The sequence below is a fragment of the Tasmannia lanceolata genome, unplaced genomic scaffold, assembly GCF_043159265.1.
Source record: "Tasmannia lanceolata isolate RefF3 unplaced genomic scaffold, GAP_Taslan_0.1 ptg000004l, whole genome shotgun sequence".
Classification (NCBI taxonomy): domain Eukaryota; kingdom Viridiplantae; phylum Streptophyta; class Magnoliopsida; order Canellales; family Winteraceae; genus Tasmannia; species Tasmannia lanceolata.
The window spans coordinates 6,555,625-6,699,803 of NW_027518681.1; the positions used below are offsets into that span (position 1 = coordinate 6,555,625).

General features: G+C 39.3%; 5 protein-coding genes across 8 annotated transcripts; 1 reads left to right on the plus strand and 4 right to left on the minus strand.

Annotated features, from left to right (window-relative positions):
- Window positions 1-12,041: 12,041 nt before the first annotated feature.
- LOC143876155 (Transport protein particle (TRAPP) component) lies at window positions 12,042-21,506 on the minus strand. Its single transcript, XM_077377838.1, has 5 exons — window positions 21,272-21,506; window positions 21,051-21,148; window positions 20,113-20,212; window positions 14,895-15,077; window positions 12,042-12,335 (listed from the first exon to the last, which is right to left on the minus strand). The coding sequence occupies exons 1-5, from the start codon at window positions 21,326-21,328 to the stop codon at window positions 12,213-12,215; spliced, it is 561 nt and encodes a 186-aa protein (XP_077233953.1). The 5' UTR covers window positions 21,329-21,506; the 3' UTR covers window positions 12,042-12,212.
- A 3,237-nt stretch (window positions 21,507-24,743) lies between these two features.
- On the plus strand, window positions 24,744-31,791 carry LOC143875769 (uncharacterized). The gene is made up of 5 exons (XM_077377376.1): window positions 24,744-24,820; window positions 29,834-29,887; window positions 30,127-30,150; window positions 30,245-30,287; window positions 31,390-31,791. The coding sequence occupies exons 1-5, from the start codon at window positions 24,818-24,820 to the stop codon at window positions 31,527-31,529; spliced, it is 264 nt and encodes an 87-aa protein (XP_077233491.1). The 5' UTR covers window positions 24,744-24,817; the 3' UTR covers window positions 31,530-31,791.
- A 1,458-nt stretch (window positions 31,792-33,249) lies between these two features.
- LOC143876156 (branched-chain amino acid aminotransferase 2, chloroplastic-like) lies at window positions 33,250-94,510 on the minus strand. 2 transcript variants are annotated; one of them, XM_077377840.1, is made up of 10 exons: window positions 94,370-94,510; window positions 67,999-68,084; window positions 64,631-64,805; window positions 56,305-56,481; window positions 56,077-56,208; window positions 46,771-46,869; window positions 43,775-43,891; window positions 38,867-38,962; window positions 37,893-38,005; window positions 33,250-33,640 (listed from the first exon to the last, which is right to left on the minus strand). In XM_077377840.1, exons 1-10 carry the CDS (start codon window positions 94,400-94,402, stop codon window positions 33,499-33,501), a joined length of 1,170 nt encoding a protein of 389 aa, XP_077233955.1. In that variant the 5' UTR covers window positions 94,403-94,510; the 3' UTR covers window positions 33,250-33,498. The 2 variants fall into 2 exon arrangements, with proteins under 2 accessions (XP_077233955.1, XP_077233954.1); XM_077377839.1 differs by lacking the exon at window positions 94,370-94,510 and adding an exon at window positions 73,555-73,895.
- Window positions 94,511-100,790: 6,280 nt separating this feature from the next.
- LINC4 (branched-chain amino acid aminotransferase 5 / branched-chain amino acid transaminase 5 (BCAT5);little nuclei4) lies at window positions 100,791-121,820 on the minus strand. 2 transcript variants are annotated; one of them, XM_077377842.1, is made up of 9 exons: window positions 121,228-121,820; window positions 111,182-111,391; window positions 108,547-108,800; window positions 107,641-107,911; window positions 107,436-107,519; window positions 105,019-107,051; window positions 104,552-104,876; window positions 101,902-102,056; window positions 100,791-101,217 (listed from the first exon to the last, which is right to left on the minus strand). In XM_077377842.1, the coding sequence occupies exons 1-8, from the start codon at window positions 121,489-121,491 to the stop codon at window positions 101,919-101,921; spliced, it is 3,579 nt and encodes a 1,192-aa protein (XP_077233957.1). In that variant the 5' UTR covers window positions 121,492-121,820; the 3' UTR covers window positions 100,791-101,217; window positions 101,902-101,918. The 2 variants fall into 2 exon arrangements, with proteins under 2 accessions (XP_077233957.1, XP_077233956.1); XM_077377841.1 differs by having other exon boundaries at window positions 100,791-101,147; window positions 121,228-121,818.
- Window positions 121,821-123,787: 1,967 nt separating this feature from the next.
- Window positions 123,788-141,344, minus strand: LOC143876159 (RNA polymerase II C-terminal domain phosphatase-like 4). 2 transcript variants are annotated; one of them, XM_077377843.1, is made up of 10 exons: window positions 141,115-141,344; window positions 135,434-135,627; window positions 133,100-133,182; window positions 132,786-132,913; window positions 132,267-132,447; window positions 129,951-130,234; window positions 124,911-125,099; window positions 124,786-124,824; window positions 124,337-124,679; window positions 123,788-124,115 (listed from the first exon to the last, which is right to left on the minus strand). In XM_077377843.1, the coding sequence occupies exons 2-9, from the start codon at window positions 135,574-135,576 to the stop codon at window positions 124,356-124,358; spliced, it is 1,371 nt and encodes a 456-aa protein (XP_077233958.1). In that variant the 5' UTR covers window positions 135,577-135,627; window positions 141,115-141,344; the 3' UTR covers window positions 123,788-124,115; window positions 124,337-124,355. The 2 variants fall into 2 exon arrangements, with proteins under 2 accessions (XP_077233958.1, XP_077233959.1); XM_077377844.1 differs by lacking the exon at window positions 135,434-135,627 and having other exon boundaries at window positions 141,115-141,343.
- Between the last annotated feature and the right edge of the window lie 2,835 nt (window positions 141,345-144,179).

Consider the following 144,179-nt stretch of genomic DNA (forward strand, 5'->3'; position numbering starts at 1 on the left):
CTATCTTTCTTAATAATATCTTTTAAACAGATGACTGTAACTTGTTCCTCATCTTCTTTCTTTCTCCTTCTTTATTAATTGAGACAGACTACCATCATACAGAAAGTCGCTTTTAAGACGATGGTTAATGGAAAATTTTCAACTCTTCAAAGGGGCATAAAGAGGGTATGTATGTGACTATGTGAGATCAAGATCCTTAATCTTGTAGAACATCACAAGGCGAATCACATGGTCTTGGTCCCATCACATCACATGCGTAAACCGCGGACTCCCATCACGCAAAAGGGCATGTGTAATGAATTGAATGAGCTCTCTCTCTCGTGTGTTGAAAAAATCCGCTGGGCAATCAGATCCGATCGTGCACAAATTTAACGAAAAGAAAAATAATAAACAAGCCACAAGATGAACACCAAGATTTTACGTGGTTCGGCCAAGCCTACTCCACGGGTGAGAAACACGATCTTCCGCTATAAGAAAACAATATACACGGATTACAATGGATTTAAACCAAAACCCGCAACCCTTTCAGAAACCCACTTCTCTTCTTTTACTCTCTCTCTCTCTCTCTCTCACACATCTTCTCTTTCTCTCTCTTTCTCTAGCCAAGAGGCGGCCGACACATCCCTTGCTTCCACCCTTGCCTTTTCCAAATAGAAATAACGATCTCTTTTTTTCATAGGTTTTCCAAAACCTAAAAAAGACTTGCTATATTTGTCTTTTGCCTTCCCACCACACCACACAACTATGGTGGGAAATAAGGCAACTTTCCAACAATCGCCTCCCAACTGTTACGTGGGAAATAAGGCAACATTCCCAACATGGTGTATGTGATGTAGTTACAAGTAGTAATTGTAGGATTATGCTTTTTAAATTTGTAGGTGTTAGGTATTTATTTAAGTGGGTGATGGGTTATGGAAGTGAGCAAATGGGTTGGTAATGTGGCACACCTTTGTGCTTGTATTTAAGTTTTTTATTTCAATGAAATAAGAAGCGAAGAGAAATTTACAATAAACAACGAAAACTTTGATTAGGAGAGTCATGGCTCCTCTCGATTTGAACCACTCTGAGGTTCAGTTGCCTCGAATCAACCATTCCCTCATCTTTTTCTATCTTTTTTCTTTGTTTAATTCTGATACGACACGTAACACTCTCTCTCATTGACAATGAACCCTATGGTTGGAATGCTAAGAGAAGTCTATTGTCTAATGCACCCCAAAAAGTGTTAGCTATTGAAGCTCCATCATAAGAGTCCCTGTCCATTCTCTGGATCTTGCAGTATCAATAATGAACGCTGTGAGGTACAGTTTTCAAAGATTCGTACAAGTTGTGGGGTCTGCTCTGATTTGTCAAGACAAATAGTCTGATATTAAATAATTGCACATGCTACCGCATGTTATATTTTTATGGAAAAATTGTTAGAAAAATGCTAAGTTTTGGTTAAATTGTCAAGTAAGGGTACGTTCTATTTATTTGTGAAATAAGGGTTGTCAGTGCTTTTAGAAATCCCAAAGGACAAGAATACCCTCCCTTCTCTTTTTCCTTTCACCTTTTTAGCTCACTTCCCTATGCATTTCCACCTACCCTATCACCTTTTTAGCTCACTTCCCTAATGGTTCCGAGATATAAAATGTGGTTCCCTAGTGGTTCCGTGGTAGAAAATGTGGTTCCCTAGTGGTTCCGGGGCATAAAATGTGGTTCCCTAGTGGTTCCGGGGTATAAAATGTGGTTCCTAGTGGTTCCGGGGTATAAAATGTGGTTCCCTAGTGGTTCCGGGGTATAAAATGTGGTTCCCTAGTGGTTCTGAAGTATAAAATGTGATTCCCTAGTGGTTCCGGGGTGTAAATGGAGTTCCCTAGTGGTTCCGAGGTGTAAATGGTGGTTCCATCGTGGTTCTAGGGTATAAAATGTGGTTCCCTAGTGGTTTCGAGGTATAAAATGTGGTTCCCTAGTGGTTCCCTAGTATAAAATGTGGTTCCCAAGTGAGTCAGGGGTAGAAATTGTGGTTCCCTAGTGGTTCCGAGGTAGAAAATGTGGTTCCATAGTGGTTCCGGGGTGTAAAATGTGGTTCCGTAGTGGTTCTGGGGTATAAAATGTGGTTCCGTAGTGGTTCCAGGGTATAAAATGTGGTTCCCTAGTGGTTCCCTAGTGGTTCCGAGCTATAAAATGTGATTCCCTGGTGGTTCCGGGGTGTAAATGGGGTTCCCTAGTGGTTCCAAGGTATAAATGGTACTTCCATAGTGGTTCTAGGGTATAAAATGTGGTTTCCTAGTGGTTCCAAGGTACAAAATGTGGTTCCCTAGTATAAAATGTGGTTCCCAAGTGGTTCCGGGGTAGAAATTATGGTTCCCTAGTGGTTCCCTAGTGGTTCCGAGGTATAAAATGTGGTTCCCTAGTGGTTATGTGGTAGAAAATGTGGTTCCGTAGTGGTTCCGGGGTATATAAAATGTGGTTCCGTAGTGGTTCTGAGGTATAAAATGTGGTTCCCTAGTGGTTCCGCGGAATAAAATGTGGTTCCCTAGTGGTTCCGAGGTATAAAATGTGATTCCCTGGTGGTTCCGGGGTGTAAATGGGGCTCCCTAGTGGTTCCGAGGTATAAATGGTGCTTCCATAGTGGTTGCAGGGTATAAAATGTGGTTCCCTAGTGGTTCCGAGGTATAAAATGTGGTTCCCTAGTGGTTCTCTAGTATAAAATGTGGTTCCCAAGTGGTTCCGGGGTAGAAATTGTGATTTCCTAGTGGTTCTGAGGTATAAAATGTGGTTCCCTAGTGGTTTTGTGGTAGAAAATGTTGTTCCGTAGTGGTTCCGGGGTATAAAATGTGGTTCTGTAGTGGTTCCGGGGTAGAAAATCTTGTTCCCTAGTGGTTTCCAGGTATAAAATGTGATTCTGTAGTAGTTTCGGGGTAGAAAATATGGTTCCCAAGTGGTTCTGAGGCATAAAATGTGGTTCTCTAGTGGTTCTGGGGTATAAAATCTGGTTACGTAGTGGCTCCGGGGTATAAAATGTGGTTCTTTAGTGGTTCCGGGGTATAAAATGTGGTTCCCTAGCTGTTCCGAGGTATAAAATGTGGTTCACTAGTGGTTGCTATGTATAAAATGTGGTTTTCTAGTGGTTCTGGGGTATAAAATGTGGTTCCCTAATGGTTCCGGGGTATAAAATGTTGTTCCCTAGTGGTTCCATGTAGTTCTGAGGTATAAAATGTGAATCCCTAGTGGTTCCGGGGTATAAAATATGGTTCCCTAGTGCTTCCAAGGTATAAAATGTGGCTCCGTAGTGGTTCCGGGGTGGAAAATGTGGTTCTCTAGTAGTTCCGGGGTATAAAATGTGGTTCCCTAGTGGTTCCGGGGTATAAAATGTGGTTCCGTAGTGGTTCCGAAGTATAGAATGCTGTTCCCGAGTGGTTCCAGTGTATACAATGTGGTTCCGTAGTGGTTCTGAGGTATAAAATGTGGTTCCCTAGTGGTTCCGGGGTATAAAATTTTGTTCCGTAGTGGTTCCGTGGTAGAAAATATGGTTCCCTAGTGGTTCCGAGGTCAAAATTGTGGTTCCGTAATAGTTCGGAGATATAAAATGTGGTTCCCTAATGGTTCCTTTGTAGAAAATGTGGTTCCGTAGTGGTTTAGACTTATAAAATGTGGTTCCTTAGTGGTTTCGGGATAAAAAATGTGGTTCTCTAGTAGTTCCGAGGTATAAAATGCGGTTCCCTAGTGGTTCCGGGGATGAAAATGTGGTTCCCTAGTGGTTCTGGGGTGGAAATTGTGGTTCCCTAGTGGTTCCGAGCTATAAAATGTGGTTTCCTTGTGGTTCCGTGGTAGAAAATGTGGTTCCCTAGTGGTTCCGGGGTGAAAATTGTGGTTCTCTAATGGTTTCGAGCTATAAAATGTGGTTCCGTAATAGTTCCGGGGTATAAAATGTGGTTCCCTAGTGGTTCCGGGATATAAATTGTGGTTCCGTAGTGGTTCCGGAGTATAGAATGTGGTTCCGTAGCGGTTCCGAGGTAAAAAATGTGGTTCCTTAGTTGTTCCGAGGTATAAAATGTGGTTCCCTAGTGGTTCCGGGGTAGAAAATGTGGTTCCCTAGTGCTCCTGGAGTAGAAAATGTGGTTCCCTAGTGGTTCCGGAGTAGAAAATGTGGTTCCTTAGAGGTTCGGAGGTATTAAATGTGTTTCCCTAGTGGTTTCGGGGTAGAAAATGTGATTCCCTAGTAGTTCTGAGGCATAAAATGTGGTTCGGTAGTGGTTCGAGGGTATAAAATGTGGTTCCCTAGTGGTTCCGAGGTATAAAATGTGATTCCATAGTGGTTCCGAGGTATAAAATGTGGTTATGTAATGGTTTTGAGGTATAAAATGTGGTTCGGTAGTGGTTCCGAGGTATAAAATGTGGTTCCCTAGTGGTTCCGGCATATAAAATGTAGTTCTCTAGTGGTTCCGGGGTAGAAAATGTGGTTCCCTAGTGTTTCCGGGGTATAAAATGTGGTTCCTTAGTGGTTCCGAGGTATAAAATTTGGTTCTCTAGTGGTTTCGGGGTAGAAAATGTGGTTCCCACGCCGGGCCCGTACGGGCCGGGCCGACCTGCGTGTCACCCGGATTTTTGCTGTATTTTTTAAGATGTTTTTGGGAAATGATATCCGCACTACCGTATTTTGATGAGGACACTCCTCACTTTATTAAAAGTACGGTATGGCCCGCACCATAGGATGATCCAAACCGTTCATTAGATGGGCCACAGCCTAAATAGGTTGTGCCCCAAAAAGCATTTCCGTAGGTTTATCTTAACCCTTTGATTAGAATGTTAGAGGGTTGGTCCTAACCCTCTATAGATCAGAGGGTTAGGATCAACCTATGGAAATGATTTTTGGGACACAACCAATTTAGGCTGTGGCCCATCTAATTGACGCTTTAGATCATCCTATGGAGGGCCATACCGTACTTTTAATTAAATGAGGAGTGCCCTCATCAAAACACAGTAGTGTGGATAAAATTTCCCTTTTTTTATGAGAATTTGCTAGCCACCTTTGCCGAGGCAACTTCTCGGCTTGTGGCCCATCCTTTGATGCAAAGATTGGCAGAAGTAATATGGGTGCAAAGGTGGCTAGCAAAAGCATAATTGCAAAAAATTGTAATCATTACTTGCAAAAAATAGTAATCATTACGGATTTGTGGCTGACGTGCTAAGTTTTAAATGAAAAATTACGAAAAAATGGAAGCAAAGTATTAAAATTACGAAAAAATACCAAAATGATGCACTTATATATGACAATTACCGAACTATAAAGTTTGACTGTCTTCCGTCGGAAGTCCGAACGTTTTTTCGGAAGTCCGAACAAACCTTCGGACTTCCAAATGTAACCAATATTTTGGCTCTGTATACTGGCTTCCATTCGGAAGTCCGAAGTTTTGTTCGGACTTCCGACGGAAGCCAGTAGAATAGGGATAATTCCAAAGATTTTTATTTTCAAATTGAGTAAAAATTCGAAGGATAATAGGGATATACATTGTGATCTTAGTGTCATATAGGCAACTATAAATTGAAGCTTGATTTTGATGTTTTAGAATAAAAAAATGCAAAGAAAATGGATTACCAAACCTGTTGTAAATGGCAACCTTCATGATTACCAAACCCTGTTCCAAGAGTCCGACTCAGAAGTCTGACTCTCTCTCTCTCTCTCTCTCTCTCTCTCTCTCTCCCTCATGATTACCAAACCCTGTTGTAAATGGCAACCTTCAAAACCCTTCCATGGAGTTTTCCAAGTTAGAAAAGTCTTGAAGAAGAAGAAGGTGGTAGGTGAGAAGGTAATAAGTGCATAGGGATAGGGAGGGTATTCTTGTCCTTTGGGATTTCTAAAAGCACTGACAGCCCCTATTTCACAAATAAAAAGAACGTACCCTTACTTGACAATTTAACCAAAACTTTGCATTTTTCTAACACTTTTTCCTATTTTTATTGAAACATTCTGATTTTTTTAATCCTTCACCTAGGTTCATAAATTGATAAAAATCAATATGATACCCCCCGCCCCCCTAATAGGATAAAATCCCCCCCTTTAACGGTTTCTGTGAGAATGGTTCACTACTTGAGGATAAATTCACCCTCTCTAACGTTTTTCTTTGCCTTTAAAACTTTAACTAATAACGCTGGGGGGAGGGGGATATCATTCCTCAAAAGTCTTGCAATAAGATGGTGGGGGTAAAATTGTTGACAAAGAATTCCTCAAATACATGTTAGGTTCAAAAAGTAGTTGACAATAACTTCACGGGGCAATAAGATGGTGGTGGTAAAATTGTTGACAAAGAATTCCTCAAATACATTTTAGGTTCAAAAAGTGGTTGACAATAACTTCATGGGAAATGATATATTCGCCCCCTTTTTCTTCCTGGCCACAGGCCACTTGTCGTGTAAAAAGAGGAGTCATAAATACACTGTTCTTTATTATTTCTGGCCTTATTTTGATTCAATTTTGTGTGTGTTTTTTAATGTGATACCATCTGCTTTCTACCAACCTAGAAATGGGATTTGAGTTTTTTTTTTTTTTTTTGACAAAAGAATTTATTTAAGGAAAAATTGTTAGAAAAATGCAAAGTTTTGTTTAAATTGTCAAGTAAGGGTAGTGATTTGAAAATTATAAAAAATGTGTTGTCAGGTGAGAGAAGATGGCTTTTAGGACAAATATACCCCTCCTACCACTTTTTTCTTTCCACCTTTTTGCACCTATCCCTATGCACTTATTACCTTCTCACCTACCACCTTCTTCTTCCTCAAGACTTTTCTAACATGGAAAATTCCATGGAAGGGTTTTGAAGGTTGTCATTTACAACAGGGTTTGGTAATCATGAGGGAGATAGAGAGAGAGAGAGAGAGTCAGACTCTTGGAACAGGGTTTGGTAATCATGAAGGTTGCCATTTACAACAGGGTTTTGGTAATCCATTTTCTTTGCATTTTTTATTCTAAAACATCAAAATCAAGCTTCAATTTATAGTTGCCTGCATGACACTAAGATCACAATGTATATCCCTATTATCCTTCGAATTTTTACTCAATTTGAAAATAAAAATCTTTGGAATTATTCCTATTCTACTGGCTTTCGTCGGAAGTCCGAACAAAACTTCGGACTTCCGAATGGAAGCCAGTATACATAACAATAATATTGGTGCCATTCGGAAGTCCAAAGGTTTGTTCTGACTTCTGAATCGGACGTCCGAACAAACGTTCGGACTTCCGACGGAAGACAGTCAAACTTTGTAGTTCGGTAATTGTCATATGTAAGTGCATCCTTTTGGTATTTTTTTCGTAATTTTAATACTTTGCTTCCATTTTTTTCGTAATTTTTCATTTAAAACTTAGCACTTCAGCCACAAATCCGTAATGATTACTATTTTTTGCAAGCAATGATTACTATTTTTTGCAATTATGCTTTTGCTAGCCACCTTTGCACCCATATTACTTCTGCCAATCTTTGCATTAAAGGATGGGCCACAAGCCGAGAAGTTGCCTCGGCAAAGGTGGCTAGCAAATTCCAATACAAAAAGGGAAATGTTATCCACACTACTGTGTTTTGATGAGGGCACTCCTCATTTAATTAAAAGTACGGTATGGCCCCCCATAGGATGATCCCCAGCGTCAGTTAGATGGGCCACTGCCTAAATTGGTTGTGTCCCAAAAATCATTTCCATAGGTTGATCCTAACCCTCCGATCTATAGAGGGTTAGGACCAACCCTCTAACTTTCTAATCAGAGGGTTAGGATAAACCTACGGAAATGCTTTTTGGGGCACAACCTATTTAGGCTGTGGCCCATCTAATGAACGGTTTGGATCATCCTATGGTGCGGGCCATACCGTACTTTTAATAAAGTGAGGAGTGTCCTCATCAAAATACGGTAGTGCGGATAACATTTCCCAAAAACATCTTAAAAAATACGACAAAAAATCGGGTTACACGCGGGTCGACCCGGCCCATACGGGCCCGGCGTGGGAACCACATTTTCTACCCCGGAACCACTAGGGAACCAAAATTTATACCTCGGAACCACTAGGGAACCACATTTTATACCCCGGAACCACTAGGGAACCACATTTTCTACCCCGGAACCACTAGAGAACCACATTTTATACGCCGGAACCACTAGGGAACCACATTTTATACCTCGGAACCACTACGGAACCACATTTTATACCTCAGAACCATTACAGAACCACATTTTACACCTCGGAACCACTATGGAACCACATTTTATACTTCGGAACCACTAGGGAACCACATTTTATACCCTCGAACCACTACCGAACCACATTTTATGCCTCATAACCACTAGGGAACCACATTTTCTACCCCGGAACCACGAGGGAAACACATTTTATACCTCGGAACCACGAAGGAACCACATTTTCTACTCCGGAACCACTAGGGAACCACATTTTCTACTCCAAGACCACTAGGGAACCACATTTTCTACCCCGGAACCACTAGGGAACCACATTTTATACCCCGGAACCACATTTTATACCCCGGAACCACTAATGAACCGCATTTTATACCTCGGAACCACTACGGAACCACATTCTATACCTTGGAAACACTATGGAAGCACCATTTATACCTCGGAACCACTAGAGAACCCCATTTACACCCCGAAACCACCAGGGAATCACATTTTATACCTCGGAACCACTAGGAAACCACATTTTATTCCCCGGAACCACTAGGGAACCACATTTTATACCCCGAACCACTACGGAACCACATTTATACCTCAGAACCACTACGGAACCACATTTTATACCCCGGAACCACTACGGAACCACATTTTCTACCACAGAACCACTAGGGAACCATATTTTATACCTCAGAACCATTAGGGAACCACAATTTCTACCTCGGAACCACTTGGGAACCACATTTTATACTAGGAAACCACATTTTATACCTTGGAACCACTAGGGAACCACATTTTATACCCTGGAACCACTATGGAAGCACCATTTATACCTCGGAACCACTAGGGAACCCCATTTACACCCCAGAACCACCAGGGAATCACATTTTATACCTCGAAACCACTAGGGAACCACATTTTATACCCTGGAACCACTACGGAACCACATTTTATACCCCAAAACCACTAAGGAACCAAATTTTATACCCCGGAACCACTACGGAACCACATTTTCTACCACAGAACCACTAGGGAACCACATTTTATACCTCAGAACTACTATGGAACCACAATTTCTACCCCGGAACCACTTGGGAACCACATTTTATACTAGGGAACCACATTTTATACCTCAGAACCACTAGGGAACCACATTTTATACCCTGGAACCACTATGGAAGTACCATTTATACCTCGGAACCACTAGGGAACCCCATTTACACTCCGGAACCACAATGGAATCACATTTTATACCTCGGAACCACTAGGGAACCGGAACCACGGAACCACATTTTATACCCCAGAAGCACTACGGAACCACATTTTATACCCCGGAACCACTACGGAACCACATTTTCTACCACAGAACCACTAGGGAACCACATTTTATACCTCAGAACCACTAGGGAACCACAATTTCTACCCCGGAACCACTTGGGAACCACATTTTATACTAGGGAACCACATTTTATACCTCGGAACCACTACGGAACCACATTTTATACGCTAAAACCACTATGGAAGCACCATTTATACCTCGGAACCACTAGGGAACCCCATTTACACCCCGGAACCACTAGGGAACCACATTTTATACCCCGGAACCACTAGGGAACCACATTTTATACCCCGGAACCACTAGGGAACCACATTTTATACCCCGGAACCACTAGGGAACCACATTTTATACCCTTGAAGCACTAGGGAACCATATTTTCTACCACGGAACCACTAGGGAACCACATTTTATATCTCGGAACCATTAGGGAAGTGAGCTAAAAAGGATAGGGTAGGTGAAAATGCATAGGGAAGTGAGCTAAAAACGTGAAGGGAAAAAGAGAAGGGAGGGTATTCTTGTCCTTTGGGATTTTTAGAAGAACTGACAGCCCCTATTTCACAAAAAAAAAAAGAACGTACCCTTACTTGACAATTTAACAAAAACTTTGTATTTTTCTAACAATTTTTCCTTTATTTAATTTCCTCTTCATGGAATTGCAACCACCCGGAGGAAATGGAAACTTGGGCTAATCGCCAAAAACATCTGATGTCAACAGACCAAGACGCCTCTGAAAATAACCATTAGTTGCTCCAAGTTCTGCCTTGATTTCTTACATACAAGAAATGGCTTTATGATTTGCAGAGGATCCTAACAAAATGGAAGAAAAAAATACAGTGAAAAGGGAGAGATTACTGCGAATCTGTCACTATCTAGCTTAATGTTTTCTATGGTCCTAAGACTTTTGGCATATTAATGAGGTACAAAACATTTGCTATCAGAGCCAACACCATGTCTCGGGTTCGAATCACAGAAATGGCAACATGTAAAAAGAGCAATTGAAATAACTAGGGCTGCAACTTGGGTCGGTTTTACCCGACCCACATCGACCCAACCCGAAAATAACATGGGTCGGGTTTAGAGATCATGGGGCGTTGGTAGGGCTGGATTTAAAGAAAAAAAAAACCAGAAACCAGACCCAACTCATAGGGGTGTACTGTGACTTTCTTAAATATATCTTGAATAACATAGCAAATTATTTTCCAATATATTGATACAATTGTTTTCATTGAGGTGATCATGTCTGTTATGTAAAACTAGTGTCCTTAATTTATACACTTGATGACATGAAGTTAGAGATTTTTGGTGTGAAGATTTTTCCCCACAATCCTTAAAATTAGTCACTATCATACGCTAAAAACAGAAAACCCAACCCGGCCCAATATCTTGGGTAGGGTCGGGTTTCCAAATCTCAGGTTTTCCTGTAAAAAAATGAGAACCCAACCCACACGACCTGAGTTGCACCCCTAGAAATAACAAGTAAAAGTCGTTACAAAGAGGGCCATCAGAGTAAAAGCCATAGCAAAGTGGGCCACCAAGGACGTCGGATGCAGTGCATGGTGAAATGATACAATCCTAGAGCAGCTAAATTTGAGCCCAAAAATCAGTTTTGGATGCACAATCGGTTCTCAAGAAGGCAGTGATAAATTCACCGGTCAAGATGAACTCACCCCCCTTGCGCTACAACCATCACTCACTCACTCTCTCAACGAGAACTTTTGGTGGGGCCTAGCCCCACTTGTAAGTACTCCCTTAATCTCTCCTCCTTTGATGGCAAACCCACAGTGGGCCCAACAATAAATGGTTTAGATCATTGGCGAAGGTGGACCCATAAAAAGTACATTTTTTAAAAAAATCACTTGAGCCTACCTGGTTCAAAGACCCAAACCATTCATTTGTTAGGCCCCAACATAAAGAGGCCTGGCCCATAAAATCATATCTATAGGACGATCCAGACCCTCCGATCAGCCATTACGAATTGGAGTTAGGATAATCTTATAGAGATGATTTTTCAGGAAAGGCCCATTTACAATGGGGGCCCATCAAATTAACAGTTTGCATATTGGAACAATGTGAGCCGCAATGATTTTTTAATAAATATGAGTGCACATATTTTTGTAAAAATAGAGTCGACTCATCTTGTTCAAAGATCTAAACCATTCAGTTGTTAGACCCCAACGTAAATACGTCATACCAAAAAAATCAACTCCATTTTTTCACAGGCATAAAATTTGTTTTGCGCGCCCATTTTAGGTCGAAAGAAACAGAGCCTTAAAAATTAATAGGAACTGGTAGTGTGGAAGTTAAAAGTTAAAACAAGGGAATTATGCAGAGAAGGAAATTATGCAGCTGACTACCTAGCCAACGAAGGTTGTAGAAATACGAGAAACAAAGGTCTTTTGGTCATGAACCGATCACCTTAAATCCACGAGGCGGGCTATAAAATGTGATGCTTTGGGCCTTCCCAATATCAGAGGAAAAAGTCTGTTTGTTCTGGACTAGTTAAGTAGTTATGCCTATGGGTTTTTTTTTTCCAGGCTTGTTGCCCTCCTGATGTACTTTTTATCTTTATCATTAATAAATTTCAAGGGTCTCGCCATACTTTACGGGTTTGAAATAAGAAAGAAAGTTAAAACAAACTGCAGTAATTTAAAATGTTAAAGAGGTAAACATAACAGGAGGAAAACATTCACTGTATACGTGAAATTGCCGATCTATAATACTACATTACTCATCATCTTTGTATGGGTATTCCTCTGGTATTTGCTTCAGAAGTTTCACTCGCAGCTCATACGCATCATCCCCACGCAGCATATCACGAACCCAGGTGACTTCGGTTTTCATTGAAACCTGCCAAAGAATACTAACGAGTTAACACTGAAAAGTTATATAATTCACTGTCTATACATCAAATATTTTTTAAGTAGGCACGCCTTGGCTTAGGAAAGAATCTGTCGCACATTAAGTAGCTTCTTGTAGCATCACAACAGGGCTGCTTATGTTACATCCAAGTGCAATATACACCATAATACTGAAACTTCATTAAAATAATAACTAGTTGATTACCTCCAGTTTTTAAATATGAAACTGATAGCTATATATAACTTGTTTTCTAAATATGAAACTGATAGCTACATATAAATTCATCGATTTATCCTCAAGACCAATAAATCCATGGACCGAGAATCATAATGGACAGGATAACACAATGCAACTGTGTTATTGTACACCAACTTTGCAGGATTATCCAAGGTAGGAGCAAATATTAGAAGAAAACCAAAGCATGCAAATCCATTAAAGGAGTGGTTCTTCGTAATGTAGCAGATGGTGAATGGCCTAGTCAGTAAAGGAGAAGTGCAAGGCAATTCTAAACAAGGGATCAAATCAATAAAGGTCTGTCATAGATGTGACTTGGGACGAATTGCACCAGTTCCCTAGTAAAGAAACTGACAGCTTTCGCAGTTGCACAAAAACATGGATACTAAAGACATTCTTTGCTTAAAACCTTTAAATATTTTGAAATGATAAATGGGTAAACATGGTAATAAATGAGGGAGAGAATTCAAATTTATAAGCATAAAGTGAACAAGAAAAACCATAACAAATTTGCCAACTGTAAGAGCTTGAATTATGGAATTAGAATCCCTTTCTTCCCAAAGAGCGCCCCCCCCCCCCCCCCCCCCCCCTCCCCCACCCAAAAAAAAAAAACTCCGAGGAAATAAGAATTCTCATAAGGAAAAGCTTTGATCTCTGCTTCATTCGAACCTGTAATACTAATTGGTCTCCAGAAAGTAAGGAGACCAAGATCATCCCTAAAAATTCCACCTATAACCGTCGGGCCCCGGTTTCCCAAAGAACTCCATCAAGAGATTAAGCTTAATCACGAGGTTTGGAGGTGGCTTCCATCTCGCAAAGTTCCTCTCCTTCGAACGGCTAACTTCAAGTATTTCCGTCAAACACCTAAAAAGTCCTCTGTTATTGTACCCAAAAGGGCAGCTTGGGTCAAGGGAAAAAAATTTAATTATAGGGTCTACTAGGGTTACAACTTTCCTAGAAAACAAGGAAATCTTTTGATTTTGGAAAAGATCTTCCATGGGAAATCAGTTACCCAAACACTGGAAAACTCATTCTCCAATATAAATTTTCCCTGCATCAAGGGCCTCAAAAATCTTCTCTTGAAAGAGTTCAATCATATTGATCTTGAGAATAATCTTCCGAAAATGTTCCTCTTTTTCTTAAAAAATGCATTGATTTGCAAAAGAAAAAACCAGAAATTTGTCCCCAAGATGATATCTCCCAGAATCAAGGTCCATCGATTCTCCCTACAATTGTCCCTTACTCCTGCAAAGGGCATACCTATTAGCAAGCTAGATTTCTCATCTTCAGCCAATCGGAAGTGTTGATAATGAAACAAATTTCATGGTGAAATCAACATACTACTTTAATAGTGATGAGCAGCTAGTAGGTTCACGAAGGTGACTAAAGGCAAATGCTCTAGTAGTCTGGGAACGTTGTCATGCATTGGGAGAGAGTGCCAATGATGGACTATTTAGTCCTCGACTTTAAGTTGTTTGAGTGGGAGGTTCATAATTAGCATCTTTTAATGTCAGTTTGATTTATTCCAATTGTTCATGTAATCTTAATTATTGTCATTTACCTACGCAACGTTTGGAAGTGTGAATGAAGAATTCAATTGGCTTCTCAAAACAAGTGTGTCGAGCCACATTGGTCTAGATTCTTAAACCATCTTGAGCTTTTCAGTATGATGAAAATTGAACACAACTGTCTATGGGTATATTAGAGTTTATAGCACCTAACATTGGTGCTATACCCCATAAATATTACTTACCAAATAACCGTAATAGCATGTTCATTGCATGGTTTTAAATTTCGACCGAAATTTGATATTTCGCGAAATACCAAATTTCGGTCCAAATTTTTTATTTTTTTAAAATGTTACAAATTTTCGGCCGATTCAGTCCCAAATTTCGAAGCTAAATTCCAAATTTCGGACCGAAATCCGTCCGAAATAGGTATCGAAATCGAAATTTAAAATCTTGGTTCATTGTATTCATGTTCCTTACTAAGCCCATTGGGAGGGGAAATGCTCAGACAGATCACAAATGTATTAAATTTAACTAGGCTTGCTTCTTGAATTCTCATATGTTGTATGGTATACAGAACTCACTATGTCCAATGAAACGTTCCTGAAGTGCTATGGGCCTATGACACATTTAAGACCCGGTAGTAGAAGAGAATAAAATAATAGAAGCCTGGTTTAATATGAAACATGTATGACATGGTTAGGTAATTGTTTTCCTGATAATTTGAAGTTCAATAGAGTAAACTAAAATGCGGATATATAAATACATAGATATATAAGGAAAAAAGAAAAGGTGAGACACTCACCATCTCTAGGGCTCCTCTGATAACTCCGCTTAGGATGTTGCAATAATACAGACCTTGGCATGTATCAGGAAGTTCAACAAAATCCACCAGGGGGTTATCCTCCAAAACAAGACTACAGCTTGTTCCATCGGCATCCCAATTGGTCACAGAAGCAGTGACTCCTAAGAACATTTTGAAACCAACCTGTTTAAGAGTGTCATGAAACTCTGCATCATTAAAACCTAACAATGATATGTCAAAGAATATTTTAAGAAAAAATTTGTGTAGAAAGTCTAACCACTATATTTAAGGGATAAAATAAATCGAAGAAGTAAATAGAAACAATTGCAAATCTCATGTGATGTTTATACAAGAACAAATTTATCTTTTTTTTTCTTGAATGATATATAGAGCAAATTTATCTTTCTGATCCAAAAAAAAAACATGGAAAGAACACCTTAGTTCCATAAACAAATGACTTATTGATATTCGATTAGTAATCAAAGAGTCAAATATCACTTGCCCCGATCTTCAACATATGGAACTAATAATCATAGTTGTCAGTTCCATTCTGTTCTTCGAGGACATTTCGGATTGAAGGAAACCAAAACATGAACTTTGGAAAATACAAAGCCATATTCCGAAAAAATCTAGGTTTTCTGGTCGTTCCAGCCAGATCCCTACTTAATAAGGAACCCACTGACAGAAAATTTTAGTCATTTTTCATGGAGGTAATCAGAAAATTTTCAGATTCTGCCCATTTTGGCCGGAAATATTACATGCCCTAAGGGTTACTTTATGCATCTCAGCCTCTCTGATTGGACGGGGGAGTAAAATGCATCAAAAGCACCTATTATTAACAAAAGTAGGGGGGTTTCTTTACCTGGCCAAAACTCTACATGTGACCTTATAGTCACTTGTCAACCAATTAATCTGCATGAGATTAAAGAAATTTGAGACCTACTAGTGTGCATGAGATTAAAGAAATTTGAGACCTCCTAGTGTAGCATCCACCACTAGTTCAACTCTCAGTAGAGTTGATCCTCTAGCATGGGCTCCTAACAAAGTTGTGCCAAGCCACGGCAATAAAAGGATTTGTTAATGTTGACAACAATGTAAACGCATCACCGAATTGAAGGAACATCTAGTAGAAGTTTGTAGTGATGTGCTAGCATGCCGAAAGGTTCCAACATATGTAAAATGGCAAATGGGATAGCTGCTGGAAGATTATAAGGAAAAGCAGAAAACACGAAATATTATTACGTAGATGAGAATCTATATGGTGCAGCTATAGAGGATTAAGAAGAAGAAATTGTAATAATGAGCCTCCCACGTCCTAGATATGGAGAAGGGAAAAGCGAAAGTTATTTGGGGTGGAGGAGAGGAAGGGATTTGAAAGAAAAGGTAAGAATTTTTTTTATGGGGGAATCACACATGATCCTTGGATTGCAACCAAGCATGAAAAATGATTTGCCTAGCAAGGTGCAAATAGATTAAACTGACACGGAAGTTGGGACTTGGGATGTTTGGTATGGTGCTAATGTCTCATTCAATGCAGCTCGATCTAAATATATATAGGCAACGACAAACATAATAACTACAATTAGGCCGAGATATAAGGTGCCCTCTTATTGCGATCTTGTTAGGGGGGGGGGGGGGGGGGGGGGGTATCTTAGTCAATTTATAAAGCATTGTATATAAGACATTGTATGCTCATTTTCGAAATTAATAAACTACTCTCCATGTGCGGATGTCTCTATCTCCATTCTCGCTTCTTCTATCATTTACATCATCATTACATCTTATTTCACATTGTACCAAAGCAGTAATCGAACAAGAGCAGAGCTAAGGGTCAAGATCTGCCATCTAAAAAAAGAGTTTGACCCTAGTTCGACTCTTCGACCACTATTTGCCCCTTCTTCTTTCTATCGTGTCTCCACCCTTTTTCATCCTTTGAAATCCCTATCTAGCCCTACTTTATTATCTTTAAAATCAGATCCACCCTTTACCATCTCTTAAAAAAACCCATTTTCTCTAGGTTCAATCCAAAAATCAGCTTCTTTTCAAGCATCCTAGCCTCCATCTTTTCAAATTTATTTTTAGGGTTTCACCATTTTCTTCCTCTCAATCCTCTTCTCTTGTCAGCGTGCACCTAACTTTAAGTTTGGTGCAAGATAGCATTTAACTTAATTGAGTCTCTTAAAACATTAACATGGACCCCAACTCAAGTTACGTGTCAAGTTAGCACCCAACTTAAGAAAAAAAGTGCATATTAGCACCAACACCACCAATTTTTTGACAAAAAATCCCACAAACGCTTGCCATTTCTTCCTTCTTCCATTTGAACCCTAAAAACCCATTTTTCTCCTTCCAAACCATAACTCCTATCCTTTCTTAATCAAAATCGCTATCGCTTTGGCATTCCTTTGGTCTTTTTGGCTCATATCAAAGAGTTTTTGAAGGGTTGGATAACGCCCCTTGTCCAGTGAAAAGAATAACTTTATGGAGGCTACCCTTTTTGGCGCCAACATTTAGGTGGATATGAAAAGAAAGGAATAATTGAATTTTCAAAAACAAATCCAAAAGTGCCCATATCACATTCCAGACGGCTCTATCGTTGTGTTACGAACCTGAATGGTTCGTAACGTGATTGATCTTCTTAGAGGGAAGATCAGCCTCTTGATCCACTTCGAGGGAAGGATCAATCCTCCTTCGTGCAAAAAGACAATTTCTAAGATGATTTCTTCATTCATTTCCATTAAATGTAATATGTGCTTATATAAAGCACTTACAGATAAGCATAGAAAGATCTTGAAAGATCTTATGATAATAAGGGAAATAACTAAATAAAGATTATCTTAATCTAAATTAGCATCCTAATATATCCTAACTACTAAATATATAGCATCCTAAAATATCCTAACTACTAAATATATCCGATGTGGTAAGATCTAATCTTATTCTCTAAAATACAAAGTAATTTATTCCACCCCAAGCGGGACCCGTCTAGGCACATAACATTCCATCCCTCTTGAAATCAACCTTGTCCTCAAGGTTGGAGATTATACATTCGCCAGTTGGTGAGAAATGAGATTTTGCGTAGGACTTTCCAAAAATCTTATCTCTTCTCTTCTTTTTTCTCGCTCTCTTTCTTCTTCTCTTCGTCTTGCAATTGATCATCATTTCGCATGTCATCGCCAAGGGTCGCAGCAGCTCCATCTTCAAATGGATTTCGTCATGTTGTTTATCAAAGCTCTTTTGCCATGTTTTCTTGAAATGTTTGTAATTTTGATGCATGGAAGATTGAGGATGAGGATCTTCTTGATGGTGTTGAACAGTTTGAGAGGAACGATGGATTTTTCAATGGTAAACTCGTCGATCTCGAAAACATTGAAAATCAACAATGACTTTCTGTTGTGGCTTCTCCACTTTTTCTTTTATCTGCTTTCTTTCTCTTTTCTTCTTTTCTCCTCTTTTTCTGTTTTGCCTTTTCTTTTTCACTGTGCAAGCCTTCTCAACGGCCCTCTTGTTGAACTCTTCCATTAGCTTCTGCAGACATGGAGGTTTTTCTATTTTCACGCCACGTGATAATGCCATCTTGTTGAAATTGGCATTCATAAGCGCAAGTTGCCTTTTGAACTCTCTTATTTCCTCCTCCCATCGATCCATTATTTATTCAGTTTTCTTCGACATGAGGCCAGATTGAACTGCTTTGATACCAATTGTTACGAACCCGAATGGTTCGTAACACGTTGATTATTCATTAGACAGGAGTGCTTCCTTGACTTAGGGGAGCTTCCTCATATGCATTCAAACAGTTCTGGATAGTGTTATATAGCAGCTAGTTCATTCCCATCCTACTCCCCATTGGAGACCTCCACTGCAAGAATGCTTGAACTTAGTTTTGATGGATCAAGCCTAGGAAATCCATGCCCAGCGGAAGGGGGTCCTAAGGGATAAAGCTGGGGTAACAAAGTGAGCTTTCTCTGGCCCCATCGGCTCAAAGGATTCAAATGAAGTGGAGGTGTAAGCAATCTTACACGGTATTCGAATGGTGGATTTTAGTATGCCTAATACTCTCTCAATGTGATCAAATGGATGAATAGCAGAGCTTTGTACCCCAGGAGATTCCCTGACCCGTTCGAAGTAATTCAGAAGCACATAGACAGACGCAGGGTTCTTTTCCAACAGGTGCGGTGATCCCTCAATAGAAGGAGCACATAGACAGATGCAGGGTTCTTTTCCAACAGGTGTGGTGATCCCTCAATGGCAGGAGCACATAGACAGACGCAGGGTTCTTTTCCAACATGTGTGGCGATCCCTCCATAGGACCATAGCATGAGCACATAGAAAGACGCAGGGTTCTTTTCCAACATATGTGGTGATCCCTCATCTTGAGCATTTTGATTTTCATCCCCTTAGGGTTCTTCGGAATTGATGGGGTTTCTTGCTTTTAGCTTGTCTTTTTTTTATCTCTTCTTTGTTTTCTGATGTATTTTGACAATCACGGTCCTCGAGGCTAGTTCTCCCTTGCTTTTTAATATAATCCTCATTGACATTCAAAAATAATAATATCTTCAAAAATATGATTACAGAGATGGTGATTGGGAACTCTATGATAAGGAGAACAGTTATGAGTTTACAACAATGCCCCACTATTGAATATTGATATAGAACATCCATTGTTTCCTTGGAACAGTTGTAGGGCCATATAAATTCAACCATAATATGTTAGATTATGTGTAATAGTACCTTTCAAAAAAAAAAAGTTTGTAATGGTGATCACCAAGAAAATATTTCCGTGTTATTATTTTGCCGGAAGGTATGGTCAAATCTTCATTGCTAATAAAGAACTTAGTGTGGAAACAACAAGTCGGTGCAAGACAAACAAGTAGACCATAAATTTTTGCCCATTATGTAGTAGGCGTCTGGCCACATTAGCTTCTTACAACAAGAAGGAATATATTAGCACTAGACTCGTCATCTCATATAGAAAATATTTTGAACCTTTTCTAGACTGACAGATTAGAGCTATAGAAAACACAGCCAGTGAAAACAATTTCATGTACATGGTCAATTGTATTACAGAGGAGTTACAGTAGTAGCCGATGAATAGAAATACATAATGTACATGACGGCATAACTATTCCCATAATCCACTAAAATACTAAATTAACTAAAGATAACAAATTACCTCTTACTTCAACTAGAATCTGAAATAAAAATACTTCAAAGATACCTTCGCAATGACTTCAGCTGTCTCCTTGAAGTCAACACATCTGGAGACATTGGACTTTGCTAAAAACTCATCAATCAATCGGATCCCAATATTATAACCCCTACAAAAGACGCGAGAGGTATTAATCAACCATGAAAGCGTACAATAAGTAAAAACAGAAGTTACTTGAGAAAGAAAACTGACATACACACAGACGAACAATTAAGAATGTAATGATATAGAAAGTGCTACCATAAAAAATGCTAGTCATAAATCAAAGAAATGGAGGAAACCAAATTTTCCCATACAACCAGTACCATATAGAAAAGTGAAGGGAAGTGCTCAGTCCTCACCAGTGAAGTTGGAAAGAAAGTTTCCTTCGTAGTGAGGGATCCGTAATATTATTAGATAGTATTCAATTCCTGAGCTCAAATATTTAAATAAATTCAAATTGGAAAAGGCCATATGTAACTTGGTAAGCATTTCTGAACTCCATTTGCACTATTCTTTCAATCAACAGTCAAAAAAATAATGTTGGGTTAACTTATCAAAAGGAAATTGAAAGGCGTGAATCCTCAGATGTCATCCAAAGCATACTATCTAATTGAATATTATTAGATAGTATTCAATTCATGAGCTCAAAGTGACCGAGATGGTCAATACAGAGAGAGCAAGAGAGGGGGGAAAGAAGAAAAAAAAAGGGACAAAATACATCAAAAAATAACAAAGCCTTTAAGAAGGAAGATAGTAAAAATCGTCAGGCTATCTCATGTAATCGACTGTAATAAAGAAAAATTGAAGCATAAATTTTGAAAATAAATTGATTATATAAGTAGATCAGAAAAATAAACAAACAACACGATCAGAAAATGAGAACCAAAAGCACAATAAACAACGCAAAAATACAAAAAAAAAAAGAAAAGAAAAGAAGAGGAGAATCAAGAGAGAAGAAAGATTACATTTGATCGAGCTGTTTGTTGACTTCATCCACCTCCTCTAGATCTGTAATAAGCTGCCGTACGATCGCCCCATAAGTGAGTGTAAAAAGCTCTGCGTTCTGCTCCAAATTACAGAAAAACCAAAAAAATATCAAAGAAAATGAAATTCAGAGAAAGAGAAATCTAGAGTGATAGAAGAAGATGAAATCGAAGATTAGATTTTTATTTTATTTTTATTTTACCACGCGCTCGACATTGGCGAAAACCGCGTCACCGGATCTTGGAACGAGAGGAGCCATGGAAACAGAAAACCTCGATCTATCTGCAAAAAAAAAACCCTTTGACTCTTCTTCCTAAACCTAGCGCTCAAGACTTTGAAATTAGGTTTTTTTCCTACAAAACCCAATAGAAAGAAAGACTCTTTTTCGAGGAGTTCTTCTCCGTGCGCTCTAGATCGAGGCTCGAATATGAAGTGATGTTGGCTAAAGTAAGCCTCGATTAAGAAGTGAGCTCGGCTAACATGAGCTCGGCTAACGTGAGCTGTTGATGATATTACGACCTGACCTTGGGGGTGTCAATGGACCCAGACGGTCCGATGAACCATCCGAGTCTGAACTTAAACCGACAGGATCTGGACACATTAACAAGATCCATGGACACATTTAGGAATTAGGATCCTTACCATAGGATCCGAATTTTTTATTTTATTTTTTTCGATGGGATCTAGAAAACTGTCCTAAATCCGAATTTATTATACTATTTTACAAAAATACACTTCCATTTTTCTTTTTATAAGACTATTCCTTAATTTTTCATTCATCTCTCTCAAGTCACGAGTCACCATCATCTCTTCCTTACCATCGACTCTAAGACCCTAACCCATTGCGCCACCGCTTTAGTTTTAAAGCCAAAGAAATACCTTAAAAGGGGGTGAATTTAATATATCATTCCCCTTCAATTTGTAAGGGATTTGCTAGGGTCTAAGGACCAGCTCAGAAGGCATTTTGCGGACCGGCTGTTGCATGAGAGAGCAGTCGATAGCAGATCCCAATTTGTAAATAACTTTTTGTATTTATAAAATAAAATAGGGATTTATCCGTAGGGACTAGTCATACTCCCGAAGGGGGTGGGAACATCCTACGTTATCAAAAAAAAAAAAAAAAAAAAGAGGGATTTTTGCACAAATTCATTATTGGCTGCCTTCCATATGCATTGCTTTTTGGCTCAAGAGCTCTCATTACTCAAGTGAGGAGACTGCTCTGCATTTCTCAGTGACGGAAAGGAAGAAGGCCGAAATGATTAGTTTTCTTTCCTTAATCAAAATCTTTATGCAAACCCTAGTTTCTGTGACTATCTCTCCTCAAAATAATTGTTCGGTACATTTCTTTTTTTATTTTTCATTTCTCTTCAAAAAAGTTGTTTAACCAATTCTCGTGTTCTATTTTTTCCTACTTTTTTAACACCTGTAGAAAGATGACTTGAACCAAATGTATTCAATTTTTTACTAGGATAGACCTTCAATTTATGATAATATTCCTCTAAATTAACCATAATAATGTCATTATCCTCAAAATCATATGAAGAAAAAAAAAACCTAGGAAAAATTTTCCATCAAAAATAATTTCCTTGCAATAATTCCCTCCCCCCGCGCGCGCTCACAGCACAATTAAAAGCATTAATAATGAAACAAATCACTTCATTTTCTCTTTTATTTTCCACCGTGCGAGGCAATCAAATGGTGCTACAATTAAAAGTGGGGAAGTGATAAATCCGTCCCTCTTGATTACTTGGGACACTCAGCAGCAGCCCCATTGAATCCTTCTTACGTGAAGTACATCAACCCCTTTGCAATCATTGATACACTGCTGCTGGGTGTCCTAGGTACTCAAAAGGGGTGGATATATCACTTCCCTTAAAAATGCACAAATCAAGTGTAGGAGTGTCAATGAAGCCTCTTCGGATCGGATCCACCCGTCTCTTAGTCGTGATCCAATCAAATCCCTTATCGGTCGGATTAGATTCGGAGTGTTCTTTGGATCCTACTTCCCGTGTCTCGGTCAAGATCCATTTCAAATCAGACCGTCCATCAAAGTGTCCTTGTATGTCCTACTTACATTTTACACATTTAAATTTCGCAGAGAAGGCTGAGCAAGAGCTTGAGCAGTAGCAGGGAGAGAGTTTCAGCGTGGGCAACTGGTGGGCTAGGGACTTAGGCTCAATGGTTAGAGAAGGAAGAGAAATGGATGGGATGACTAGAGAATTGAGAGAAATGAATGAATGAAAAAAAAAATTAGAATTGGGAACTGTTAGAAAAATGCGTATGGCTTGTTTTTGCGAAAATACCTCTGAAATAAATTTATATTAAATTAGAGGGTATTTTTGTAAAATGGTATAGTAAATTAGATTTAGATCTCGGGAAGTGATATTTACGCCCCTTTTGATAAGCGGGGACACCCAGCGCGGCAGCGCCAGTGTATCAATGACTAAAGGGCGGCAAATGTACTTGACATTAGAAAAATCAAGTGGGTTTGATTGCCACGTACACTGGCGCTGGTTGTCCCTGGAGATCAAAAGGGACGTAAATATCACTTCCCTAGATCTCCCATGAGCTTTTGTTAGTTGTCTGGATCTGATCGGTAATAGTTACGGATTCTACTATAGGGTCCTGAAATGTGTCCATGGATTGTGGCGTCTAAATCCTGTCCATTTAAGATTGGATTTGGATGGTCCATCGGACCCTCTGGTCCCAATGGTCCCAAAATTCATAATTTCTGATAGGCTATTAATATTTGCACAACCATTTTTTGATAATGACACAAACTTACCTTGTCTTTTATTATTTAGCAAGATGTCAAAAGCTATAACATTTCTAAAAAAGCTCTCAGCGGCCAATTAAAAGGAAAAGACAAGGTGAGATTGCGTCATTATCAAAACATGGTAGTGCAAATATCAGTAGCTTCAATGCAACTTTTGTTCATCGAAATAAAAGAGGAGAATCTGACCAAAAAAATGAAGAGAAATTAACCAAACAACTAAGAACAATTACCGTTGATCCAACCAACGACTTAAGGCCCACCCAAATGCCGTTGAGAATAACTTGAAAAAAAATATTCCTAGGTGGGCCATCTCACGTTGGTCTACAAGATCTATGGTCATGACTGCACATGCATGTCCCTATCCGTAGGGGTGCAACCCGTAGCCCAACCCAAGTTAGCATTCCCTCAACCCTAACCCGACCCAACCCAACCCGAGCCCCGGGCTGAGTATCGTCAACCCTAACCCAACCTAACCCATCCTACCCTAAATCGGGTTGGGTTCGGGTTCACCTAGGCCAAAACAAAAAAATACAAGAAAAAAACATGACCCAAAGAAATTAAATCAGGTTGGCTGTTCACAACCCTAATCCAACCCAACCCGAGCTAAAATCGGGTTGGACCCATCGGGTTGGACACATCGGGTTCGTGTTGAGCCCAACCCAAGTTGCACCCCTACCTATCAGGCCTAAAATTGATTTCACATTGATCCAACGGTTAAAATCTGTCTAGCCATTCTCTAGATGAAATTTGTAACTGTACAAGGAGTTTCAATTTAGAATGTGTATCGCTCGACTTTTGAAACCTCACTATATAATCGGTAATGTAAACAGAGCTACAGAAGTTATAAAAGAAAAGTAGGGGCATTTACGTAAATTAACTACGAGGTTCTAAAGCTCTCATTTTTCGAGTGTGCTAAAAAACAAGAGAGTACTCTGCTTTTTTCTTTCTAAGCCGGAAAGGAGATAGACCCAAATGGTTAGTTTTCCCCCCTTTTTCTTCCTATATTTCTGCAAACCCTAATTTCTACAACAATGTTCAAGATCGAAATTATTAGTTGATGTTTAAAATCGAAATGCTTAGTTTTCTTCCCCTTTTCTCCAAATCCTTCTGCAAACCCTAATATATGTGGAGTCCTCCTATTTGATTGGTATGGGCTGCCATGGGTGGATTTGGGATTGAATGGTTGAGGTTATCCTGTTTTAAACTCAAATTGGGTTTTGATCTTGGAACACGGTTGTTGTCGATGTGTTAGTCGGTAGGTTAGGCCTCAATTTCACGCCATATGCAATGATGTTTCTTGCATTGATGATCGTGTTAATCTTGTTAAGTAAAGAATCTTTATATTTTCTTGAACTTTTTTTTTTTAAATTTTTTTTATGGGTTTTGATTTAATGTTTGTGATTGGTTGGACCCATGTTTTTGTTCTCTTGTAGTTATTATGTCTAGTTAGTAATTTATAATATACAAATTGCTAGCTGCAGATGCAAGGTCTGCAGACACATACTAAAACATGTGGGATACATAATAGCTGCAATATCACACTAATGGGGGATCCCTTTCCAATCTATCTAGTTAAGGAATTGTAAGTGCACGATTAAGAAATTTGAGCAATGGCATCTATACCGATTCAATAACATCTAGATTCTAGAGTGTAGACAACAAATCAACCACACCTTGACCCTCTAGATTGTAATTTACTCATAGGCATCTAAATTGTGCAGATAGCTAGGCATTGAAGTTATTACTGTCTAAAAGGGTCTACACCTTGTTTCGTTTAGGAAACTTCCTAGAAGCAACTACAGTAGGAAGCACAAACTATAAGTTATTGTATACACCAAAGTACAGAACCAACTAAGTATTGGAGTATATCAGTTCAGCAGATCATCGTATCAATTTTGATTAGGTACCAGATGAGGCGACTAGGCTTGATTAGGATGTTTATCTATTTATCTCTGTTCTTACGTATTTTAATCCCTTTCAATGTTTATCCCTTAAGTGCTCTATATAATCACTCATTAGGGTTCTTTATAATCAATCAAGCTTAGTTGAGTTATTCTCTCATTATTTTCTTAAACTCTTTTACTGAGATCGTAGACAAAAGCAACTACATTCACACAGACTAAATGCATCACTGGGATATAGGTTAAATAATTTTGTGAAAAATAAATTTTTCATGAAAAAGATTTCTGGTGTTAAGAAGGTTTAAAATTTTCCTCGACAAGAGTGAACTTTTGTCTTGAAACAAACTTTCCAAAGGAAACAAGGTAGGTAGATGCTAGACGTCTCATTTCAATGGAAATATTTTCCAAGAAAAATTCCACCCTAGAATGGGCCCTTAAAAACTCCCTTCATGCAATTATGTCTAAAATCATCTAAGATCATCGAAGTAACTGCATTGAGAACCGATTGAGTGCCTAGATGAAACTTCTTCTAGACCCATTCAATGTCATACCTTCTAGATAGTATCTTTAATGATTTAAATCTCTAGACTCTCACACTGTTATCACATAGGTGAGATGCTCACTCATGGTTGAATTGAATTAGAAGCCTGGGTTGGCAGTGTGGCTGCCTTCTCTTTAGTTCATAGAGCTTGAGATAGAGTTGAAATTCTTTATAACTATTCGTCCCATGGCCAAGTTGGTACTCATCATGGTGAGTTTTCCTTGCAATGCTTTTCTTCTGTAGGGAAGACTGGCAAAATTAGTTTGTTCCTACAAGGAATTGAGAGGACATTTTAGGACCTGAGCAAACCTCTTTACATAATATTTGAAAATACTGTGCTCGGCGAAAGGTTTGACAAAATAAACAGATGGGTTGATGCATTGAAAAGGGTGTAAATATTGGCTCCTTGCCTATAGAATATTTTATGCCTTGTGAGTTGTGGCACATGTTGGACACTTGTAAATATGCTAAATCTGTGTGTCATGTCCTTTCAACAAGGCGATATTACATGACCGTGTCTTAATATTTCATCTATTGAAAACATGCTAACCAATCTCTCTCACTCTCTTCCTTGGTCGCTACAAGAATATATATATATATATATATATATATATATATATATATATATATATATATATATATAGAGAGAGAGAGAGAGAGAGAGAGAGAGAGAGAGAGAGAGAGAGAGAGAGAGAGAGAGAGAGTTGGCACTAAAGTTTAAGGGGTTTATTGAGAAAGATTATGTGCAAAACCCTTTATATTTTTATTAATAATAAAACAAATTTGTTAAGTAGGTGGAATTCCCTTGAGCTATATTGTATGGGTAGCTTATTCATGGATAACTAGACACACTTGTGCAGGGATGTTGGACCAATGCTTTACTATAGCTGGTTTTATGTGATGAAATGAGGAGGTGTGTAGAATCACTGTTTTGCAAGAAGTTAGGACCTTTATTGGGTTTCTGGTAGGTTTTCTCTTGAACATGTTGGTGTTTTGTGCCAATTTGGGAATGATTGGATATCTGGATCTCCCACTAGGTTCATTAGCTTTTGGACTCCACTATCTTGTGATTATGTTTTGGCTCGTTTCGTTATGGGATTAGGCTTTGAACACGCATCTCATAGTTCTTATAGGCGGTTGATTAGGTGGGTGCCTAGGGTGCCTAGGTTCCCCAAGAGGGCTCTAACATGTAGGCCTATGGATTCACTCGTGAATTATTGCAGCCAAAAGGGAAAAAAAGTAATTTTCCTCTTTGAAAGTAGAAATGTCCACAGATAAGGGTCCTTCTGGTTTCATAGAGAGAGAGAGAGAGAGAGAGAGAGAGAGAGAGAGAGAGAGAGAGAGAGATAAAGTTTAATTATACACTGGGTACTACTAAATGGACCAATTAGTAGTTCAATAAACCCATTTCGTTGCATTCGTATATTAAACTAATAGAATACAAAATTTTATGATATTAGCATATGATATGCATATAACATATAGTTATATTGTACACCTCCAAGTTATGTGTATTTCAATCTTTCTAAAAAGCCCTACTTATGATGAGCCCGAATTGGATGAGGTCAGACATGTTACTAAGGGTGGAAGAATTTTCAAGCCTGCTGAACTGAGAGTTGAGAATCCAGGGGCATTAGCTCGAGGGGAGGAACCGCAGTATGTGAGAGATCCAGATGATGAGGTTGTGCAGCGATTAAAGAAAACTGAGGCTGTCATATCTGTTTGGGGATTGTTGATAGCATCCAAGAAGCACAGGGAAGCTGTGTTAAGAGAACTGAACACCACTCAAGTATGCTCAGAAATATCTCCAGAACAATTGGCAGAGGTTGTTGCTCTCACCCAGGCGGCCAGAGTTGTCAGTTTCTCAGATCAACTGTTTTGTAACTGTTGGTAGTTGGGTCTTATACATGAAAATCAGTTTGGAAAAGTCCCACCACGGGGACTCATTCAAGCCTATCTAACAAATTCGGCCTATTTTTCGTACAAAGCGACAACCATATTAGAGAATCAAAGGAGGGACTTAAGATATCAAGCTTTCACCTGCTTTCTTCCTTTGTTCTCCTTGTATTTCCCATTGTCATCATCATTCATCACCAACACTGTTTAAAAACTCCCTCAGTCAATTATTCACTCGGTGAGCTTAGTTGACTTCCTTTTACTTTGGCCGAGTTTTCATTAAGTCTGAGTTCTGCCCTACCGAGTCAATCAAAACTCCTATGACTCGCTCGATTTAATGAAAAGTTGCGCGTGTCTATCATTGACTTGCTCGAGTATACAACCTTTTACCTCGGCCGAGTTCTCGTTCAGGACCGAGTTTTGCAACTTTGGTCTCCAATACCATCATCATCCTTCTCCTCATTGTCATGGTCATGGTCCTGATTAGAAGATTATAATGGCACAGTTCGAGCAATGACCTATGATCCTCTTGTCAACTCTCTTTGCCTACTCCTCGTCCCCCATGTAGGCCCAAACCACCTTCCATTTTTAAGATGGCAATTCAATGTGGATAACATTGAATAAAATTATCGTTACCTTTCAAAAAAATAAATAAATCAATGTGGATAACACACCCCTCCCTCGATTACATGATGGGCTCCAGCACCCAACAACTTCTTTGTTGTAGCATTAAGAATGATGTTTCCAACTTCCTTGGCTTTCTGATACTGGGCAGGTGTCAACCCCCATAGGTCTTACGGCTTTGTGGAGATGTGTCTTTGTTAAACAGTCGCCTGAGGAGTCTAGGTAGTTCAAGACCAGGTGGTGGTGAATAACCAACGGCAAGGGTGGTTGGGGAGAAGCAGGCATCAAAGAGAGAACCGGAGCAAGCATCAGTAGCCGAACAATAATGATATTAAGAAAACCTGCTAAATCAAAACTACACTTGCATAAGAAACATCTTATATCTTCTAAACCCTAGATTTAGGTTGTCTTCTGATACCATGTAGAGTTTGTGCATGGGAAGAAGACAAGGCATAAGTTTTCACGTAAGCATCAGTACCCGAACAATAATGATATTAAGAAAACCTGCTAAATCAGTACTACTCTTGCATAAGAAACATCTCATATCTTCTAAACCCTAGATTTAGGTTGTCTTCTAATACCATGTAGAGTTTGTGCATGGGAAGAAGACAAGGCATAAATTTTCACGTAAAACATTAAATCTTAACCCTACAGACCCCCCAGGTTTATTCACTTATCCAAATCATAGAAAAAGTATACAATAATTTTCTCGATAACTGAAGAGCAAAGAAAGACATCAATATCGTCAACTAATAGCTTAAATGCATAAACTATATTATGAATTTTATTCTTGCCAAATAAGTTGATACCTTCACCTGTATATTATCATTGCTTGCAATTTCTCTTTACCATTTGGATTTTTATCTATGCATCTTTGTTCTCTCAAAATGTCTCTGCGTCAAGATAATGACCTGTTCTCTCTCTCTCTCTCTCTCTCTCTCTCTCTCTCCAGATACAATTCCTCATGTTCTTATTGAGTTCTTTCTGTGGGACATAATGAGTAAGATCAATTGGTTTTCGTGACAGGACAGACAAGAATCAGAAGAGAAGACACAAAGCACTGCTGACATGACTGCTTTTGTGAGTTTCTTTCACTACATATAGTGCACACTTGCAATTATGCAAACATGAACTTATTGCATCTATCCTTAATTCTTTTGTAGTAGCAAAAGAGTAAATCTGTAAATTCGGCAAATTGAATTGCTTCCAGAGAGTGGAACCTTTTCATCTGCCCATTTCTCTTTGTCATAAACTAGACCTGCTGTTTAGATATATGATGGAATCTTAGCTCTTACATGATTTGAGCTTTGCTCTTCCAGGTACAAGACCTTCTTCAGCAGATGGTGAGTTTCTTCTGCTTATGTGGAACACCTTTGATTCAAACTCCATAACATAAAATCGAGGAACGTGATTGTTACTAAATAATTGTGTTTGCAGCAAAACAGGTTCCAGTCAATGTCGGAGACCATTGTGTCAAAGAATATCCTTTTTTTTTCCAGTCTCTATATTCTTCACAAATTTGAGTATTTTAATTGTGACACTCATCTCTGATACTCATCCTCTGGATTGAACATGGGAATTTTGTTTTTGTTTTGTCTTCTTTTTTCAAAATTTTAATAGGACTTAATTCTAAGTTCCTATACTAAAATCACAGAATTAAATTTTGGTCTTATGTAACTGTAGCGTGTATCCACTGGTGTTTTAGAAGCCTGTACACACTGCACTGAAACTTTTGAATCTCAGGTTGTTAGCTTCTTATTTATTTGACTAGTTTAGAAGCCTAACTCATTTCCTCTAAATTTGTGAAGCGACCAGTTACTCCAAAAGCTTAAGCTGTTGGAGGAGGCATTATTTAATCGTTTATACTTAACACTCGCCCTCACGTGTGGCCCCTTTTTCTTTGGGTTGGCCTACACGTGGCACATGTGGCCCCACTTTTTGGGTTGACCATTGCATTTGAATTTTTGATATCAAGGAGGTTTGAACTCAGGACCTTTGCTCTGATACCATGTGAAATGACCAGTTACTCCAAAAGCTTAAGCTGTTGGAGTTGGTGTTATTTAATCTTTTATACTTTAACACTCCCTCTCATGTGTGGCCCTCTCTTTGTAGGGTTGGCCTACACGTTGCACATGTAGCCCCTCTTTTGGGTTGGCCCTTGCATGTGGATTTTTGCTATCAAGGAGGTTTGAACTTAGGACCTTTGGCTCTGATACCATGTGAAACAACCAGTTACTCCAAAAGCTTAAGCTGTTGGAGGAGGCGTTATTTAATCTTTTATACTTGACAAAATTAATACACCTCAAATTAAGCCTGATTTCTCAACTGATTTTTCCTAGTATATATTAGTGATATTCTTGATAATAGTTGCCATAAGGTCAGCATTTATTTTTCAAAAAAAGAAAAGGTCAGCATTTATCAATGTTTTAATTTATTGGGGGCAGAGTTTTTATTCGATTAAATTAGGTTTTCATTTTACAAAGTTCTTTATATCGTTTGATATGATCAGTGCACCTCATACATGATACATGCAAATACCTGCAAAAGTTGTCTTCTTCTTAGTTACTTTAACTGCAGTTTACTAGATGAAATGGGGAGCCGGATAGATGAGTTGGAACAGAGCATCAATGAGCTCAAATCTGAGATGGGGACAGAGGGCTCTCCTTCACCTTTGACACCGACAAAAGCGAAGCCAGAAGAGCCTGCTGATGGATCAACATAAGATCACCATTGGGGTGCAAGCAATTTGAAGTGGTGGGTGAACTGAAACTGATTTATGGGTGGTTAATTTGTTTTTTAGAATACAGATGTGAAAACTAGAACTGCTTTGTCTAGATTTAGATGAGATTTTCAGACTGTTGCAGGGTTTACACATTTTGAAGGCCTTTACTGTTTCTCAACAAATGAGAGGAAGCAGGGATTTGGAGTTTGCACTTCCCAGTACCTTTTTTTTCTTTGAATATTAATATTTGCACTTTCCAGTACTTGAGCTATTGTATGTGTATTTTATATGGGAAGTGATAGATTTGCCCCTATTCTTCCCATGGCCAACCCGTATAGGCGTCTAGCGTATTTCTTACTGTGCTATTTACTCTACCTGGGGGTGACCGGGGAAGAAAATGGGGAGACTATATAATTTCCCAATTTATATTGGGAAATGATATTTCCCCACTCTGACGAATAAACCAACCCTCCCTCCCTCCCTCCCTCCCTCCCTCGCCCCACCAACACAATACAAACATCTGTTAATGTTATTCGTTAAGTTTTAAAGGTAAAAGAAAACGTTAAAGGTGCAATGGCCCAGGACTAGCATCAGATTGTGCCGAAGTCAGGTGAGCTGGTTGAGGGTGAAGGATTGGGTCCACTCATTATCTAATAGTTTTCTATGAGATGTGATGGTTGGGCCCACATAGACCACTACCATAGTTTTTATAGTTTGAACGCTCGTGCAGCCCCAAAGTATAGTGGGGCTCACGTGAATGGATGATCTAAGACATTCATTTTTTTGGTCTGCTCCGTAGACCTTAGAGAGGCCATGCCCCCGCAAAACATGGCCATAGGAACATCCTAACCCTTTGAGCTGTAGCCCTAATTTTGGACGGAGGGTTAGAGTATCTTATGGCTACCTTTTTTGAGGCATGACCTATCTACAGACGCTGACCAAGAAAATGAATGTTTTAGATCATCCTTCCATGTGAGCCAGTTAGGCCACGATCAGTGTGAAGGTTTTTTTTGGGGAATGATACTAGCACAACAATGTTTTGATATTTTCACCAACACATCTTGTCTTTTAGTATTTAAAGAACTGTCAAAATGTTACTACAGTTTCCAAAAAGCTCTCAGAAGACAAATTAAAAAGAAAAGACTGAATTATTAAAACATGGTTGTGCTGATATCATTTCTCTTCTTTTTTTTTATTATTAACTTTCACAAAATTAATATCTAAAAACTTTTCAGTATTCCACTTTTGTGGAATACAGTTTCACTCGATCCATCAAAACATGGTTAGCACATCAATTTTAAAAGAATTTCATTTTAGTAGGGGGAATGTATTCAAGGGAGTGGTGGTTAGGATGAATATTTAATAGAATGTGTTCATAATGACCCCATGTCCCTTCAGCAAGCAATAATGGAACATGTTAAAAAAACATATAAGCTACAATGTCAATCTTGATCATATTATCCATAATCATTGGAGTAATGGAAAGCTTGAAATCTGAATAAATTAAGGCCATGTTTGGATACCAACAAGATTTAGATTTGGATTTAGTTGATATTTTGAACTGGATCAGATCCTTAGATTTCCAAATCAATATTTGTGGCAACTTCCTTCACCATCGCTGCTCCTCGATGTTGCTCTGGCAGCCAGACATCTCTCTCTCTCTCTCTCTCTCTCTCAAAACATGATCATGAAGATGATTTATGTGTTTTGTATCCAAAACTCAAATCCAAATCAAAATACAAATGCATGAGGTATCCAAACGGGGGCCCTAACAGTCATGGAGGACGGTTCAAGTTAACCTCCACAAAAGTTCAAATGCACAAAGAATTGATAACTTACTGTCACTACTTCCAAATGTACAAAGAACTGATAACTTACTGTCACTGCTTCCGAATGTACAAAGAACAGATAACTTGCTATCTCTACTTTCAAATGAAAAAGAACTGATAACTTACTGTCTCTATGCCCTTCATTTCTGAAAATCATCATCTCCCAACTTCAACTCAACAGTCCAACCCATGTGGTCTTCTGTAAGACCCATCTGTAGACTTGTCAAAGTGGAATAGAGTTTCTGAGACACAACACCAACTCCTTTATTTCCATATGACACCCTGCAACATTGTAAAATCAGTTGAAAATTATTAACTGCATTGCCGTTAGAAGACCTTGGACCCCTAAAACAAGCAATACCACATTTGTACTGCTATTTTCTTCCTTAATTGCTTTCCTGGTATGTTTCCACCAATAAAATTTTCTCGTGAAGCTAATGTGAGAGATGGATAATAAATCAGTGTTAAGGAAATGTCCTTCAGAGCTGCAAATATTAGCAAATTTAATTAAACCGTTTTATATACTTCATGTTATTTAGAAGAGCAGCTGCACAATTTCAATAAGGAGGAGCTGCAAAATTTCAAAAAGGAGGCAATTGTCATGGGGGTAACAATTGGTCTCACTTGATTCCCTCCCAGGCACTTGGGAAGCTTGCGGCAAGACTGGGAGAGTGACGAACATTCAAGAAGTTTCGAATTATGTGGTAGACTCTTGAGAAGGCTAAATGTGTCTAGATATTTGTAGAGGTGTGTAGGAGTTTCAAGAGCACTACATATGATTCTTAGTAGATAATTCTAGTGAGTATAGGAGTTCCTAGACTGGTTGTGGACCGTTGGATGGTTGGCAAGTGGTGCAACCGTACTCCTTTGTTGCAAAGTACAACACCTATTAAACTCATTTGCTAATCACCTCTGAACTTCGTAACTTGAGCCTTCTTCCCATTTCATTCTTGCATGCTTCTTTGTGTGAGAATCTAAGTGCCCTTCTTGCCTTAGGCACGAGGCTAGGTCATTTTGAGGAATCATCAACGGCTAGGTTATTTTGAGAAATATCAATTTGCTGGATTATTCTTCAGTGTTATCTATGACAGGAATGTAGATGCTAAAGCAGTCATATTTAAGGATCAATTTCTCTTTTTAAATTTTTGGGAGGATAATAACTTCGGAAAAAAGAGGGACCGCTGGGGGATGCTGACTTAGAGCGTCGAGCGGAATTGCTAGTGGAACATGAAGAACTTACTCGACGCGAAGAAATTAGCTGGCGACAGAAGTCACATGTTACATGGATCAACGTGGGGGACAAAAATACAAGGTTCTTTCACCAAATGGCCAACACACGAAGAAGGGTTAATGCCATCAGCAGCCTCATGGTGGGAGGGATCTTGATTCAGGACACGGTCAGAATCAAGAAGGAGATTGTCAACTACTATAAGTCGTTATACTCCTGCCAATGTATGTGTCGACCAAAACTGGCTGGGTTGAACTTCAAGAAAATTCCAATGGAAAGATCAGATGGCTTGAAAGGGACTTCTCGTTGGAGGAAGTTGAGACAGTGCTGAATTCTCTCAAGAAGGACAAAGTGCCGGCCCTAATGGCTTCCCAATGGCCTACTACCACAGATACTGGGAGGTCATTAAAGGCGATGTAATGGCGGTAATGAAGGAATTTATGCACGGGGTATCATTAATAAGGCCGCCAATACTACATCTATTGCCTTGATTCCAAAAATTGAAGGCGCGGTTGATCTCAAAGACTTCAGACCGATAAGTCTTGTATAAACTGGTGGCTAAAGTATTGGCAATCAGAACCGGTTCTGTTATGGGGGATGTAATCTCCAAATATCAAGTGGCCTTCGTGAATGACCGATAGATCCTAGATGGCATACTCATTGCCAATGAGATCCTTGAAACGGTGAAACGGCATGGTGGCACTGGTATTATCGCTAGGATCGATTCGGAGAAAGATTATGACCGTGTTGACTGGCCGGTCCTGGAATTTATTATGCCACAGATGGGCTTCGGCAAGAAATGGCGGAGGTGGATAATGTCGTGTGTCATCCGCTTCTTTCTTGATTTTGATTAATGGTGCGGCTGAAGGATTTTTCGCCAGCTCGCAGGGTCTTCAACAGGGAGACCCATTATCTCCGTACTTATTCCTTTTGATCGCAGAAGCTCTCAGCCTGTTACGGTCAAAAGCGGAATCGAAAGGATATTTCACGCGCCTCACACAAAGCCACAATTCTACAACGGTCTCCCATCTCCAATTTGTGGATGACACCCTCATCCTTATCAAGGTATACCAGATGAAAATTTTAAAGAGTGTGTTTCGATGATTTGAAATGGCTACCAGTCTAAAAATAAATTCTGCCAAAAGCAAAATTGCAGGGAACAACCTACAACCAGAGACTCCTAATGCACACTGAGAAATTTTGGGCTGTGCTGTGGTGAGACTGCCCATCAAATACTTAGGCCTTCCGTTGGGATACGGCATCCCGAAGGCCAAACAATGGGATGATCCGGTCGTGGAAAGGATAGAAAGACGGCTCTCTACCTGGAAAAAAGGGTATTTATCATTTGGGGGGTGAATTACCCTCATCAAGGCCGCATTATCCAATATGCCGGTATATTTAATGTCGTTATTCAAAATCCCGGTGAAGGTGGCCAACCACATCGAACGTATTCAAAGGAATTTTCTGTGGGAAGGAAGGGAGGAGGGTGGAAAGCGCCCAAAACATTTCCTCAAATGGAAAAAGGTCTGCCAATCTAAGAGGCGTCGCGGTCATAGTATTGGGAAAATCCGGCTTCGCAACAAGGCCCTACTTGGAAAGTGGCTATGGAGATTTGGGGTGGAAAGGGATGCTTTGTGGCTTACCATCATTGGGAATAAATACAGTCGTGGATGGGGTGACTGGGAGAGAAGAAATCCTCCAACGGAAAAGGGGTCGGGAGTATGGAAATCTGCCTGCATAGCAAGGAAAACTTTCAGCCCCTGATAAGGTTTAAGGTTGGCAAGGGGGATGGTCCTCGATTCGGGGAAGATATCTGCATAGGGAATGCGCCACTAAAATGTTCATTTCTTGACATATTTAGAATCGCCACTAACCCATCATCTACCGTTGCGGATTATGTGTCAAGAGGCTCGGGACATGGTATCATATTAGATTGAGAAGAAATCTCAAGGACTGTGAAATAGCGAATTTCTCATTCCTGCTGAGATTAATATCTTCCATTTACCTATCTCCCTCTTGGCCGGATCAATGAGTATGGTGCCCGGAATTGGAGGGAAGATTCTCGGTGCGCTCTTTCTTCAGGCAGATGGAAGATGGGACATCTTCACCGTCACGCGGTGCTCGGATATGGAATCGATAATGCCTCCACATGTTGCTGCCTTTGCTTGGACAGTCACTTACCGATGCATTAACACTTGCGATCGGTTGAAAAGGAGAACCTTTCAAATGGCTAGCTGTTGCGTTCTCTGCTGCAGGCTGAGGAGACAATCCATCACCTGCTTCTTTTATGTCCATATTCTTATGCAGTATGGATGAGTCTTGTTCTCTCTTTTGGAATCTCAACGGTACTGCATTATCAAGGTCCTACATTCCTAGGGGGTGTTCTTTATGAATGTCATGGCCAGTCGTTGTGGGAATCTATTCCCTATGCCATGAAATGGTATCTATGGAATGAGCGCAACAACATAATCTTTCAGGGCAAGTTGAGGAGCTGGCCTCAAACTGCGCTGCAAATCAAGTTCGTCATCATTTCTTGGTCCAACGCCAAAACTGGGATCCCATACCCTACGGAAGAAATATTACGCAATTGGTCTGCCATTATTAAGGAATGCAAAAAGCACTGTACTAAATCCCCTTCTTGGACTCACCCGCCGGAAGGATGGCTAAAACTAAATTTTGATGGAAGGTCACTGGGGAATCTGGGTATCGCTGGCATTGATGGAGTTATCAGTGACGACAAGGGTAATATTATCATGTCTTACTCCGGTCCGGCAGGGGTGTGTGATGAAAATGAAGCGAAAGCGTCAGCTCTCCTTGTTGGCCTACTCTGGTACGAAAAAAATAACCTAGGCCCCCTCATTGCTGAGGGTGACTCTTCCAACGTTATTGCTTGGGCTCTAAACCAATGTGCAGGTCCATGGCGCCTATCACATACCTTGGATGAGATCCGTATCCTACTCCTTCAAGTACTACATAGACGAAGATTGGCAAATCATATGGCCGACGGACTAGCAGGGGGGGGCTCTTTTGGCTAATACAAGGGCACTTTTTGAAGGAATTCGGCCGGGGATGCATGTCCATGGAAATTCTTAGGGGCTTTGGGGGGATGGGGTTTTCCTTCTGTGTTATGCTATTGTGTATGGGGACATCTTGTTCCTGTTCCAATTGTATGACCTTTAATATATGAATGGAACTGTTAATTTTCACAAAAAAACAACTTTCGGAAAAAAAAAACCTTCGGAAAAACATGTCACTTTTGTTAAACAAAATCTATTCGAAACCAAAAAGCCGCAACAAAAAACCTACCTGTCACCAAGGTAAGTTATACTGCCCACAGGTGACACAACCACAGCTGTTCCAGTACAGAACACCTCATCAGCATTAAGCAATTCCTCTACTTCTATAAGGCGCTCCTCAACCTAAAAAGTGTCAGAGAAGCTTAGGAGTAAGTGTTTAATCGTTTTTTATTTTGTGAAAGAATGTTATATATTTTTTTGACAACAAGCTACTATTTTGAAAAGTAACGAAGTGCATGAACATTTAATATCTTTTTTCAGAAATATGTCTCATTTTAACCATTCAAAAAAAAAAAAAAAAGTCGCATTTTACTCTTGCAAAATAGCAGAAAACATGTCTTGAAGATGGAGAACCAACAAAGTCACTTCAGAATAACTATGAAAACCTACATACGTACAGAGTAAAGATACTAAAGCAAGGGAAAACTACATCTTTTTTAGGAAACACAAGAAAGAAAGGGGGCAAGCTCGAGGACTGAGATGGTCAACATAATTACAAAGAGAAAAAAGAAAGAAAAAAGGACTAAAAAACACTAGTATGGCAAGAGATGGTCAACACACATACAAAGAGAAAGCAAGGGAACACAATATATAATTTTAAAATCTAATATATGTTATTATTTATTCCCTAATAATCTTTTCCTAGAATGACTAGATATTTTAAATGCTAAATGTTAAAACTTGACAAGACTAGCACAAATAGCAACAGAAAAAATGAATAAGGATCTAGACACTAACCTGAGTTCGACCCATTAATATATAAAGAAAATTGCTCCAAAACCCACTGCTTACAATCGAACTTTGCAACATATAAAAGTTAAAGATATAATAAAAGATTACTTTTCCACACAATTTTCATGTAAGCAGGACTCTAGATCACCAAACCAAAATCCGGTGCAAATAAAAAGGAATAAGTAGCATTCCTAGTTTGACAAATTCACATGTGACATAAAAAACAGTGCTTTATAGCTGCAAAATGAATACCTGGTAGCCTTGCATAAGAGCAACATCAATTATACTTTTCCGTGTAATTCCAGGAAGGATCGTCCCTTTTATTGCTGGAGTTGATATAGTTTTACCCTGGAATGAGTACACATTCAATGGGAATACATGAGAAGTAGTCAGAGGCATAGTGAAAGTAGATATTTCGCCATGTACATTGTCTATTATTACTTGAAAAGAGCATAGTTCCATCAAGCCACTTAAAGGCTGTTCAAAATTGTATATGTAACACAAACATGACATGATAATAAGAATAGAAAATATAAAGAAATCATACATAACTACATAAAGAAATCATACATAAATACATTAATATAGACAATAAAACAGAAATTATGTCACAAAGATATGTGTTGTACCCCAAATTCAATTTGGATAAAAAAAACACAATTTATTGGCAAAAGGAACCTCAATAAATGTCACAGAATGGTCGCTAAAGAGAAATCTAGGCCCTCAACGAGGTTCTATTTCTCAGACAATCTCATTTTGTAGAAGTCCTTTCAGGATAAAAACCCCGATTTGAGTTGTAGAGTATCCTAACAATTTTTTACTCTTCTTTTTGTAAGAATCATCCCGAAAGAGGAGCTCTTTCGAGTCGTAGAGAATTTTCGACAATTTGACTCTTTGTAAAAGAAAAAAGAAAATCCTCCAGAGAGAGGAATTCCTTGGAGTTGTAGAGATGTCAACATTTTGACTCTTCTTTTGTGAGAAGGTCCCCCCGGAAGAGGAAGTGCTTCGAGTTGCAGAGGTATTAATTATTTTGACTCTTCTTTTGTAAAAGAGTACTCACGGAAGAATTCCTTTAACAACTTTGCTTTTGACTCTACTTTTGCAAGAGAATCATCCTAGATGAGGAATTCCCTTGAGTCATATTTTTTTATCTCATTTTGTAAAGGGTCCTCCGGGAAGATGAACTCCCTAATTCGTATTTTTTCCTCATATTTTGTAAAAGGTCCTCCAAGGAAAGGAACTCCTTTGAATCATAGAGAATATCAACAACTTGCTTTATGACTCTACTTTTGTAAGAAAGTCATCCCAGAAAGGGAAGTCCCTTGAGTCAAAGCTAATATCAATAACTTTGCTTTTTGACTCTGCTTTTGCAAGCGAGAGTGCGAGACTTCTTGGAAGAGAAACTTCATCGAGCGGTATTTTTTACTCTTTTTTTTGTAAAGGGTCCTCCAGGAAGAGGGATTCCCTTGAGTCATAGATAGTATCCAGTAAGGGATTTTAAATTTTTTTCTTGGAAGAAAGAAGTCTTTATCTTGAATCTCCTGATGGAGAGAAATCATCTTTCTCTTAGAGGAAGTCGTCTTTCTTCTAATGGAGAAGGTTTTGAAGATGTCTATTCTTCTTCCCGGAGAAAGTCTTATTTCATCTCTTAGAAGAGAATGCTTTGATGAAATCTTTACTTCCCGAAAGAAGTCCTTTTTTTTTCCTCGGATTTCCTTGAGAGGAATCTTACGGATGTCTTCGTCCCAGAAGTACTTTTTTTCTTCTCCCGGAAAAGATAGTCTCTATGTAAGGAAACTACAAAAGTAAAACAAAGAAATTAGTCAAAAACCTTCTCACCTTTTCCTTCTTTTCTATACTCTTCTCCTCCTTCAATGTAATTGTTCTTCAAAAATTCTGATCCTAAGGATCTCTCTCCTCATATTTATAGAATTTTGCCTTGTGATTGTTAACGATTACTGGCACAACCCTTTTGGTTCCATGTCCCTTAACTTTCTCTTTCATGGGAAATTACACATTCTTTTTTTTTTAAATACAGATGACTCATTCCATTCCCTCGAAAAAGTTTTTTTTTTAATCAAAAAAAACTTTCTTACTTTTCCTTATGTTTAAGAATTCACTTTCTTAGATTTAGTCATAGGTCGTCCCTCAACTTTCTTCTCCATGAGAAGTTGCACCAATTCCTTTTTTTGAAATAGAGATGACTCATTTCATTCCTTTGCAAAAGTTTTTTTTTTTTTTTTTTTTAACTTTTAACTTTTCCTTAGAGTTAAGAATTCACTTTCTTAGATTTAGTCATAGGTTTTGCAAGCACTTTTCCTTTTTATTAAAGCCTTTTTTTTAAAATTTTTTGCCTCCCTCTCTTCTACCTTTTCGAGTCACGGAAACAGCCTCTCTGCAAAAAAAGGGGTAAGGCTGCGTACATCTAGCCCTCCCCAGACCCCGCAATGGCGGGTGCCTCGTACACTGGGCCACCCTTTTTTTTTAACTTAGACATAGGTGTACGACCATTTTTTTCTCCTGAGATTTTTTTTTCACCTTCTCCTTTTTGGATAAAATTTTCTAGCTCAACAATGCCATTAATGAGGGGTCCCATCTTTGAAACATAGATAAACATAAAGCTAAGTAACAAAGCTTCACCAAAACATAAATATAAACAACCCTAAATCTCTCTCCCTTTCAAGCTGGAGCACAAATATCATCCATGCCTATCTTAGAACACAAAGTAACAAAGCTAATTTTGACCAAGAGTATTTGTAAACACATCCACTTGTTGATCTTCTCACATCACACAGAAAATATTAGCTTGTCTGACTTTCTCATGAGCAAAGTGACAATTCACTTCAATGTGCTTCAGATAAGTAAAACTTAGCTCTTCACAAGAGCATTTTAATCACATCAACATGCATGTAGTATGAGTCATCACACATTCAACCATTGTGACGACCTCTCCATGACTCATGACAATGTTCATCGTCAAAAAATATCATGTCCTCTAATAGAAGTCAGGGAGGATCCCTCTACAACACTAACACACTCGACGAAGTAACAGAAAAACAAAGCAACACAATCCTCAAGAAAGTGACACAATCCACACGAAGGCAGCACAAAACTTTTTTTGAAATGGAAAGGCAGTACAACCCTTACAAAGGCACAATTGTCTTCACGAAAGCATAGCAGCCCACACAAAGAAGTTATAATAGTCCACACAAAGTAGCTACACAACAAGAGTACCACAATCCACAACAGTCTGCATAACAATCCACAAGAAGACTGCATAATAGTCCTCACAGAGGCATCAAATCCCACACATAAGCTATCAATGCCTCTCTACAGTCCACATGCGACAACACAACCCCCCGATCCTCACAAATGTCAGGCACAATCATTAGTTAGGGGAAGCACACTTGCCACTCCAGATGAAGACATTTGTATTCACAAATTGGGGCAGCAAGAGAACATTAACCTCAAGGGTTAACACAATGTGCATAGCTATGTTGCATCAGTACGGGTGGGAGTGTCGGAATTCAACATGTACATCGAGTATCAGATTTGTCAAACCTAAAAATAAATCACCTTACACTGACTTAACTCTTAAGTCATTTTATTTAGATGTGATATGCTATAGTATTTGCGACGATTTAGGATAGTACCAAGAGCATTTAACATTCTGACTTTTTCATTTTAGAGTGACGTGCAGCCAATGGGGAAGACCTTTCATCTCCTTTTTGCAAGGGCTCCCTTCAGTCCAGCATTCCTATAGGTAGATTTATATAAATCATTTACTTCTCATGTCTAATTAGGATGGGGTCCATCATGGATGACCCTAACAACACTGACTTAGCTCAATTTAACTTGGTAATGATAGTTGGAAGATTGGGTTGATACTTTGGTTTGTTAGTGCATTGATGCTTGGAAATGGAGCATACGTTTTTTCTAGATTTTGCAATAATTTGTTGGTATTTATCTTACTGTTTACTATTTTTAAATTTGTAATTAAAAAATCAGAAAATTTGAGAGGATTATGCCTCTCACCTCAAAAGAGGGTTCAACGGCTCGCCTTTACGCCTATGCTTTGAAAACAATGTTGAGTAATTGTAAAAGCAAGTTGTAGTTTTTTTTTTTTGCCATATTTTTAATGGTAAAAAGTTGGCTTGTAGAAAAAAAAGCTAGGGAAATAATAAATGCGCCCTTTTCATTACTTCGGACACCCAGTTGCAGTGCACGTGGCAATCAGGTCGGTTGAATCCCTCCCATGTTACATCAGCCCCTCTGCAGTCATAGATACACTGCAGCTGGGTGTCCCAAGTACTGAATATGGGCGCATTTATGACTTCCCAAAAGCTCTTGTCAATTGTCATATATTCATAGGAAATTTTTAGTTGTTTTTACCATGAGAAACATTAATACTAACAAACTAATACGCACAAAAAAAAAATCAGGATTCTAGAAATGTGGAAAAGGCATATTGTCACCAAAAGCATGATGTCAAATGCCCAAAAACATGTGTAAGACACAATAAATAATCACTAATAGATAATTGAGTAAAACACTAACACTCCTATTTTGGCCAATGGCAAAGCCATACTTGATAGTTGACTTGATTGACAGTGACAATGTGACATTGACTTTGGCATAAGTACAAACAGTAGCCTATTTCACCAGAACATCACTCAACTCTATATAATACTAGTGGTGTAATATTACAACTTGAGTCACTGAAACACCATCAAGATTGTTAAATAAAGTATTTTCAAAATTTAACCGACACATAATATTTTTCCTCTACTTCCCTATCTTTCATGAAGCCTTCAGTATTCATTTTTGGCTCAGGAAATGACATGGTAACGATTTATATGAAACTGACATGTATCGTTTTGGTGCCCTCCACTAACACAAAGTCAATCCTAGAAACTGAATTTTGAATTCATGGCAGAAACTAAAATGGAGTTATTACCTTATTGCTCTTGGTTAACAAATATATTTCTCAAGGATTGACTTGTTTATTGCAAATTTATTTGAAATGCAAAAGTTTGAACAAGCATTTTACACCTTGTCCTTTTTTCCCATGTAGAATACACCTATCTTCTTATCTCTCAATAAGGAACTGGGAAAAGGAAAAGCTTCATATCAAGAAAATAGAGGGAATTATTAATGTACCTTCACAACAAAAACATTACAAGATGAAACCTCCTCCAGATATTTCTTGTGAACTGAATCAAGGTACAAAACATCAGAGTAGCCTTTGGCTTTAGCCGCTGCTTGTGCCTTCAGAACCTATACAAAAGAAAAAAATGGAAAAAAGGCAATTTGTCATGCAACATGCACATGGTTCTAACGAGGATAACTGGAATCTTTGTAAAAAGTATTCTTTGTTGATTCAAGGGACTCATTCATGGTCACTTGAGTTAACAATCAAAGGAATTTCAATAGTTAGCAGTCTATTACCATGTAGAGCAAAGCCATCTTATTGGAAAAATAATTCTAAACAATAGTCACAAATCTCATTCCCTTTTTTCCTGAATTGTAAGTCACAAATTTCATTCCTGAGAACACCTAATAGGCTAATATAGTATTCCTCAAAAGTTTTTGGTTTTCTTGGGGTTTTATCAGGAGAACGTACCAAGAAATAATAGAATAAATACAAAATAGAAGAAAAAAATTAGGGCGGCAATTATTTAATATATTCCACATTTATTTATGTTGAGAGATGGAGAAGAGAAGAGAGTTAGAGAAAGAGTGAGTTAGGGTATTCTCCCCCTCACTAATGTATTTATATAAAGAGAGAAAATACAATGACCACTATGCCCTTAGGCTACACACACAAAAGCCTATCTAACACTCCCCCTCAACCTGGAATGTAAACATTGAGCATTCCAAGCTTGGCATAAATATCACTAAGGCGAGCCTTGCTTAGGGGCTTGGTGAGATGGAGAAGGGAGGGCGGCGTGGGGGGGGGGGGGGGAATGGGGATTGGGTTGGAGGCGAGAGAGGTAGGGAGGGTTTTGGGCTGTCGGGGTGGAGGCGAGGGAGCTGGGGAGCGTGGAGGGCAGCTGGTAGGGGTTAGGATCATGGTTTTAAATTTTGACCGAAATTTCGGATTTCGATGGGGACCGAAACCGAAATTTCATTTTTCGCCATTTACCAAATTTCAGACCGAAATTTGGGTAATTTCAGTAATTTATGTCCGAAATTTCAATTAAATGCCATTATTTATTTTTAAAAAAAGTGTTACAAAATTTCGGCGGAAATTTTGGAATTTCGTTCAGAAATTTCGAAAATTCGGTCCGGAATTTCGAACCAAATTACTAAATTTCAATTTTCGGTGGGGTCCGAAACGGTTACCGAAACCAAAATTTTAAACCATGGTTAGGATTAGGGTTTGATGGGAGGAGAAGAAGGGTTAGAGTTAGGGTTAGGAGAAGGAAAAGGGGTTAGGGTTTGGTGGGAAGGAGGGAAAGAAAAACAATGGTGGTCCCTAGGGGATCAAAACCCTAGGGCTCTGATACCATGTTGAGAGATGGCGACAAGAAGAAAGAGAAAGAGTGAGTTAGGGTATTCTCCCCCTCACTAATGTATTTATATACAGAGAGAAAATACAATGACCACTATGCCCTTAGGCGACAAACACACACAAATGCCTATCTAACAATTTAGAATTTTATATAAAATAATTTGTAAATAAGATGGTAAAAAAATCTCATGAGTATTTTTAAATACTCTTCTGATATCATGTGAGAAAAACAAGGATTTTTTTCCTAAATGGCAAAAAGAAAATGTAATCTAATGGGCCTTTTCCAAATCTTACAAGATTTTGAAGTTTTTTTCATTTATTCGAAATCCTGCAACATTCTTGAGAGGTTATGAAAATATCGAGATAAACTTGACAATTCTCCAAACCAATTTTTCATGAGGAATAGTAACCAAAGACCAAATTTTTTTTTTTTAAAAAAAAAAGGTAACCAAAGACCAAGCTTTCACTATCATGTTGAGTAATAATATGTAGTTTATTGAAAATAACAAGGGCATCTACTTTCCGGTAAGATCATAAAGCCAAATAACTTCTAACATGAGATTAGAAGCAAATATGACCAAGTCCTTTCATAATGTCAGTTTTGACCGTCCTGGTACTCAATGTTTAAATACTCATACTAGGATAAGAACTCAACCAAGCTAAAATCAAGTTGACTTTAGCGAGCCCATGATTCATGCGGTGAGTTTTTCATTGAAATGGGGTAAGTTAAAATAGCTTTTGATCGACTTAGTAGGCCACATCCAAGTCGACTAGGGTGAGTCAATGATTGATTTTAGGAGTTTTTAGAAAATGCTACTACTCAAACTTGGTATTGTGGATCACTGGTGTACAACAACCTTGAAGTAAGAAGTGATTGGCACAAAGGGAAAAGTCCCTCTTAGAACCGGGCACATAATCATACACATAAAACAAACCGTGTTTCAAATGTCAACCATAATAAATAAAATTAGACAATTCAAACTAGTCCATGTTAATAGATCCACATAAGTCATAATAAATAAGGGAACAAGCCCTAGACAACTGTAGGTCCCATACAACAAAATGAACCAAAAAAAAAAAAACTATTGCCTAGAATTTCACAACCGATGCTATACACGTATCTCCCAAAAGAAAGTGATATTATTAGAAGGCCAAATCAATCTAACAAATGCCCAAGAAATGTGTGAAAGGTTCAAAAGAAATTAGCAAGAGATCTCTACGCAAAGATAGAAACATGGACAGCCACATCCTACTGAACTAAGTTTTCTAACCATGACTGCAAAGAATGCCTGAATCTAGGGAAAAATATAAACATCAAACTCGTGAAAAACAAATTTGAAAAAGAATTCCCTTGACTTCGTGACCATGAGATAACAGCGGTGCGCACCGCAAGCACTTAAATGTTTAGATCTAACATGTATCACTTGCGCACTCCCATGCATACATGCACATATATACACTCCAATGCTACACACAGGTACATATAACATGCATGCATGCTGATAGCAAGAGATATATTATTGTCTAGTTCTAACAAAATATAACATTAGAACCTTAGAAACTAAAGAATGCATGCCATTAGTTGAACATACTAATAAAAAAAAATATGACTAAGAAAACTAGAATTATAATGTTATCTTACCGGAGCATAGTTTCCTATAGTCTTAACACCTCCGGTTCCACCAGGAGTTGCGCGATGAAATTCAGTCTCAACTATCAAGTTTATAGGTGCCAAACCCTCCTGACATCAGTTGCATATATAAATATGTTTTACAGTGATATGGCATTTAATGGAAAATGGAAAATTAGAAGAAAAAAAAACATAAGGACAAGGTACTGCAAAAAAAAAAAAGGCTGAAACAAGTAGCATAAAAATGAATAAACACACACAAAACTTGAGGTGAATTACTACTAACGATTCTTGGAAAAGAGAAACTCACAAAACAAAACACTTTCACCCCTACTCATGTAAAAAAAATAGCACATTATGGTGGTTCTAGCATCCCTTTATCTCAGAAAGTCCTGCTCTTGTAAAAGTTGAATATCAATCAATTCTGATTATCTAACTTAGAAAGACGGCAAGATCATAATTCTATAGTATATTTCTTTCAAGGACAAAAGAGAAAGCAATAATTAAAATTTTCAGTAGTAGTTGACTGCTTGAAGTTAAAAAAAAAAAATACTTTCAATAATTACAATTTTATTTTGTGGATAAAGCAACTGGTTCCATAAACATTATCGAAATTATATTGGATATCATAATGGATTCAAGAACAAGGAAACCACAGAAGACCAATCTAGCATTTACACTCAATAATGTTTCAAGATGGAAGACTATGTACACTAGATATGCCTGCCGGCTCTAATTCTCTAATAATGCTTCTCTGGCTGTTTACTCTAATGCTTTGTTTGTCAAATGCCCCAAATTGTCAAATGCCCCATAAGTATCTCTTGCACAAGTACAAGCCACTTACCATTTTGAGTGGTTTGTTTCCAATTAGAATTTTTTTTTAAAGCTATCCGACTACGAATTTAAACACTCAAATCTTTTCTTGTGGCTTTTCATTAATTTCAGGAGGCCCAAAGGTATCATGAGGCACCCAAAATACCTCATAGATAGTAGGCAACAGCAGAAAAGATATCAGCATTAGAGCAAACATACACCAGGATCTAGTAACTCTTCCTGGTAGCAAGACATTAATCAGTGTTAGGGGGGTCTTTTCATTAAAAGACCTACTCCAAGAGTACCTACTAATAAAGTGTAGTTGGTGGTTTTTGAAATTTATTTATATTGCTATATCTTTGATTTCTTTTTGAACCATATTGCTTTATCTTTGTCACTTCTGATTTAACGGTATATTAGTCATTTTCTATCTTTTTCATTTATAAGTGGCAGAGTATGTAATTTTTTCTCATGTTCTCCTAATAAATATAAGATAAAAAGCCATTAGGCTTGACTCATTACTTCCCCCAACCTCGCCACTTTTCTCATTAACTTCTCTGCCCTTCATCTTCTCTCCTTACTACCTCATCTCCTCTTCTTTTCTCAGGCACTATTATTTATTCTTTCTCTTTTCATATTCTAATCTGCTATCGAAACACTGATCCCTCCGATCCTCTAACTTGATTGAATCCAACAGGCACCGATAGGCCACATGTGTACCAAAAGTGTTTAGAATCAATAGAAAATGTGAAATGGGGTTTTTTTATCCCTTTATCTTTTTTTCCCTCGGGGTTCAAATGTAGGGAAAGATGAGAAATATTTTGACAATTCTTTTTAAAAATCTGTGAGAAAAATTCCGTCTGATGCTCAATTGAGAAATTGAAGTGAATTGCGTCAATCTGGGTGATTTTTTAATTTTGAAGAATGCATAAGGTCCATTACAGTGGGGGTAAATAGGGGGTAAAATATTCATTTATCCCCTATGCCGAATTTTAATATTTTTGTTTTTTTATTTTAATTAATTTGATTTTTAATGATTAAATAAGGATAGATTTATGTTTGCAGTGTTTTATTTGGCTAGATCTGTGCATGATCTATGTAGAATGTACTAGATCTATTGTTTATCTTCGATTTCTTTTAACTTTTCCTTCAATTTTTCAAAATTTCTTTCAAATATTTTATCTAGAACCAAGTTATCAATTCCGTTTCCTTCCGGCTGGAACGAACAGGAATTCCGGTTCCGGTCCAGATTCCGGAACGGAATACCCTATTTTTCCGTTCCGGATTCCGATTGTTCAGGCCAGAATTCCGCCGGAAACCGAAATTTCAGATGAAATGGGCGAAACACCATGTTTTGTCCTGAATTTGCTGAAATGTCGGGAAAAATTCAAAAAATTTACTGTTTTGCCTTCATAGCCGTTGGGGGCTGTTTTTGACGTTTCTACCCCCATTCTAGATTGATTGATTGATCCCCAAAAGGTTAAGTATTTTATACTAGATGCCCTGAAAGAGGCTTACAAAAAAGATGCTATTTCTATTTCTTCCCTTTGGGCTCCAGCCTTTGCTAAGCTATATATATATATATATATATATATATATATATATATATATATATATATATATATATATATATATATATATATATATATGAGGGTGTGGTTTCTGAGCTAGAGCTTAGATTACAACATCTTCCATAGTAGTTTGACTCATCCAACCCATTCATTTTATACTACCTCACATAGATAGGGTGTTCCTAACAAACCAGCTCCATACCATAATCCTAACCATCCGATGTATAGGACCATAATTTCTAGCCATCCATTCTAAACCTCCAAAAATCATAACCCATAAGCATAACCTATAAACTAAATGGGTTGGATGACTGAACCAACTATGGGAGTAGTGGTTTCTGAGCTCTAGCTCAGAAACCTTTTCCTATATATATATATATATATATATATATATATATATATATATATATATATATATATATATAGAGAGAGAGAGAGAGAGAGAGAGAGTAGTATTTCTGAGCTCTAGTTCAGATAGCTTATCTGACCTAGAGCGTCAAAAACTCATGTGGGCCTATGTTTTTTGGGGAATCCAAAGCATTCATTTAAAAGGCTCTATCATGGATAGGGTGTGTACCAAAAATCAGGTCCATAGGATTATCCTAACCCTTCGATCTATGGAGGGAAAAATGGACAGATACTATTTCTCCACAAATCTGCCCATTTTCCCTCCACAAATGGAAGGGTTTAGGATGATCCAATGGAGCTGATTTTTTGTGGACACCATATCCATGATAGGGGCTTCCAAATGAATGCTTTGGATCCCCCAACAATGTGGGCCCACACCTGTTTCTGAGCTCGAGCTCAGATATGCTTATCTGAGCTCTAGCTCAGAAACACTATTCTCTCTCTCTCTCTCTCTCTCTATATATATATATATATATATATATATATATATATATATATATATATGAAAAGGTTTCTGAGCTCGTGCTCAGAAACTACTACTCCCATAGTGGGTTGAGTCATCCAACCTATTTAGTTTATAGATTATGCTTAGGGTTATGGTTATGGGTTATGATCTGTGGAGGTTTAGAATAGATGGCTAGAAATTAGGGTCCCATAGATCGGATGGTTAGAATTATGGTATGGAGCTGGTTTGTTAGGAACACCCTATCTATGTGATGTAGTATAAAATGAAAGGGTTGGATGAGTCAAACTACTATAGGAGATGGTGTATTCTAAGCTCTAGCTCAGCCTGAGCTAGAGCTCAGAAAATTCGCCCTCATATATATATATATATATATATATATATATATATATATATATATGATGAGGATTAAGATTGTGCGGTCGACCGGTGCGGTCGAGGGCCCAAACAAATGGGTCCCACATTTTTTGTGCTGATCAAAACCATTCATTTGCAAGGCCCCATCATAAATTGGGTGTGTACAAAAATCAGGTCCATTGGATCATCCTAACCCCTCCAAAAGTCGAGGGCAAAAATGGGCAGATTTGTGGCAAACTGTGTCTATCCATTTTGACCTCCACAAATGGATGGGTTAGGATGATCCTATGGAGCTGATTTTTTGTACATACCCCATCTATGTAAGGGCCTTTCAAATGAATGCTTTGGATCATCCTAACAAAGTGGGCCCACATGAGTTTGGGGCCCTCGACCGCACCTAAGCTTGGTGCGGTCGACCGCACAATCATTTCTATCTCTCTCTCTCTCTCTCTCTCTCTCTCTCTATATATATATATATATATATATATATATATATATATATATATATATATATATATATATATATATATATATATATAAGGAAAGTGTTTCTAAGCTATAGCTCAAAAACACATGTGGCCTCACATTTTTTTGGGGATCCAAAGCATTCATTGGGAAGGCCCTTCCATGGATAGGGTGTGTGTACCAAAAATCAGCCCTATAGAATCATCCTAACCCAATCAAAGGTGGAGTGGAAAATGGACAGACACTGTGTGTCCATGTTTCTGCTCATTTTTTCCCTCAACAGATGGCAGGATTAGGATGATCCTACAGGGCTGATTTTTTATACACAACCTATCCATGGAAGGGCCTTCCAAATGAATGCTTTGGATCCCCAAAAAATGTGGGGCCACATGTGTTTTGAGCTATAGTTTAGGAACACTTTTCCCATATATATATATATATATATATATATATATATATATATATATATATATATATATGAGGGCGAGGTTTCTGAGCTCTAGCTCAGCCTGAGCAATAGCTCTATAAAAACACCATCTCCATGTTGTTTCAGTCGTCCAACCCATTCATTCTATAGGATCTCACATAGATAAGGTGTTCCTAACAAACCATCTCTAGACCATAATCCTAACCATTCAATCTATAGAAGCCCATTTTCTAGCCATCCATTCTAAATCTCCACAAATCATAACCCTAACCCTAACCTATAATCCTAACCTATAAAATGAATGGGTTGGATGAGACAAACAACTATCGGAGTGGTACTTTCGTAACCTCTAGCTCAGGCTGAGCTCGAGCTCAGAAACCTTTTCATATATATATATATATATATATATATATATAGAGAGAGAGAGAGAGAGAGAGAAAAGTATTCCGGCGCAGCTGCTCAGATAGCTTATCTGAGTAGCTGCACCAAAAACTCATGTGGCCCCACATTTTTTGGGTGATCCAAAGCATTCATTTGGAAGGCCCTTCCATGGATAGGGTGTGTACCAAAAATGAGCCCTTTAGGATCATCCTAACCCTGCCATTTGTGGAGGGAAAAAATGGTCAGAAACAGTGTCTGTCCATTTTCCCCTCCACCTTTTGATTGGGTTAGGATGATCCTATAGCGCTGATTTTTGGTACACACCCTATCCATGGAAGGGCCTTTCAAATGAATGCTTTGGATCACCCCAAAAATGTGGGCCATATGAGTTTTTGAAGCAGCTGCTCAGATAAGCTATCTGAGCAGCTGCGCAAGAACACTATTCTCATATATATATATATATATATATATATATATATATATGAAAGTGTCTCTAGTCTCTCCCCTAGATAAGCTTATCTACTCCTCCCTTTAAAAAAACACAGTGGGCCCACGCTGTTTGGATGATCCAAAGCATTCATTTGATAGGTCCTAACATAGATAGGGTGTGCCCAAAAAATCAGCACCAAAGGGTCATCCTAGAACTTCGTTTTGTGGGGCACACCGTGTCCAAAATGGACGCATATAAACGTGGACGTTTATATGTGTCCATTCTGGGTACCACAAGGCCCCACAAAACGAAGTTCTAGGATGACCCTTTGGTGCTGATTTTTTGGGCACACCCTATCTATGTTAGGACCTATCAAATGAATGCTTTGGATAATCCAAACAGCGTGGGCCCACTGTGTTTTTTTAAAGGGAGGAGTAGATAAGCTTATCTAGGGGAGAGACTAGAGACACTTTCCTCTATATATATATATATATATATTAGAAGTATAGTACGAATTCTGAGGCATTCAAGACACCAATTATACCTAAAATTTCAAATTACAATCTCTGCATCCCATGCAGTTTGTAATCTTGTGTTTTTTTTTTTTGAATGGCAATCTTCATGAAATTTTTCTAAATGATTCATTTAGCCGACCCCAACTAGTTTGGGACAAAGGCTTTGTTGAGTTGAGTTTTTTTTAATGGCAATCTTGTTTGCTATTATCAAAAACAAAATTTTTGTTTACCAAAGAAAGAAAAAGAAATAAGCAAGCGGATATTTATTGGGTAAGACCGTAAGAGATGATACTATCTTCAGACCGCAAGAATACGCAAGTGAAACTTATGCTTTGGAGGGGCTCTAGTCTGGGGATACATACTAGTTGAGGGAAAAATCAACCAGACTCGGAGATCAAAAACATTGTTGAGAAATGGAAATTCTTGCCAGCATGAATAAAAGAAAGAAATTGAATATCTATCACAAAGGCCACAAAGCGGGGCAGAAGTTGAAAAAGATGGAATGTGAAGCAAAATGAGGTCACATGACTTGATAGACTGAAAAAGCATGACGTAGTTGGAACTTATTGCTGTAGATGCAAGTGAACAATACATGATGGCACAAATTGGAAACATAGAGTTCAAAGATATATTTGGAAAAGGATTGTACGCTCGAGCGTACCAAGCTTATGGTACGCTCGACGCTCGAGTGCCCAATCACATGTGGGCCCACTTTGTTAGGATGATCCAAAGCATTCATTTGAAAGGCCCTTACATAGACGGGATGTGTACCAAAAATCAGCTCCATAGGATCATCCTAACCCATCCATTTGTGGAGGTCAAAATGGATAGACACTGTTTGTCCATAAATCTGCCCATTTTTGGCCCTCCACTTTTGGAGGGTTAGGATGATTCAATGGAGCTGATTTTTGGTACACACCCTATCTATGATAGGGCCTTGCAAATGAATGCTTTGGATCACCACAAAAAATGTGGGACCCATGTGATTGGGCACTCGAGCGTAGCATAAGCTTGGTACGCTCGAGCGTACAATCCTTTTCCTATATATATATATATATATATATATATATATATATATATATATATGAGAAAATGGTTCCTGCAAAGGTGTGCCACACGTTTGTAAAAACAGGGCGGGGGCCCACATTTTTTGGGGGTCCAAAGCATTCACTTGGAACTTTGGAAGGCCCTTCCATGGATAGGGTGTGGCCCAGAAATCAGCCCCATTGGATCATCCTAACCCTGCCATTTGTGGAGGGGAAAAATGGGCAGAAACATGGACACACAGTGTCTGTCCATTTCCCCCCCACCTTTGATTGGGTTAGGACAATCCAATGGGGCTGATTTTTGGGCCACACCTTATCCATGGAAGGGCGATCCAAATGAATGGTTTTGATCCCTACAAAAATGTGCCCATATATATATATATATATATATATATATATATATATATATATAATGTGATTGGACGCTTAAGCTCACCATAAGTTTGGTGAGCTTAAGCTCACCAACACTTTCCTCTATAAAACACCACCTACATGTTGTTTGACTCATCCTACCCATTCATTCCATAGGACCTCACAAAGATAGGGTGTCCCTAAGAAACCACCTGCATACCATAATCATAACCATTCGATTTATAGGAGTTTACTTTGCAGCCATCCATTTGAAAACCTCCACTAATCATAACCATAACCATAACCCATAACCCTAACCCTAACCATAACCATAACTCTAATCCTACCTATAACCTACATAACCAATGGGTTGGATGACTCAACCAACTATGGGAAATGGGGTATCTAGAGGGCTGCTCAGGGTGAGCGATACTTCAGAAACCTTTTCTCGATATATATGAGGAAAGGGTTCCTGCAAACGTGTGCACCTCAGGTAAGTTACCTGCACACGAGTGCAGAAACAGGGTGGGGGCCATATTTTTGTACGGATCAAAACCATTCATTTGGTTTGCCCTTCCATGGATAGGGTGTGGCCCAAAAATTAGCCCCATTGGATCGTCCTAACCCAATCAAAGGTTGGGGGGAAATGGACAGACACTGTGTGTCCATGTTTCTGCCCATTTTTCCCCTCCACAAATCGCAGGGTTAGGATGATCCAATGGGGCTGATTTTTGGGCCACACCCTATCCATGGAAAGGCATTCCAAGTGAAAGCTTTGGACCCCAAAAAAATGTGGGCCCCCACCCTGTTCCTGCACTCATGTGCAGGTAAGCATCCTGCACATGTGATATGAGAAAAGTGTTTCTAGTTGGTCGACTAGATAACATTATCTAGTCTGCCGGCCAGAAGCACAGCAGGCCCACATTGTTAGGATGATCCAAAGCATTCATTTGATAGGCCCTGACATAGATAGGGTCTGCCCAAAAAATCATCTCCATAGGATCATCCTAAAACCTTCGATTTGTGAAGGTGAAAAATGGACAGATTTGAGGAGCTTATATGCGTCCATTTTAATCTCCACAAATCGAAGGGTTAGGATGATCCTGTGGAGATGAGTTTTTGGACTAGATAAATTTATCTAGTCGGCCAACTATAAACACTTTTCCCATAGGTACACACACATTACTAAGCATGTTTCTTTCCATTGTCATTCACCTTCTTTCCAAGAAAAATTTTATTGGAAAACCTATTCTTTATACCTCATGTTTTGTTTTGATATTTTGGGGCCTATCCCGCCACTATTTTACACTTGCTCTAGTGGGCCCACTATTTTACACCTCGTGCTATGATGGATTGATGGGGTGGGGCCTTACATTTTATAACCATGCCTAGCATGGGAGGGCCCACCATTCTACACCTCTTTACCCTAACCTATGCATAGGGTGGAGCCCACCATTTTACCCCTAATGTTATTGATGATGTGGGGTCCACCATCTCAATCAAAACCTATGCATTAACGTGGGCTTCACCATTTTACACCTCATGTTTTGACAGTGTGGGGCTCATCCTTTTACACCATGCATATCATGCGGCCAGAATACTAGTGTGTGTGCGCGCACACATACATGTCCTATCACAAGGGAGATATCACCCTTATACAGAAGAAAACAATAAGAAAGTTGAGAAAAAGTAAAATGCAAAAAAGAGTGGTCATAGAAAAGTTAAAAGAAATAAAATACAACTGTGCTTGACTTGTTTCTTAGCATAACTCTAAAAAAATATGCATGCATGCATTCACAAACCCAAACAAATTTTCTTTTGGTAGGTAAGCTGGGGGTTTGGCAGACCCCTACCAGTTCGTTAATAAACAAATGAGTCACACTTTGGGTTTGTGAATGCAAACCCAAAGAAGCTGATCTCAAACAAAATGCAGCCTATAAATAACCAGATGCATATAAGGAAAAACAAAAGGAAAAAAAATGAAAGAATTGTCAACCATTATAGTAAACCAAAGAGAAGATAACCATTGTCTGGAAGCATCCTACATTTGACATACAAACTCAATCCAGAAAATAGAGTTATTCAACCAACCTTGAAATAGTTTCCAACAGGAGAAACATAAATCAGAAATGTGTACTCAGGGGCTGGTGCAAGTCCAAGAACAGCTCCACTTCCCATGAGCAGTGGTCGGATATATAGAGAGCCTTTACCTGGAGGGGGGACCTACATTGCAGAACAGATGCAGATTATGGGGACAATAGTAGGAATTTACGTACTACCAATAAAATCTACAAGTAGAACATGAGAATCCCATGGTACCCAATGTTTATTTTTCAAAACAGTGAGCTTCACAGCATCCACAAACTGTTCAACAGTAGGAGCGGGCATGCACATCCGCTCTGCACCCATTCTCATCCGCAATGCATTTTCCTCTGGGCGAAATAGCAGAATAGAACCGTCTTCTTTCCGGTACGCCTTTAAACCTTCAAATAATCCCTAAAGGCAAAATAAAAATAATAAAATGAAGCAGTAACATAATCAATTACAAGAAATGCCATTCAAAATCAAAATAAAAATAAAATAAAAATTTACAAGAAACTCATAGGAGGATGAGGAACAACTTCATATGATGATAAGATAAAAATACTTGTAAAGATCTCAAGTAGCAGACACTGCACACAAACCATATATACTTCTAATTCTAAATCAAGGTAACTGAAAGAGAAACCCGGTTAGATGATTGGACTTGAAGATTTATAATTAGCTCATAAACGGTTATAGAACTTGAAAATAAAAAAGCACACTTTAGCCTTGAACTGAATAGATAATCAAAATTAATGTGGTCATGTGGTGCCAAAGGAGTATCTTGCACTGTTTTCCAATGATAGTTTCACTGAGAAATGGCTTAGAGATGGATAAGGATGACAACTAGGTGGCTAAACATCATACTTCTAATTGAACGAGTAGAGTGTGGTCTTAATGGTCATTTTAAAATGAAAACTATTCTATGGAGTGTGAAGTAATTGCGCAAACTTTGAACAATAAAGGGGCCTTTGCAGACTCATCCTCCTCCTTTAATTAGTTGACTTGAGGAATGCTCTACAAAAGAGAAAGACATCGTATAGGTGCCTCTGAACTACAATTGAAGGTTGTAGTCTTAGTGGGACGGACTCCCATATTTGATGCTCTGCACTAGCTTCAACTTTATATAGAGCTAGAGACTGGAAGAGGTGAAGAGGAAACGACTAGAGGTTTCTTTGCCATACCTTAGTCTCTCAAATACACCACTTTGGTTGGTGGTATCAACAGCTCGCTACAGAAGATTGTATAAGCAATTTATGGTTGGAGACAAAGCAAGAGGTGAGTCGGATAGGAATCTACCAGCATTCAGTTGTTCTAGTGATGAGTTGTTTAACTATGCTAATCACCCAAAGAGTGGGCACATTGAAGGCATTGGTAAGCAGAAAGAATTAAAAAAAAAGGAATAAAGGAGGGAAGGGTGTCATTGTGGTATACCCTATTCAAACTATCCCCTCTAGCAAGAGGTGGAAACTAAAGTTTGGTGAGATGGGTGTATCCAATAGTGACTATTCGTCTGAAGATCAAAGGTTTAAGTAACTTAGTTTAGGGGTTCAATTCTGGGATAGAAAGATGCTTTTTTTCCCCTTTTATCCTTTAGATTGGGAGGACATAGGCACAGACTTCAGTGGTGGAGAACAACAAAGTGGAGGAACTTGCGGATGTTTTTGTGATGTAAAGGGATAGTATTCAATTTATATCATGCTTCCTATTGGCATTGGTTACCCTCCTAAGGTCATGCTGCATTTGGTGGTGAAAAGGGTAGAGAGGAAGCTATGTAGAGTAGGAGGAAGAATGAAGTGGGAATTAGCATTGAGGAAAAACTTAAAACGCGATGAATATGAATCTCTTCTCTCCTTGTTAGCATCTTTGAACAAAGTTTGTCTTGCTGATTGTGTTGAATAGAGGATTTGGATGAAGGGACCCGAAAGAAAGCTTCTTGATCAATCCTTTTCCCCCCCTTCTTTTAGTAGATAATTAATTGAAAAACATAAAACACGATGAATATGAGTCTCTTCTCTCCTTGTTAGCATCTTTGAACAAAGTTTGTCTTGCTGATTGTGTTGAATAGAGGATTTGGATGACGGGACCCGAAAGAAAGTTTCTTGATCCAATCCTTTTTCTCCCTTCTTTTAGTAGATAATTAATTGCACAAGGTTTGCTATTGCTATGGTGTGGGACCCAAATTTCCTCTGGGTTTGCTTGGTTGCACGGCATAGATTGGGAGAGTAGTGGAATAAGTACTCAACAAGGAGGAGACAAGCATTAGATTTTCCTGGAACTTACCTCGGAGAATAGTGGTAAGTAGTGTTTGGTACTTTGGTTGTCCACCTAGTAGAGGAGTGGTAGGGGGTGTCATTACCAATATATATATATATATATATATAGAGAGAGAGAGAGAGAGAGCATCATTCCCAAGAAATCCAAGCAAAATTCCACCTTTTTGTGGTTTTGGGCTCGAATATTAAAGGGATGGGACAAGAGTGACACATCAGCAGATATGGAATGATTATGATTAACCAGGAGACATCCCTAGGAGTCTCCAGGGATTTCAATGCTGTATTGGCAACCAAACAATGATTTTTGCTGACGTGGCACCCGAATGCCAAGCAAAATAACAAGTCATCTTAGCTTTTGTGCAACCAAACACACCCTCTAGGATTAAAGTGCGGCATTTGGTGGTGAAAAGGGTAGAGAGGAAGCTATGTAGAGTAGGACGAAGAGTGAAGTGGGAATTAGCATTTAGGAAAAACTTAAAACGCGATGAATATGAGTCTCTTCTCTCCTTGTTAGCATCTTTGAACAAAGTTTGTCTTGCTGATTGTGTTGAATAGAGGATTTGGATGAAGGGACCCGAAAGAAAGTTTCTTGATCCAATCCTTTTTCTCCCTTCTTTTAGTAGATAATTAATTGCACATGGTTTGCTATTGCTATGGTGTGGGACCCAAATTCCCTATGGGTTTGCTTGGTTGCACGGCATAGATTTGGAGAGTAGTGGAATAAGTACTCAACAGGGAGGAGACATGCATTGGATTTTCCTGGAACTTACCTCGGAGAATAGTGGTAAGTACTGTTTGGTTGTCAACCTAGTAGAGGAGTGGTAGGGGGTGTCATTACCAATATATATATATATATATATATATATATATATATATATATATATATATATACATAGAGAGAGAGAGAGAGAGAAAAAAGCATCATTCCCAAGAAATCCAAGCAAAATTCCACCTTTTTTGTGGTTTTGGGCTCGGAAATTAAAGGGATGGGATAAGGGTGACACATCAGCAGATATGCAATGATTATGATTAACCAGGAGACATCCCTAAGAGTCTCCAGGGATTTCAATGCTACATTGGCAACCAAACAATGTGGTTTGCTGACGTGGTACCCAAAATCTTTGGGGGATGACCATACAAAATCTTTAGGAGTTTATAGGCTGAATGAACAAGAGGGTTATGATGACCATGATCCTTTGATTGGAAGAACCATTGTGGACATTAATATGTCTACCGCTTAATGGGATTCTTTTGAAAAAAGAGAGTTTTGGGGGTTGTTGGTGGGGAATTTCTAGGCAATCGGAAAATCCTTTTGTCAGTCTCAGCTGAAGAATTGTAGTAAAGTGAGTGCTTCTTCCCATTAGTACCCTAAGCTGAATTTTGACAGAAGTTCATTTTGGACTCTAGGCCCCTTCCGGACTTGTGGTGCGGTCCATAATTCAGGAGAGATTCTTAAAGCTTTTAACAGTCCAATTGGACATGATTCTTATGAATTGAAAGCCTTGGCTCATCTCAACAACCTTCCCTTATTCAAAGATAGTTTTTTTTTTTTTTTTAAATCCATTGTGGATTAAGAGGACTTGGGAAATGCTACTAAATGGGCTTCTGAAATGGGTTTCGGGTAGCTGTGGTTGGCTAACATTCCTATGAACAGCTTTTGGGCCCGTTTGCAAGCAAATTCCCTAGATTGCTAATGAGATGGCCACTTCGCCTGCCCATGAGAAGTCCAGAGGACAGCTTGTTGTGGAGAATTTAGAGTTTGAGACAATGCATAGTTTGTGACTTCTATGCTTTTCATCTCTATTTTAGAGCTTCCTCTTTTTTTGTATGTTTATTTATTTTATTTTATTTTTACTTTTTACAGCAGTTCTTATTAGGGCCAGCTTGTCACCATCAAACCTAATTTCATTGCTATTATAAAATATAATACTAGGATAAGTTATTCATCTATCGGAATAAGAACTTTAGGATAACCATTACTATAAGCCATAACAAAGCAACATACACAACATGCAAGTAGTTAGACATATTAATGATAGCATCTGATAATTGGGCAGCATCAAAAGCTTCAATTCCAAATATCAGGATTGGAATTACATCATGACAAACTAGAGCCTGAAGGCAACTTTGAACAATCATCTAGTGGATATTCATAGCTTGTCAAAATTCAGGTGTCAAGATAAATCACTGAAATTATTAATCCCAGATTCATAAATTATGACTCATTAAACTGATTCATGATAACAGGAATTAATTTGGGAATCTTGCAATAATTCATTGATATTTATTTTTTTGTTGAAAATGATAGCCAATTTTATTGAAAAAGAAGACCGAAGTGGTCAAGATAGGAAGCAGATAACAAGGAAAATAAAAAGAAGAAAAAGAAAAAAAAAAAAAAAAAGGGGGAAGAGAATCGAAAAGTGCAAGCTCATTCAAGGAAACTCCCTCCCTAGCAAGACGGTAGCCACATGGTTAGCAGAGCGTCGAACGTGGTGAAATGACCAAGAGGATCTATCCGTCCAATCATACATCTCGTCGAATAGGTGGTCAAACCGCCATGGTGGTTTTTGAGATTTCTTGAGCCACCTTATGACGTTCAAAGAGTCACCTTCAACAAGAAAGTTCTTGAGCCACCCCAGTCTCTAGCTAACAACTTCAAACCTTGATGTGCGGCTTTCACTTCGGCCCGTGGCATCAGCAAGCCCAATAGGGCCTGCAAAAGACCACAACACCTCTCTTCCACTATTCCTTAGAACCCCTCCTAAGGAGTTAGCTAATAATTCATTGATATTAAAAATTGATTTACATATCCATCGACTAATCAGTGTCGATACATTGAAGTCAGTAGCAAAACTAATTAGAGTGGGATAGAGGGCGAGGGGAAGAGGAGAGAATCTGCAGGGATATGGTGTGAATCTGATGAGGCGGATGACGAATTAGCCACGTACTCCCCTCAATTGCTTGTCAGTAGAAAAAACATGTGTCTTTCTATCCCACTTCTTTTTGTATTTCCCAAAGCAAGATGGTGAGAAGATTCTCTTCTTCATGGCTAAATGCAATTAAACACAGCCTTGCAAAGACAGTGCTTTCATTATGATTTGTCCAAAACTCTTTATATCCTTCAAAAGAAAATTCACAAAACCCTTAGGGCTCGTTTAGCTACCATGAATTTTTTTCATGATAAACTAGTGTCTCCAAGCGGTGTGAGAGGGGGTAGGGCGGGTGAAGTGGCTAAAAATCACGAAACAAAAAACTCTACTCAAAATATGATCGACTTTTTCCTTATTTTTGGCCCCTTCTCACCCTATCTCAATCGTGCCCCCTCAAATCTCTCTCCTTCTAAAATCAGGAAACAAAAAACTCTACTCAAAATGGGATCAAATTTTCCCAAATTTTTGGCCACTTCTCACCCTATCTCAAAATCGTGCCCCCTCAAATCTCTCTCATTCTCCCACCTGCCCCACCCTCTCTCACCAATTGGAGACACTAATTTATCATTAAAAAAAAATCATGGCTGCCAGACAAGGCCTTAATGTAAAAGAGCAGTTTCAAAAGCAAGAAGCCTGATGAACAATCCATTACTATCTCAACATAGGGGCACACCTTAATTTCAATGACTGTGTGTATTTGCATGTGTGTATGTCTTCAAACACACCTAAATCCATGGTTACCAGATTGTGAAACCAATTCACGAAGCAAAACATGAAACGGATGCGGGAAACACAGGGAAAATAGATGGGAAGAGAGAATCGGGGGAGTGATAGAAATCGTATGAGAATTGCATTGAGAAACATCATAGGAAACACGTTAGAAATGTTTCAGAAACGATAGAGAAACGTCGTTGGAAACACATATGAAACACAAGGAAATAGTGATATGTGAGAAATGCACCTAACATGGTTTATTTCTATTTTAGTTTTTTTTTTTTTAACTTATTACACTAATTTTTATTTTTATTTGTATTTTTTCATCTTATTACCCTAATTTTTATTTTTATTTGTATTTTCAAAAGTTTTTGTGTATTTTTTTGGGTTTGTAGATTTAGAATTTCTTTATTTCAATTTTGAGGTTTTTGAAAAATGAGTAATCTACTATGCAGTATTTGCAAAAAGAGTAACATGGTTTGCTAATTTGCAAAAAGAGTAATGACTTTTGTCCCTTATTTGCAAATGGGGTAAACTAGACAGAAAGCAAACGAGACACGATTCTAAGTTAAAGAAAAGACAGAAATGACCTTTACTCCTAAACGAAAAAACACATAGGGAGGAGATTGCAATAATCAATTATGTAATAATAGGTGATTGCAATAATCACATGCCACAACAGTAATCACATGCTTGATAATCCCAAATGAACAGGGCCTTGGCATATTTAGAAACCTGAATTTTTATATGGTGTAAGCCCGTGTAGTTCAATATTTTCAAAAAGTAATGTTACTAATGTATGGCCCACACGTTAGGATGATTCAAACCATCCATTTGATGGACTACAACGTAAGTAGGTTGTGCCCAAAAAATCATTTCTGAGGGATGATCCTAGCCTTCTATTCAATATTTTCAAAAAGTAATGTACGGCCCACACCATAGGATGATCCAAAGCGTCCATTTGATGGGCCACAACGTAAATACGTTGTGCCCTAAAAATCATTTCCATAGGATGATCCTAGCCTTCTATTCAATATTTTCAAAAGGTTATGTACGGCCCACACTATATGATGATCCAAACGGTCCATTTGATGGGCCACAACGTATTTACATCGTGGGACATCAAATGGACAGCTTGGATCATCCTATGGTATGTCGTACAATACTTTGTTGAAAAATACTGAACTATGCAAACTTGCACCATATAAAAACTAAAAATCAAGGGGTTGTAGGAATATCATAATGCAACCCCTAATATTCTTTGAATAAAGGGTAATTTTGTCATTTTCAAATTTAAAATCATCTTACGTTTGAGTTCCGTCAATAGACCGTTAAGTTTACCCGATTTGCAAAAAAGTGCCAAATGTCATTACTCATTTTGCAAATTAGCAAACCATGTTACTCTTTTAGCAAATACTGCATAGTAGGTTACTCTTCTTGCAAAAACCCCTTCAATTTTTATGAACTTTTACGAAAAAATACATCCATTTATAATTTTTTCATAATTTTTTATTTAAATTAGAGGCAGGCATATATGATTTATGTATGCCCTACATTTATTTTATTTTTAGCAGAATGTTTTGCTTTTTTTAAAGAGATAAGTATGATCTATAAATAGGGGCAAAAAGGCCCAGAGAAAGATACAGAAGAATAAACAATACAATACAGAAAACAAAAAAAGAAAGAAGATCAAGGAGGAAATCTTTTAACATGATACGCCTGAGGATGAGGGCCACCAATAATATCATGGATTTCATTGAACCACGGTGCAAATCTCCATTGGAATGAGTGAGTTCAACTGATCCAACTTATCACATTCTTCGAATTTCCTTCAATTTCAACCTTCTCCAATGCATCAATGGATAACAACTTAATGCCATAGAGAACTACATCAGCATAATGTTTTACTTATTTCTATATATACTATTGTTTTTTATTTTAATACACATTCGATAATTTTTTGGTATGATTTCTTAAAAAACGTTTCACACGTCGTTACTCATACGTTTTTCATTCGTTTCTCATAAGTTTCTCACGTATTTCACATAAGTTTCCCATATGTTTCACACATGTTTCCCATGCATTTCGGAAACGTTTCCCCAATTTTTTGTCATGTTTCGGAAACTTTTCTGAAATGTGTTTCCCACTCCATTACGACGTTTCCGACAACTATGCCTTAATCTCAATGGATGTGTTTGTATTCGGGTGTGCGCGCGTGTGTGCACTTGTGTGAATCAAATAGATATTCTTGACAGAAAATTTCCTTATGTTTAGATATTTCTAATAACCCAACAACCAACATTAATGGACATAACTCAGCCCCAGCAAGAAATTGAAATATATCTATAAAGCTTCACAATGTATGAGGTTAAATCAAAATACTAAGGTTTCACGGCATAATATTGGTCTTACAAAGAAGAACATAACCATAGAATAATAATCACTTGGCGCTGGACATAAAAGAATGACAATAAATTTAGGATTAAGTATTGCAATTCAGGAACCCTCATTAGATAAATGCTTCACTTCTAGATACAACAGAAATGAAATGATTAAAGGATAATTTCAGGAATAGATACGAAGGCACGAGTTGGGAACAGATAAAAATTAGAACACACCAGAAGAAAAAAAACCATCTCTGACCTGCCCATAATTTAACACTCCAGATGATGGGCTTAACTCAATGTTCCCATAACGCCGTAGTTCACCATTAGAAAATTTTCCATCTTTAGAACATTTCATCATATACATATGATCAGTTGGTATCAGCCCAAATTCAAGGTTATCCCAATCTATATCAGCCAGTTGAAAAGCTTCCCTGTTGTATCCCACCAATATATGTCAATATTTGATGAAGATCAGAAAACACGATTTAAAACACCACACAATTGAAAACTAATGGAAGTACTTTTTTCCCAAATAACCATTGAAAATATGCCATTTGTTTCTTGCACCCATTGGTTACAAGTGTGTCTATTGCTGTCATCACCATTTTAGAAGAAAAAGGTAAAATCAAGCTACCACTAAAATAATTGAGAAGGAAAAAAAGAGGCATCAATCGTTTTCATCAATTCCATCTAAGAATAGCCCCACTACTTTGTGCAGAAGAGACAATTGGACTAACATTGCTGTAATTTTTTTCTAATTTTCCATAGACTGTTGCAGACAGTGTTAACACAAGATATTCTGGGGAGAAGAAACCAATTATCAGAAGCAAAAACCCCTAGAACCATAAGGAAAACAAAAGAAATTTACTATAGGAAGCAGGTGAAAGGGGGAAATGATTTTTTGAAACCAAAAAGGATATGTACTGCTGATGTCAGCATGACAGACAACTGCTGACTTCAAAAGAGGGGACCCACATGGTCAGATGGACATGAAACTTTCTACTCCCTACCATTTCTTAATGTTTAAGATTTATGGTGATTTTCCAAAGTTTTCTGGGGTTGCTAAGTAGCCGCTATTAGGAGTGTGTAACAGTCTGCGTACTCAGAACTTTGGGAATTTGAGCATAGAAAAATTTCCACAGTAAATTCTTAGGTATTTTAGTCAGTAATGGACTGTCAAACATGAAGAAACTGTAATGGAAGCTCATGAAAATGTTTAACAGATCTAGATGGTTTAGAACTTGATTTTCTAGCAAACGGTCCACAACTCCTTGATCATAACTCTGAAATTCTTAAGTAGTTTGCTGGTTTTGAAAGATTAATTCCTAGGAGGTACAAGTCTAGTTGATAACCCACGGATAGTTTGTCTGTGAATAAAGGCGATTAAAACCAAGGTTTGAAATTTCCGTTTCGGCCCAAAACAAAATTTCGGTGTAAATCTTAAAATTTTGGGGAATTTTTAAAATTTCGGTATGTATTTCGGTTTCGGTCATGGCCGAAATCCGAAATTTCAGCCCAAAATTTGAAACCATGATTAAAACCAAGGGTGACAAATTCACAAGGTCAATTTTTTACACTGTAAAAGTTTCAGCACTTTAGTTTGTGTATTCCTGCTGTTTATTTCATCTTCAGCTTGTGCATCTATATGATTCTGTTTGTGTGCCGGTGTCAAAGATGCCAAGACCTAATGAGGGTTCTTGTGAATTAAAGTTGCTGCATCTCCGAGACATTCCATAGCTCTGAAATTCAAACCACAGAAATTTCTGGCTGTTTCTATGGAGACAGCTAGGCCGTGATCTGATGCAAATAATGACTGAGAATTCTATTCGTGCACTGAGATTTAGTGTACTGAATTTTTTTCATAATCTCCCTGAATTGCGGGGTTGTTTTCTTCAGATTTTTCAGTCTATGGGTGAAGTTCTTCAATCCTGAATTTCTCATAGTGAATTTTCGGGAACTGATCAATCTGCTGGTTTATGGACAGAATACTATTACTAAGAAATTTCAATAACAAGATTTCCAGTGAGGCTCTGATATTCCCTTGAATTTATTAGCAGGTTTGTGACTGTAAATTCATTTACAGCCCATGCTTACATCAAGTTAGTGTTTTTTTTTTCTTGAATGATGCTGAAATATTATTAAAGAAGGGGCAAAATCCCCATGACCAAGATGCTCAACGCAAAAGCAGTACAAAGAAAACAAGAAAAAAAGAAGAAAATACCGCATAAGAGAATACAGTTGAGAAAAAACCACAAAAAAAATATGATCTGGGAGCCGACAAATCCTCAAGGAACAAGATGATCAAGCAATAATAACATCAACTCTCGAGCGAGTAGATCCACATTGAGTTGGCTGACTTCCAAACATGCTGAAACTCAATGGAGTGTCCCTCCAATGTATCCAAAATCTCCTATATAGCATCTGCAAATCTCCACGGGCAACTGCCGCCATCACTGAATCACCTGATCACAAAGGGAGTCTCCCTGGATGATAGTAAGAATGTGTTCTTCATATACAATCGGTGCAACGCCCAATTCTTGGTCACAACAACCATGATGACCAACATTACAGTTTCATTTTTGCTACTAGGTAGATGTCTAAATAATCCACCCCATTGGGTAAACCCTTCCAGAACCGTGTGATCACGGTGATTTTAGATAGATCTGGCTATGTTAAATTTCAAATATATGCAATCATTTGTGAGAAACAGTGCACAAGCAATTTGAAAGGTTTGCATGTATCATTCCTAATAAGGGTTTTCATTTCTTCTAAGATGGCCTTCTTCCACTCAAATGCTATGATTTGTGGACACGGACACGAGTGTCGCGTGTCAACACGGACACGGAGTGTCGGACACGGCAAACTCCAAAAAGCTAGAAACGGGGACACGGCTAAAATAGAAAGTATGTATAATCAGGATTTGTGGACACGGATTTGTGTGCCGAGTTTCGACAAGCATATGAGGTTTATGAAGTGGCAACCCCTAAAATCTAGAAATAGTGTCACACTCATGCACATACATACATATAGAGTTATTGATACTTCTAGCAGTACATTTAAAAGTGTCTAAAGGAGTGTCGACTCGTGTGGACACGGGTGTCTTGTCGGACAAGACATGACACGTGTGTCGACAATAAATTTGAAGTGTCGGCCAAATCATAGCTCAAATGACACCATGCTTCATTCAGTCAGCATCGATACTTCAGAGATGATATAACTAAAACAAATGTCTGATAAAGAGATAGATCTTGATAGGAAACAAAACCGTTAATCAAATGATAAAAGTGAGTACAAAAAGAATTCCCAACAAAAGAAAATTTAAAGTAATGTTAATGGAATGCATACAAAATGGTTAGCTAAATGGACTAAATTATAGCTGGTCCCAGCTTTTATGTCAAAGCACTTGTCCAATAAGAATTCCCAATTGACACGATCTTTAAAGTGAAGTACCATCGGTATACAATATTGAGCCTTCCCATGTTTGAAGACAATCCATTGACATTAATAATGTAATCCATGCTGAAAATAAATCAGTAGAATAAAGCCAAATAGAAGCCAGAAAATGTGCATCTTTAAGTTCAATTTCAAAGAGATGGGACAGATTTGGTTTGTTAATATACACACCTAGAAGTGTTTGGCCCCAGTGCTTCACATCTTGTGCTCGAAGCTACTTGACATTGGGAAGAAAGAGACGGGAACGGATTTTGAATCTGCAAAGAATGCAAATGGATATAATAAGTTTGAGTTTGATCAAGTAGTGTCCATATGGCTACGAATTCATTATACCTCTAAAGCTAAGTGTTCATGAATTAAATATAATATAACAACTAACTTAAGGAAACTGACATGAGAATGAGATTATTTTGTCCATAAAAGGGCTCCATGAAAATAAATAATAATGGGACTCTTATGCATCCAAAAACCTGTAAAACCCAGATGATAGATACAATACTGCTACAGACAAAAACATGGGAATATAAATTATCCTCGGCTTTTTCGAAAATGTAGGGCATGGGTACAGATTAGGTACACCATACCATGTCCGTGTGGACCGTGTGTAAGGCAAAAGACATCTATAAATAAAATAAATAAAGCTTGAATAGATTTAACTAGAAGATGGAGTCAATAATAAATTTAAAATAGCATGATAGTGAATTACAAGAGGGTGAAGATGTTGGAAATATGATAGTTGTGGGGGGAGTAGGGAATTATGGAAGACGAAAGAGGAAGTAGAAGAAAAGACGGAGACAGAGAATACATAAGGAGAAGAGAAGAAAGCATGATTAGGTTGTTCTCCTTCTTTTCTTTTCTTTTCTTTTTAAATGTTTGAAACCGAACATCCTCCTTCGCAAGCCTTAGCATGATGATCCTCAGATATAGAGCATCCTTGTCTTCCTTCACATAGAAACCCCGATTTGAATAGCTCTGGTTCCTCTCAGTGCAGCAACAATGGGTTATTCATCATATAATCCATCAGATTTAGCACATGCCTCAAGCTCACCAATTTATCCTTGTCTCGATTTCTCCCCCATTCCTCTCTAAAAATGTCATTTGTTTTTTTTTTCTCATTTCCAAGTCGTTTTGATCTATTATATTCATTGGTCCATGTGGTGATATGTAGTTAAAAAAGAGTGGCATATGTATGAAATATTATATTTATTTTAACCAACAAAAAGCATGATAATTAGTTAAAAAAAGAGTGGCACATGTCTGAAATATTATAGTTATTTTAACCAAAAAAAAGCATGATATTTAGTTAAAAAAAGAGTGGCACATGTCTGAAATATTATAGTTATTTTAAACAACAAAAGTATCAACTAAGTATCATAGTACGAGTATTGATATCATATTGTGTTAGACACGATACATTGGTCCTACACAAGTATCAGAGTATCATAAACTGACACCTCCTTTTATGATAATTTTTTATAATAATGAATTATTCTTTCAAAATTATAAAAATGGCATCACCTTTATCACTTGCTCGCATGCAAATTGAGATGGGGACCAATGAGGAAGCATGGAAGAATAGAAGACGAGCGAGCGAGAGAGAGAGAGAGAGAGAGAGAGAGAGAGAGAGAGAGAGAGATAGAGAGATGACATATTTGTTTTTGTTTTTTTAATTTAGAGTATGTGAGTCTTATAGATGCTATTTTAAATTTATTATTAGTTCTGTCTTCGAAGATAAATTTAGTTAAGTTTTATGATATTGTATTTAAACATGTGGTGTGTCTTATGGTCTGGGACACCCGTATCTATATCTGTCCTAGATTCAGAAAATGCAAAATTGTATCTCTGTCCATGTGTTTGGGTCCTTATCTGTAAGACTGTCTGTAACCATATCTGGGAATCATAGGAGCTAGTATAAGCTCCCTAGCATTTATTGCTTATCACCAAGATAACTCATGATGAATCGTAAGAGAGACGTACAAAAAAGGTCGGGATTTTTTATTTAGAAAATTAAATAATTTATTTATTTTTTTTAATATGAAATTAATGAATGGAGTGGCTTTTTCCCTACATTTTGTTTTATTTGACACATATATATTTTGCTGAGTGGACTTTATTGTTCCAGGCATGCATGACAATGCATGCCATTAGGTGTTTGATGACTTTGATCTTGTTAAATCATTATCGAGTTTTGATTTGCTTATGTGATGGTTTCTAAGTGTGTAATTGTTCTTATTCTAGCATTTCATGAAGTCATCTTAAATTCCTATCATTTGTATGCATTTTCAAAAACTTGCATGATTTTAAAGGATTCACGCCAAAATATGACCGAAACCGACATGTTTTCATTTCTGTGGCAATCGACATGCATACGAAAACTGACATTTAAAACCTTGACCACATGTTTAGTGAATAAAAAGCTCTTGAGGTAGGCCTTCTCATCCTATTTTGTGGGGCCTACTGAGATGGAGGCAACTGTTAATGCCATAAGTTGGGTGATGTGAGGGACAATGGTTCCTTGGAGGCTAGTAGATATCATCAAAGAGATTATTGATATTTATGATGGACGGGGTTTCTTCATGTTCATGAAGAGGCCAATATGGATGCAAATTCGTTAGAGAAAGAGGAGGTGTGACTCAAAACTAGCATTCAGATCAATAAGATCAACTCTTCATCTGTTTGTAGTGTTGTAGGTCGTACATCGTGTTGCATGGATTCTTTGCCCCCCACCCCCAAAAAGAAATGCCAAATCCGTTTTGACACGCGTTTCAGACATGGAATCGCGTGGGACACATCTGGATTCTCGTCGTAGTCATGTCCCTTCCCCCTTCTTCTTCGGCTCTCTTAATAACAATGCCAACACCTCAAGCCTCCACCCTTAAATTTTTTATATAAATGTATGTATGTATGTATGTGTGTGTGTGTATATTAAAATTTTATTTATTTCATTTTATTGAAGAAACACTACCGAACCCGTGAATCCTACTTTTTGGGAGTTTGCCGAATCCGACACCTCTGATCCATATCAGATCTTGACACGAGAATCCGAATCCATGCAACACAATTCATATTTTTCTCAACTAATGTTTCCATCTCCAAAATCTTATTACCTATTCTTAAAGTCTTTTTTTACTACCAAAAAACGAGGGAATTGAAGCAAAAGGAATCCACCTTGTCTACTAATTAATTGTATTTCCATGCAACACAATCCCTATCGGTCATGGAAGGTTTGTCGCTAGAAAGAGGAGTAAATGAATTGTGTTTATTCTTACTACACGAGCAAAGATCCCATTATAGTCAATTCCATCTATCTGGGTATATCTCTTTGCCACCAACCTCGCCTTGAGGTTGGTCCCCATTTTCCTTTATGATAGCTAGGTCCCCATTTTCCAAGTATTATTACTTTCCAGGGCTCTCATCCCTTCTATCATAGCTAATTTTCACTTAGGATGAGTAGTAGCCTCTGCAACACTATTTGGGACTGACACATAAGAAATGGAAGATACAAATGCTTGGTAATTAGACTCCTGTAGAGCCTTGGTGCTGTGGAACACCATATCGATGATCTCGAGTGGCAGGTCTTCATTGGGTAATCGCAGGAAGGGTCACACGATGACACGAGTACGAGACAACATTTGATATTGGGTGAGAGATTCAACTTCGGCTTTCCTTCCTTAAAGCAATAGGGATTTCCAAATCAACAATGAAATCAGCGGGAAAGAAATAAAAATAGTAGAAACAAGAGAGATACCTTGGATTATAGTGAGACGAGAAGCAAAATGACTGGATTACTTTCTAGCACAATCCACTCCGCAAAGAAAAATAGCATATGGCATTAGTGATTAGATGATCTGGTGCCTGTCCACTACAATTTGAAGTTTTGAGAATTGTATAATGCCTTTAATTAATGTTCTCACTTCTCAAGACCCACACTTTAAAGTTGAACTGGTTAAAATTCATGATATTTTATACTAAGGATTTCCAGAGGAAGACATCAACCACCAGCGACCTGGTCAGCCTAGACAACCTTGGTGTCTTGATGGATAGGATAATAGAAGATGGTCCTATTGCTTTCATCACTGAGGATTTAGGTTGAGAAGACATCAGTATTGATGATAATGTTTGTGGAGTTGGTGGTGGTGATGACGAGGTGTACTATTTAATTGAGTACAATGATCTGATTTCTGAATGCTCGTAGGAGATGAGAAATTTGAACAATTTCAAACTTGATTGGATGTTTGTAATATTTATATTTAGTCATTTGGTATGATTAATGATTGGTTATTTGGTTTTATTGACTTTTCACTAAATTTGATATTAATTAGACCCATTAAGAACTAATTTCACAGCTGTAATAGATATACTCAACTCTCTCAACTCAAAGCCTTTGTCCCAAACTAGTTCGGGTCGGCCTGTAATAGATATACTAAGTAGTAAAATATGTCTTTTTGTTATATTTACTTGATATAATGGTTTTTATATTTTTAAAACATTTTTACTTTTTGGTGTGTTGTTTTACTACTATTAAACAACAAAATGAGGAAATAAAACTTAGCCTAACGAAAAATGCCACAAACCAATGAGTGGCTCTCTATGATGCCTCAATTGAAAAGGCAAACCATGAAGGGCAGTCCAAGAGAAAACCATAGCTATAGCCGCCATCTCCAATCTCCAAGCTAAAAGAGGGCTCAATCCCCTTCCAAGAAGAATATTCTCTCCGTAACTATAAATTTTGCACGTTATTGTGGCGTTTATGAGGTAGTTAGAGTGTAGCTGTTATCCGGTTATGGTTATGAGGTTTAGGTTTGTGGTGGTTAGTTATTGGTGATAGTGTCTAGTAAGTGGGTAGATGGGCTTGTGATGTGCCACTACCTTTTGCTTGTATTTAAGAAGTATATTCTAATGAAAACATAGAGAATTTGCAACTAAAACAGAAACTTATGTTTTAGGAGAGTCATGGTTCCTCTCGAATTGAACCGTTAGGCAGTCTGGTTGCCTCGAATCAACCCTTCCCTTCTCTTTTCTATTTTTCCCCTTTTTATTTGTGTCACGGCCAATTAGGCACACAACAAACTATGATACAAGAAAAAAATTCTCTAAAATTATAACCCACCAATATTCCTAAGAAAGAGGACCCTACAATCAATCATCCCAATATTCTAAAAACAATATTTGAAAAAAATAAAAAGGGGTCCAAGATAACATCGAGAAGATGCATGTCACTAAGGCCCTGTTCGTTGAAGATTATGAAAACAGATTGTGAGTCCAAAACCAATTATTGGACTCAAAATTAGTCCAATAATTGGTTTTGGACTCACAATCAGTTGGCATTATCTCAAACAAAAAGGGCCTAAACCAGAACTACAAAATCGATTGCCCTCATCAAGGAGAAAACCCATGTAAAAGATAGGGAAATTCTCTAAAAAAAATAAAATAATTGAAGGGCAAAATTCTCTAAAATTATCAGTTTCCTAAGCCCTAAAATTCTCTAAAATTGGTGGGTTATAAAATTCTCAAATAAAAACATAACCCACCAATTTTCCTAAGAATGAGAAAACCCTACAATCATTCATCCCAAAAATCTTAAAACTATATTTGAAAACAGCAAAAGGGGTCCAAGATAACATCGAGAAGATGCAAATCACTAAACCAGAACTACAAAATCGAAAAAAAAAAAAAAAAAAACCCATATAAACAGATAAGGAAATTGACAAAAGGAGAATATAATACCTTGAGGAATGAAGGTGGAACATGTCTTTTTTCTGAAGAAGGAGAAGAGCGTATTAGAGGAATCCGTACAGGGTGGGATAAGAAACTGTTGGTACGAAGTCTAGGGAAGACGAGGCTACTCTCCATCACCACTCTCTCGCTCTCTCTCTCTCTTCCGTATATTGAAGAAAGAGAGATGGAGAGTAAGGGAGCAGAGGAAGCTTTCTTTCTTTCTTTAGGGTTCAATTTCTAATGTGGCGGCTATATATAGAATGTAAAGGTAAGAAACCTCGTGAGAAAAAAATTATAGAAACTTGAAGAATTCAAAGGGCTTGTTTTGGGAAAGAGATGGATTTAGCAGGACCTTTTTTTATCGAATATGTACTGTATCTCTACCTTTAGATTATTATTATTAAAACCGATTGTGTAGTCACCAACCGATTATTGCACTAAATTTGAGTCCAATAATCAGTTGGTTCACCACAAGGCAGGGTTTCACTCAACCCGTACAGGTCTGGGTGGTACGGGCCGGGTTACAAATGACACGGTGCGACTCAGAGAACATAAGACGTCGTTGTCAGGCCAAAAAGATTGCCGACTGGATGCTCTAACCCCACCATGCAAGAATCAATGCAAGCGTGGAAACAATGCAAGAATCAGGAATCTCATCTTTAGCTTCTAAGCCTTACTCTAAAAAGCAAGTAGCTAGCGCAACCTAACAAGTCACCTTAGCGTCGGAAACAATGCAAGAATCAGGAATCTCATCTTTAGCTTCTAAGCCTTACTCTAACAAGCAAGTAGCTAGCGCAATCTAACAAGTCAGCTTCGCTTCTCTTCTCGAACTGTAAGCTAATGAATCTTACGGGTCACTATTTGGTGAACCCGGACCCTACCCGCATGTGCCGGGTGTACCCGGGGGTCACCTTTTTTTTGTTGTTGTTTTTATTTTCACACTATAATATGATGATCCAAACCGTCCATGTGATGGACCATCCTATGGATCATATTTACTATAATATGTATCATATTGGAGGTCTAGGATCATCCTATGGAAATGATTTTTTGGGCACAACCTATTTACGTTATGTGCCATCACATGCACGTTTTAGATCATCCTATGATGTGGTCCGTACAGTACTTTCTGAAATATGGGACTATAAGGCCTTTCACCACATAAAATCTAGATCATTTGGATTTTTACAGGTAGACTTGGCAAACGGTGGGCCGGGTTGGGTGAAATATGGGACTATAAGGCCTTTCACCACATAAAATCTCGATCATTTGGGTTTTTACGGGTAGACTTGGCAAACGGTGGGCCGGGCCGGGTTTCACCCAACCCCGTACAAGTCCGGGTTATACGGGCCGGGTAAAATATGACCCGGAATTTTACGGGTCACTCATTGGTGGACCCGGACCCCACCCACACGGGCATGGTGTACCCACGGGTCACCTGTTTTATTATAAAGAATTTTTGTTTTGTTTTTAAAAACCTCTCTCCCATGTGCCCTATGCTTAGACACGCGTCAGACATGTGACGGAAAAGGAGGCGAAGATATCACTTCCCTCGAAAAGATCCCTGAAATTTTTTCGACAAAAAGTAAAGAGGAAAATTCCCAGTGATAAAATTGTCCTCGAACCACCATCAAACAATTTAATCAATTATCAACTAAGAGAAGGGTAGTTTGGATACTAGGGGGACCATTAATGCCATGACTACCACACCCAAAAGAAAGGGTTTATAGTACATAAAAGCATATAACAGGTTGGGTCCACCCGGCCCGGCCTACTTTTGACGGGCCGGGTGGACCCATGGGTCACTTTCAAATGGGTCGTCTCAAACATGTCTCTTAATATTACCACTAGTATGAAACCCGTGCGATGTGTTAGACCGAAAATCGGTAACAGGTACGGCAGTGACGTAAGAGCTGAGCTGGATGACCAGAGGAACCGAAGTGAAGGAGTCGAGTTCAGCGAGTTTGAAATGAAGGAACTGTGTTCTGCACAGAAGCAAACGAGGTCAGAAGACCAACCCGGGTGTTACTCCGGACAGGCCCTTGACACTCAAGTCAGTATATGAGCAGGAGTGCAGAGCTAGTTTAAGAGTTTTTGGAGGAGAGGAAGTTTTTCATTACCCTTGGTTTGAGCTTTGAACTCCCTTTTATAGAGGGAAACTTGATGACGTAGGATGACCTATGCCAGGACAGGTGTGGGCTTGTGGTAGGCTTGAGTTCACCTACTCCAGGACAGGTGGTGGCCTGCTATAGGCTGGAGTTCACCTACTCCAGGACAGGTGTCGGCCTGTGATAGGCTTGAGTTCGCCTACTCCAGGACAGGTGGTGGCCTGCTATAGGCTGGAGTTCACCTACTCCAGGACAGGTGTCGGCCTGTGATAGGCTTGAGTTCACCTACTCCAGGACAGGTGTCGGCCTACTACTGTAGACACCCACATTTTGCTTTACTTTAACCAACAATAACCTAATATATGTTTTAGGTCATTAATATCTTGATCTGACTTTACGGATCATCAATCGGGACAAAATAAGATAGGGTCACTTCATAGCCCGAACCCTGATTCCATTCCGAGACCCGATTTCCGTAAATCGTTAGATCAATGGCAGATCTTGACCTGGGTCTAACCATCCAAAACCACCTAACCTCTCCTCTCATCCTAACCATCCAAACCTCACCTAACCTCACCTAACCTCTCCTCTCATCCTAACCATCCAAACCTCACCTAACCTCACCTAACCTCACCTAACCACCTAACCTCACCTAACCTTACCTAACCTCACCTAACCTCACCTAACCTCCTATCCCATTCTCCTATAAATACCCTCTCATCCCACCATCCAAAGGGAAGAAGAAAAAGAACCCCTCTCTTAGAAAATTCATCCCTCTCCCTCATCTCTTCAAGGGTTCGGCCATCCTTGCCGGATCGGGTGATTTTATACGTTGGGTGATATATATCAAAAGCAGTCATTATCAAGCAAGGAATCATCTTCAAGGAATTACCATCAAAGAAAAATCAAACACAAAGTGGGTTTCCAAAGAGGTAGGCATTTATTTCAATTCTATGTAGGGTCTGTTTTCATGCATATCTTTTACTTTAAAAGAAAAACCATGTTAGGAAGCATGTAGGGTCTGTTTTCCCCCTGGTTAGCCTCTGGTTAGACCCTGGTTGCACCCAGGTTCGCTGCTGGTTGCACCCAGGTTCGATGCTGGTTGCACCCTGGTTCCCTACTGATTCGCACCCTGGTTCCCTGCTGGTTGCACCCTGGTTCCCTACTGGTTCGCACCCTGGTTCCCTACTGGTTCGCACCCTGCTTCCCTGCTGGTTGCACCCTGGTTCCCTACTGGTTCGCACCCTGGTTCGATATTGGTTCGCACCCTGGTTCCCTGCTGGTTCGCACTCTGGTTAGACCCTGGTTGCACCCAGGTTCGCTGCTGGTTGCACCCAGGTTCCCTGCTGGTTGCACCCTGGTTCCCCTGCTGGTTCGCACCCTGGTTCCCTGCTGGTTCGCACCCTGGTTCCCTGCTGGTTCGCACCCTGGTGCACCCTGGTCCGCACCCTGGTTTGTACCCTGCTTCCTCCTAGTTAGACCATGGCTAGTCTCGGGTTTGCTCCTAACTTAGACCCGACTCACTTGACCCTAACCATTAACCCAATCCAACCAAGTCATATCCCAACACAATCCGAGTCGCATGTCTGAATCCATTTGGCCGAATCTCATAAGCCCGCCCACTTTGAATTCCGAAAATTCAAACCCTTGATGATTCCAATATGCTCAATTCTTTGATGCAAATTCCCAATTCCAAAATCCCATTGCTATATCAATGTTTTTGAATCTCAAGTCCAATGCTCAAATACAAACCCGATTCCTGATCCAAATACCAAACCTGTTTTCCAAAATCCAAGCAACCTCCCCAGTGGAACTACGTGTGGCTTGATCCCCATCACGGGGTACGTAGGCAATTTGGCACTCCCAAGTTCAGTCGCACCTTTCTCTATCTTTCCCATTCCCTCACACTATTCATCATCTCGATTCATCTCGTGTCTCTCGGAACCATTGGATTATGATTTCCGTCGTAAGGACCCTTAGAGCCCAATTTAGGAACACCGGTGTCGTGTCGTGTCCTAAGTTTTAGGGAGTCCTAGAGTTAGGAGTCCGGCCTCATCACGGACGCTTGCTATGTATAGCAACCGTGCCATAGGTCTAGTTACACTAGTCACCCAATCTTTCCCTAGGACAAGCCTAGTAAACTAGGATGTAAGGCAAACCTGCATTAGTCTAAGGGATCATTTGCATTTAGATGAGAATCATATAGCATCTTAGATGAAATCCTAAGATAATAAAATCTTCAACTTGAATTAAATAACTTCTCCTAAAACTGTTGAAACAGTCAATCCCGTCTAGGTCGGTGTCTTAGTTGAGTTAGGCATATGTAACTTAGCTTAGGTGCACCGAACTACGTCGACTCTGATCCCAGTGAGGCTTGGGTACGTAGGCAGCTTGGATGTCTGATGGCATACCACCCGCGAGTCGGCACCACAACAAATTGTGGTGTTTTGTATATTAATTCTCTTGTAAATGCTTAATCAAATCACTTAGGACTTTCCATGAAATTAGAATTTTAGGAGAACTTTCACTTAGATTGAATCCAGACAAATTAATAAATCAAGATACACATTTAGGATTCACATTGAAATTAGATGTTAGGATGCATGTCACTTAGTTCGCACTTTAACATAGAGTTGAATGAGCCATTTAAAATAAATTTAAAAGAGTTAGCTTTTGGAATCGAAGACCGATTATCGGGCAGGAATGGTGCATGTGGTGGATAACTCCCCATACCTTCCATTCTCGTAACCAGGTAGCGAGTCTAGATTTCTGGTTAATTTCGGGTCCTAGATCCCACATCTAGGTGGCGACTCTGTCATTCTCTTTCGTGTGGAGTTCGGATTGCCTTAGTGATCCCAAGTTCACATGAAAGATGAATTCAAATCAATATTAAAATGCACACGCCAATCGCGTGGACACGAGAGACCAAGAGAGAGAGCGCGGCGGCTCGCGCCCCACCCCTCTCACGGGATCCGGGTACCACAGTTTGGCGACTCTGCTGGGGATCACCTAACTTCATTAAAATTCCAAAAGATAATTCATTTGAATTTAATTTAACTGGCTCATAAGAACTCTATCTCTTGTATACTTGTCAGATTAGTTTGTCTTGTTTTATTTTCTCATCACATTTTACTCAAACTTAATCTAACAAAACCTGAAGGCATCATAGATCGCGCGAACTTATTGCACACACTTACATCACTTGCATCTAAACCCTTGCATCTCACGTGCACACACGTCCTATTTTAGGAACCCGGAGTGTTATCTAGCATGGTTGACTGGGATTTCATCACCTGGTGCCTCTGTGCTAGAGAAGCATTCCACCCTTAGCCTGGTACCTTTATGGTACGTAAACGGATCTCTTGTTCACGTACTGATACGCCGGACACTGGTACAGTATATCGAGCAGGGATTCGCGCTAAGGGAACTCTTGGCCTTACCCCTAGATTAACCCACACATGCATGTAGTATACGAACACATGTGCATCACGTGTGTGAGCCTAGTTTAGGATCCTACCCATTGGTGTCTAGATTAGGCCGTGGTCCATCTTCCAATGGTCACGATCGGTCCTTATATACACGAACAAAGTCATGAGTCGAGATTCTCTCTCCACTCCGATAGATTAGGATTAAGGTTGATGCCTTCAGGTAACACTGATAAAATGTGAAAAAAAAAAAAATTCCCTTTGAGTTAGGATATAAATCCCATCATTTCCAAAGATCTCATAGGATTAGTCATTCATGATCTATCCGTTGAAAGCAATCTTATGCTATCTCATCTAATCTTTTGATCGTGCGTCTTTCGTTCTTCTGTCATACGATTCGATCGTATCTTCATGCCATCCCCTAACTGGCAGATGCAGAATCTCACAATCTTTCGATTATGCGTTCTCATGATCTGATCATGCCTGGTCCAGATAATCCAATCTTGCTTGTACCCCTGGTCTGTTCCTCCTCTAGGGGCTACCTTTTTCAAGATTATTTTGCTAAGTCCTTCAGAGTTCACTCTCAGAATCCTTGAGCTAGGGGCATTTCCCTATGCGAATCAGTCATCATTGTCCAAAATTGAAAGTATCAGCCATGATGATGTTCAGAACGAACCAGCCTTCGCCGAGCCTTCAACGCCAAACAGTTGCAGCAGTTAAAGTTTTAGTCACTTACTATTTTATGTTGAGTCAGTCATCATGGTCAGTATAATTGTTGAGTCCGGTCTTACAGTTAAAGGTCAATGCCTAGTCCAGGCAAGTTATCTTCTGTTTCCCTTTCTTATTTAGAGTTGTGAATCCTGAGCATGTTCAGGATAGGTCGTCTGATGTAATAGCTTTTCTTTAAATAAAATTTCAGTCAGTTCCAAAAAGTTCACTTGTGTCTGTTCTTAAGTGTGCTTCTGATCTTAAAATAAGACTCCCTCTTCAAATGAGGACAAAATTGACGAAACTCCACTTGAGTCACAGCAATTACTTGAACGAGAGGAGGAGCGCCAATCCCAACCTTTCAAAGATGAAATTGAAATGATAAACACTAGCACTGAAACTTTGATTCAGTGAATGCCGATTGAAAATGCATTACCCTCTAAAGAGTGTGAAGAATTGATAAAATTATTTCAAGAATAAGAAGATTGTCTAGAAAAGCTACAACCGATACCAGGGGCAAGACATAGATGGAAAGCTCAAAGAAAATGAAGAAAGTGAGAAGATATATGCTATACAAGGGGCATAGAGTGGAAACAACTTTCATATTTCCAATCAATGACCTTGGTTCTCAAATTCATAGCAAAAAGCCAACAAATTCAAGATGAAAAGTTCAAGAGCAAACAATGAAAAGTGATCATCAGATATCGAGAGTACGAATCCATAGATGGAGGATGTCAAAGAACAAGTTTCGCTCTATGAAAGTCGAAAGCACACTTTAGAATCTTGGAAGAAGAAGATCCATTATCTCTTACCTGGAAATGCCGTCAAACTCCGTAAAAAAAAAAAAAAACAAAACAAAACAAAAAAGAAAAAAATAATCAGTACCAGACGGACTCTAGCCAATCTGAACATCGGAAGGCCCCCTTTGGCCGAATAAATCCCAAAATCAGAACCAATGTCAAAAGAATACCGGTTTGCAAACCCTTCGAGCCTGAATAAAATTTTCTTGAAAACCCATCAAACCAGGGGCATTTCCCCGAACTACGCGAGACCTGATCCCTACACTGGGGTACGTAGGCAGCTCGGTTAAACCGAGTTCGGACGATTCAAAGAAAAAAAGAAAAGAAATTCAATCGTTTCAGAAAAAAAGAAGAGGGACAAGTTCCAACAGAAGAGAAGTCAATCATTCCAGAAAGAACGAAAAAAAGGAAAAATCAATTAACCTTCAAACAATTTATCTTCAAACTAGGGGCATTCGCCCTGAATTACACACGACCTGATTCCTACATGGGGATATGTAGGCAACCTGTTCATAGGTTCGGTCGAAATCTTTGTCGAGCCTTAAGCCATTCTTTGTAAAGCCCTATCCTACCTATGAAGTCCTCCCGATGTTCAGAACTAATGATCTAGGTCTCGAGACACGATAAGAAAAAAAAATGATGAATAAGAAAAAGAACGGAGTTTGAAGATCTGCTAGACTGAAAACCTGAAAAGGCGGTTTAGGCAAAATTTAAGATCATTCCCCTGCTAAGTTGAAAACCCGAAAGGACGGCTTAGGCAAAAGCTAAGGGGACAGCCTGCTGAATCGAAAACCTAGAAAGGCGATTCAGGCAAAAGTTAAGGTTAGCACGGTCCGCCAAGTTAAAAACCCCAAAAAGGTGACTTGGTCACGGTAAGAGAATCATTATAAGAAGGCCACATCCGATATCAAGACTGAAGATTAACTGAAGTTCAAACAAATTCAAGTAACATCCTCAAAACTGGGGGCATTGAAGCTAAGCAATCTTAGGGGTCGTAATTAAATCCTTGAGGCATTACTGTTTTAAGGAAAAGGTCCAGTGTTTACCAATTGAAAAACTATTCCTCGGAAGGATAGACTTACCAAACAAAATATTAACTAAGTCAGAAGCATCACTGTGTCTGTCAGTGTAGTCAGTCAATCTTTGTTATTCTAAGTTCACTCCTTCAGGGCTGCTCAATCCTTTGAGTAGTGCCTTTCATCTAAGTTTTCTCTTTAGAAAGAGTCAATCGTCGTTCCTATGTCCAAATGATGTAACTGTCTTGGTGAAGGAAGCCCGGCCTAGGCAGCTCCCTGCAATTATACCTGAAAGGGTTCGAGAATCTAGTCAAACAGCTACATTTCAAAGAAGATCAACTCAGAAGAGTTCAGAAGTAGAAACATCAAAAAGCCCAGCTTCCGTAAAAAGATCATACCCCAGGAAGGCACCTTAAGCTTGGAAGAGCCCCAGATGCAATGGTGGTTGAGCCAATTTCTCAGAAAGATGAACCATTAAAATTCGGAATCTCCTTCCAGTTAGTTAAATACTATCCTGGTCAAGAAATGTTTATCTAAACACCTGTCAAGAGGCAAATCCCACTTTTTCATGATTATATCCAAGAGAGCCATTGTTCTAAATTACCAATCTCAAATGTCTTGTTCAAGGTTTCAGTTATCAAAATCCCAAGAAGACAAGACCAACAGTCTCATTGAGAAAAATCTTGTTGAAGTTTCATAAAAGTGTTCCTAATCCATTCTTGTTACTAATGGTTCTTCGTTCATAAGGTTGGTCGTCTCATCATTCGTCAAAGTCTTGGTTTCCAATATCTTTACTGGGCACGATCTATAATGTCCCCGATTTCATTAAGTTCAAATCCAAAATTCATCAAATCCAATTCTACGTCAAATTCAAATTCATGAAAACCTCTAAATTCTTCGAGCCCGTTTGTGAACGGTGCCTCTTTTCTCGAGGCCATTTGTGAATGGTCTCGTCTTCTCCTTGAGCCCGTTTGTGAACGGTGTCTCATTCTCTGAGTCCATTTGTGAATGGTCTCATCTTCTCCTTGAGCCCGTTTGTGAACGGTGCCTCATTTTCTGAGTCCATTTGTGAATGGTCTCGTGTCCTCTTTGAGCCCGTTTGTGAAGGGTGCCTCATTTCTCGAGTCCATTTGTGAATGGTCTCATCTTCTCCTTGAACCCGTTTGTGAACGGTGTCTCATTCTCTGAGTCCATTTGTGAATGGTCTCATCTTCTCCTTGAGCCCGTTTGTGAACGGTGCCTCATTTTCTGAGTCCATTTGTGAATGGTCTCGTGTCCTCTTTGAGCCCGTTTGTGAACGGTGCCTCATTTCTCGAGTCCATTTGTGAATGGTCTTGTCTTCTCCTTGAGCCCGTTTGTGAACGGTGCCTCATTTCTCAAGTCCATTTGTGAATGGTCTCGTCTTCTCCTTGAACCCGTTTGTGAACGGTGTCTCATTCTCTGAGTCCATTTGTGAATGGTCTCATCTTCTCCTTGAGCCCGTTTGTGAACGGTGCCTCATTTTCTGAGTCCATTTGTGAATGGTCTAGTGTCCTCTTTGAGCCCGTTTGTGAACGGTGCCTCATTTCTCGAGTCCATTTGTGAATGGTCTTGTCTTCTCCTTGAGCCCGTTTGTGAACGGTGCCTCATTTCTCGAATCCATTTGTGAATGGTCTCGTCTTCTCCTTGAGCCCGTTTGTGAATGGTGCCTCATTTCTCGAGTCCATTTGTGAATGGTCTTGTCTTATCCTTGAGCCCATTTGTGAATGGCGCCTCTTTTCTCGAATCCATTTGTGAATGGTATCGTCCTCCTTGAGCCCGTTTGTGAATGGTGCCTCATTTCTCGAGTCCATTTGTGAATGGTCTTGTCTTCTCCTTGAGCCCGTTTGTGAACGGTGCCTCTTTTCTTCGAGTCCATACAACTATGGTCTCTTATCCTCTTTGAACATCATACATCTATGATGTCTCATTTCCTTGGAATCCGTACAAATACGGTATTTCATTCTCTTCGAGTCCATACAACTATGGTCTCTTATCCCCTTTGAACATCATACAACTATGATGTCTCATTTCCTTGGAATCCTTACAAATACGGTATTTCATTCTCTTCGAGTCCATACAACTATGGTCTCTTATACCCTTTGAACATCATACAACTATGATGTCTCATTTCCTTGGAATCCGTACAAATACGGTATTTCATTCTCTTCGAGTCCATACAACTATGGTCTCTTATCCCCTTTGAACATCATACAACTATGATGTCTCATTTCCTTGGAATCCGTACAAATACGGTATTTCATTCTCTTCAAGTCCATACAACTATGGTCTCTTATCCTCTTTGAACATCATACAACTATGATGTCTCATTTCCTTGGAATCCGTACAAATACGGTATTTCATTCTCTTCGAGTCCATACAACTTTGATCTCTTATCCCCTTTGAACATCATACAACTATGATGTCTCATTTCCTTGGAATCCTTACAAATACGGTATTTCATTCTCTTCGAGTCCATACAACTATGGTCTCTTATACCCTTTGAACATCATACAACTATGATGTCTCATTTCCTTGGAATCCGTACAAATACGGTATTTCATTCTCTTCGAGTCCATACAACTATGGTCTCTTATACCCTTTGAACATCATACAACTATGATGTCTCATTTCCTTGGAATCCGTACAAATACGGTATTTCATTCTCTTCGAGTCCATACAACTATGGTCTCTTATCCCCTTTGAACATCATACAACTATGATGTCTCATTTCCTTGGAATCCGTACAAATACGGTATTTCATTCTCTTCAAGTCCATACAACAATGATCTCTTATACCCTTTGAACATCATACAACTATGATGTCTCATTTCCTTGGAATCCGTATAAATACGGTATTTTATCTTGCCCAAGCCCATTCAAAAATGATGCTGCATTTTCATTAAGAATCTTTCAAAAGTCATCCATTATTCTCTCTGAGACCATTTGAAAATGACGTCTCATTTCCTCTGAAGCTGTTCAAAAGCGATATTCCTTTCCCTCCGAAAATCCATTTGAAAATGGTATCCCATTTCTCTCGTTGCCAGCGGCACCGCAGCGGGTTTGTTTTATTGCATTCCAATTCTAGGATTTCATCTAAGGTCTTGCATTATATTAGGTTGCATTGTGTTTAGGGGGTTCCTTTGTCGATTAAAGTTACGCAAAATGGTTCTGTCATTTTAACTTTGGTATTCGATGACTACGTCGTCTCTACCAAAGAGGGGCATCTGTAGACACCCACATTTTGCTTTACTTTAACCAACAATAACCTAATATATGTTTTAGGTCATTAATATCTTGATCTGACTTTACGGATCATCAATCGGGACAAAATAAGATAGGGTCACTTCATAGCCCGAACCCTGATTCCATTCCGAGACCCGATTTCCGTAAATCGTTAGATCAATGGCAGATCTTGACCTGGGTCTAACCATCCAAAACCACCTAACCTCTCCTCTCATCCTAACCATCCAAACCTCACCTAACCTCACCTAACCTCTCCTCTCATCCTAACCATCCAAACCTCACCTAACCTCACCTAACCTCACCTAACCACCTAACCTCACCTAACCTTACCTAACCTCACCTAACCTCACCTAACCTCCTATCCCATTCTCCTATAAATACCCTCTCATCCCACCATCCAAAGGGAAGAAGAAAAAGAACCCCTCTCTTAGAAAATTCATCCCTCTCCCTCATCTCTTCAAGGGTTCGGCCATCCTTGCCGGATCGGGTGATTTTATACGTTGGGTGATATATATCAAAAGCAGTCATTATCAAGCAATGAATCATCTTCAAGGAATTACCATCAAAGAAAAATCAAACACAAAGTGGGTTTCCAAAGAGGTAGGCATTTATTTCAATTCTATGTAGGGTCTGTTTTCATGCATATCTTTTACTTTAAAAGAAAAACCATGTTAGGAAGCATGTAGGGTCTGTTTTCCCCCTGGTTAGCCTCTGGTTAGACCCTGGTTGCACCCAGGTTCGCTGCTGGTTGCACCCAGGTTCGATGCTGGTTGCACCCTGGTTCCCTACTGATTCGCACCCTGGTTCCCTGCTGGTTGCACCCTGGTTCCCTACTGGTTCGCACCCTGGTTCCCTACTGGTTCGCACCCTGCTTCCCTGCTGGTTGCACCCTGGTTCCCTACTGGTTCGCACCCTGGTTCGATATTGGTTCGCACCCTGGTTCCCTGCTGGTTCGCACTCTGGTTAGACCCTGGTTGCACCCAGGTTCGCTGCTGGTTGCACCCAGGTTCCCTGCTGGTTGCACCCTGGTTCCCCTGCTGGTTCGCACCCTGGTTCCCTGCTGGTTCGCACCCTGGTTCCCTGCTGGTTCGCACCCTGGTGCACCCTGGTCCGCACCCTGGTTTGTACCCTGCTTCCTCCTAGTTAGACCATGGCTAGTCTCGGGTTTGCTCCTAACTTAGACCCGACTCACTTGACCCTAACCATTAACCCAATCCAACCAAGTCATATCCCAACACAATCCGAGTCGCATGTCTGAATCCATTTGGCCGAATCTCATAAGCCCGCCCACTTTGAATTCCGAAAATTCAAACCCTTGATGATTCCAATATGCTCAATTCTTTGATGCAAATTCCCAATTCCAAAATCCCATTGCTATATCAATGTTTTTGAATCTCAAGTCCAATGCTCAAATACAAACCCGATTCCTGATCCAAATACCAAACCTGTTTTCCAAAATCCAAGCAACCTCCCCAGTGGAACTACGTGTGGCTTGATCCCCATCACGGGGTACGTAGGCAATTTGGCACTCCCAAGTTCAGTCGCACCTTTCTCTATCTTTCCCATTCCCTCACACTATTCATCATCTCGATTCATCTCGTGTCTCTCGGAACCATTGGATTATGATTTCCGTCGTAAGGACCCTTAGAGCCCAATTTAGGAACACCGGTGTCGTGTCGTGTCCTAAGTTTTAGGGAGTCCTAGAGTTAGGAGTCCGGCCTCATCACGGACGCTTGCTATGTATAGCAACCGTGCCATAGGTCTAGTTACACTAGTCACCCAATCTTTCCCTAGGACAAGCCTAGTAAACTAGGATGTAAGGCAAACCTGCATTAGTCTAAGGGATCATTTGCATTTAGATGAGAATCATATAGCATCTTAGATGAAATCCTAAGATAATAAAATCTTCAACTTGAATTAAATAACTTCTCCTAAAACTGTTGAAACAGTCAATCCCGTCTAGGTCGGTGTCTTAGTTGAGTTAGGCATATGTAACTTAGCTTAGGTGCACCGAACTACGTCGACTCTGATCCCAGTGAGGCTTGGGTACGTAGGCAGCTTGGATGTCTGATGGCATACCACCCGCGAGTCGGCACCACAACAAATTGTGGTGTTTTGTATATTAATTCTCTTGTAAATGCTTAATCAAATCACTTAGGACTTTCCATGAAATTAGAATTTTAGGAGAACTTTCACTTAGATTGAATCCAGACAAATTAATAAATCAAGATACACATTTAGGATTCACATTGAAATTAGATGTTAGGATGCATGTCACTTAGTTCGCACTTTAACATAGAGTTGAATGAGCCATTTAAAATAAATTTAAAAGAGTTAGCTTTTGGAATCGAAGACCGATTATCGGGCAGGAATGGTGCATGTGGTGGATAACTCCCCATACCTTCCATTCTCGTAACCAGGTAGCGAGTCTAGATTTCTGGTTAATTTCGGGTCCTAGATCCCACATCTAGGTGGCGACTCTGTCATTCTCTTTCGTGTGGAGTTCGGATTGCCTTAGTGATCCCAAGTTCACATGAAAGATGAATTCAAATCAATATTAAAATGCACACGCCAATCGCGTGGACACGAGAGACCAAGAGAGAGAGCGCGGCGGCTCGCGCCCCACCCCTCTCACGGGATCCGGGTACCACAACTACAGGCTGCTGTTTTTACATCCCATTAGTTGCCCCCCAGTTCTCCAAGTCATTGTAGTGACTTGGGGAAGTGTGGTGAGTTACATTCTTGAATGGGCAGAATCTGTCCGGAAATTTGCTGGAAATGAGTCCGGAAATTTGTTGGTAATAAGTCCGGAAATTCGTCAGTCCGGCCTGGAAATGAGTCCGGAAATTTGTCAGTCCGGCTTGAGCCGTACTGATATTTTAGTGAAAGCGTATCCAGTCCGGCTTGGGCCGGACTGACTTTTGTCGTTTAGCGAAAGCGTCATATCCAGTCTGGCCAAGCCGTCAGTTCGACCTGGAAAATCAGTGCGGCCCGTCAGTCCGGCCTGGAAAATCTGATTTTTGTCCTGTAGCGCTTTGCGCTATATCCAGTTCGGCTTGAGATGAACTGAATTTTGTCCTGTAGCGCGTTGCGCTATATCCAGTTCGGCTTGAGATGAACTGAATTTTGTCCTGTAGCGCGTTGCGCTATATCCAGTTCGGCTTGAGATGAACTGAATTTTGTCCTGTAGCGCTTTGCGCTATATCCAGTTCGGCTTGAGATGAACTGAATTTTGTACTGTAGCGTGTTGCGATATATCTAGTTCGGCTTGAGATAAACTGAATTTTGCCCTGTAGCGCTTTGCGCTATATCCAGTTCGGCTTGAGATGAACTGAATATAGCGCAATCTGCTAAAAGACGAAATTGAATTTTGTCCTGTAGCGCTTTGCGCTATATCCAGTTCCGCTTGAGATGAACTGAATTTTGTCCTGTAGCGCATTGCGATATATCCAGTTCGGCTTGAGATGAACTGAATTTTGTCCTGTAGCGCATTGCGCTATATCCAGTTCGGCTTGAGATGAACTGAATTTTGTCCTGTAGCGCATTGCGATATATCTAGTTCGGCTTGAGATGAACTGAATTTTGTCCTGTAGCGCTTTGCGCTATATCCAGTTCGGCTTGAGATGACGGATGAACCTTCTTCAGGTTAAGTTTTACCCACGCGTTATATCCAATCTGGCTGGAGATGTTCTGAACGGCATAGGATGACCAAGTTTTATTGAACTTGGGTTTTTGCAAGGGTTTGGTTTTCTGCTCGGGCTCGTTCTTGACTAGGAGTGTGCTCCCGATCTTGGTGGAGACGAGCCGTGGCGAACCAAGCAGCAAGTACCCAGTTTTAGCGAACTGGGTTTCCAAATAGCAAGTACCCGAGTTTTAGTGAACTGGGTTTTCAAGCGGCGTTGGTTTTTTCTTTTGCATCCGGGCTGGTTCCGGACCAGGAGTGCGCTCCCGATCTTTGCGGAGACGAGCCGTGGCGAACCAAGCAGCGAATACCCAGTTTTAGCGAACTGGGTTTCCAAAGTACCAAGTTTTAGCGAACTGGGTTACCAAAGTACCCAAGTTTTAGCTAACTGGGTTTCCAAATAGCAAGTACCCGAGTTTTAGTGAACTGGGTTTCCAGAGTACCCAAGTTTTAGCGAACTGGGTTTCCAAATAGCAAGTACCCAAGGTTTAGTGAACTAGGTTTCCATTGTACCCAAGTTTTAGCGAACTGGGTTTCCAAGCGGCGTTGGTTTTTGCATCCGGGCTGGTTCCGGACCAGGAGTGGGCTCCCGATCTTTGCGAAGACGAGCCGTGGCGAACCAAGCAGCGAGTACCCAGTTTTAGCAAACTGGGTTTCCAAATAGCAAGTACCCGAGTTTTAGTGAACTGGGTTTCCAGAGTACCCGAGTTTTAGTGAACTGGGTTTCCAAGCGGCGTTGGTTTTTACATCCGGGCTGGTTCCGGACCAGGAGTGCGCTCCTGATTTTTGCGGAGACGAGCCGTGGCGAACCAAGCAGCGAGTACCCAGTTTTAGCGAACTGGGTTTCCAAATAGCAAGTACCCGAGTTTTAGTGAACTGGGTTTCCAAGCGGCGTTAGTTTTTGCATCCGGGCTGGTTTCGGACCAGGAGTGCGCTCCCGATCTTTGCGGAGACGAGCCGTGGCGAACCAAGCAGCGAGTACCCAGTTTTAGCGAACTGGGTTTCCAAATAGCAAGTACCCGAGTTTTAGTGAACTGGGTTTCCAGAGTACCCGAGTTTTAGTGAACTGGGTTTCCAACCGGCGTTGGTTTTTGCATCCGGGCTGGTTCCGGACCAGGAGTGCGCTCCCGATCTTTGCGGAGACGAGCCGTGGCGAACCAAGCAGCGAGTACCCAGTTTTAGCGAACTGGGTTTCCAAATTGTAAGTACCCGAGTTTTAGTGAACTGGGTTTCCAGAGTACCCGAGTTTTAGTGAACTGGGTTTCCAAGTTGTACGAAGAGATTTGCAAAAGAGCTTCTGTCATTCGCATTCAGCATATATTTACAAAGTCGCTTTCACGCCGGGTGGTCTACTACTGATAGTATTTTCTGAGGTCTTCGGCGGGTTCAGTCATCTGTGCTTCGTCTCTCAGATCAAGTAGTTCAATCGGCAAGGATTCCGATACATCTTTGCCTTTTGAGTGCCATGGCATAGCACTCCCTGGACTGTGGTTGATCTCCTCTGACCTCACCCATGCCATTTGGTGTTATAAACTTCATTTTCTGGTGATACGCTGAAGCGACTGTGCGGATTAAGTTCTGCCCGGGTCGTCCCAAGATAGCGTTATAGACCGAAGTAGCCCTCACTACCTGGAAGTTGATCATGGCAAAAGCTTGGCAGGGCGGCTCTCCGACGAGGACTGGGAGTTCAATCGTCCCTCCACTTTGACGACCTCTCCTGAAAAACCGAACAGATCTGAGTTCGCCGGCCTTAAGCGGTCGTCATCTATCATCATTCTCTCGAAAGCATGATAATACAAAATATCGGCCGAACTCCCATTGTCGACCAGGATTTTCTTCAACTCCCAGTTTACGACGAGCATGGTTAAGACCAGGGCGTCGTCGTGTGGCAGTATCAGATTGTCGAGGTCCGCATCTGAAAAGGAGATCTCATTGTCCGTCTTCATCTTCTTGCTGCATGTGTGCACGGAGTTGACTCGGCGTGCGTATGCTTTTCGAGCAGCAGATGATGTGCCCCCAGCGGCGGGTCCGCCCATAATAGTCCCGATGACTCCCCTTGGCTGGGACCGGTGTGCCTCTGGTTGTGGACTAGATGGCGGAGGAGATTGACTCCGGGCAGGGGGCGGCTGTGACCGCTGAGGGCTCCGGCGTTGGGGACTTTTCTCCTTGCGCTCTCTTCTGTGGCCGTCACTTCGGACATACCTTTTCAAGTAGCCACGGCCAATCAGCAGCTCGATTTCTTCCTTGAGCTGCCAGCATTCGTCCGTGTCATGACCGTGGTCCCTGTGGAACCGACAGTACTTTGATTGGTCTCTCTTATTTCCCTTGGAGATCATTCTGGTTGGCCATCTTACGAATTCTTCTCCCTCGATTGCGGCCAGTATGCTTCTCCTGGAGGTGTTGAGAGGGGTAAAGTTCTCCTCCCTCCTCTGGGGGGGCTTTTCTCTTCTGACGGCCTTGTCATCCCTACTCTGCTTGGTAGGGTTCTTGTCTTCAGAGGTTCTCCTCCTATTTGCGTCCAGGGCCGCCAGTGTCTCTTCTACTGATATATATTCCTCTGCCCCGGCCATTAGATCTGTTAGTGAGTGCGGATTCCGGTGGGCCACTGCTCGACGGAAATCATTAGATCTAGCACCTGCGAGAAGCGCGTTTGTAGCTGCTAAAGGATCTAGATTTGGCACTTGGAGTGCCTCCCTGTTGAAGCGGTTGACGAAGGCTTTCAGATGTTCATTATCCTCCTGCCGCAAGGCCATCAAGGATGCTGTTGTTTTTCTTGGCCTGCGGCTGCTAATGAAGTGGCGGACCAGATCCTCCCCGAAGTCATCGAAGTTGCTGATGGAGTTCGGTTTGATCCTTGAGTACCAGTCTCTTGCTACACCAGTCAGTGTGGTCGGGAAGGCTCTACAAAGGAAGTCATCGGATGCGCCGTGGAGGAGCATCATCGCTCCGAACGTCTCTAAGTGGTCCACTGGGTTAGTTGTCCCATCATATTGCGGGACGGTTGGCATTTTGAACCCTCTGGGTGCTGGGGCACTCATGACATCGTCGGTGAACGACGTTCTGCTTGAGAACGCCCGCACAATAGGCCGGCTATAATCTTTCGCCAGTTCTTCTATGCGGTGGTCCATTTCTTCCATCCTTTGAAGCATCGGATCAGCTCTGCGGTCCGGCTGGTCCGGTGATCTGTTTCTTTCCACTGACGGACTCGCCGCAGAGCCGGACTGACTTTCCGGACTCTTTTGACGAGGCCGGAACTTCTCTTACTGTGTACAGTTTTCACGAGCTCAGGGCCTTCGCGAAGAGCGGGACCGTGACCTTCGGCGGCGGTGAGGCTCTGTATGCGCATGTCTGGCCCCGGAGTGATGGACTTGCCTTGAGTGGTGAGTCCGGTCTTCATCGTGGCGCGCTGCCTCTCCTCTGTGAATATTCGACCTTTCCTGTACTGGTCGTGAAGCTTCTGGAGGAGGTTGGGGAGGCGCTTGGAGTAGCCGCTGATGTTGACCGACCAGAGCCGTCATTTGCTGGAAAAGAGCTTGAACTTGATCCGGAGTGGGCATAGGGTTGAGGTGTTCCGAATGAGCCGGGCTCTGTTCAGCTGTAGCAGAGGCTGCCACCATCAGTGAGGCAATTCGCTCACTCCGGGTCCTACGAGGTAGCACGGTTTGGGTAGTCCGTGCGGTTGGTATTCGCGCACTCTCGCGCCCTGCCATTTTTTAAGAGATTTGAACAGCTTTTAGTTCTGGGGTCCCACGGATGGCGCCAATCTGTTAGACCGAAAATCGGTAACAGGTACGGCAGTGACGTAAGAGCTGAGTTGGATGACCAGAGGAACCGAAGTGAAGGAGTCGAATTCAGCGAGTTTGAAATGAAGGAACTGTGTTCTGCACAGAAGCAAACGAGGTCAGAAGACCAACCCGGGTGTTACTCCGGACAGGCCCTTCGACACTCGAGTCAGTATATGAGCAGGAGTGCAGAGCTAGTTTAAGAGTTTTTGGAGGAGAGGAAGTTTTTCATTACCCTTGGTTTGAGCTTTGAACTCCCTTTTATAGAGGGAAACTTGATGACGTGGGATGACCTATGCCAGGACAGGTGTGGGCCTGTGATAGGCTTGAGTTCACCTACTCCAGGACAGGTAGTGGCCTGCTATAGGCTGGAGTTCACCTACTCCAGGACAGGTGGTGGCCTGCTATAGGCTGGAGTTCACCTACTCCAGGACAGGTGGTGGCCTGCTATAGGCTGGAGTTCACCTACTCCAGGACAGGTGTCGGCCTGTGATAGGCTTGAGTTCACCTACTCCAGGACAGGTGGTGGCCTGCTATAGGCTGGAGTTCACCTACTCCAGGACATGTGTCGGCCTGTGATAGGCTTGAGTTCACCTACTCCAGGACAGGTGTCGGCCTGCTACAGGCTGCTGTTTTTACACCCCATCACGATGCATGTGGTGACAAAAAAGAAGAAGAAAATACAATGCAGAAATTCTACAAAGCATAAAAAGAAAAATACTGGAGAAAAATACCAAAAGAAAATTAAACACAACTGTAAGAAAATGAAAGAAGCCGCTAACACCCATAAATCAATCAAAATAAGCAACTCATACAGCTACTAAATCAAAAACCAAAAAATTCCTAAATGTGTCACATAAATGGCAAAAATTCAATGCATTCAAATGATTTCAAAAGGCGAGATAAAAAAACAGGAAAATAAATAAATAATAAAGTCCATATATAACAAGAGGAAACTGTTGGTAGCTCACCAAACTTATGGTGAGCTAGCTTGCCCAATCACATGGGTCCCACATTTTGGGGAGTGATCCAAACCATTCATTTGCAAGGCCTTATAAAAAATGGGGCAGATTTGTGTCTGTCCATTTTTGTCCTCCACAAATGGAGGGGTTAGGATGATCTATGGAGCTGATTTTTGGTACACCCCCCATCTATGTAAGGGACTTTCAAATGAATGTTTTGGATCATCCTAACAAAGTGGGCCCCCATGTGATTGGGCAAGCTAGCTCACCATAAGTTCCTCATATAACAAAATGGGGAGGCGACTTACATGTATTAGATCCCGTCTATGTCAATGTTGGAGTGCATAATGCACAGAGGACAATAAGCATAGCTTAGCATATCTACGTTCATAGTAGGGAACGATGCAACTCGGGTCGGGTTGGATCGAGTTGAGACCAACCCAAACCAAACCCGAGATGGCGTTCCCTCAACCCTAACCCATCCCAACCCAACCTGAAATTAAATCGGGTTGGTTTTTCCCAACCCTAACGCGAGGAAATGCCAACCCAACCCAAGCCAAAATCGGATCGGGTTGAGCCAGACTCAAGTTGCACCTCTAGTTAATAAAGAGTAACTTTGGCTTGCATGATTTAGCTAGGTACTTCCACTATGATAGTGGTGGACTGCTTCACTAATTAAGTTGGGACCTCATTGAATGTCACCTTGGGGTTTGACCTGATTAGATAAATGAAAATCTAGGCTTGCTGTTTCATCATGTTGAATGTTTTTGTGAAGCTTTCTATGTAAACTCGCGGGTGTGGATGGAGTACATGAATTGGTAACTTGGATTTTGGAGATAGATAGACACTGGATTTTGGTATGCAATGAGAAATCTCAGACTCCCACCATGATGAATACCCTTAAAAAAAATAGGAATAAAAGCAAGTCGGGGCCTCTGTACTATGAATTTATAGCTATGGATTTTAAGGCATCAACCTATCGTCTTACGTACATTTCCTGTTTCCGTGCCTCCATCAGTACACCCAATAGGGCCAATACATACATATACATATGTAGAAACCTTAGAAACCCCTCACCTCTATTGCAAGTTCGTCAAGGCGACGATCCATGATCTGAGAAGCAGATTCTAAGAAAAATATTTCTCTTGTATCTTCCCCGTAGTGAAGATATTGATCTCTTTCTTTCCTCAAGCTCACTGATGTATATGGTTGGAGGAAGAGAGGGTGTTTGACGTATATGGCAATGCCTTAAAACCACTTGTATGTTAATGCTGAAACTAAAGCTAATCAAAATAGAGACTTGCTTCCCACGTGAATTGATTTTAGATAGTGACAAATACTTTTTTTTTTTTGGTCGTGAGTTGTGTGGAGAGAGAGAGAGAGAGAGAGAGAGATTCCTGGAATACAAAAGAAGGATATTTTCGTCGAGAATTGAGAGGCGTGAATTGTGTGGAGAGAGAGAGATTCCCAAAATACAAAAACAAGGATATTTTCGTCGAGAATTGAGGCATAGATGGAAACGTGCCGATATAAAAACTGTTGAAATTTTCATATTCTAATGTTGCTAGCGTCCATTGCAAAAGGGTTTTTGCGGGTGGTCTATTGCAAATCAGACCAGCCACCTCGTTAATGAAGACAACAGCTTTGTCTCCATTCACAAGGTGGCTGGTCTGACGTGCAACAGACCAGCCGCGAAAAGCCTTTTGCGATGGAGCTTAGCAAATCCCGTTTTTGCAAACCCTGGAACCCCAAGGAGGGAGAGAGCGAGAGAACTAAAAGCAGGAAAATTAAATATTGTTCGTGGTTTTTAGTAGGGTTTTTAAATGTCATGAAAATATCATGGAAAAATTATTTAAAAAAATGCAAAGTTTTGTCTAAATTGTGAATAAAGGGTAGTGATTTGAAATTTATAAAAAAATATGTTGTCAGGTGAGAGAAGATAGTTTTTAGGACAAATATACCCCTCCTACCTCTTTTTTCTCTCCACCTTTTTGCACCTATTCCTATGCACTTATTACCTTCTCACCTACCACCTTCTTCTTCCTTAAGACTTTTTTAACGTGGAAAACTCCATGGAAGGGTTTTGAAGGTTGTCATTTACAACAGGATTTTGTATTCATGATAAACTTATCGAAGCAGTGTTACAAAATGCAAAGAAAATGAATTTTGAGCTTAGAACAATTTTGTTGTTTTCCCCATTTTCAAGATAAATCCATTTTCTTTGCATTTTTGAATTCTAAAACATCAAAACCAAGCTTCAATTTATGGTAGCATGCATGACACTAAGATCATAATGTATATCCCTATTATCCTTGGAATTATTACTCAATTTGAAAATAAAAATCTTTGGAATTATCCCTATTCTACTGGCTTCCGTCGGAAGTCCGAACAAAACTTCGGACTTCCGAATGGAAGCCAGTATACGTAATCAAAATACTGGTTCCATTCGGAAGTCCGAAGGTTTGTTCGGACTTCCGAACAAACATTCGGACTTCCGACGGAAGACAGTCGGACTTTGTAGTTTGGTAATTGTCATATGTTAGTGCATCTTTTGGTATTTTTTCGTAATTTTACTACATTGCTTCCATTTTTTTGTAATTTTTCATTTAAAACTTAGCACTTCAACCACAAATCCGTAATGATTATTATATTTTGCAATTATGTTTTTGCTAGTCACCTTTGCACCCATATTACTTCGGCCAATCTTTGCATCAAAGGATGGGCCACAAGCCGAGAAGTTGCCCGGCGAAGGTGGCTAGCAAATTCCTATACAAAAAAGGGAAATGTTATCCACACTACTGTATTTTGATGAGGGCACTCTTCACTTAATTAAAAGTACGGTATGGCCCGCCATAGGATGATCCAAAGCATCCATTAGATGGGCCACAGCCTAAATAGGCTGTGTCCCAAAAATCATTTCCATAGGTTGATCCTAACCATCCGATCTATAGAGGGTTAGGACCAACCCTCCAACATTCTGATAAGAGGGTTAGGATCAACTTACGGAAATGCTTTTTTGGGCACAACCTATTTAGGCTGTGGCCCATCTAATGGATGGCTTGGATCATCTTATGGTGTGGGCCATACCGTACTTTTAATAAAGTGAGGAGTGTCCTCATCAAAATACGGTACTGCAGATAACATTTTCCAAAAACATCTTAAAAAATACGGCAAAAATCCGGGTGACCCGTGGGTCGATCCGGCCCGTACGGGCCTGTCGTGGGAACCACATTTTCTATCCCGGAACCACTAGGGAACCACATTTTCTACCCCGGAACCACTAGGGAACCACATTTTATACCTCGGAACGACTAGGGAACCACATTTTCTACCCTGGAACCACTAGGGAACCACATTTTCTACCCCGGAACCACTAGGGAACCACATTTTCTATCCCAAGGACCACTAGGGAAACACATTTTATACCCCGGAACCACTAGAGAAACACATTTTATACCTTAGAACCACTAGGACACCACATTTTATACCCCTTAACCACTAGGGAACCACATTTTATACTCTGGAACCACTAGGGAAACACATTTTATACCTCGAAACCACTAGGGAACAACATTTTATACCCCGGAACTACTAGGAAACCACATTTTATACCCCGGAACCACTAGGGAACCACATCTTATACTCCGGAACCACTAGGGAACCACATTTTATACATCGGAACAACTAGGGAACCACATTTTATACCCCAGAACCAGTAGAGAACCACATTTTATACGCCGGAACAACTAGGGAACCACATTTTATACCTCGGAACCACTATGGAACCACATTCTATACTCCAGAACCACTAGGGAACCACATTTTATACCTCGAAACCACTATGTAACCACATTTTCTACCTCGGAACCACTAGAGAACTACATTCTATACCCCGGAACCACTAGGGAACCACATTTTATACCCTGGAACCACTAGGGGAACCACATTTTGAACCCCGGAACCACTACCGAACCACATTTTATACGCCAGAACCACTAGGGAACCACATTTTATACCCTGGAACCACTACCGAACCACATTTTATATTCCGGAACCACTAGGTAACCATATTTTATACCCCGGAACCATTAGGGAACCACATTTTATACCTTGAAACAACTAGGGAACCACATTTTATACCCCGGAACCACTAGGGAACCACATTTTATACCCCGGAACCACTATGGAACCACATTTTATACCTCCGAACCACTAGGGAACCACATTTTCTACCCTGGAACCACTAGGGAACCACATTTTATTCCTCGAAACCACATTTTATACCCCAGAACCATTACGGAACCACATTTATACCTCGAAACCACTAGGGAACCACATTTTATACCCTCGAACCACTACCGAACCACATTTTATGCTTCGGAACCACTAGGGAACCACATTTTCTACCCCAGAACCACTAGGGAACCACATTTTACACCTTGGAACAACTAGGGAAGCACATTTTCTACTCCGGAACCACTAGGGAACCACATTTTCTACTCCGTGACCACTAGGGAACCACATTTTCTACCCCGGAACCACTAGAGAACCACATTTTATACCCCGGAACAACTAGGGAACCACATTTTATACCTCGGAACCACTACGGAACTACATTCTATACTCCAAAACCACTAGGGAACCACATTTTATACCTCGAAACCACTAGGGAACCACATTTTATACCCCAGAACCACTAGGGAACCACATGTTCTACCTTGAAACCACTACCGAACCACATTTTATGCCTCAGAACCACTAGAGAACCACATTTTCTACCCCGGAACTACTAGGGAACCACATTTTATACCTCGGAACCACTAGGGAACCACATTTTATACCCCGGAACCACTACGGAACCACATTTTATACCCCGGAACCATCACGGAACCACATTTAATACCTCAGAACCACTAGGGAATCACATTTTCTACCTCAGAACCACTAGGGAACCCCATTCTATACTCCGGAACCACTAGGAAACCACATTTTATACCTCAGAAGCATTAGAGAACCACATTTTATACCCCAGAACCACTACGAAACCACATTTATACCTCAGAACCACTAGGGAACCACATTTTCTACTCCGGAACCACTAGGGAACCACATTTTATAACCCGCAACCACTACGGAACCACATTTTTTACCCCGGAACCACTAGGAAACCACATTTTCTACTCCGGAACCACTAGGGAATCACATTTCATACCCCGGAACCACTAGGGAACCACATTTTCTACCCCGGAACCACTAGCGAACCACTATGGAACCACATTTTCTACCCCGGAACCACTACGGAACCACATTTTATACCTCAGAACCACTAGGGAAGCACATTTTATACCCCGGAACCACTAGCAAACCACATTTTATACCTCAGAACTACTAGGGAACCACATTTTCTACTCCGGAATCACTAGGGAACAACATTTTATACCTCGGAACCATTAGGAAACCACATTTTATACCCCAGAATCACTAGGGAACCATATTTTATACACAACAACCACTAGTGAACCACATTTTATACCTCAGAACAATTAGGGAACCGCATTTTATACCCCGGAACCACTAGGGAACCACATTTTATACCAAGGAACCACTACGGAACCACATTTTATACCAAGGAACCACTACGGAACCACATTATCTACCTCAGAACCACATTTTATACCCCGGAAACACTACGTTCTAACATGTAACCAAACATGATTGTATACATAGAGAGAGATAGAGAGAGGTCAAGATAAACATGGTAACCAAACAAAGAGTCTCATAAATAGGGTGAAAAAACCAAAGCACAAAAAATATGAAAACATGAAGAGAAGATGTTAAACATAACCGAAGCTATGTTTATCACCCAAATAAACAATGGAGATTTTTTTCCAAACTACAATGGCAATGGAGCTATATCACGTTGGCAATGAGCTTTTTTCCAAAAGTACAATGGTAATGGAGCTTTATCACGTTGCAAATTGGGTTTTTTTTCCAACACTACAATGGTAATGGAGCTTGGAAACCTGGCAATGGAGTTCTTTTCCAAAACTAAAATGGCAATGGCAAGCTTCAAAAACCTTCCATGAAGCCTTGAGGAAGAAGAATGTGATAGGTAAATGGCAACCTTCAAAACCCTCTCATGGAGTTTTCCACGTTAGAAAAGCCTTGAGGAAGAAGAAGGTGGTAGGTGAGAAAGTAATAAGTGTATAGGGATATGTGTAAAGGGTGGAGGGAAAAAAGAGGTAGGAGAGGTATATTTGTCCTAAAAGCCATTTTCTCTCACCTGACAACACCTTTTTTATAATTTTCAAATCACTACCCTTTATTCACAATTTAGACAAAACTTTGCATTTTTTTAATAATTTTTCCAAATATCATCATCAATAGACATAAATGAATAAAAATATGAACGGTAATTTAGTATAGGACGTTCCATAGGATTTTGTGGTTACCTGGGTCACAATAAAATAATTTAGGACCTTACGATATGGACCCAATAGATTCAGTCAGATCTAGCGGTTGAGCCCAAATTCTGTTCATTAACTTCGGATCTTTTAGATCAGTCAAACCGTATGGGTCTACACCACTAATGGATCCTGACTAGACTTTTGCTATTTTATAAAATATATTTGTCATTTTATAAATTTTAACAGAAAGTTGCTAAAAATCCGGAAACAAAAAACTCTACTCAAAACAATGTCACAAATTTGTTATGCTCCCATTTTATGTGGAAAGAGACAGGGCCTAAGGCATGCATGGTAAACAAGAAAAGAAGAGGTGGTTTCACCTCTGCTGCGACTAAGTGTCAACACCTAAGAATCAGCCTTTAACTTTAATGCTAATGGCTGGGATTAATCCCTCTAATATGTTATATGTCTCCTCACGTTGAAGTATAAAGCTAATTTATAGGCCACTCGACACCAAAGTGATATAAACGCTGACAAAAAATTCATGAAATATCACTCCTGAGCGCTGCTTCCGACTAGAGTAATCTTATCTGCAAGATTGATCCACCTCTCAGATGAACGGTTTAGAACAGTCGAATGTGGGACCCACTATGCCGAATTCCTTCCTTGTTCAGACTCTTGCACAAATTTCACACAAAATGCAAGTGGGTTGCACATCAGACTAATGTTATCAGAGGACAAACACAAGCATCATTCAAGAGGCAAGACAATAACTACTTCCTCAAGCAGTAGGACTAGAACAGACACCACTAAAATAAAAGGGATCAGAACAGAGTCAACAGACTCCATTTCAGTAGTTTCCTCATAGTTGATTCTCTTGTAATATTTCACCTGGTCCTTCCCTGCTGAGACTCTTTATGCTTATAGTTCTATTCCCCACTGAATTCATCAGAAACTTACCCTGCAAAGGTGTTCAGTTCAATCTTCCACACCCTGCAATTCAAGACAGTATGACAGAGATGGAGCCACATTCATGGTGAATTCTAATAGTGCAGTATTTAAACAATCAACAGTATCAGTGAGGATTCAGAGACTCTGCAACCTTCCACACCTATATGATATTACTACACCCAAAAAATCATGAGTTTCACCACAATTATCCAATTCCACGACAAGTAACACACATCTTTCTTTGAATTTCACACAACTAGTGAAACTGTATTTCTTACCTATGATTCAAAGAAAAAAAACATTTCTTATAAGGGAAAAACATGATAAAAATAGATAACACATTTACAGAACAGAAAGAACTGTCATTTACATGTTTGGGGGTAAAGTGACTTTGCAAACCAAAACCCCTATCACAACAACTATATCCTTCAACTAATCCACCAATGCTAGAAGCTAGATTGTACCATTCACTGAGCTTATCTGCATTGACCAATATTCTGCACGAGACACCCAATAAACACATCAAATTAGAAGACCAGGTTTCTCACTGCTTACCCCTCGAACAAGCTGTAAAGTACACAAGGGGAGAGGGCAGTAAAAGTATATGGTTTAATTCATTAATGGTCTATGCAATTAAAGCAGAAGTTCTCCATTAAGGAGGACAGAACTTGTGGATAAAATCACCACCCAGACAAAAGCCTCAAAAGACAAAAGACTGGATCTTCTAGAATGCGGTGTGATTAATTTATAGTGTGCCATAAAAGCTGTTGTTTTAGTAAACGAGGAATAATACGGTATCCACGCATTTTTTTTCCAAAGGATCAACACTGGCATCCAAACTCCAAACAACAAGTGTGGTCCAGCTGTTTGGAGATCCAAATTCGAAACTATTCATCTGTTGGGCCCTATAATGAGCAGGTTTAAAGCAAAAATCCCCTAGATTGGACAAGCCTAACCCTCCGACTTGAAGAAGATTTTGTCCAGTTTTTTTTTTAACTTCCTGAGACTTCCAGATTAACTATAATATGGGATTGCCCAGTGGAGAAGAATTTTGAGGCATGGCCTTTCTACAATAGGGACCAACAAATGAATAATTTAGATAATTGAAAAGTGGCCCCACCTGTATTTTTACCTGCCTTTATTTATTTTATTTTTTGGAAAATAGGGCCCGATACCATATTGTTCCTCTTTATAAAATAGGATGAAGAACTTGGATTTACAGGACCTCAGGGAAAAGGGGCTAGCACCAACCTATATTGTTCAGTTAATCATGTAATGAGAAAATTCCACAACTTCTCTTTTACTGAAGCCTGCTCTTCATCTTCCTCGCCAAAGTTTTCATTGTCATCATCATTTCCATTAAGCTTGCGACAGCTCCTAGCTACAAGTTCACTTTGAGCATGAGGCTGACAAGAAGGAAACATACATGAGATTCCAAAATATTGTGAGAAAAAATAATCTAAATACCAATTCTGTTAAGATGACATGATTCGCGGATACAAATATTTGAAAATCAGGAGCCATGTGTTGCCATGGTAATAAGATTGACACACGATATATAAATAAAAAACACCAAAATAAATAAATAAATTAATAACAAACACCATGTCAGCGTACTACAGAAAATAAATAAAAACACCATGTCAGCAGGACTACAGAAAATCAGGAGACCGAGCAGCAAGTAGATGCACAAATCAAGCAGTTCAATGGAGTTCAATGGTGAGATCAGATACACTAATTCGAGCCAGAATTTTTCTGGCCATTGACACACACTAAATAATGTTAGAGGTACAAGTAAATTTGTTGCACAAAGGTGAATGGATTAATCTTGGGTCAAGTGACATAAATAAGCTTAAGTAACACTGTACAGATGCTGCGGGGTGGGGATATGGATGTCAACAGTTGTCAAGTCCATTCCGATGAGCATTCTGTTTTTCATCTGGAAAGGAAAGTTTTTAAGTATTCCATTTTTTTGGAAAAAGACGTGACAAAAAATTTAAAATATCAATCTAGACTCAACATAATTTAAGTATCATTTTTTTAATGGCAATGCAAGTATCATCTGTAAAATCTGAAGGATCGGGAGATACATGAATAAATGAGGCGGGAGACACGGGAAAGAGAGATCTATTTCAATCATGGTTTAAAATTTCCACGGTTCCACCGAGACGTGTCGATTTCAGCTGACATGTGTAGACTTCTGTGGGGATCAAAGTCCACAAGGCCACACCAAAGATTAAAGTTTGATTACTTTCATGCAGCCACATAATAAAAGAACCCCATATATCCAGGAAATATTAATGCCCATTTAGGGATTTGCTAGGCAATTTCGCAAAAAACCATTTTGTGGCTCACTTTTGCAGGAGAAAACAGCCACCTCGAATAGATTAAATGAATAAGACAAAGGGCGATGATAATTCGCACCCCCTTTAGGGTGATTCACACCCCTTTAAAGGAGCGGCAGACTTTAACGGTTTTTAATGTGGATTCACTTTAAAGGTGTGTGAATGATCCTACAAGGGGAGTGAATTTATCATTGCCCTAAGACAAAATCTACTAAAAAATGAGGCTATGTGGCTTAAGATACATTTTTTAATGGTTCTATTAATAAGATAAGTTGAAAAGTAAAAAATTGGTATGGCCATCAGCTTTCAAACATGTAAGATCTATGATTATAATGAACCTTACTGTTCAAGACATGCGCAACAGTGCATGTCATCGGGTGTTTCCTCTTGTTAAACCATTCTTGATGGTTGTCTTGCCTGTATGATGGTTTCCAAGTGTATATTCGTGATTCTAGCATTTACTGAAGTTTCATCCTAAATTGTCATCATTTGCGTGGACTTCCATAAACTTTTATGATTTTTACAAGATTTCCATGAACTTTAACAAACTTCCACGAAGTACTTCAAATTCCATGGGGACTGAAATCCCGGCAGAAATTGATTTTTGAATCCTTGCTTCTTATCCAAGATATTATATCTATGCTAGAACCCTATCAAAAGACCATCTTTTATGATATCCTGCAGCAGAAGAAATGGCCCAAAACTGTCAGTCTAGGGTAGTCTCAGAAAAGCAGTTTCAATTAGTTTTAGTAGGAGATGATACACAGAATTCCTAAAGCCATGCTTAGTAGAAGGGTCAGTGAAGAAAGAAGAATGCAACGGGATTGGCACTTAGTAAATGTAATATATGAACTTATGAAGTAATGGATTTAAGTAGAGTGCCTACCCTCAAACGCATTCCTATGGGAGCCACTACCAATTATATTGCAGATTCACTTGCTACTTTGTTAGGGAGGGTGTTGATAGAGCTGAGTGAGATGTGGGACAAAAAATACCACCGCTGATGCTTTTTATTTTATAGGTATTTTGTGCTATTTTGGTTCATTTGTGCATTGGAACCATCTCAACCCCAATCTTTTTCTTCTTTCTTATTAATGATAATTTTATCTCCTTGCTATTGATATAAAAAAAGAACAATCTTAGAAAAGATCATCCTACATGCATCTCTCTTGAGCCGAACGCCTTTTCCTTCCTGTAGTGGAAACAGGTAGACGTCAAGAAACTTTATCAGCTATGTTCTAAAATGGTAAAAATTTTCGGTTCTTGTTTGGGTAATAAAGTTTTCACGTTTGAATCCTTTCATGCCAAAAATTAGCTTTGCCCTTACATTTATCTATTCAAAACTGGCATCAACTATAACAGGAATGTCAAAATAAAACTACCAAAGTAACTTGAAAACATAGAACAGTTGCTACTACATAAAAGCACAATGGAAACACTTGTCTTCTGAAGGACGAGAACTTATCAGAAATATCAACTAGCATGAAACATATACAAAATATAAGATAAAATGAGTTTAGAAGAAACTCAAAAACAGGACTATCAGAGAAGGATACCCTGGCAAGCTCCTTTGCTGGTTCTTCATCAGCTTCAAAACATACTTTTTCCACTAACTTTTCTCGTGACTTTGTTGCACCTTGACAACTTGAACCAGGACATGACACACCATTCTCCGCAAGTGGAAAATCTGCACACCCATTTGATTGCACATCTTGAAGATTATCTGCCACGGTATCAGTCTCTTTATTTTTAACAGTAGCTTCTGGGACTTCATGATTTTCATCTAGAAAGCCATCGGCCTTTTCTCTATATCCTGGAGTCCGGTTGAATGATACCAAATTGTTTTCATCCAGTGGAGATATAATTTCTGTTGAAACTACACTGATAACAGTGAAAAATATATTAATACAAGCATAAAAGGTGAATAAAAAGAAAGATTTCACCTATCAAGCAACTATCAGCATTGAGAATATGTGACACCACATAACAGAATAACTGGAATATAAAAAGGGAAAAAGTGTACCATTTAGAAGTAATCTCTTCAATCAGGGTACCAGTAACATTTTTGTGTTGCCTCCTTTTCTTATGGTTCTGACTTAGAGCATCAACACGATCATGAGAGGAATAATTTATGTGCCTTTTACTTCCAGCCGGCAAAGCATTTGTCGCACTGTCATTGGATCTTGATTTTTCTCCACTCATATTAAGAACATTGTCCGCTTTATAGTGGATGACTTTCTTTTTGTTTTTGTTGCTCTCAAGATCTAGACTATGTGCACTTTCAGCATTCTCACTTGCCAAGGGCACCTCAAGTATCTCTTTTGACTGTTCAGTAGCAGAAAACACAGACCGTCTCCTACTGGAAGCTCTCTCACTCCTATCCTTTCCTTTGGACCTCGCCCGCTCAGATATACCAGACATATCCATATTAAATTGCGACAATATGACTTTTTTATCATTTTTAGAATACTGGTTCTCTGGCAAATTCAGGTTTGGAAATTCAAATCCAGACACAATTTCCCTTTCTTCATGTGTACTTGAGATCTTCCTAGCAGCATTATTTTCACAATTTACTTCTGCACCATTTTCAGGAGAATGCTTGAAGAACAATTCAGTACATTTTTTTATCCATGATAAAGGGGTCGCAGTAGAAGGTGAAACACTCTCTGATGCTTTCATAGAGAGGCAACCCGGGCCTAAGTACCCAACAACAGTCTCTTTTGATATGCTCAAATCCTGCCTCATACCTTGTACTATTGGTTGGGCATTAAAATAATTTTGGGAAGGAACCTTACATCTATTAGAACTCACATCCAGCGGTTTCATCTCAGACAGGGACATGGATTCTGAAGGAATTTTCAAATCTTCCAATTCCTTAAGATGTTGGATCTTAATATGAATTTCTTCCCTATCAGTATGCAGTAATTCCCTCTGTTTCTGTAGTTTCTGCGTTTGGATTTGAAGTTCTTCGACGGAACTCTTTATTTCAGACCATTCTTTCTCTCTTCGCTCCCTATCTAGGGTTATCTGTACTCTTTCATGACCAAGCCTTTTCATTTCCGATGCAACGTGTTCCAGTTCTTTGACAATCATTTCCTTTTGAGAATTGATATACTGGAGTTCCTTGGCCTTTTCTCGCTCAAATTCCTCCTCCCTTTCTTTAAAGTTGTTTTCTATTTCCTCACGCCTCTTATTAATAGAGTTTTCCAGCTCACTCTTCTGAAACTCAATATCTCGGATAAAATCTGCTCGCTCTTGCTCAATCTTGCTAAGCCATTCTGAACGTTCATGCTCCATCTTACTTATAAAAGCTTCCCGTTCACAGGAGAGGGTGTCATAATCATGCTTGAACTTATCTCGGAGTGCATCCTTCTCCGATCTTAGACTATCCTGTTCTTCTTTAAGAAACTTGCACAATGCATTTCTCTCTTTAGTGATTTTCTCCACTTCTTTTCTTAGTTCCTCTCTTTTCTCATCAATAATCTGCCACTCACTTTCAAACTTTTCCTTTTCTGTTTTCAAATCATCCGCTTCACTCATAACTTCTAGCTTTTGGGTTCTGAAACTATCAATTTCTTCTTTAAGTTTCGTTTGAAGAGATAGCAACTCACGTCTCTCCCTTTTGGTAATCTCCAGCTTTTTCTGCGCTTGAATGACTTGTTTCTTTTCATTTTCCAATGAATCCTTGCATTTCTGAATGTCCACTTTCAAATTGGCAATCTCTTCTCTTTCTTTTTGCAAACGCATGTTCTCTATTTCCGCAGCTTTTTCTCCAGCATTTACAATTTGCTCTTTCTCCTCAAGTGATCTCAACTTTTGTGCCACACTGTTCTCTTTGCCTACCAAAGAACTTGCCTGTAACTCAAAATAATGTGTTTTTTGCTTGAGCTGTTCCTCAATGTGAGTAAGATTGTCCTCCCTGACCTTACACGTCTGTCTTTTTGCCTCAATCTCATCCTCCACTAACTTTCGTTCGCGCTCCAGTTCAGCTTCAAATTCAATTTTTCTCGTTTCAAGCGCAGCTTCATGTCCAGCTTTAAGTTTTTGAATTTCTTCCTGCCATTTGTTCATCAGAAATTATAGAATAAGTCTTTGGAATTTGTGGAACAGTATGTGGATTAATTTTGAAGCTGTGTATAAAACGCTCCTTAAATAATTTATGTTCAGCTTTAAGTTTTTGAATTTCTTCCTGCCATTTGTTCATCAGAAATTATAGAATAAGTCTTTGGAGTTTGTGGAACAGTATGTGGATTAATTTTGAAGCTGTGTATAAACCTTCCTAAAATAATTCATAGTAGACATAATCTAACATGGAGGACAAAGCTACAAAAAATTGAAAGATAAAAAAACACATTAATTGAACCCTGAAGGTGAATTTAAAATTCATCAAACTGGACTTTGAATGAAAATGGGCTGCTAATTGTGACAAAAAATACTCACATGCTCCTTGCTCGCAAGCTTTTCTTGTAAAATAAGGAAGTCCTTCTCTTTCTTGGCCTGTAGCGATTCCATTTTAATGATGGCCTGTTAACATCAACACGTGAAACTATGCAACACCATCTTGGACATAAGCAAACCAAAAATAAGAACCGATTAACAAGATGCATTCATAATAAAGAAATGACAAATAGATAGACAAGCAGACCTCTTCCCTAGTTGCAAGCTCATCCATTTTCAAATCCATGTTGGACTTTTCCTCTTTCAGAACTCTGAATTCCTTCTCAATCGTTGCTTTCGCCGTCTCAAACTCTCTTTCAAGCTGACTTAATTCCTGAGATCTCCTAAAGATACCTTCCTCCCTTTGATTTAGAAGTGCCTGCCCTTCGAATAATTTTTCTTGTCCTTGCTGCAGAGTTTTCTGGCGCTCACATAGGAACTGCCTCTCAATCCCAATCTCCTTTTCTTTCGCATCATACCTACCACATTTGAAGAGAATTAAATCAACAAATGAAAGGTACAGATTCACAAGCTCAACAACATCGTAGGTAAGTTCTAGAAATTAATTGTTTTCAAGTCATTCTCACAACTCCTCTACTTCGTGGATATAACAAACGCCCAAGTCTGGTAACTGGATTTCATAGAGCGGTTGATAACAGGAAATGCGGCAAAAATATTTAGCACAACAAAATCAACCATATCCCATAAATACAAAAAAAGCTCGGTCAATTTGGATGATGAACTACAATCAAAGCCAAGCATCCTGAAACATATAACCAGATAATGACCTATTTTCTTTTTCTGATAAATGAATACCTTTATTGAAAAAAATAAAAATAAAAGGGACGAGAATGCCCACACAAAGGGCAAGATACACCTTTTGCAGGGGTATCCACCACCTCTAGATAGTATCCTTGTATTGAAAAAAAAAAAAAAAAAAACCAGCAGTAAACAGAGAAAGAAACAAGGACTCCAAATTGGAGCATCCAAAGTTCAAAATGCCTAATGACTCCCAACACGGAAAAGGTCCAATGACATCTTAAAATGATTAGACCCAATCCCAAGCAACAATAAGAATAAGAGTAATACAAAGAGGACAGGAGCCAAAACGTACTCAGACTTCAGAGAAATAAGCCTTCTCCTAAGTTCATCTTCACGTGCTTCAACTTCCTGTAACATTCTTTCAGTGGCAAACCGAGACCGGCTAGCCTCTGCTTGTAATGATTCCGCTGCATGCAGCTTTGTCTTGGCCTCAATAAATTTTGCTTGAGCATTCTCCTCCGCTATGCGTGCTTCGGCTAGCTTGCTCTCAGAAGCAAGTTTGGTTTCAGCAGATTCAGCTCGCATCGCATGTAAGGTCTTCTCAATCTACAAGGAAGCAAGTTATATATTCATGATTGGGAAACATTAGTAGTGATGCTACAAACTTCTATTCACTTGAAATAATTATATAACCAAATTATTTCTGCAGAAAATCGTGCCTAATAGCATCATATAGTAACAAAGAGATGGCTAACTCATTAGTTTCTAATAGTGCAGAACAATGGATGTACTAAATGACATATGAGCCAAAGTACAGTCAGAGGTTTCCATTGTAAAATATGTTTGGAATCCGAGATGGATGTCAATAGTTCTCGACAGTCTTGCATGCCACAAAGTATGTTAAAATATGGAGCCAAAATAACTTTTTGAAACAGAAAGAAGACTTTGTGGTAGAAGGCAAAAGGAAGTCGAAATAGAGGTGCCAATATGACTCAAAGAACCAAATCATCAAAGCAGTCATATCAATGGCATCTCTAGCATTGTAAAATTGCAGAGAGAGAGAGAGAGAGAGAGAGAGAGAGAGAGAGAGAGAGGAGAGAGAGAGAGAAGGCAAAATCCTTATCATCCATCACACACTAGAGGGAGAACCCAATCGTCAAAGCAATCATATGAATGGCATCTCTAGCTGAAGCATCTGCTATATCATTTAAAGCTTCTAGGGGGGTCCTTCAAGTGGTGGCATGGTTTTAACTTTTTACCGAAATCGACACGAAACGACTGACATGTTCCTGTTGCTGGCAGGCCCTGGGTCAAGTAATGACCCATGCAAAAAAAAAAGTATAGCATTCATCATCTGCTTAGGTGTGCTTATCATATGCAACAATGGATCAGAAACAACCCCCACGATAAGAGCAACAATACAAATTACAAAATCTACACCGCTTTGAACAACTAGGGTCAGATAGAGTTGCATCATATGCAAAATGCAATAGTTAATAATTAAAAATTACCAAATAAAAGTTGTGTATTATCAACTGAACTAAGGGTATTTGGTATGAAGTGATAGTAGCTACGCTAAACCCCAAAAGCATGCTCTTGTTGTAGAGCTATCTCAAGCCAGAAATCTCACTGACAGACAAAAGAGAAATAGAGAAATAAATGGATGAGAAATGGAGGCAAACCATAGAAAAGAAACAAGAATTAAATCAAGAAGCACACCCATAGAGATTTGCAATGGAAAGCTCCAAACGCGACTCCCAAATAGTGAAGAGGACCGAAGGATACCGACACAAACACCATTATGGATGTGATTAAGCACCATTTGATGTGATTAAGCCATCATGAATGGCTTTCTTGTTTATGTGATGATTTCTATGTATGTATTTGTGTTTATTCTAGCATTTCCTGAAGGTTTTACAAGATTTCCACTGAAATTTCCAAACGAAACCAAAATTTTCGTGACGACCAAAACCGAAATCGAAACATAAAACCTTGGTGAGGACCAAGATTTCGTGACTTTAAGTTATAAAGGTGGGGGCCATCACTATACTTTTTTCTTTTTTTTTTGAAATGAGGTGGGGACCATCGTTATAATGGTGGGGACCATCATTATACTTCATAAATTAAATTACTTAAATCATAAAGGTGTGAGGCTCATCACTTGAGTGAATTTCAAAATAGTGACCTTTATTTTTATTTGGAGGGATAAGATTAGTTTTACGGTTTTGGAATGTGTGTGTGTGTGTGTGTGTGTGTGTGGTGGGTTGGGTTGGGAGGCTGATTGCAATTACAGAATAGAATTGAAAACAAAAAAAAATCACGGGTTTTCTCCCCCAAAACAGGTCGAGCAGCAGGAATCACCTGTTTTGGTATTTTTTTGCCCCATTTTGCTTATTTTCTGTGCATATTCTCCTGGTTTTTCTTATTATTAATAGATCAGTCTAGATCTGTGCTTCTTAGTACGTCACAATTTTACTTATAAACAATGTTTTCACTAACTAGCACACAAGAAAGTAAAAGTGGTTATTCCCATTAGGCACTGCAACTCTGCAGGTGAGCATTTTGCACAACCGCATCATAAATCATGGGAATTAAACAACCACAATAAATATGACAATGTATTTACTGTTCCAAATACACTTCCAAGTGCAAGGCCTCTACATGAAATATCCATTTATGCAAGAAAGACAAATGAGGAGGTTTTATATGGTGCCCGAGCGTGGAATCCAACGCAGGGGGCAACACTGTTAATAGTTAATCGGACAGCAGGCCACTTTTTAAGAGTCTGCTGTTGGATCAAATATCAACAGGGGTACTTCCCACGTACGCCCCCTGCATTGGACTTTAAGCTCGGGCACCATATAATTTCTCGACAAATGAGACGTAACAAAAAAACATGTAGCACCAGAAGCGACAAAAAAAATGCATTTCAAAAATGAAAAGGTGAATGAAGAAAAAAAAAGTCGACCGTGTTTGGATAGCCTTACATTTGCTAGACATTCTTTCTCAATTGCTAAAGCCCTTTTAAGGCTTTCTTCCTGTTTCTTCGCTTCAGCTAAAGCAGATATGTGTGCAGCTTGATCGCGTCGATGCGCTGCTTCAGCTGAATCAACAGAGAGTTTAACCTGCTCATGCTTTGATGTCCACTCCTTCCTTTCTAATATAAGAAGCCCCATATGGTGCTGATAGTTATAGATCTGCAATAAAGCAAGAAAAGTTCAAGTTAATCTCGAATATTTAAATATATAGTTCTGGATGTGATTTTCATAATTTTATAGAAAATATATAAATACGGAACATATGACAAATACAAAGGGAGTATTACTAATTATATCAAAATACTAGCATAAAGTTGTCCAGATATTAAGGTTGACGGATGTAAACAAAGAAACCAGAAAAACAAGTATGGTGTGTTGGGGAATGAACAGTGTAACACCACTTTAGACAGAAATCAAACCAGAATGAACTGCGACAATATATCTCCAGTTTCTCAATTTTTGTTTATTTTTTAATTGGTTTCTAATATCAACAGCATATTCAAGGACTAAACAAAACTGACGCTAACTAGCACTCTCTCTCAGAAGTATCATGACCATAAATAAAAACACAGCACAGTGGCAAAGATGCATATGATGCTCTTCTAATCCTACAAGCAAGAAACAAAATCAATTTCAAAGACCCTATCAACAAAGTTTCACCTGCCAAAAGGCAACAACTCTAAATAACAAGCAATTTACAACGTATAAACTACAAGAATATGGGTAGGTCATCTCCAACCTTTACATCTCAATTTTTAGTTTTACTTTAGAAATTATTTCAGTTAAGTTATTAGCGGGCATACTGAAAAAGTAGAAAACTTGATTTGAGGATAAAGAGTACATCAGTTGTGAGATTCATATATAGACTTTTTTTTTTTTTGAAAAAGGAGATTCATATATAGACTTTAAAATGTCTTAAGGTCTTTCCACCTTGGAAAGCCTTTCATTAAGCAACCAAACAAAGGAATGTGGGGAAAACTTGGAAAATGTTTTCCATTCCAGCACTTTCCTGCCAACCAAACAGGCCCTTAAGACCTACTTTTACATAGACTACTACAAAACATCATAATACAACTAGCCTTGTCCGTTTGAAATTCATACATAGCTCAAATGAGTGCCTCGACATTGTTTGTTTTGTTTGTCATAGTCATACTGAATTATAATGCATTTTTTCAATCCATTACTCTTTCTAAATCCAGAGACAACTTCTCCCCTAAGTAAAGGCAAGCACCATGGTTGTTTTTCCCCAATTTCTATCAGACAAATGTGACATTGTTGACATTTTACAGCTTTTCTTTTTCTCTCGAATCCTCTTATGAGTTATGAAAAGTTTCATATGGAATTTGGGCATACATTTGTACACTCCACCACATATATTAACAGAAAAATGTGTTCTCTCCATGGAATTCACTCTCTGATACAAATCAACCAGTGATGCAACATCACGGTTGTTATGTTATTTTGTTTTTTAGTGGGTCCAACTTGGAACTTTAAGTGGGAGATGTTTTCTCTCATTTCTTATATATGTTTTGTCAAGGTGAGAAAGAGAGGGTTTAAAAAAGAGGGGAAAACATGAGAGGCTAGAGAGGGGAAAATCTAGGGCAAGAAAAGAGGGGTTTTCTCTTCGGCTCTAGGAAGGCATTTGTGGTGAAGCAAAAGCAAGGGTTCTTCTTTTTGTTACTCTAAGTGTGTTCCTCTTCTTTCTTTCTTCTTCTCCATTAGCTTTTCTTCTTTGCAACCCAAGCATAGTGTTTGAGGATTTCCAAAGGGGTTTTCTTCATACTCGGTGTAGAGATTTAAGGGTTATTTTGTTGGAGCATGGAAGGTTGGAGAGAAGGGTTTTCAATGGCTTTTACCGGTGTTGAGGTAACAATGTACTATTTGGCTTTAAATAGTGGATTTGTATTGCCTTGTCCGTGGATGTAGCCAATTGAGGTGAACCACGTATATTCTTGTCTTCTTGTGGTTGCTTGTGATTTGTTTCTTTTGCTCCCTTAGTGGTTGTGTCTATTTAGCATATATATTTTCTCCATCATATTTGTATATTTGTGTAAGATCTTGGTTTTTTTTTTCTGTATTCACTGGTAGAAGATTAACCGGTGTTATTTGTGGCGGGTTTTGCCTACTACAATTGGTATCAGAGCATCAGAGTTTCGCACGCCAAATGTGTGTGAAATTGCTTGAGAAAGACAAAGTTTGAAAAAATGACTAGCCACACATTTAAGGTGGAGCCTTTCGATGGGAAGACAAATTTTGTGTTGTGGAAGATGAATGTAAAAGATCTACTGATTCAAAATGGGTGTCATAAAGCTTTGTTGGGAAAAGAGAAGAAATTGAATGCCGTGACAGATGATGATTGGGAGGACATGGACCTTAAAGCTATGCCTACAATCCGGTTGAGCTTGTCTAATGAAGTTTAATTTAACATTACACTTGAGAAGACGGCGGCGGGCTTGTGGTCAAAGTTGGAAAGTATGTACCACCAAACTAATTCTCTCAGAAACCGGATATTCTTGAAGAGGAAGTTGATCTCTTTGAGAATGAAGGATGGCTCAAATGTTTCCAACAATCTAAATGAGTTTAACAACATTCTTTGTCAATTGGAAAGCATTGAAGAGAAGATGAAAGCAGAAAACAAAGCGGTAATTTTACTTTGCATTCTACTGAAATCTTATGATCATTTAGTTACGACTTTAAGTTGTAGTAAGAGAGATTATCTTGACTATGATTCAGTGTGTAGTACTCTACTAGCCGAAGAACACTGGAAAAAGGTTTCTTTGGAGAGTTCTATACAGGTTGGATCGGAAGCTCATATGACATCTTCAAAGTTTTTTTCAAGAAGAATATCAAGACCCCGATCTAAGTCGAAGGGGTTTGATGGCAAGAATAGTTGTTGGAATTGTTGTGAAAGTGGACACTTTAAAAGGAATTGTCCAAGAAGAAGAAATTTCATTTCAAAAATGTCTTTGATTTCGGAAATGAGAACGGAAAAGAGAAGATGGGTAGAGATTCAAAGGAGGCAAAGCAAGTAGAGGTAACCACATCCGGTGTTATGGAGGATGTGGTATTGATGGTGGGTTGTAACTCAAAATTTCACCAAAATTGGGTTCTTGACGGGGTGCTACTCATCATGTGTGATCTTGGTTTTGCACATATGAAGCATGTGAAAGAGGCTTGGTGAAGATGAGGAATAACTCGACTAGTAGAGGACTTGGTGTTAGCTTGGTTCGACTGAGGATGTTTGATAGGATGATCTGCACACTTAAGAATGTTTGTCAAAATGTTTGATTTCTTTGCCTACTTTGGAGTTGGAAGGTTGTAAGTACTCGAGTGGAGATGGAGTCTTTAAAGTTTCTAAAGGGGCTATTGTGGTCATGAAGGGGGTCCAATTTGGACTTTTGTACAAGTTATTGGGAGGTGTCGTGGTTGATAATGTTGCAAATATGGCGGTTGATAAAGGTAATGTTCCTCTTAGGTTGTGGCATTGGAGGCTTGCCCACATAAGTGAGAAAGGCATGCAAGTATAGATGAAGAAGAAGCTTATCCCAATGTTGAACTTTTCGAAAAAGGACTTTGTGAGCATTGTGCCTATGGGAAACAACACATACGGGTTTTCATGACATCATGTTGTACAAGCAAAGGTATTTTTAAGTACATACATTCCAATGTATGTGGTCCCTTGGAGGCATCTTATGGTGGTTCCCAGTATTTTGTTACTTTCATTGATGGTTTCTCAAGGAAAGTATGGGTGACAAAGCTCAAGTCCAAGGGTGATATTTTTATGGCTTTCAAGAACTTCAAAGCCGAGGTGGAGAAGACAACGGGTAAACGCATTAAGGTATTAAGGATTGATAATAGAACGGAATATACCTCCAACGAGTTTGTTAACTTTTGCAAGATAAAGGAATTGTTCGGCATTACACAACGGTATATACTCAACAACATGGCATAGCAGAACGCATGAACAAAACGTTGATGTAGAGGGCTCAGGCTATGTTTAGCAATGCTAGCTTAGAGCAAGGATTATGGGTCAAAGCCATATCAATGGCATGCTATCTTGTGAATAGGTTGGACGACTTCCATGCTATCAAATGATTAATATTGAAGAGGAAGTAGTACAACCTATTTAAAGAAGGTCTTCAAGAGATACTCGATTCCCAGAACGGCTCAAAGATTATGTTGACATCGGCACACTTAGAGCATTGATAGCCTTTTGATAGGCCTTGGACGAAGAACAAACTGATTTCTAGATGCCATTAATAGAAATGATGCTCAAAGTAGGAAAAAGGCTATGGAAGAAGAAATGCAAGCTCTTCGAAAGAGCAAGACATGGGATTTGGTGGAGTTGTCAAAAGGTAGAAAGACAATTGGTTGCATGTGGGTGTGCAAGCTCAACAAAGGGATAAATGGCAATATGGAAAGGTATAGGCAAGGCTTATAACCCAAGGCTTTGCACAAAAAGAAGGCATTGATTTCTTTGAAATATTTGCTCGATTGTAAAGTTTGTCACTATTCGATTAGTGCTTGGGCTTGTTGCAATGTATGACTTAGAGTTTTGAGAAAATGGATGTGAAGACGACGTTCTTACATGGTAATCTTTAAGAAGAAGTGTAAATACGGCAACCAACAGAAGGTATTGTTGAAAAAGGCTAGGTGGAGCTTGTGTGCAAGTTAAAAAGTCTTTATAATTATATGGACTAAAACTAGCTTCGCGACCATTGTCTTGAAGCTTGTTTTAGTCCATATAAGGATAAAGACTTTTTAACTTGATTCTTTCATTTTGGGTCTTCGTTATCAAAGAAGTGAGTAAAATAATTTTATGTATATAAAATTCTTTGATGGGGGTGCATTCCTTATCTTAGTTTTATATGTGGATGATATGCTTTTAGTGTCCAAGGATAAAACTAAGATTGAAGAGCTCAAGGGATTTTTGAGCAAGAAGCTTGAAATGAAGGATATTAGCCCAACCAAGCAAATCCTTGGAATTGAGATCCAAAGCGATAGGAGGCCTGGAACCTTATCACTTACGCAAAGGGATTGGTTGAAAAAGTGCTTGACAAGTTTAGCATGAGCAAGGCAAAGGCGGTGAAAAGTTTAAACTCCATTGGCACCACATTTCAAGCTATCTTCCAATGATAGTCCAAAGATAAAAGAGAAAAAGGAGCTCATGGTCAAGTTTCCTTATGCAAGTATTGTTAGGAGCTTGATGTTTTTAATGGTGTGCACTAGACTGGATATTGCTCATTCGGTTGTTGTGTTAAAGTAGGTTCATGTGTAATCCCTGAAAGATGCATTGTGAAGCGGTAAAGTGGGTGCTTCAGTACTTGAGAGGCAAAAGTGACTATTCCATTAGTTTTAGCAAAGGGTCGGCACTAATTCAAGGTTTTATGGATGCAAGTTATGCCGATGACCATGATAGAGGGAGACCTACTACAAGTTATGTTTTCCGATTTGCTAATGGACCGATAAGTTGGATGTCTAAACTTCAAAAAACAGTAGCATTATCAACTACCGAGGCCGAGTACATGGTGACAACGGAAGCTTGCAAGGAAGCGGTTTGGCTTTAAGTTTTGATGGATGAGATTGGCATTGAGTCAAAACCCACGAATTTGTTTTGTGATAATATGAGTGCCATTTATTTAGCTAAGAATCTGATTAATCAAAAAAGGACCAAACACATCGGTCCAACATCAATACATTCGGGAAGTCATTGAAGAAGAAATGATCTGATTGTTGAAAGTGGGAACTAAGGAGAATGTGATTCGTTTGTTGAAAGTGGGAACTAAGGAGAATGTGGCAGATATGCTCACTAAGATGAATCAAGGAGAGAAGTTGGATTAGAGTTTATCTTCTCTTGGCTTCAAAAAGGAAGGCTTGACAAGCCGGTGATTATGCATCAAGGTTGAGATTGTTGACCCGGTGATGCAAAATCAAGGTTCTTATGTTGTTATTTTTTTAGTGGGTCCAACTTGGAACTTTAAGTGGGAGATGTTTTCTCTCATTTCTTATATACGTTTTTTGAAGGTGAGAAAGAGATGGTTTAAAAAAGATGGGAAAACATGAGAGGCTAGAGCGGAGAAAATCGAGGGCAAGCAAAGAGGGGTTTTCTCTTGGGCTCTAGGAAAGCTTTAGTGGTGAAGCAAAAGCAAGGTTCTTCTTTTGGTTACTCAAAGTGTGTTTCTGTTCTTTCATTCTTCCTCTCCATTAGCTTTTCTTCCTTGAAATCCAAGCAAGTGTTGGAGGGTTTTCCGAAGGGGTTTTGCCCCATACTCGATGTAAAGATTTGCAGGTTATTTTGTAGTTGCATAGAAGGTTAGAGAGATATCCAGAGTTGCACCAATTATCGAGGAATTAAGCTAATGAGTCACACCATGAAGCTCTGGGAGAGGGTAATTGAGCATAGACTACAAAAAAGACTAAGGTGTCCGAAAATCAGGTTGGCTTCATACCTGGACGATCGACTATGGAAGCTATCTTCTTGATTAGGCGGTTAATGCAGAGATTTAGAGAAAATAAAAAGGACCTTCATAAGGTTTTCATTGACTTGAAGAAGCGTATGATAGGGTTCCCGGGAGTGTTATTTGGTAGGTCCTTGAAAGGAAAAAAGTGCCTACTAAATATGTTGATATGATTAAAGATATGTACGATGGAGCAGTAACTAGTGTCAGAACTACAGATGGCACGTCTAATGAGTTTCCAATTACAATAGGATTGCACCAAGGATCAGCTCTAAGCCCTTATCATTTTACTCTAGTTATGGATGAACTTACGGAGGATATCCAGGATGAGGTGTCGTGGTGTATGTTATTTGTAGATGACATCAGTGTTTTAAAACTCGGCGACTCGGCTCGGAACTCGGCCGAGTCGACGCGGATTTGCAATGGCCGCATTTTGGTGTCCCAGACACGGCGAGTCCTGGCCGAGTCTTGGCCATTTCGAATACCCACCATTTGCCGCTGAAAAACCCTGTATATCCTAAATTGCGAAGAAGAAGAAGATGGAGGAAATGATATATTCGGCCTTCTTTTTTACTTGGGACAGCCCCTCTAGTGTTAAATAATAGTAAAAAATTATAACAAAAAGTGGTGTCCAAGTAAAACATGAGGGCAAGCAAATACATCACTTACGCAAAAGCAATGCACTATTTCATTTTTTTTTTTGGCAGTGTAATGCCAGCCCCTCTTTTGCTTCTGTCTTATTCTCTCTTTCCCATCACTAAAAGTGCCTCGTTTTTTCTACCAGTACAATCATTTGACTCATCTTGTCTTTTAGTAATTTAAATAGGTATCAAATTTTATTGCAACTCCCAATTTTTCAAAAGAAAAGAAAAGGCATGTTGGATTTGTGCAATTATTTAAGGGCAGTCATAAATTCACCCCCATTTATTACCGTATTCACCCCCTATTTTTAAAAATGGATTGTCCAGCTCACACCTAGAATGATCAAAACCGTCCACCTGATGGGCCACAATCTATTAGGTTGTGCCCCAAAAATCATTTACATAGGATGATCCTAGCCGTCTGATCTATAGAGGCTTGATTATATGGAGTTTCTCTATAGATCGGAGGGCTAGGATCATCCCATGGAAAAGATTTTTGGGGCACAACCTAATTAGATTGTGGCCCATCAAATGGACAGTTTGGATCATCCTATGGTGTGGGCTGGACAGTCCATTTTGAAAAATAGGGGGTGAATACTGTAATAGAAGGGGTTGAATTTATGACCGCCCTTATTAAATCATGGTGTTGCTGATATCACTCCCCTAAATCTAAAGCCCCGTTTGGATTGCATGAATTTTATGTAAAAGTTTGGAAAGAAAAAATATTTCTAAATTTTCTTACATCTTTAACACTTGAAAAAAAAAAAGGTAACTTAAAGTATTAAGGTTGTGGCTCATCAAATGGACGGTTTGGATCTTTGGATCATCCCATGGAAAAGATTTTTGGGGCACAACCTAATTAGATTGTGGCCCATCAAATGGACAGTTTGGATCATCCTATGGTGTGGGCTGGACAGTCCATTTTGAAAAATAGGGGGTGAATACTGTAATAGAAGGGGTTGAATTTATGACCGCCCTTATTAAATCATGGTGTTGCTGATATCACTCCCCTAAATCTAAAGCCCCGTTTGGATTGCATGAATTTTATGTAAAAGTTTGGAAAGAAAAAATATTTCTAAATTTTCTTACATCTTTAACACTTGAAAAAAAAAAGGTAACTTAAAGTATTAAGGTTGTGGCTCATCAAATGGACGGTTTGGATCTTTGGATCATCCTATGGTGTGTGTCCAGATTTTTTTCAAAAAGTGCAGTACTACCCACACTAGGATAATCCAAACCGTCCATTTGATAGGTCACATATAGTACAGAATTTTTTCAAAAATATTGTACTGCCCATACCATAGGATGATCTAAACCGTCCATTTGATGGTCACATCTTGTATTTTTTTATATTTATTTTTTATAAAAACAAATTACATCTCAGGCTCTCAACCGCGTTCTTGGCCGCGTCCGTGCCGGGTTGACTAGGTTTTTCTTTGGCCGCATTCCGCATCAGATTCGCGTTTTTAAACACTGGATGACATAGTATTAATTGACGAAACCAAAGCAGGAGTTAATGCTAAGCTAGAGTTATGGAGAACTACTTTGGAATCCAAAGGTTTTAGACTGAGCAGGACTAAGAGAAAGTATATAGAGTGCAACTTTAGTAATGTAAGAAGACCGGGCGAGGATGTAGTAAATATGACTGGACAGGAGGTACCTAAGAGGGATATATTTCGCTATCTTGGTTCAATCCTACATAAGGAAGGAGAGATTGAAGAGCATGTTAACCACAGAATAAAAGCAGGTTGGTTGAAGTGGAAGCAGGCTTGAGGAGTTCTGTGCGATCGTAAAATACCTACCAAGTTGAAAGAAAAGTTTTATAAGACAGTTCTGAGGCCAGCCATGTTGTATGGCTCAGAATGTTGGGCCACCAAGAAGCAGCATGTGCATAAGATGAGTGTAGTGGAGATGCGAATGTTTAGATGGATGCGCGGCCACACAAGGTTAGATCGAATTAAAAATGAAGACATTCGTAAAAAGGTGGGGGCGGCACCAATTGAGGAGAAGATGAGAGAGCACCGCTTAAGATGGTTTGGGCACATCCAACGTAGGCCTTTGGATGCTCCAGTGAGAATAAGTGAGTCGTGCCAAGTTGATGGAGTAGAAAGAGGTAGGGGCAGACCGAAAACAACTTGGGTAGGAACAGAGAGGAAAGGCTTGAGGGCTAGGAATATGACAGAGAACATGACCTTGGATAGGATAGAAGGAAGAAAATGATCCATGTAGACGAACCCAACTAATATAAGGATTAGACTTAGTCAATTTGATCAGGGTAGATCCTTTCACCTTCTTCATGAAAATTTTCTAAAGGATTCATTAGCTGGCCCCAACTAGTTTGGGACAAAGGCTTAGTTGAGTTGAGTTGAGTATAGAAGGTTAGAGAGAAGGGTTTTTTTGTGGCTTTTACAGGTGTTTAGGTAAAATTGTACTATTTGATTTTAAGTAGTTAAATTGTGTTGCCTGTCGGGGTTGCCTGCTATTTATTTCTTTTGCTCCCTTTGTGGTTGTGGTTATTTGGCATATAAGTTTTCTCCATCTTATTTGTGCAAGATTTTGGATTTTTTCATATAATCACGGGTGAAAGATTAACAGGTGTTATTGACGGTGGTTTTCAGCCGCTACAATGCACATAATTTAATAATCTTACTTGAATATCCATTTCTTTGTTCCAAACCTAATCAAAACTTAAAATCCGTACGATTTAATACATGAATGGAATGCCTATTAACACCCAAAAAAAATGGACAAAAACCATCACAAACCCCATAATTCAGAAGCAGAACGAACAGAGAAATAAACAACAAAACCAAGCCACGAAACAAAAGCACAAAAATCAAAGAGACATAAAAAATCATTCAGAGAAGCAAAAAAAAAACCCTCAAAAGAAACAGACCTCAGATTCTAGCTTCGCGATGTACGCAATTAGAGCGGCCTTGTCCCTCCTCTTGATCGAATCTTCATCAAATCCAACCTCTCTGAGCCGATTCCATATCGTTTCATCACTGAGAGGGCTTCCCTCATTGATCAAAACCCTAGAAAGAGAGGATCTGATGGGTTTATTCGAATCCGGTGCTTCTAAAACCCTAGAAAAAGGAGATCCGATGGGATTATTTGAAGCCGGTGTGATCACCAACTCTTTTTGCTGAGGGCTCACCATATCTCAACGAATCATGGAGAACAAAAGAGGATTGAAAGAAAAAAACCTTAACCCTAGATCGTACGGAAGAGAGAAGAGAGGATTTTTTCCCCCCCCTCTTTTGCTGTCTTCTTGATTTTCTTTCTAGTTCGTGCTTCGAGTAGTGAATGGGAAGGACTCTTTAGTGCCGCTTTTCATTTCTTTTCTTCTACTTTTCTTGGGTAGTAATTCCGCACTCCCTTATTTTTATAATTGCACTCTTCGCTCTCTTTCAAATTTCTAGACGGTGTGTTACAGTTTTAGTGTGTTTTCTACTTTTCTATAACTTTGAGGATGTATGTTCAATCCCAGCTAACCTACCAAAAAATGGGTTTTAACAGCTTTTGATTATCAGATTAGAAAGAAAAGGAGTGGAATTAGTAAAATAAGGTAATGCGGATATCATATGCCTAAAAGAATGGAAACGTCTTCCAAATGGCTTTCCTAAAACTGGTTGTGTGGGTTTTATAAAGGAAGTGAAGTTACTATTCTCGGCTTTGCTTACTATCAAAGCTAAAAAAGAAAACCCATAAAAAAAAGAAGCTAAAAACAGGTTTAATATGATTATGGCTGGTTCAAGTTATCTTTTATCCGTGTATTAAAAAAAGAAGGAAATTTCAAAAATATTTTTCTTTCCCTAACTTTTCTACAAAATTCCTGCAATCCGGTCAGGGCCTTGGATTTAGATGTGATCTAATAACATCCCTGGTGCCTTGTTTTTAAGAGCAATTGCCAACCCTAGTATTATTCTAGGGGTGCAACTTGGGTTGGGTCCAGTTGAGCTTTTGGCTAAAAAATGAATTGAAGCAACCCCAACCCGATTTTAAGGTAAAATCTCAACCCCCAAAACTCGACCCGAGTTGCACATCTAGTTTTATCTCACCACTGAATAAACCTTATTCTAAATTTCTAATGACAACCATCGAAGATCCAAAATAGATATAATTATTCTATAGATTTGTTGAAATAGACTTAGTTTAACCGTGCAATAGATCTTGAATATGGGGAGGATTAGAGCTTAAAATCTAGAATATGGGGAGGATTAGAGCTTATCTCGATGGGTCAAGATGGTTGATTGATCTAGGCTAGATCTTATATTGCCTCACTGGGCGACTGACGTGGAAGAACTCCTTATGGTCAGTTACATGGTAGCAAAGACCTGCCCCCGTGTGGAAAAATAATTGTTAGTATTTCACCCATAATAGAACCCTAATAATTTAATTAGCTACTAATTCTGATGTAGTTAAACTTAAGACTACACTAAAATTTAATTAGTCTTAACAGGATAATATGCATTGATTACCCTTATACCCCTGTTGATCACTTGGTCAATTTGTAAATTTTAGGGAAAAAAACACTTAGACCCCTGTGGTTTCTGACACATTCAACTTAACCCCTAATGTTTAAAAAGTTATAAGTAGACCCCTGTGGTTTCAATTTGTGTATGGTAGACCCCCTCAGTTGACGGTTCGTCCATAGATTGAAGGGTTAGGATGATCCGATGGAGCTGATTTTTTAGGCACGCCCTATCTATGTCAGGGCCCACCAAATGAGCGCTTTGGATCATCCAAACAATGTGGGCCCACTGTTTTTGGTAGTGTTTGGATTCGGGTATGGGCCCACATTGTTTGGATGATCCAAAGCGTTCAAAGGCTCCTTGACTGACTCCTTTTTTTCTCGTGGACCCTTGAAGGTTGCTTTGAAAATTCTTCTCCCTTACCCCCAAACTAGCTGATCGGACAATCCTGATCATTGGATTAATAGCCTCTAAATAGGCAGTGATAATGATAGTTAGGATTCTCTTTTTAACTTTTCAAAAAAGGTGGACAAAGGATAATAGAATCCAAAGGGTGGCTTTTAATTCCACTACTATATCCACCCAAAACACAGTGAGGCCGCTCTCATGGGGATAGCAAGCCAGAGTTCATCTGTGGATTTACATACAGATAATATCATGTGGGTGATCTTTTGTAGGTCCTAGCAGGGAATAGACCATGAGACCCCCCGCATATTCATATGGGACCCACCAGTCGGGATTGGCAATATCCGCACTGGTAGGTCCCATAAGAATATACGCTGAAATTTCAGCTATTTGAAATAAGGGATTTGCTAGGGACCATAGCAGAAGGCATTTCGGGGAGTGGCTATCGCATGAGAGAGCAGCCACATAGCCTTAGGTTTTGTCTCATTATTTTAATTCAACTGAACCGCAAAATGTCTTCGGCGATGATCCCTAGCAAATCACTTGAAAAAAAGAACTGATACCAAACCTCCCTCGTTTCAGTAATGATACTCCAATTCTTCATACTTTTTTAGTAGCTTTTAAAGGAAGTTAAAATTTCCAAGATGCTCTCTCAATAGCAAATCAGAAAAGTGGTCAAACGAGGGAAGCCATTATCAAAACGGGTAGTGTGGAACTGTGGACATCATTTCCCTCAAAATCATATCACAATTTTCTAAAGCTCATGGAAAAATACTTGTCTTTTAACAAGCAACCACCTGTTCTTTCTTGGACTTTTGACGAATAAACAAGCAGGGCGCCTCACGATTTCCGTTGTACAGCAGAACCCGACCACCCGAAAGAACAAAGTCACGAAGGCAAAACCCTGCAAGCAAAGCAAATAAAAGGGATGCCTTTATTTGCTTTCTGGGGAAGGGGAGTCATCCTGTATCATTCCTCATCTTTTATATCACATTCTACTAAAAATTTAGTTGCAAATCAGGTGTTCATCATTTAGAATGTGACCCATCAGTTCAGTAGCAATATTGATGTGTTCTTCATGTTACTAGTTGTGAAAAAAAGTAGACTGTAAGGTGTGCTTTGTACCTAGCTTTTAGAGTTAACTTCAAACTTGCTCCTCTGGACTTTTAGACTTGACAAGTGGAAATTGTTCCTCCGGCTGCCGCTGCCATAGGTAGTTGGATGCTTCGATCCATCGCGGGTGAACCAAGAACTTCTTCTGTTGCACCGCCCAACGTGATTTGGAAGTTCCCATGTCCATCGAAACCACATGTGTCACAGATGGGTGGATCTCTGTAGAACATGTGGCACCTAACTGTTCTGCCATCTTCCAAAGCTGGTGATGTTCGGCCGGAAATTTGGTGGGGAAGACGTGGCTAAATACTAACTTACAATCCTTAAGGATTTCCCGTCGAATTGTTTTCAGCACCTACACATGGTCCAAGGTTATTGGGCACCACATAATAAAATTATTTTTTGCTTTTTAAATACTGATGAAAACGAAAACCTGTCTACAAAGGGAGCAATGGAATTACCTCTCTCACATCTCTGCCTGCAACATCGGTCCCAAGGTCCTGTAACAAGTTGCCCAAAAATTGAAATCTAAGTAAATGGAAGTTAAATCAAGTTGAGAAAGAAACCCACAAATCATGCAACTAACCGGGTCAAAGAACATTTGGTGTGCACGCTTGAGAACATTAAGAACAGTTGCAAGAGCACCATCATTCTCACTTTCGTCCTTCTTCAATTCTGATAGGGATTTTTCGCCAAAGCCAAATTGACGACAACTTGAAGCAAAGAAGTGGTACCTTTCCATTAGAATCAGATTTTCTTTGTGCTTCTGCCACACCTAAAACAATGTATACATAGAGTCAGTAAGAAACCAAAGTAGCAAAGTAATATTTCCTTTTTCTAGTATTTATTGCATACAATAGCCAAAAAGTTACATAGACGAGGAATTTACATCAACGCCCACAATTTTCATGAAAATTTTGTCCCTCATCTTTTTATTCAAATACTAGTTCTCAAAACACTCGAAATAATAATTTCCCTCTCTAATTCCAAATAGAGACAGAAGCCCATTGCTTATTTCAATTGGTTTATGTAGGTTTCCTACAGTTTGTCATCACCTTCACCTCCATGGCTAAAAATTTACCTTCCAAGAGGAATATATATTACACAAACTCAAAACGCATGAAGCAAATTCCATAGCAACATAACTCTTTAGCAGTATGCCAGCCATGCCTTTACAACTAATACCAACAAAATTCTACAAATCTCAAGGATGACAACTGACTCCCACTTATCAATTCACTAAAGAATGACGGGTCCATCAAGATCAGAAGTCGAACGTACTAGCTCACATAAATCCCTCGGATAGAGTAAGAACAATTATGAGCAAAGTAATAAACTTCAGTTAATAAAAAATGAACAATGTAAGAAATCAAGATTTTTCTGTTCTTTGTGAAAATTCAAGTACCTTGACACAAATTCAGTTCTGCTGGAACGAAGAGCAATTATATTTATATTTGAGTTAAAATATCACTCCCTCTCCCCAACCTCTCACACAATTCACCTTCCTACTTTCAAGATAAATATATCATTGCAGAAACTCAAAATGCATGCAACAAATTCCATAGTAACATAATCCTATAGCAGTAGTCAAATGCACTGAAACAATTATTTTGTATTATTGCTTAAAAAAGATGCAATTATCACCATTTGATCACCAGACTGTAGTAGCTAATTACGAAGGTGTGACCAATGAATCACCTATGTGCTGGAGAAAAGCTCCATGAAACTTATATTTAAAAATTATTAACACGAAGTAAGGAGTTGGTGTTAAAAATCATTGACACCAGGAAAAGCTCCATGAATGACCTATGAGCTGGAGAAAAGCCCCATTCACGTGGAGACAACTTGGCGGGTTGTCCACGAACATCAAATTATTAATTTGGGTACTCAAACTTTTGGCTAAAAATTTGGCGGCGATGGAGTGCAAAGAGAACGACATGTGTGCAGCAGTCATTTATATTGAAAATGTAGTGAAAACGGGAGGTTTCAAGCAAATGAGTTCTGTGAGAAGATGAGGAAAAGGTGGGGCAGTGATGAAGACTGATGTTGAAGGTTAGGGGGCTGGGGTAGGATGATAGAGAGAGAGAGATGCAGTTTGTTGGCCGCCATATATGTCCATGAGAGAGGTTTGCTAGGGTTACCAGCTGTCACTGCCCTTGTATTATTGGTATGGTATGTGTAGCTTAGCAGCTTCTTCTCCAATATTTTCGAATATAAATATCTCCAAAAGACAAAAGTGGTAGAATTAGTTGAATCGCTCGAATTGACTTGCATTGAAGAATGCTCCTGAGTAGAACTGGAGGTGAAGACAGCTTGCAACCATGTCGATAGGAATTTTGGGCTAATTTATTAGATGAATGGACTTTGGTGATTTGTGGATGAGATAATCATGGGGTGTATACCTCTCCAGAATTTCCCATCATTGTTAACAGAAATATTGCTAGCTAGCTTATCACTGTGAATTGTGTACGATGGGCCATGCGCGAAGGGAATTGTAACTATTTTCTTATACATTGGTTGGTGGTTAGGAAGGTATGCACTGTACAAGATTTTTCTTTTTTCTTTTGCAGATCTTTTGGAGTGATGTTGTTGTCACCTTGTGATAAGGGCCAAACTTCTTTGGAGTCTGGCCCTGATTGTGGTTGGTTGGAATATTTGGGGAACGAACATGATAATCTTAGAAGACAAACTGGTTTCGGTGTGAGGACTCAATTAGGATGTTAAAAGGCATCATCATAAATTGGTCTAATGGGCAGAGGGGGTTTAGGTTACTGCTTACAGACACATCTAGGAGTTGGCTTGAGATTTTAAAGGACAGAGTCAACAGGCCTTGTAGACAGAAGAAAGTTGTAATATTGATAATTATTCTTTGGGAAACCCAAGACCAACGAGGTGAGGGGGAGTCTCAAGATTACAAGGAGGCGGTTGTTTTGTTGGTGTTACTCAGCAAAGCAGAGGTTCGAGCTGTTCTTTCTGGTCTCCAATTTTCACTGAAAAGATTGGTTGAGACATGTGGGGCAAAATGGATTCATCGAACGCCATAGCTTAGGCCAAGAAACTTAGCCCAGGGTCGTGGTGGTTCTGCACATCATCGATAGGAATAGGATTATCTATAATTGTAAAGAGCAGAATTTGCCTTTCTCACAAAAGGCTAGTAAGTTGGCAAATGTGTTAGCCATCATAGAATTTCACTTCTTGTTTGATAATCGATGTTCTCAATGTCATTTCTGTCATAATTTGTTTTTTAATAAAATTAAATTGAGTAGAACCAATGCAGCAGATTTCATTGGAGCTGCTGACCTCAAATCTCAGTCATTTGTTTCAAATCTTACAGCTCAAGACAGACTCAAGTACAATGACTGATTATTCAATCTAGCCTTAAACTGGTTTCACGACCTCAATTAGCACTACACAAATCACGAGTCTATGAACATATGCGTATCCTAACGGATTTCTTACAACAGCTCATCTTACTACCACCATATCAACTCACATAGTGCATCTGGTATACTTCAAAGGAATAAGTAATATACTCATGGAAAAGCAAATGAAGCGGCAGTGCATCATTGAAATTTGCTTAATTACTACCATTTGTGGTTCTCACACCCTTGAAAGCTTTATAAAGAAATCAAAAGGTATAAATCTAAGTTAATTTGCTCATGATGTTTGACAACATCTAGTCCACCCGCAATCCACCTTACTGAGATTTCACCACAAAATTTTTTGATCCATAAAATAGCGACACCTTATGAGAGTGCCAGGAAATTCATCTTACATGCAGCAACTAGCATGACTAAAAGAGATGAAGTGCAAATGTAAATAGCATGATGCCAATGGAGAAAATCAGAAAATATGACATACTGTAGAATGCATCATGCTATTTACATAACCAGACTGGATTTGACGGTCAAGGTTTACTACGTAGTCAGAATCCCAAGGAAGTGTGAGGATAAAAATCCCAATAATAATGCTAAAAAACAACAACCTTTAGGAGAAGTAAGATCACATTCAACTTTGTAAGCTTTTATTCGAAGAAAATGCCTCTTTTAAGTCTTGAATTAAAAGCCCTAAATATTTGAAGTGTCTTCCAAGATAGGATCCGTATGCAAAAAGCTCCCCTTTGTTAAGCAATCACTCTCAGACTTTAAACAAGCAAGAGGTCACGTGGTTTCTGCACAAACACAAGCAAGTCCCTCAAAAGCAAGCTAAGGTGTTTGTTGTTAAATTATAAAAGAACAAATAATGCCTTCTCCAAAAGCTTAAGCTTTTGAAGTAACTGGTTGTTTCACAAGGTACCAGAGCAAAGGTCCTGAGTTCAAGCCTCCTTGATGTCAAAAATACACATGCAATGGCCAACTCAAAAGTTGGGCCACATGTGCCACGTGTAGGCCAACGAAAAGAAACAGGGGCCACATGTGAGGGGGAGTGTTAAAGTATAAAAGAACAAATAACGCCTTCCCCAAAAGCTTAAGCTTTTGGAGTAACTGGTTGTTTCACATATGTTACCATAACCCACTAGCCTGTACAATCTATTAGTTTATTAACTTTGTCCTTAATTTCTATATGATGAAAGAAACCCCAAACTGTCCACTTAGTAGCACCTTCAAGCATCCCAAGGAAACTTGGGAGAAATTGTAAAACATCAAATAAAAATCTTTAAAGTAGATGATTTCTTCAATAGGGTATGGACAATTGTTCCCTCGTGTCAAAGCCAAGACCAGAGTGGGGAATTGGGAAACTGGGAAACTGCGGGTTACTGAAATAAATAGAACGTTGTGGGAGCTCCTACAATATTTAATTCTAGTCGTGTGGATAAATGGGATGAATTCATGGAAATCATCTACCAAATTTAGGCCGGTGCATTTAGTTTGCTTGGGTATAACGCACAGTGCCGGCATGGAATTTCATGAGCTATCTCAAAGTGATGTTCTTAAAGCTTGCAGGTTTTGCTTCTTCAAGCAAGAGCAAGGAAAGTAAGTTCGCGGCATCTTCCCTAGAAGGATAATAGCTCAATACTTCAAACTTCAAAGTGCACCTTTGGACATGGAAAATACCACACCTCACCAACTGCTTTGAATTCTGGGAGAGTATATTCTTCATTATGATATTTCACCATGTCATTTCAATGCCACTGCATAGCGTATGTTATGTTTAAAGAGGCACATGCCCTTACATGTGATGGATGACAGATGAACTCGCACAAATGCACGTGTAAATTCAATTCAGTACTAAGGATTCAAATGTTGAGGTGCTAGTAATTAAATAATTTTTTTGAAGGTATCTAGCAATTAAACAATTTGTGTAGCTCAATTAATATTTTGTGTTTTTCTTGAATAAATGCTTATTTCTTTTAGTGAGATATGTCCATGCTTCAACATGCTGGTATTCATATCAATGAAAAACATGCATAGATACTCATGTCTGAAGAATTGTGTTTCAACCTTTCAAATGATGAAAACACGAAAAAATTAAGGTCATACAATTAAAAAATCAATATGGTGTATACTAATTCTACCCAATAAAAATACAGGTAGAGAAAACACGAACTAAGAGCATAACTACGGGCATAACTAGTAGAGAATGTGTCAGCAGAACTTAAGCGGGGTTAATTGAAAAAGATACTTACAATCTCTGTGTCGTCAAGGATCATTACGGCACTTTCAGCCCCTAGCACCACATCAAGGCCTTTCTGATGCCTTTGGGTGCAATCGGCTTGTGAAATTACTCTTGAACCGAAATACACCTTGCTAGGATCAAGGATCTTGGCTATTTCAAGTGCATAAGAACGGTCTGCCATCGTGTACACATACATCTCAAACATACTACTCGCTTCTTTCAGAAAGGTGCGAACAAAGGGCCTTAACTTTGTCAACATGTGCATATCGTCCAATCTCAATAGGTCGGAATCATCTATCCAAATTTGCAAATGTCAAATAGCATAAGAAAGAAATACATAATATCAGCTGGGAACTGTAAATGATGAGGAACGCTAGCATCAAGCGGCAATTTTGCCGCTTGAATGTAAACGGGATCTTATAGGTGACGAAGTGCCAGCATGGCAAAATATCTGTTGGCTTTCCATGCTTTTATGTTGTTGCTTTAATTACACTTCTTTTCATTTGACTTTCCTTACTATTCGGGGCTGCCTTCCAAATCGGCCAATCTCTCTCTCTCTCTCTCTCTGCAACTCATTTGTTTTTTATACTTTGGAAATGCAACAGACGAAATAGTTTCAACTGCGTGCGGTCTCTTTTTGTCTTTCATGGGCTTGCAAAACCAGGCATGGTGAAGACTAGGTTTGTCGGATATCCAAAACCACTTCTCACTGAATGGTTGTTTTGAATTTCCGGGAGTTACAGGAAATTTTTGGTTTTTGATGTAAAAAGAGCCCCAAAACTTGAAAAATCCAAACACTTATCAAAGAGTGGAAGAGAAATGGTCTTCAGTTGCACCCGAAAAAAATGGGGCTTTCAAATATGAAGAGCCCAAAAGCCATTATTCTCAGAGACCCAAAGACACTCATTGCATATTAGTGGTTTGGGACTACCAGGAACTGTAGATAATGAAGGTTTTGGGACAATAGGGGTGAGAAATTACACAGTTTTCTTTGGACAATAGGGGTGAGAAATTACACGGTTTACTTTCATTTCTCCCTCTTGTGTCCGACGCCAGGCCCTGTTCCCAGATGAGGAACTGTAGATAATGAAGGTTTTGGGACAATAGGGTCTTGGTTTCTTTGGTTCCTTTCTCGTTCTCGTATTATTACAACCCAATACAGATGGGTACTTTGTCTCAGATTTTTTTGCAGAAGATGAGAGTACTCCCTTCAGAAACCCATAACTATTCAAATCCTGTATGTTAATGGGAAGGGGTTGTTTGTGATGACTGATGAGAAGAAAGAAAACGTTATTAGTCTGGCAGCTTCTGGCCTGGGCCAGGCCTCTCTTGGAAATCTGGGCAAGCTTCAATCTTTGGACTTGATCTGGGTTTTCATCATATTCCCGGGTGCCAATATCGTTTTGCAAGGCAAGGAATAAAAGCAGGAAACGTGGAATGAAAAAAGTGAAAAGTTAGCCACAATTAAAGCAACCTAAAAAACAGGGAAAGCCTATTAATATTTTGCCAAACTGGGGCTTCGTTAACCTATAGGAACCCCGCTTACATTCAAGCGGCAAAATTGCCGCTTGATGCTAGCATTCCTCGTAAATGATTTAATACATAAAACAAAAATTATATTATAACAACATTCTAGGTTTAGCATTATTTGAAATGTGAAGATTCTCCACTTTAAATTTCATGCATAACAAATAAAGAATTCTTCATGTTTTTTTAGGCTAGATCACATGTAGCAACAAATAATATCACTACTGAATTTCTTCAGTGATAAAAATTAACATACTTTTGTAGACCTTAACCGGGTTGCAGTGCACTGATGCAAATTATTTGCGAGAGAGAGAGAGAGAGAGAGAGAGAGAGAGAGAGAGAGAGAGAGAGAGAGAGCGAACAGGTGTTGCATTATTATAAACAGCTAAATTTTTTCATTTCAGAAAGAGCAGATACGGGAGTGTTCGGCAACTATTTTAATAATGGTATTGCCCGTGTTTTTAGGTGACGAGAATGAGCAAAGCAAAACAGTCGTCAAAATTGCGATTGGAATACATGACCCGGAAAGGCCTGTTTCTGAGGATTCTACATTTAGCACGACTAAAAGACGAGATTCTGCGGAGTAACGCGGAGTTGCTCTGCAGATTCTCATCGATCCGTTTCTATCCGAATACATAGGCTAGAATGAGAATCCTTCCCAACACGCCCTATGTTTCCATCACATTATAGAATCAGAAATGCTAGAGTGCTTTCAACGGTGCCTATGAGAAAAAAACATCCTAGCGATAGTAGCACAAACTACCATGACAAAATTACAATAATTGAAAGTCAGCCATACCTTGCATGGAACCTGCTTGTCTCTTTAGATATTCCTCATCAATTGTGACATCTATGAGCCGGGTTGAGTTAAGCAGAGTGTGGTCTAAGTCTAGAACCAAGTAAAGCTTCCTATGACATAACAAGGTCTTCAAATCTACTCCACGCAACCGAGCAATTTCTTCTGAACCAAGCTTTAAATCCTGCACACACAGATCATTTTCTACAAATTATCAAAGTCAAATGACATTCGCCAAATATATTTGTAGTGGGTCAAAATGGATGTCCCACCCGATGAAAATGAATGATAGCTATAGATACTTGAAAAATGATTTTTTTTTGTGGAATTGTTGGGGGTAGGGTGGGTTGGGACGGAACCTGTTCCATGATAAACCATCAGACCCAATCCTGTGACCTCATTCAATAGATGTCTCTCATAGAATGCCTCTCCCCACTCAGCTATTAAGGGATTACACATTTTGGCATACTCTTGAAAAAAAATGAAGCAAGATCAATTTGTGCAGAGCAGTACAAATTATACCTTATGTATGTATCCAAATGCAACACCAGAATCATCATCATTCTGTTGGCCACAACGTATGCACATTTCTCTAATAAAACCTGGATGTGGGGGGCATATTTTCTCATTTACGGATGCCTGAAAAGTATCTGCACATTAAAAATGTATAGTTCACCAAATCATGCTTTCCAGTATTTCAATATCCAGATACACAGTATTCATATTGTGAGTATCCTGGATTATTATTAAGGAATTTATGTTCAATCATAACGGAATACTTTGAAAAATGCTGAGAACTTGAGCAAAGAGTATCCCATTGGTTTAGAAAAGGGCACCTAATTCTTCCTGCATGTCTCCAAGTGTTGATCCCTGAGGCTCATCTATATCTTCCAATTCATCCACTTTACGCCTTTTAATCCTGCAATTACATTCAGAACTTGAAGGTTTCAAAATCACAATCAACTAGAAGGAACAATGACAATTACAATAAATAGAGATATTTCAATTTAATGAGGCCAATTTGGCATATCAATCATAAACTAGAATGTCAACTTTGGTACACAACGAAGAGGCTGCAACTAGTGCAAATGGACGAAATCACATAATTATAATGGGATTACTTAAGAGTATGCTTCCTATCTAGGCAATTATTTTTTCCTAAAAGAATGTTTTCCCTTTTGGTGACACCAAAGAAGAGTACTTAGAAATTGTGTGTATTGAAAATTTAAAAAGCTCAAGTTCTACAAAAAACTTATGCAAACTTCTCTCAAAAACATAAAATTAAATCTAAATGAATAAAGCAGTAAGCTTGTAAAACTAGAAACAATTCTAATAAGCCATGAAATCTCTTTAATTGATTGTAACCTTGAGTAACATTAACCGTTCCTCCCCAACTACTATAACGATATCTCTTTTTATAGGCATCTTTGTAGCTTCTAATCAAGTTTATTACATGCTTCATGTTCACCCCCTGTGACGCTTCCCATGTGTTTCCTCTTTACTTTCCTTGTTGCTTCCTTAGTGTTATTCGCTTCCCACATTTTCTCTCTTTAAGACCGTTCGCTTGGGTCTCACATTTGCTTCCCATGATGAGGACTAAAATCAAATGTCCACGGGACTTTGGAAGTCCGATCCGAATTTGAAGGCAACTATCCTAACTTATCTAAAACAGAAGCCCATGGGGACTTCCAACCACTGAACAGAAGAGTGAAAATATATTGAAATTTGCAACGTTTACTTTTGTGAAGTACACGAAACAAAAGTAGAAACAAATGACACCATTGCATCAACCTAGGAAGCACGGGTACTCTCCAGGGCCTCCCGTACCCGTACCTGACACGCATGGGGTGCGGGTACGTTCGGGTACACACCCCCATAATTAAAAATATAAAAAGCATTTTTCTTGTACTGGGTGCGTGTCGGGTGCGCACCCACGTGCACCCGACACGTCCTGCTTCTCTAATATGGTTTGTAAACCCTTCCTGCTTGTTCTCTCTCCTTTCCTGTACTTAGTATTTACATGTAAATGTCTTTACTATTTTATTGTCCATTTACTTAAGATTTACATGTAAATGTCTTTACTATTTTATTGTCCATTTACTTAAGATTTACATGTAAATAACGGAATACCCCCCATTTGGATTTATTAAAAATAGTTTCAAGACTCAAATCTAAAAGGAAAAAAAGTCAACTCTCCTGTTCTAGTACAAAATTCGCAGAAAAAGGGTCGGGTCAAAATTGTAACTTTCTTAACTTCCAAACGGTGGGGTATTTTTCAAATTTTAAAAATTCATAAAATCTATCATGTCCAAACATTATTAAATCCCAAAAGTCCGGTATAAAAAATCTCATAATTTGGCCTCTAAAAATTATTCATCTTGTCAGGTACTGGTCAACATACTGGTCAACACACTGGCGACAGACTTTTTTCCAAATGAATGATGTATTGATGCCTCATGAAATATGGAACTTAATCACTTATGAAATGAAGAGTAATATTAGAATTTTCCATTTTGGTGATGTTATTGTTATTTGATTGCTCTCCAATTATTTTTTTAATTTTTATAAATATATAATAAAATATTAAAAAATATTATTATATTCGGCGTACCCGAACGTACCCGCACCCGGTTTTTTTTTTTGGAAAATCACGTACCCGTGTCGTGTCGTACCCGCACCCCGTACCCGTGCTTCATAGGCATCAACTAACCCTCTTAAAGAATTGAAGTGTGTTAGTGCTATATAATGTTGACACTTACTGTACCAATATGAACTAGGAGTTACTGATCAAGAACATATGGCGATGACGACAGGCGGCCCCATTTGATCCAAAAAAAAAACCAAAAAATCAAAGCAAGTGAGCCCCCGTTCTGATCACTTTGATCATATAATGGACGGTGATAAGATACACCCATAGTCCATATGGAGTTTTCTCTATGGGTATTTCACATTCACATTCCCATTCATAAGATTAGTTACAAAAACTAGTAAGACTTTTGTTGCCTAAAGGTATGTATTCAAATTGAAAGGGAAAACACTATCTAGATACACAAGGAGACATAATCTCTGAAAGTCACTGTGGATATTCAGCTAACTACCTTGTATCTAATAGTAATTGAGATTTCATGAAGAGGCAGAAATAAGAACTAAAGAAGTCATTGGCGACGTACCTTGATTGTTCAAAATCATCATTGTCATGATCCGTAGATGCCACAGATGCCACAGAAGATGTGGACCCCAATTCAGCATCTAGAAGTGCAGCAAAATCATCGCTGCTCGAAGAGTGCACTGGAGAGTCTGCTGCCAAACTCATGATGGTAATGTCCAAAGCCCCACTTCTCTAAGCATGATCAAACCTCAAACCCTAGATTTGAAAAAAAAAAAAAAAAAAAGTTACATATGTAAAGCATAATCAAACAATGAAATCTATTGAAAATACTACTAAAAGAAAAAAAAACAAAAAGATTTCAAAGACGGAAACTAGGCTGAGAAAAGGGTTTTATTTGTTTGGGGCGATGGACGTTAAAATGGAGCAGGGGAGCGAACGTCTTGCCCTAGCTTATATGGAGATAGCAATGAACCTAAATTGCTTCAAAAGAAGAAATCGGTGAGACAAATCATACCTCCCCCAATTTAAGAAGTTTGAAAACTGAAAACCTAAACTCTTTCAAGCAATTCATCAAACGTCGGAGCTACAAGTGAATCAAATAAGACAAGGAAATCCTAAGTTTCACACATCTCTTGTAAAACAAACAAGTCAAAGGAAATTTAACCCTAACCCATCTCTTATATTCACCCTTTCTCAGCCCCCTCTAATATAAAATGGGATTTGCTACGGACCATCGCATTTTGCAGACCGCCTGTTGCATGAGAGCAGCCACATAGGCAAACTTTTCTGACAACTTTTTTCTTATTATCTGATGTGCCAGCTCTCTCATGCAATAGCCAGTCAAGCGAAATGCCTTGTGCGATGGTCCCTAGTAAATTCGGTATAAAATAGTTTTAGTCATAAATATAATGGAGGGGGCTGTCCGAAGTAAAAAAAAGGGCAAATGTATCACTTCCCTAGTTTAATGATCTAAACCATTTATTTGGTTGTTCCCAGTTCCCACCATGGATCCACCCTGCTTCAAAATTTTCCCCATTTGTACAAGGAATTTGCTAGGAACCATTGCAGAAGGCATTTCGCGGGCGGGCGCACACTCTTTTTCCCCAGATTATTATATGCTATATTATAATGCAGAAATGTGGCAGCAAAGAAAACTTACCAATATAAATAGCAAAATGAAAAACGTAAAATTCAAAGGGAAAATATTGGGATTTAAGGATTTATGTTATACAGGTGCTAAAAAAGGGCCACACCTATTTGGATGATCTCATCCATTCATTTGTTGGAACCTGCTCTAGATAGGCAGTGCCCCCAAAATCTTCTCCACAGGATTTATGAGACCCTGCCTATCCACAACATGTACCAACAAATGAATGGATTAGATCATCCAAATAGGCGGGACTATCTTACTTTGCATCGGTAACAAATGAATGGGTTAGATCATCCAAATAGGTTGCATTGGTAACTTCCTACTTCATGTAATGAACCGTCCATTTTGGAAAGGGATGTGATATATCGCCCGGTTTTTTCCTAGTGCCTATCCCCTCTTGTGTATTTATGACTACACTTTTTACACTACAAAAGCGGTGGCACATCGTTGAAAATGTGGCTAATATAGTATATTCCTTTTGAAAAGCAAAGGTTCAATTGTCAAAGGGTTTTGCTAGGGACCATAGCAGAAGGCAATTCGAGGGCGGGTTGTCGCATGCTAGAGAGCCACCTCAGATGAATTAAATGAATAAAACAAAATCTGTTGAAAAGTGAGCCTATGTGGCTGCTCTTTCATGCAACAGCCGGCCCACAAAATGCCTTCTCCAATGGTCCCTAGCAAATCCCTTGCACAAATGGGGACATTTTTGAAGCAGGGTGGATCCATGGTGGGAACTGGGAACAACCAAAAAAGTGGTTTAGATCATTAAACTAGGGAAATGATACATTTGCCCTCTTCTTACTTCGGACAGCCCCCTCCATTGTATTTATGACTAAAACTAATTTATACGGAATTTCCTAGGGACCATCGCAGAAGGCATTTCGCTTGACTGGCTGTTGCATTAGAGAGCAGGCACATCAGATAATAAGACAAAAGTTGTCAGAAAAGTTTGCCTATGTGGCTCTCTCTCATGCAACAGGCGGTCCGCAAAATGCAATGGTCCCTAGCAAATCCCATTTTATATTAGAGGGGGCTGAGAAAGGGTGAATATAAGAGATGGGTTAGGCTTAAATTTCCTTTGGCTTGTTTGTTTTACAAGAGATGTGTGAAACTTAGGATTTCCTTGTCTTATTTGATTCACTTGTAGCTCCGACGTTTGATGAATTGCTTGAAAGAGTTTAGGTTTTCAGTTTTCAAACTTCTTAAATTGGGGGAGGTATGATTTGTCTCACCGATTTCTTCTTTTGAAGTGATTTAGGTTCGTTGCTATCTCCATATAAGCTAGGGCAAGACGTTCGCTCCCCCGCTCCATTTTAACGTCCATCACCCCAAACAAATAAAACCCTTTTCTCAGCCTAGTTTCCGTCTTTGAAATCTTTTTGTTTTTTTTTTTTTCTTTTAGTAGTATTTTCAATAGATTTCATAGTTTGATTATGCTTTACATATCTAACTTTTCTTTTCTTTTCTTTTCTTTTTCAAATCTAGGGTTTGAGGTTTGATCATGGTTAGGGAAGTGAGGCTTTGGACATATTACCATCATAAGTTTGGCAGCAGACTCCCCAGTGCACTCTTCGAGTAGCGATGATTTTGCTGCACTTCTAGATGCTGAATTGGGATCAACATCTTCTGAGGCATCTGCGAATCATGACAATGATGATTTTGAACAATCGAGATACGTCGCCAATGACTTCTTTAGCTCTTATTTCTGCCTCTTCATGAAATCTCAATTAATATTAGATACAAGGTAGTTAGCTGGATATCCACAGTGACTTTCAGAGATTATGTCTTCTTGTGTATCTAGATAGGGATAATTTTCCCTTTCAATTTGAATACATACATTTAGGCAACAAAAGTCTTACTAGTTTTTATGACTAATCTTATGAATGGGAATGTGAATGTGAAACACCCGTAGAGAAAACTCCATATGGACTATGGGCGTATCTTATCCCCGTCCATTATATGATCAAAGTGATCAGAATGGGGGCTCACTTGCTTTGATTTTTTATTTTATTTTTGATCAAATGGGGCCGCCTGTTGTCACCATTTGTTCTTGATCAGTAACTCTTGATTCATATTGGTACAATAAGTGTTAATAGTTAAACAACATTATATAGGACTAACACACTTCAATTCTTTAGGAGGGTTAGTTGATGCAATGGTGTCATTTGTTTCTACTTTTGTTGCGTGTACTTCACAAAAGTAAACGTTGCAATTTCAATATATTTTCGCTCTTCTGTTCAGATCGAACCTTTATATGTAGCATATTATGTTTCAGACAGTCGTTGGAAGTCCCCATGGGCTTCTGTTTTAGATAAGTTGGGATAGTTGCCTTCAGTTTCGGATCGGACTTCCAAAGTCCCGTGGACATCTGATTTAGTCCTCATCATGGGAAGCAAATGTGATACCCAAGCGAGGGGTCTTAAAAAGAGAAAATGTGGGAAGCAAATAACACTAAGGAAGCAACGAGGAAAGTAAAGAGGAAACACATGGGAAGCGTCACAGGGGGTGATAATGAAGCATGTAATAAACTCGATTAGAAGCTAAAAAGAAGCCTATAAAAAGAGATATCGTTATAGTAGTTGGGGAGGAACAGTTAATATTGCTCAAGGTTACAATTAATTAAAGAGATTTCATGGCTTATTAGAATTGTTTTTAGTTTTACAAGCTTAATGCTTTATTCATGAAATCTCAATTAATATTAGATACAAGGTAGTTAGCTGGATATCCACAGTGACTTTCAGAGATTATGTCTTCTTGTGTATCTAGATAGGGATAATTTTCCCTTTCAATTTGAATACATACATTTAGGCAACAAAAGTCTTCCTAGTTTTTATGACTAATCTTATGAATGGGAATGTGAATGTGAAACACCCGTAGAGAAAACTCCATATGGACTATGGGCGTATCTTATCCCCGTCCATTATATGATCAAAGTGATCAGAATGGGGGCTCACTTGCTTTGATTTTTTATTTTATTTTTGATCAAATGGGGCCGCCTGTTGTCACCATTTGTTCTTGATCAGTAACTCTTGATTCATATTGGTACAATAAGTGTTAATAGTTAAACAACATTATATAGGACTAACACACTTCAATTCTTTAGGAGGGTTAGTTGATGCAATGGTGTCATTTGTTTCTACTTTTGTTGCGTGTACTTCACAAAAGTAAACGTTGCAATTTCAATATATTTTCGCTCTTCTGTTCAGATCGAACCTTTATATGTAGCATATTATGTTTCAGACAGTCGTTGGAAGTCCCCATGGGCTTCTGTTTTAGATAAGTTGGGATAGTTGCCTTCAGTTTCGGATCGGACTTCCAAAGTCCCGTGGACATCTGATTTAGTCCTCATCATGGGAAGCAAATGTGATACCCAAGCGAGGGGTCTTAAAAAGAGAAAATGTGGGAAGCAAATAACACTAAGGAAGCAACGAGGAAAGTAAAGAGGAAACACATGGGAAGCGTCACAGGGGGTGATAATGAAGCATGTAATAAACTCGATTAGAAGCTAAAAAGAAGCCTATAAAAAGAGATATCGTTATAGTAGTTGGGGAGGAACAGTTAATATTGCTCAAGGTTACAATTAATTAAAGAGATTTCATGGCTTATTAGAATTGTTTTTAGTTTTACAAGCTTAATGCTTTATTCATTTAGATTTAATTTTATGTTTTTGAGAGAAGTTTGCATAAGTTTTTTGTAGAACTTGAGCTTTTTAAATTTTCAATACACACAATTTCTAAGTACTCTTCTTTGGTGTCACCAAAAGGGAAAACATTCTTTTAGGAAAAAATAATCGCCTAGATAGGAAGCATACTCTTAAGTAATCCCATTATAATTATGTGATTTTGTCCATTTGCACTAGTTGCAGCCTATTCGTTGTGTACCAAAGTTGACATTCCAGTTTATGATTGATATGCCAAATTGGCCTCATTAAATTAAAATATCACTATTTATTGTAATTGCCATTGTTCCTTCTAGTTGATTGTGATTTTGAAACCTTCAAGTTCTGAATGTAATTGCAGGATTAAAAGGAGTAAAGTGGATGAATTGGAAGAAATAGATGAGGCAGGGATCAACACTTGGAGACATGCAGGAAGAATTAGGTGCCCTTTTCTAAACCAATGGGATACTCTTTGCTCAAGTTATCAGCATTTTTCAAAGTATTCCATTATGATTGAACAGAAATTCCTTAATAATAATCCAGGATACTCACAATATGAATACTGTGTATCTGGATATTGAAATACTGGAAAGCATGATTCGGTGAACTATACATTTTTAATGTGCAGATACTTTTGGTATCCGTAAATGAGAAAATATGCCCCGCACAACCAGGTTTTATTAGAGAAATGTGCATAGAGAAAGGAAGAAGTTACAACGCTCAGCTGAAAATTTCACAGAGAAAGGAAGACGATGAAACCCTAAAAATCCTAAAAATAAATAAAAACAGATGAAACCCTCTGAAAAAAAATGGTTTCAAAGAGAGAGAGAGAGAGAGAGAGAGTAAAGTAAGAAAAAATAGATGAAACCTTCTCCATTCATGATTTGCAGCAAAAAAAAAGAGAAAAAGAGAGTAAAGTAAGAAACAAACTAACCTTAGGGGTGGCCGGAGAGGAGATTTGCAAAGGGCGACGGGGAGCGGAGATCTTGCAGAGCACCGAAGGGGAGTGGAGGTTTCTTTGTTCTAGGGTTTCCGTTCCCGTCAGAGAGAGCTACAGTATTTTTCTTTCTTGCGTTAAGTGACAGCTTTCTGCTTGAAACCCTATTTTCAACAAATGCGTTAGTGAAGGGCCCAAGAACACCCCTCTCTCTTCAAGCGCATGAATGGAATTAACGCTTGAGCGCACACTCTTTTTCTTTTTCCTCTAATGATATATCCAAGGTTTAAAATTTCGGTTTCGGTATCGGATTCGGACCCTGAAATTTCAAATTTTCGACCGAAATTTTGAAATTCTCGAAATTTCGGTCGAAATCTGGTAAAAAAACTGAAACCAATATTTTATTCAAGGAAAATTTGTTATGAAAATACAAAGTTATAGTTATATTGTTAAGTAAGGGTAGAGTTGCCGAATTTGTAAAAGAGGGGTTGTCAGATTTTTAAAAGACTGAAATACCCCTCTTTAGTTTTACTTTTACTGACCCATTATTTTTACTTTTTAAAAGTCAGGTTTGAGAGGAATTTGCTAGTCACCTTCGCCGATTCCACTTGCTCGGCCTGTGGCCCGTCCTGATGCAAAGATTTGAAGAAGTAAATCGGTGAAAAAGGTCGCTAGCAAAAGTAGAAAAAACTATAGTAATCATTACGGTTTATTAGACCTGCTATAGGAGTGGTAAGTTTTAAATGAAAAATTACCGAAAAATGGTAATAAAGAAGGAAAATTACAAACAAAATATGACAATTACCAAAAAAACTAATCATGAAAAGTTATAAACTTATGACAATTACAGAAAAATTAAAACACTACTGTATTTGTGTTTTGATGGGGGCACTCTCGCTTTATGAAAAGTACGGTATGTCCCGCGGATGATCCAAACTGTCCATTAGATGGGCTACAGCCTAAATAGGTTGTGCCCCAAAAATTCATTTCCATAGGTTGATCCTAACCCTCTGATCTGAATGCTAGAGGGTTGATCCTAACCCTCTATAGATCGGAGGGTTAGGATCAACCTATATAAATAACTTTTGGGGTATAATCCATTTAGGCTGTGGTCCATCTAATGGACGGTTTGGATCATCCTACGACGTGGGCCACACCGTACTTTTAATAAAGTGAGAGTGCCCTCATCAAAATACAGTAGTGCTGATAACATTTCCCAAATTAAATTTGCCGAGAATTTCTCCCCTTTTTCCTTCAAATTGGAGAAATTTCTCTGGCGAGTTTTGAGGCTGCCACGTCACCGACAAGCGACAAAAATCCACGGCGGTCAAACACCCCATTTTGTTTAAATATCCTACCAAACACACTCGGGCGAATTACTAGAATTACATTCGCTGCTATTTCTCTCAGAATAAGAGAACCAAACAGAGCATTAGGGAACCACATTTTTCACCCCGCAACTACTAGGGAATCACATATTATAAGCCGAAACCACTACGGAACCACATTTTCTATGGCGAAACCATTACGGAACCACATTTTATACCTCGAAACCATTAGGGAACCACATTTTTCAACCCGGAACCACTAGGGAACCACATTTTTCACAACGGAACCAGTAGGGAACCACATTTTATAAGCCGAAACCACTACGGAACCACATTTTCTACGTCGGAACCATTACAGAACCACATTTTTCACCCCGAAACCATTAGGGAACCACAGTTTTCACCCCGGAACCACTTGGGAACCACATTTTATAAGCCGTAACCACTACGGAACCACATTTTCTACGTCGGAACCATTACGGAACCACATTTTTCACCCCGAAATCATTACTGAACCACCTTTTTCACCCCGGAACCCCGAAGGATGCCTATTTTATAAGCCGAAACCACTACGGAACCACATTTTCTACGTCGGAACCATTACGGAACCACATTTTTCACCCCGAAACCATTACTGAACCACTTTTTTCACCCCGGAACCCCAAAGGATGCCTATTTTATAAGCCGAAACCACTACGGAACCACATTTTCTACGTCGGAACCATTACGGAAACACATTTTTCACCTCGAAACCATTAGGGAACCACATTTTTCACCCCGCAACCACTAGGGAAGCACATTTTATAAGCCGAAACTACTAGGGAACCACATTTTCTATGGCGGAACCATTACGGAACCACATTTTATACCTCGAAACCATTAGGGAACCACATTTTTCAACCCGGAACCAGTAGGGATGCCCATTTTATAAGTCGAAACCACTACGGAACCACATTTTCTAAGTCGGAACCATCACGGAACCACATTTTTCACCCCGAAACCATTAGGGAACCACATTCTTCACAACGGAACCGGTAGGTAAGCACATTTTATAAGCCGAAACCACTAGGGAACCACATTTTCTATGGCGGAACCATTACGGAACCACAGTTTATACCTCGAAACCATTAGAGAACCACATTTTTCAACCCGGAACCAGTAGGGATGCCCATTTTATAAGCCGAAACCACTACGGAACCACATTTTCTAACTCGGAACCATTACGGAAACACATTTTTCACCCCGAAACCATTACGGAACCACATTTTTCACCCCGCAACCATTAGGGAAGCACATTTTATAAGCCGAAACCACTACGGAACCACATTTTCTATGGCGAAACCATTACGGAACCACATTTTATACCTCGAAACCATTAGGGAACCACATTTTTCAACCCGAGACCACTAGGGAACCACATTTTTCACCCCGAAACCATTAGGGAACCACATGTTTCACAACGGAACCAGTAGGGAACCACATTTTGTAAGCCGAAACCAATACGAAACCACATTTTCTATGTCGGAACCATTACATTACTACATTTTTCCCCCGAAACCATTAGGGAACCACATTTTCACCCCGGAACCACTAGGGAACCACATTTTATAAGCCGAAACTAGTACGGAACCACATATTGTACGTCGGAACCATTACAGAACTACACTTTTCACCCGAAACCATTAGGGAACCACAGTTTTTACCTTGGAACCACTAGGGAACCACATTTTATAA

Coding starts and splice junctions, on each gene's coding strand:
- LOC143876155 (XM_077377838.1), bottom strand. CDS start 21,328: ATGGCTCCTCTCGTTCCAAGATCCGGTGACGCGGTTTTCGCCAATGTC. Junction 15,078..20,112: donor CAGCTGAAGTCATTGCGAAG/GTATCTTTGAAG, acceptor ACTCTTAAACAG/GTTGGTTTCAAAATGTTCTT. Junction 12,336..14,894: donor TCAGAGGAGCCCTAGAGATG/GTGAGTGTCTCA, acceptor ATTCTTTGGCAG/GTTTCAATGAAAACCGAAGT.
- LOC143875769 (XM_077377376.1), top strand. Junction 29,888..30,126: donor CTGCTGACATGACTGCTTTT/GTGAGTTTCTTT, acceptor TTGCTCTTCCAG/GTACAAGACCTTCTTCAGCA. Junction 30,288..31,389: donor GGAGACCATTGTGTCAAAGA/ATATCCTTTTTT, acceptor ACTGCAGTTTAC/TAGATGAAATGGGGAGCCGG.
- LOC143876156 (XM_077377839.1), bottom strand. CDS start 73,680: ATGGAGAGTAGCCTCGTCTTCCCTAGACTTCGTACCAACAGTTTCTTA. Junction 43,892..46,770: donor CTATAGGAAACTATGCTCCG/GTAAGATAACAT, acceptor TCTTTTGTATAG/GTTCTGAAGGCACAAGCAGC. Junction 38,006..38,866: donor CTCTTATGCAAGGCTACCAG/GTATTCATTTTG, acceptor GACACTTTTTAG/GTTGAGGAGCGCCTTATAGA.
- LINC4 (XM_077377842.1), bottom strand. CDS start 121,491: ATGGTGAGCCCTCAGCAAAAAGAGTTGGTGATCACACCGGCTTCAAAT. Junction 107,052..107,435: donor AGCTTGCGAGCAAGGAGCAT/GTGAGTATTTTT, acceptor AACAAATGGCAG/GAAGAAATTCAAAAACTTAA. Junction 104,877..105,018: donor GAAGAGATTACTTCTAAATG/GTACACTTTTTC, acceptor CACTGTTATCAG/TGTAGTTTCAACAGAAATTA.
- LOC143876159 (XM_077377843.1), bottom strand. CDS start 135,576: ATGAGTTTGGCAGCAGACTCTCCAGTGCACTCTTCGAGCAGCGATGAT. Junction 133,183..135,433: donor GATGATTTTGAACAATCAAG/GTACGTCGCCAA, acceptor ATGTAATTGCAG/GATTAAAAGGCGTAAAGTGG. Junction 132,448..132,785: donor CATTTGGATACATACATAAG/GTATAATTTGTA, acceptor CTGTGTGTGCAG/GATTTAAAGCTTGGTTCAGA.